General features: G+C 37.4%; 5 protein-coding genes across 6 annotated transcripts in view; 4 read left to right on the top strand and 1 right to left on the bottom strand.

Moving 5' to 3' along the window:
- The window catches only part of GNA11 (G protein subunit alpha 11), a 36,479-nt gene extending 19,020 nt beyond the window's left edge, over window positions 1-17,459 (top strand). The window contains exons 5-7 of the mRNA XM_072404733.1: window positions 1,666-1,795; window positions 2,152-2,305; window positions 7,671-17,459. Coding sequence (XP_072260834.1) covers window positions 1,666-1,795; window positions 2,152-2,305; window positions 7,671-7,861 — 475 coding nt within the window. The 3' untranslated portion in view covers window positions 7,862-17,459. The remainder of the gene's footprint in view (window positions 1-1,665; window positions 1,796-2,151; window positions 2,306-7,670) is intronic.
- A 2,109-nt stretch (window positions 17,460-19,568) lies between these two features.
- GNA15 (G protein subunit alpha 15) lies at window positions 19,569-55,889 on the top strand. The gene is made up of 7 exons (XM_072404727.1): window positions 19,569-20,250; window positions 32,145-32,329; window positions 32,745-32,899; window positions 35,028-35,156; window positions 36,119-36,248; window positions 39,951-40,104; window positions 53,135-55,889. The coding sequence occupies exons 1-7, from the start codon at window positions 20,106-20,108 to the stop codon at window positions 53,362-53,364; spliced, it is 1,128 nt and encodes a 375-aa protein (XP_072260828.1). The 5' UTR covers window positions 19,569-20,105; the 3' UTR covers window positions 53,365-55,889.
- A 1,207-nt stretch (window positions 55,890-57,096) lies between these two features.
- LOC140326279 (mast cell protease 1A-like) lies at window positions 57,097-62,673 on the bottom strand. The gene is made up of 5 exons (XM_072404728.1): window positions 62,524-62,673; window positions 61,616-61,751; window positions 59,866-60,001; window positions 58,230-58,481; window positions 57,097-57,387 (listed from the first exon to the last, which is right to left on the bottom strand). Exons 1-5 carry the CDS (start codon window positions 62,588-62,590, stop codon window positions 57,235-57,237), a joined length of 744 nt encoding a protein of 247 aa, XP_072260829.1. The 5' UTR covers window positions 62,591-62,673; the 3' UTR covers window positions 57,097-57,234.
- A 23,600-nt stretch (window positions 62,674-86,273) lies between these two features.
- Window positions 86,274-105,128, top strand: S1PR4 (sphingosine-1-phosphate receptor 4). Of its 2 annotated transcripts, XM_072404725.1 has the most exons (4): window positions 86,274-86,402; window positions 87,482-87,544; window positions 100,839-101,053; window positions 102,422-105,128. In XM_072404725.1, exons 3-4 carry the CDS (start codon window positions 100,860-100,862, stop codon window positions 103,341-103,343), a joined length of 1,116 nt encoding a protein of 371 aa, XP_072260826.1. In that variant the 5' UTR covers window positions 86,274-86,402; window positions 87,482-87,544; window positions 100,839-100,859; the 3' UTR covers window positions 103,344-105,128. The 2 variants fall into 2 exon arrangements, with proteins under 2 accessions (XP_072260826.1, XP_072260827.1); XM_072404726.1 differs by lacking the exons at window positions 86,274-86,402; window positions 87,482-87,544 and adding an exon at window positions 91,832-91,969.
- A 5,723-nt stretch (window positions 105,129-110,851) lies between these two features.
- NCLN (nicalin) lies at window positions 110,852-124,486 on the top strand. Its single transcript, XM_072404724.1, has 15 exons — window positions 110,852-111,168; window positions 113,423-113,613; window positions 114,523-114,667; window positions 114,782-114,876; window positions 115,185-115,265; window positions 115,585-115,688; window positions 117,274-117,362; window positions 117,835-117,974; window positions 118,215-118,393; window positions 118,581-118,668; window positions 118,758-118,796; window positions 119,788-119,951; window positions 120,332-120,385; window positions 120,582-120,660; window positions 123,985-124,486. The coding sequence occupies exons 1-15, from the start codon at window positions 110,994-110,996 to the stop codon at window positions 124,042-124,044; spliced, it is 1,683 nt and encodes a 560-aa protein (XP_072260825.1). The 5' UTR covers window positions 110,852-110,993; the 3' UTR covers window positions 124,045-124,486.
- Window positions 124,487-139,865: the final 15,379 nt, after the last annotated feature.

The following is a 139,865-nucleotide window of genomic DNA, read 5'->3' as shown; positions in this document are numbered from 1 at the left end:
GACATCCATGAGGAGATGGCTGACAGGCAGCATGAGACCTTATCCAGGACTGAGGGAGACAGGTCAGGGGTGGACAGATAAATTTGAGTGTCATCAAAGGAGGATATGAGACTACCCAGAGAGGAGGTGTATAGAGAAAAGAGAACCGGTCCAAGGACTGACCCTTGGGGAACACCAACAGGGAGGAGAGTAGGTGAGGAGGAGTTACCATTGAAAGAAATTTGAAAGGAGCGGTCAGACAGATAAGAAGCAAACCAAGAGAGAGCAGTGTCACAGATACCAATTCTGTATCCTCTCTTGTGTGAAGGCTGCCCTGATAGATGCAGGACTTTGCTTACTTATAACAGGGCCTCTAGCCCAGAGAATACTAAGCGGTGCAGTAGTGACAACACCAGATATTCTAGGACTATCCATTTGCAGATATACAGCTATCAAGGAGGGGTAAGCTCAATATCAGAAAGTGTACTGAAAAAATAAGGCTATATTTCAGAAAGCATTCCTGACAAAATTCTAGACAAATTTCTACTAATGCTTCAAAACTATGACGATGCTAGTCTTGAACTTTCTTGCTAGCCTTGTGTTGGTATTACATTATATATATTTAATGTACAATTTTTTTTTATAATTTTGTTCCAAGAAAGGTTACAACATTTTGTGTTGTAAATGGGGGGATGTTTATTACATAAATATCAAAAATACCGAAACATAAATACCACAACAGCTATGTGTTTGTTTTTCCAGTTCTGATGTTTTGCACCTATTTTTTTTACAGTCCCAATGCTAAATACTGCAATTTATCACGCTATTTTTTCACTAATCCCCCTCTTGGCATTTTCTCATATGGCCTAGAACTTTTGTTATTCACAAATTAGATTGGGGAACCACAATTGGTATATGGCACCTATTTTAAAGGTTTATTAAATCAGAAAAAAAGACATGTAATTCCCAAATGTGTGTGTGTGTATGTATGTATTGGGCGCATTCCTGTCATATGCAGCCTTGGAATATATTTTTATCTGAGATGCAGAGGTTGAGTATGTTGACTTACAAGATCAGGCTAAATTTATATACTGTATGAATCAATGGAGATGTCAAGTATAAAGTCGGAGTTCTGTTTGTATTATCATTTAACATTCTTGCTGTTCTGTATATTTTAGTATGTAGGATATGTAGGTTTTCCTCCAAGTTCTGTTAGTATTTTGGCTAAACAAATACTTTAAGGTTTCCTTCACCCTCCTTTCCTTCCTCGGGCCACCAATACCTCACCTGCTGCTGTCTTTATCACTCTTTTCATTACTTCATCCCTGTTACTGTAAAACACTGATCCCACTTTTACAGTGTCTCACTGTATACTTGCAAGTACTGAATTATAAGGATAGCCAGTCCCTAAAGAATCCAAATAGAATTATTTTCAGAGCTGAACAAAACTGATAAAGCTCACACAGGTCATACAGGCATAGAATATTTATAAAAAAATCACTGTTATTTTCAGCTGAGAGGCGAGAATAGAAAGTGTGTATTCTAATTATGAATATATATAACACACTTTTAAGCTCTGTACCAGAGTATCCAGTAGTTTAACTTGTATAAAAATCTAATAAACAGAAGCCACTTAGTAATATTCACCATGGTCTTATTATTTTTATCACTAAATCTCTTTAACAGAATGGTTGATGTAGGAGGTCAAAGATCTGAGCGGAGGAAGTGGATACACTGCTTTGAGAACGTCACATCTATAATGTTCCTCGTTGCACTTAGTGAATATGACCAAGTTCTTGTGGAGTCTGATAATGAGGTGAGTATTCTTACTACTTGGATCTCTAATTTTATTTCAAGAAGCCTTATTATAAACATTATGAGGAAGAAGACATTTCAAGCTGATAGAGCTGCTGCTAATTACAAAGCAATGGCTTTGATTTTAATTCCAGTGTCTAAATGTTTACCACTTTGCACTGGTGATAATATCTTATACTAAGGATATTTGCATCCAACCTTCACTGGGTTTGGTACATTCTCTTCTAAATCTTACTACTGACCTTGTTGTTTTACCTCATAATAATCACAGACCTATTTATTCATGTCATCTTGCTTTTATCACAATGGTCATAGAATAAGTTAATGGTGGTTATATTTGTGTTGTTTTCTCTGTAGAACCGGATGGAGGAGAGCAAGGCTCTTTTCAGAACAATTATCACTTATCCCTGGTTCCAGAATTCTTCAGTAATCTTGTTTCTTAACAAGAAGGACCTTCTTGAAGACAAGATCTTGTACTCTCATCTTGTAGATTACTTTCCCGAGTATGATGGTAGGTATTTTATAATTTAACTTCACTTCAAACAAGTTGATTTACCATTTCAATTAAGAGAAAGATATTACCGTCACGTTCAACCTATGTCAGCTTTGAAACTTACATGAGTCTTGCAGGATGTGCACTACAAAAGTCATGCACACTAAACTATAATATTCATGTGTTCTTTGTAGACAAAGTGTCCTGAAATCTTCAGCCTTTTCATTAAAAGCATGAAACTTTATCTGAAACAGAGGATATTGTAGACCAAAGGGTCATATGTTTTTGTTATGAGGAGGGATGTCAAAGGAGAAGAGTTACAGGTCCAAGGACTGATCCATGGATTCAGGAAGCCGTTCAGGGAAGCATAGAAAGGTGCAACAACACATAGGAATCCAGCTCTAATGAAGGCTTATTCTCTGCAGATTTTTTTAATACTTCTAAGCAAGCAACACACTGATCACTGATCATACAAGTCTGCCTCATTCCACTGTCCTCCCCTTCTAGCCAGAAGTTGCTCATACTGATCAATATATCAAAGATCAGAGGGACAGAGCCAAGGTAAGAGAAGTATCTTGCGTTGGCAGCTAGGATCTCCCATCTCTCTTCAAAACTTCAGTTCTAAAAGGAAATATTGGAGGCTTGGTGAGGAGATTTGTCATCCAGCACACAGGCAGTTGGGCGTGGTTACTAATCTTAACAAGAAATAGCAGTTTGTGACTACCATGAAGGAAGATTTTCAAGATAAGTTACAACTGAAGTGTTTGCTGCTACGCTATTGGGTAATCTTCAATGTGCTCTTAGTTCAGCTTTAAGACATTATTGCTGCAGTGCCAATGCAATTTGGCCATTTTAGTGCCAGCCATAAGGTAAAGCTTTTTTGTAACTTTCATAATCACTGGTAGATTCCAGAGCTCTTTGGATTGCCATTTATGGTCATTTCTATTTCACCCCTCAGGATTCCATTGTTCATCAGGAATCTTGTAAAGACACAGGATTATTGTAGTTGATGAACACCCCCTACCCTTATTTGTATAGATTCAATTTAGCTTACACACTGCCATTACCTGTATGCTGCTTTTTGTAGTTTGTCTGTGTCCCCCTTGCGGAACTGGAATTTCCTAGTACGCTTTTATTGGTCCGAGGCCAGAGACTGTAAAGTTAGCTTAACTCTGTTCTCTTTGTCAGAACAACAGGCACGAAAAGATTGGATTGTGTTCCCTTTCCTCTTACTCTCAATCAGGCTTTTGCAGTTGCAACCTTGAAAAAAAGGGATCAGCTTTTTATTGCAATAATCTCTACTTTTATTATTCACAGACTTTAGTATTACATGCTACATTTTCTGACCGTTATCTGCAGTCGTTGAATAATTTTGCATGTTGTCATGCATGCCATGTTTTCATAGCACACACGTAAATATGGCTGTACTCCGCTGATAATAAATAGTTGTAAAGTTTGATTTAGCTATTAATGGTGTTCCTACTCCTTACTTGTTATGTTAAAACATAGTTATCTAAAATATTGTTAATATTTTGAATTCCCACTTCCTGCCAGCAGATGGAGCTAAGAGCTGGTTTCTTTTTCTAATGTTTTCATATTTTTGTACTCTTCTTGAGCTTAAGTGCAGCTGTGTCTAGCCTATGGACAATAAACAATTTAATATTTATAAGAAGTCCAGTACATACAGTTAGGTCTGTAAATATTTGGACTGAGACAACTTTTTTCTAATTTTGGTTCTGTACATTACCACAAATAATTTTAAATGAAACAATTCAGATGTAGTTGAACTGCAGACTTTCAGCTTTAATTCAGTGGGTTGAACAAAAATATTTCATAAAATTGTGAGGAACTAAAGCCTTTTTTTAACACATTACTTCATTTCAGGGGCTCAAAAGTAATTGGACAAATTAAAAAGCTGAAATTAAAATGTTCATTTCTAATACTTGGTTGAAAAACTCTTTGCTGGCATTGACAGCCTGTAGTCTTGAACTCATGGACATCACCAGATGCTGGGATTCCTCCTTTGTAATGCTCTGCCAGGCCTTTACTGCAGCGGCTTTCAGTTGCTGTTTGTTTGTGGGCCTTTCTATTGAAGTTTAGTCTTCAACAAGTGGAATGCATGTTCAATTGGGTTCAGATCCGGTGACTGACTTGGCCATTCAAGAATATTCCACTTCTTTGCTTTAATAAACTCCTGGGTTGCTTTGGCTGTATGTTTTGGGTCATTGTCCATCTGTATTATGAAACGCCTCCCAATCAATGTGACTGCATTTAGCTGGATTTGAGCAGACAGTATGTCTCTGAACACCTCAGAATTCATTCGGCTGCTTCTGTCCTGTGTCACATCATGGATAAACACTAGTGTCCCAGTGCCACTGGCAGCCATGCACGCCCAAGCCATCACACTGCCTCCGCCATGTTTTACAGATGATGTGCTATGCTTTGGATCATGAGCTGTTCCACGCCTTCTCCATACTTTTTTCTTGCCATCATTCTGGTAAAGGTTGATATTGATTTCATCCGTCCAAAGAATGTTTTTCCAGAACCATGCTGGCTTTTTTAGATTTTATTTAGCAAAGTCCAATCTAGCCTTTCTATTCTTGAGGCTTATGAGTGGCTTGCACCTTGCAGTGCACCCTCTGTATTTACTTTCATGCAGTCTTCTCTTTATGGTAGACTTGGATATCGATACGCCTACTTCCTGGAGAGTATTGGTCACTTGATTGGCTGTTGTGAAGGGGTTTCTCTTCACCATGGAAATGATTCTGAGATCATTCACCACTGTTGACTTCCATGGACGTCCAGGTCTTTTGGCATTGCTGAGTTCACCAGTGCTTTGTTTCTTTCTCGTGATGTACCAAACTGTAGATTTTGCCACTCCTAATATTGTAGCAATTTCTCGAATGGGTTTTTTTCTGTTTTTGCAGCTTGATGGCTTGTTTCACCTTCATGGAGAGCTCCTTTGACTGCATGTTGTCTGTTCACAGAAAAATCTTCCACATCAACTCCAGGCCTTTTATCTACCTAATTGATAATGACATAATGAAAGAATTGCCCACACTAGCCTATGAAATAGCGTTTGAGTCAATTGTCCAATTACTTTTGGGCCCCTGAAATGAAATAATTGTGTGTAAAAAAAAAAAAAAAAGGCCTAGTTCCTCACATTTTTATGCAATCTTTTTGTTCAACCCCCTGAATTAAAGCTGAAAGTCTGCAGATGAACTGCATCTGAGTGGTTTTATTTAAAATTCATGTACAGAACCAAATTTTAAAAAAAAAGTTCTCTGTCCAAATATTTATGGACCTAACTGTAAATGCATCACGTTTAGGTATTTGTTGTTCTAGCCTAAAATTGCATATAAGTTAAAAGATAAAATACTAACATTCAAAATAAGCTCCTGTAAACCACATGTGATACACAGTGATTGACTACCGTGTTTCCCCGATGATAAGGCAGGGCCATCAAATAAGACAGCCCCCCCTTTTTAGGTAAAAATGAAAAATAAGCCGCCGAAGGGGACAGGAATGGCACATGATTGATCAGAAGGGGACAGTGATTGGCACAGATTGATCAGAAGTGGACATGAATGGCACATGAACAATAACTGTGTTCTGTAGTCTTCTTCATGGGTAAATAAGGCATCCCCCTGAAAATAAGCCCTAGAGCATATTTTGGCCTTCAAAAAAAAATAAGACAGTGTCTTATCATCGGGGAAACAGGGTAGTTAGTGGGGATGGATTGGCACATGAGAAGTAAAAATGCAAAAACGCAGCATTCTTGGAAAGTTGTCATGGTGCCCAGTTTAGCAACTCCTGGATCAGAAACATCTGCTGGTTGTTTACATTAGAGAAATGGTAGTTTTCTAAGATTTGTATTTTCTATAATATTAATAGTTATTATTATTATTGTATAACATAATTTCTATATTGTAAAACATTGAATTTTTCAAAGGCTTTTTTACTGCTTGCTTAGAAAATGAAAATATTTAGTGTGCATGATGTCAGATGTTACTGCTGCCTTGTTAGATAGATTTTCCCTCTTATATTTTTTGAAGATCGTGTTTTAACAGACTGAAATTAGCGGAAAATCGCAACAGTGAAACAAGTCAACAAACAAAGCTGACCAAGCTTTACCTTTTAAAGAATAAACACAATAAGGCTAAGTTCAGACAGTTGATCACAGCTGACTAGCTGTGGAAGTGGTCTGCTAACTACTGTCAAACAGTCCCTAACACCCCTAAGTCCTGGTTATCCTTAAAATAATTATTATGGTTGAAATCCTTTTTTGTACAGGCATTTTCTTGTGGTGACACTGGTTAGTTTTTTCAGAAGCTTTATGCAGCATGTCTGGCACACTCCCACTGATTTGAAGGGGACTGCTTTTTAAAGCTTTATATTACAGTTGAAGTTTGCAGTTTACATACACCTAGGGTGAAGTCTTTAAAACTTTTCAACCCCTCTGCAGATTTAACGCTAACAAGCACTAAATTTGACATATTTAGGACATCTACTTTGTGCAGGGCAACAGTATAGTATTTAATATTTAATAATAGTATTTTTTATTGACTATATCTCAGTTCTAGAAGGCCACAAGTTTACACACTGATAGCCAGTTGAATAATTGGAGTCGACCTGTGAATGTATATCAAGGCCTATTATAAAACTTTTGCTTGACATAATGGAATCCTTAAAATAAATCAGCCAAAACATCAGAAAAAAAACGTTGGGAACCTGCACACATTTGGTTCATCCTTATGAACAATTTGGCCTGAAAGTTCCACATTTATCTGTACAAATAGTAATAGGTAGGAACACATACCATAGGACCACACAGCTCTCGTAACACTCTAGCCTAGCCGTTATAAGTAAGCACCCAGTAGCAGTTGTTTTGACCTACCCATATGACCTAAGCCTCTTTAACGTAGTCACAGACACCGATGACACCCGTTGATGGGAATTCCAATCCAAGAGATTAAAAAAAATCAAATGATCATAGATGCACTTAAAAGTACAACAAAAGACATATAACAGTTTAAACAAGTACCACTGTCCAGTTAAGCCTTGTAATGTAAACACAAAAGAATTCTTCATTTAAGTTGGACTGTACATGCGTGCATATTTGCAAATATACATTCTTTTCCATTATCTATATTTCTTAACAGGGTTCTATTTTTTTTGTTCTATTACCAGGAGCTAGGCCTGTCATTCTTTCCTTGTCCTGCTCTTTTTCAGCCACATTGTTCTGTGAAATGGTAGTATCTATTTTGCAAATATGGGACCACAGTGATCTACAAAGGGGGGAGATGTGTAAAGCTTTTGACCTCTGGACTGTTCAGCCATAATATCTGAAACAAATTCATGTTTGCATTTATTTGTTTTCTAGGCCCTCAGCGAGATGCGACAACTGCTCGTGAATTCATTTTGAAAATGTTTGTGGATCTGAATCCCGATAGTGACAAAATAATCTACTCACATTTTACCTGCGCCACAGACACGGAGAACATCCGCTTTGTATTTGCTGCTGTAAAAGACACTATCCTACAGCTAAACCTTAAAGAGTACAATCTGGTGTGACCAAGTTCCCTCACACTCCTGCTCGCCTAAATGATGTTATTTCTCTCTCCACCAGAGTGTGGCACAACTGCGTAACTGAAGAGGGGAGGATCCTCCGATCCTACATTTGTTTATTCTTTCTTTTTTAAATTGGTGATTTTTTTATTTGCCAAATTACTATAAATGCAGCAAAATGCTGCAAGTCTGCCTTGGAAATGACATAAAATTAATGTGATTTTTATTTTCTTTTATCTATATATAAATATATATATATATATAAATATATATATTATATATTAAGTTGTTTCTAGAGAAATGTGTTGCTTCATCCTTAACTAAGTGGATGTAGTTATTTGAGCTGTTTGCTCAGTGTGTACATGGCCATTTTACAATCTTCCTTTTTATATACTTTTTGTTTAGACAAAAAAGTCTTGCCTCCAACTCGGTTGTTCAGGTCTGCACCCATAGGTGGTTTCTCCCTTGTTTTTTTTATTTTGTCAATGCTGTTAAACTGCATTGCATGTTTTTAACTGACTACAATATAAATGACAGGGCTACAATTCAGTGTTTCTTTCTAAGGATGGTAAAATCAGTCAGTTTTGTGTGTATGTATATTGTATATCATAAAAGTATGTATATTTTCTTTCTTTTTTTTTTTCTTTTTATAATTTTTATTTTGGACATATCGTCTGTCTTTAAACTTTTTTTACCCATATTTTTCTGCAGTTTGGGCTACCTATGGCCATGTTTGCACACTAAGGACCATTTATAAAACAGGGAATCTGAGATTCCCTCAAACATTCCCTGGTGGGAATCTTCTATGTCCATATGTTTCAATGGCAGTATCTGATTAGCAGCAGCAAATATTTGAAGGAATGTTAGACTCCCTGTTTTATAAATAGAGCCCCAAAAGTTAGGATATAGATTTAAGTACAAAGTCTTAAAGGGCAAGTCCCTGAAATGTTCTAAAAATACCTCATTCTCAAGATTTAGAAAGATCCTGAAACATTTTTGCTGTTGTGAATCTACTTAAGTATGAATGGATTCTCAAACAGAGTCAGTTTCCACTGATGGTGCCAATTCCTGACTTTTCCAAGTAGTGTTATTTAGTCTATAAAAAAATTAGTAGTTAGTGTCAACCTTGCCCTTCGCACCAATTCACCATGTTCTTGTTGTGAACAAAAAATTTTTGCAGGCTGTTTTTTTGGTATGGTTAATGGATTAATTTATGAGCTAATTGTTTGACCTGTGGGAACCACAAAGCTTGACCTGTTAGTAGGCTTTAAGGGACGGACTTCCAAAGACTGATTTGTTTGGTGGCTAATGATGCATGGAACTTATTAACAAAACGTTAAAGTATTGGGAGTGTCCCGCTAAATTGCTAGACCTTCAGCAGTTCTGTATTAGACCTTGAGGCCAATAGGATGATGAATAATTTGCATCAAATGGGCCATTCAGCATAACAGTATTTAATGAGTATTAAGTGTTCTGTCATGCAAAGAAAATATTGAATAGCAGTAGGCCTTTTATCGGTGTTGATCAAAATAAATGTACTTATGTTAAAATCAGTATTGCAGCCCACCAACGGGCATTCGTAGCAGTGCCTTTGTTCTGCGGAAAGTGGTTTTGGCAGTGTTTACTAGATCTGGTACCCCATACTATTTCCTTTGGCCCATAGGAAAAATGGACGGCTGTATTCAAAGCCTGCAAACCCAGTTTTCAGCTTGGCACAGGAGAACACTATCTTCTATGGAAAAACTGAGATTTCTTTAGGCCTAAAGTGCAGATTGTTGTATTTACCTGTTGGTGGAGGCTAGCTGGGATGCAATACTGATTGTGTAAGTGCGCTTTTAAGTTAAGGGACTACAAAGCCAACATGCAACTGATTTCATGAAGCAACTTTTAATCTTTGAAGATCTGGCAAGTGCTTACCAGAGATGGAAACAATTGCAGTAAATCTCTTGTTCTGCAGAGAAATGTTTTGTTCTAGCTTAATTCTGGTTAGCAAGTCAATTTTAGGCTTCTTCTGGTAAGTCTTATCTAGCCGAAGATGGCTGATGATATAGCTTTATGGCAACAGTAATGCCATATGTTTCATCTTTTGTATATAAATTCGTAACTCTATATCAATATTGGCAAATTGTGTCAGTAGCTCCTTTACCTTGATGTTTGGTTTTTTGATTTTTTAATCCTTATACCATGGCTTGTTCCTGTATTTTGTTGACCTGACTCTACTAATTATGTGAATGTTCCACTAACTCATTTTCTGAAAACACTAAGGATTGAACAACACTGATGTGTACCAATGCTTTATAGTGCATGCATTAACCCCAGCTGGCACTACCTGCAAGCCCTCTCCCAGTTTATCCTGTGAAGCATATTTTTGCCCTGAAGTGTGAGAGACCTGAAGAAAACTTGGTTTAGGTAATACTTGCAGTGTGTACCAGCGAGGGGTAATGCGCACCCCGTGTATCGGTGTAGTTCTGCCCTAAAGGAAGCCTGTTTTACCTCATGTTGGAAGTGGCAACCATACTATGGCAGTCTTTCCATTACGTTTAAACCATTCCCCAGCTGAAACTTTATATTTAAATAGTCTTTCCTTAGCGCATGAAGATCAAAGTAACAGGTTCACTTAATAATCTCCTACTTTCCATGGTATTTTTTTTTTTCTTTCTCTACTATCTGGGGATAGGGAGCATGTAACTCCCTACTTCCTCCCGAAGTACAATGACAAATGCCTTACCACCAAATCTTTTTCCTGCCATGAGGGGCCAGAGGTAGAGCCCATAGCCCTGTGTAAGCCCTCATCAGACAGACTTGGAGTAAATTTGTTCTTTTCTTCAGGGGGAGTGGGGGGGTCAAATGACAAGCGAGTATACGCAACAGTGTAATTAATAGGAGGGCAATGAAGTGATTGTGTTACTTTGTGCCGCATGGGTAAAGCACAAGTTCACTTGCAATTATCGTAGACCGTTTTGTTGATTTCTGTGCTGCCCCTTAGTTTGCAGCAAATTAAAATGTAATATTGCTAAATGTTGGTTTTCTGTGATATAAAGGTTTATTCATATTTCAGTGTAAGTGGAAATGTTTGACTGCTTATGTTTTATGCACATTTTTGTTCCCTAAACTTATCACTCCAGTGTTTCTGACCTGCACTTTTTTTTACATGGAATAAAGGGATCACTTGTGAGCAGTCAACAGAATTTAGTTTTCTTATTGACATTTAGCATTTCAAATTCAGCCTGCTGAAGTGCTGGTAGTATCCATGTGGAACTAACTTTCCTGTAGTAAGATGCTGATAAAATGCTGTATTTGGCTATATTGATTAATAATGATCTGCAAAGTTTGTGCCTTATGAATTCCGTTGAAAGAGTATATTATTCCTTAGAATTGTTACTTTTGGACTGCTTATAAAAAGCAACAGTATTGTGTATATTTGAATCCTTGTGTGCTAGGTGAGATGGCATCTATGAGCAAGTTGCACTACATAGTATAAGATTTTCCAGTTTTGATGTTTTCATTGCATCAAAAGCATGTTATTATTAGTACATCTATAAGTGACACTATGTTTATTAGTACCATTTTTCTAATTTGTACACTTAGCCAGGCCATAGAGCCATGTTAGGTGAACAGCAACCATCTTCTCACATTGGTTGTCATTGGTATGTCCAGAATTCTGAAGGAATTCACTTATCATTACTCTTTAGATTGTGTTTAAGAAAAGCTCCCATCCTGCAGCAGCTGCATTATAAACAATATACAAACATTAAAGGGGTTTGTATTAACAGGCTTTATTTGAGTCAAGCTGTTTTTCCTTTTATACACATTGTTGGTATTGTTAAAGCAACTTAAAACAGGTTCATGCAGCTGAGGATGTCTAATGCAGGTCAGGAGATCAGGTCAAATACTCCTAGCAGTAAATAATCACAGAGGTATATCAAAAAACTTTTAAATACATGCAGAATACACCTGCAAGCAAACTGCATAAAACCCCCCGCCAAAAGCCTATATATGCAGCTCCAAGATACTGTATGTTCAGCATCCCAACTCTGGAACTAGTATATGACCCAGGTGTCAGAAATAGTAAATTTTAGTTTCAGTTTTTGTCACAAAGATATGAGACAAATCGCCTTAAAAGTGTAATTCTAACATGAATATTTTTTTCTGTGTGATTTCTCTGAGTATTTTAGCTGAGAATAAGTTCCTGGTTTGTGATAGCAGTTGTAGTAATTGATGGGGGGGGGGGGGGGGTGTTCTAAGTCCTTGATCAAGCAATGAAACAAACCCTGCCCCAAAACATGGAAAGCAACAAAATGAATCTTTATTAACAAGGTCTTTAAATACAGGAACTGTCATATTTTTCAACTTTCAAATATCTACCTTAAGGGTAGGAATACATGGAGTCTTTTACCACTGATATTAAGAAAAACCCCTGTCTTTCCACTTTATCTAGACCTTTGACTTCAAGCCTTTTTCCTACCTCCACACTTAGCAGTAAGTGTCCTTAAAGGTTACTGAATTAATCTATTTGGACAGGAGCATGGAATTTTGGCAGACCTTTGTTCAGAAGTCAGGCCTTCTCTGGTAACAAAATGGAACCTGGAGACTCAGAATTTAGGTTAATATTAGTAAGGGACACTTCATAGTAGCTGATGTTTAGTGGCACTTATATTTTTAACAGTTTCAATTTGCTGAGCTTTGCTTTAGTATACCTTGGACTTCAGTTGGCATGTATTTTTTATTTTTGTTGGCATTCTAAAAACAGCCCTTAGGTTTTAGCGGTCTATTGTTGCTTTTGTGGAACTATCTGTAAAATTACAAAAACATTTATTTTATGGTTAGTAAAAGTCAGTGATTATCTGTGTAACTAGCTATGTCCAGTTTAAATATAAAATTATGTACCCAACTGAGTTCCTATTGATTTCCTTATGTCATGAGCTTGATTGTCTGAAAATTAACATTCAAAATGCCTCCTCACTTCTGCTTAGACAATCAATGGTGGGAAATAAATCATCCTTTTATGAATGTTAGATTTCCGAGTGTTAGGTTCATGCTTCTGAAACACTCTCAAATTAGATATTTTGTATATACTGGAGTATAAATTATTTTTTGTTTTGCCCTAAGATGCCACTAGAAAAATCATCCTTGTTAATATTTAGATCATCCTAGTCGATGCCACCGTATCCTTATGAAAATTGTGTAACCAGTTCTTACCATTTGATAATAAAAAGTTTGTTACACACTTTACAATAGATAACAGCTCCATTTACTGGTGGGCAAAGTGGGCACACACACACATCATTTTTCCCCTTTACACATCAATTATTATATTAGTTATATTTATTCACATTATTTTGGCTTTGTTATTGATTACTTTGATTACTTTGTGCCCTAGATTTATACATATGTCACAGCAGTTTACCTGAATTGTCAGGTAAATGTGATATACCTTGTGAGTATATGTGGTATATATATTTGCATTAACTAAAAATTTGATTAAGTTAGCAAAAATAATTTATGTCGAACCTGGCTAGTTAGTGTTTCAAATTGTGATCTGATTAGGTTGTTGGTTTGCCTCTAATAACCGCAAGTATTGTCCCATGCTTGTATTATAACATTTCTGCAGCTCAGCCTTTGTCATCTTCAGGATGCAGAATAGTTTAGTGATTTTTTAATAATAACAAATCATAAGGACCATGTTGAAATTGAAACTTTGTAGCAGCTGCAAATCTGTTTTGGATTTTTTATAACTGCTGTAGCTAGCTGGGATAACATGAGAAGCTAGTACCGGTACATCTGGCCATACTGTTGCTAGTTCTGCAAAAAAGTCAAATGCTCAGCAAATAATTGACACAGACTTTCCTAGACTATAGATTGAATTTTTCCCAGCAACAAAACCACTAAGTAGAATGATTCTGTAACTGCTTCACATTGTCTGTGTGATAAACCATGGGTGCCATCTGCTTCTGATATATTTGTTGTTGTCTGCCATCATTTAGGTTGTTAATACAACCTAGGTTTTGTGAACCATCGTGTTGACCTTTTCTATCTGATATAGATTTACCATAAAGGACAGCAACCTCTTGTTTACAAAAAGCCCTCCAATACCATTGTTTTATTTTTTTGTTACATGTTTTATATAGCATGCGTAGTGGTTTGTACATTTTAATCTATAAAAAACATTCCTTTAAAGCTGAACACTAGGCAGACAAAAAAATAAATAAAAATAAAACTCTAATGCAGTTGAAATCATAAACTATATATTGTAAACATTAACTAGTCCCTGTATCTGCCTTTGTATCGGTTCTTTCTTATGTTCTTCACAGAGGCACTGAGATGCATTGAGAAATGTCAGCATTGCAGGCTCTGCTGAATACAATTGTAGTGACGAGGAATATGCTCGCTGCAGGAGATAGATGACCTGATCAGTTCATTACTGATTTCTAATCGTCCAGTTACAGGTTTAAGGCAGTGAGATGACCCATCTGTATTCCTTAACTTCAGTACAAAAATGTTGGGTCATCAGCCTTGCCCTGCTGTGTAACTTTTTGTATTATACAGACAAAAGTTCTTTGATAGATAAAACAGCTCCCATATATGTATTCCAGCTAATGATTTAGCTGCTTGCCTGGAGTTTTTATTGTATTTTGACTGTCTCTGTTGTGAGGAAAGGCTTTTTTTTTCAGTTTTCAGAGAATATTTATATGAGAACACTAACCCCCCCTGACTATTATTTTGTGGCAGAATTCATACTTTTAAGTTAGATTTTTTTTTTTTTTACTTCTGCACTGTTTGGACTTTAACAATCACCTTTTTTATCCAGTTGCTGTGATTGTCATTTCTCTTTGTTTTTCAGAATATATTTATGCTGTTGTGGCTTTGAGATGACAACACACCTAGCACTTCTTACTTAACCATGTTCATTTTGCACTGTGTAAGTGTGTAAGAGCTTGTTGAATAGGACTTTCCACTTTTCTTCTAGTTTAAAGTAATGTCCAAACAAAAAAAAAGGCCGTCCTTTCACTCTAATAACAGATCTACACTGTACTGTGGCTCTTGAGTTGTGGAGAGAAGAGTGCCTAAAAAACATTTCTTTCAATTGTATATGAATGAGGAACCTCAATACTGGTCATTACCTTGAGCAAAGGAGGAATTTCCTCTTGTACATAAAATAGTAAATCCCTTTAAATGCTACATTCCCATTTTGCTTTTGTCATTGCACCAAAATTGAATTTAATTAAATACCCATGCCCATGTTCTATGAAGCTTAATGAAGGCAGAACAATTTTATATGCTTAATGTCTTATTGTCTTTAACATTATGGCAATTTTTATTACTCTCTAACTCTCTACAGGCCTTCATATTGACACCTAATGTGTATTGTTCATTTTATTGTTAAAGGAAAAGTGCCAAAGTAGTTGGGGTTTTAGCTGCATGTCTGATAGAAACCCCCACCCAATTGTATTTTATAGGATAGAAGATGCTATTCTGATCATTTATTTTATTTATTCCCATTCAAGATGTAGTTTATTGTAGGCCAGTTATGGGATGTAGTAAGTATCTGAAAAACAAAACTCCAGTACTAATATTGTTTTCTTGCTAGGAAAATTTATTTGGGGACAAATTTCACTGAAACTGATGGGATAAATTTTTCAGTGCAAGACACGTGTACCAGTGACCATTGTCTAGCTTAATTTAAGAGAAATTTCCTATTTTCTTTTGCAAGACAGAAATAATGGGATAAAGACCACCAAAAAGTAGTGGTTTTCTCTCTCAAGTTCTCTTCAAGTTTGGGTTTACTTTAAAATCGACAGTGAAATAGGGGAATAATTGGCAGCTCCTATATATAAAAACAATGGGGAGGTTGGAGATAATGTGCCGCAGCTTGTGTGACATAATGTGTGAATAAATTACCTAGGAAGTCTTTGTTTTGTTTGGCATAAATATGAGTGATAAGGGAGTTGACTGCCTGGCCCTCAATTCACCGCATATATCTTCCCTCAATTTACACTGAAAACACAACTGTCTTTTTTTTCAAGTCAAGCCACTGCTGCATTGTATTTTGTATACAGCATACCCAGTACAACCATACTAGAGTGTTACTGTCACAGAGTATATGTACTGATTTTGGGCACTGTGGGAATGTAGTATTTTGCCAGCATTGTTACTACCCTATGTACTGTACATAAGCTGATTTTTTTTGTCCTGTAAGACTTTGCTGTATATGTAAAAATATATCTATCACAAAACCTTTCTAAGAAAAAGTGAGTTTTCTGATGTGATCCCACATCATACATTATCATAACAATGTATCCAAAAGGCCTGTTCACACCTTTTTTGGTGCAGCACATTTTGAAGCATTTTGCTTGCGGTATATGTTCCTGTAGAAGATGCTCTACTGGAAACTACCCAAAAAATGCGGCAAATAAGATTACACAACATACACTGCAGTAAAGTGCATAGAAGTGAACCGTGCCTTAGGCTCCATCCTCACAGTGTCACTGGGATTCCTAGACTAGGCTGCTTTCAGCCATTTACTGAATGGTCCATGCATGTCAATTTATTAGATGTTCTTCTGGTTAAATAGACTTAAATGGTTGACCTCTAGTGTTTCTGTCAGGAGAATGCTGACAACCTTCCAGTAATGCATTAAAATTCCCCCATGTAAACTCGCTCATTAGGCCTGGGTGGATGAACCATTTCTGGCAGTGTATAAATGTTTGCTTGCATTTTTGTAGCCCTGATATTAAGACCCACCACTGTGCAAATCTCCTAAATATCTCCTCTCCTTGGTGTTACTGCCTTTGTTGGTATGATGAGCGAGATCAAATAATGGTGGCACTGGATCTGAATGGGAGGGTTACAAATGCAACTGTATTTTTTACCGTAGGCAAGTCATCCTCTTAACTAAAACCAGAATCCACTTTTACTAAGTGTCTTATTTCTGTTGTTCAAAACTTTTATTACAGTATAGCATTGTACCCATGCCTACAGAATGTAAAAAAAAAAAACAAGACGTGACATTAAAACTAAATATAAGCACAACATTTCATGGCATTTTTTAAAAAAAATAAAATAAAATTAACCTCCTGTTAAAGTTGACCTTCACTATGATTGGTTTTTAAAAAAAGAAGAAATCCACAGTATTTGTCATTTACTATGACATGTTGAAGCAAATTGGTTTTATAAAGTACCCAATAAGAGAATTAAATACTTGATAACTAACAAATCTTGATGTTCTTTCCAGATATTTCTGTATACATGTAATAGTTTTACAAAATGTGGGGACCTTTTGATTTATTTTTAGATTTTTAATCCTATGTGACTTTACATGTCTTTTTGATATTCTGCCGCTTCCTCACTTTTCTGAATGTACTGAAAACGTGGAGCAATTCTCCACTTAAGGAAAGTAGCAGAATTCGAATGGACCACATTCACTAATATGTACATGCTATACGCTCTATATAAGAATATACCCAGGCAGCCTGCACCCCTCCATTCCTTTCCTTGAACTGACACTTTTCCTCTTGTGCTATCTTCCTTTTTGCTCATATGCACACACTGGAATTTGATTTTCTTATTGTGCTCTTGAAAATAAAATGTTTGAAAGTGGAACATGGTTCTGCAGACGGTGTCCAGTATGTTTTGTGTGTCTGTGCTTTTTTAAAAATAAAAAAAAAACACATTTGGGGCAGATCAACAGAATATGGGTATAGTGGATGTGCTAAGACAGTTACAACAATAAAATATGATATATATATATATATATATATATATATATATATATATCCATCCATCCTTGTCAAGCAGTGTAAGTACCTGAAATAACTTGAGTTTACGGTGCATCACCATTACAGCAAGGCTCATGTTGAGAAAGCAAGAATTCAGGTGACAAATGTGCTTGTCAGTCTGCTGCTTCTGCTTTCTTTCACTGCTCTATCACAGTGAGTAGGGTTTGTAAAACAAAAAAATCCAGACCTCTTCCCTGCCACACACACAGCTGTGTTGTGTAAATCTTGGTGACAAAAACAAATTTGGCAAGGATAGAAAAAGTTTATTTTTTTTATCTTCATGTTTACTCCAGCTTTTTTTTTTTTTTTATTTTTTTATTTTTTAAATTTTTTGGTTTGCATGTGATACTGCTTTTTACATGTATTACCACTAGAGTTTTGTTTTGATCTACCTTTCAGGCCTTTTATAGCATTTATACTCTTGTGTGACCACACGGTGTCTCACTTGTAATGTTAAAACACCCTTGTAATCTGTCAGAATAGAATGTGAAGGTTACAAAACTACCATTTGTACTGTCCCTGACCTTTTATGCCAACATTCTCTTAAGGGCTGTAACCCCAAACAATGCTATACCCCAATATTTCAGTGTAATCTCCAAACATATTCTAATGTAAACAACATGCTAGTGTCTGAAATGTATTGCTCTTTATTAGCAGACACGTGATCATATAGTTGAAAGTAGACAGAGAATCTGACATTCCCTCAGAGAATACCTGGTGGGAATCTTCCATTTCCATGTGTTTCAATTACAGTAATTGATGCTCACTAGGGAAGGTTTCAGGGAATGTCAGTTGTATAAATAGAGCCCTTAGCTTGTTTGGGATAGGTAATCTTACTTAGCACAAATTGCCAAACTGCAAATCTTTGAAATACACCCACACTAATGAATATCAGCTGCCACAATACAATCAGAATGTGGCATAAACAGTATAAACCCAAGGTGTTGGTATATTAGAGAAGGCAAAGAGTCAGCATAAACCAGAATACATCAGAAATGTTTTTGGCATTTTAGTGAGTACAAAAAGGTTGTCTTGCCATGTACAAGATAGAAGCACCATAAAGGATTGGCTGTTACGCTTACTCTAAACTAAATACTTTATGCTTTTTTTTTTTAATTCTATGGCATGAAAAAGTTTTGGCAAATTTCCAAAGGTCTATAAATTGGTACTTAAAAAGGACTTTAAATTCAGATGTTATGTTTCATCTCTATGTATGTATAAATACTGGGGATACAATCTGGAAGGAAACTTTTCTGGGATTGTCTGCAAACCTCTACAGCAATGTGTGGCACACCACCAAAAAAGAAATCATTCCTGAAAAAGCTCTCAGCATTGATAATAAAGGCAGTAAAAATCTTTGAGGTACTTTTCTTTTCAAGCACACCAAGCAGTACATTTGCAGTGAGTTGTTAACTGAATTGAAGTTGACACTTTTGTCAACCCACCAATAAACCAAACACTCCTTACCAATCCCTTAGGCTGTGGGTGGCATTTAATGAATAGTGCATAATTTCCTGAAGTTAAAAAAATAATGTGAATATGTTGAAGTCAAAAAAATGACAAGGAAACTGACAAAAATTGAGTTTTGGTTGCCCCTATTAAAAATAGGGAGCATATGGACTCATAATCTCTGCCCGGAGCTCCTATGGTAATCCTAATCTAATTTGGATATCATATATAAAAATAAATGTTTACCCAAAGTAAAACATTTCTTTGCAAACAGTCTTTTGTCTGTTGAATGTTTATATTAAACATAAATGTAATCAGATCTTCATAGTCTTATCACTAAAGCTTGTTTGGCAGAGAGAACTCTTAATACACTTCCCTTTTTCCCTTGAATATAGAATAATTGTATTATTATTTTCTGCCTTTTTACCAACAAGGAAGGTGGCAGCTATGTGCTCATACCTGTTTTGCTGGCTCGTGATTAAGGAGAATGCATAGCTCAGGTGCGGCTGAGACCTGTCAACTTGAAAAACTTGTTCCTCTAACTAGTCTCCACTTGGGTCTGGCTACCATCCTCCATACACTTGAAGTATCTCTCAAGGGAGGCCTGATGATCAGAGTTGGGATTTAGTGTTGACTTCAGCAGTGACCGGTTTCTTTCTTAAGTACCTTTTAAAGAGCTTTACATGGATTATTTAGTTCACAGCCTTGTGGAAACTTACTGGGAAAGAAGAAAAACTTTTCCTGCGGATTGTTTAAGTAACTACTGCTGCTGTTTTGTTTGCCAATTATGTCCTTGATGGAAAGATTTGTATAGTCCACCTGAACTGAGTTTTGGGAAGATATAAATGACTGGATGTGGAAATCTAGTTAGGAATATCTTGGCCTCCATCATTCATAATTGGAGGGCTTGTTTTAGAAGCTTGTCTCTCCTTGGAGATTGAAATGAGTATGAAATGAAACTGACATTCAAATGAAAGTGGAGCATCGGGGTCTACCAGTTTGAACATCTGGTATTATTTTGTGATATGCCGTGGTGGTGTTTGTGGTGCTTCTGCCCTCCTTGTCTGTCTGAAGATGACAAAGCAGCACTGGCCATTAACCGAGAGATTAATAGGATGCTTAAATTTCACAAGAGCAGAGATCGGAAAGAGTTGAAACTCTTGCTTCTGGGTAAGTGTCACTGATAATTACTGTGCAATTACTAATATTAGGCTGTACTTCATAAGGACCACTTCAAAAAGGTCACAGAAATAGAGGTAAGAAGACTACGGTGGAAGAGCTTTGCCACAGTCTACTTACCTTCATTACTGTTGAATAAATGATACAAAACATAGAATACATCTCTTACAGTAGCTTTTCATTTCATAGAAGGAGGCAGTGCCTTGATGCGGCATTTTCTCAGGTAATTGATTCACTGATTCATGAATGTTGGAGGAAAAAGAGGAAATATTTTTTGCTGTAGCATTCATTGGCGAGCTCCAAAGAATTTTAATATACTGTGTAGTAATGATAACAATGATGTCTATATAACAATTTACTTTTCCTTTTTTTTTTTACTTTTTTAGAAAAAAAAAACCCTAAACAGTCCCATTTAATTATAAAAAGCAGAACTTAGCGAGGAAAACATTTTTTACACTGATGATGGTATCAAATACATAACAAACAAAATAGCATGTACCGGTAGTAGATAAGGGTTTGTCTAAAACCCTTTTGTTCTTAATTTTACAATAGCAATGATTAAAACTCCCTTGTTTGTGATATTCTTCCTTTTATTTGAATGTTTGCAATCTTTAAGAATCTCTGCTGTAGATCATCTTTTATATCCTATTTGGTGAAACCATTGACACAGTAAGTAAGAAGAAATCTCTGTAACAGAATCTTAAATAGCAGTAAAAGCTTTCTGTCTAACACTGCAGAAACAAATCGGTCAGACATATGCTTTAATGTTTTTAAAATACACAGGGTTAACATTAAATACTACCACAAATGTATCTTTATGAGCAATAAATGTATCAAATTGTACTTTATACAAATACCTGTAGGTCTCAGATGGTTGTCTTCTTGACCTGACAACAGGTTAAGAATTAAAGCGGAACTAAACCTTCAAAATGCAAAAAACTTTCGATCAGACTGGGCCTTTATCAATTCCTTCTGGAATAAAATAATCTTTCCCACCTGATTACATTTTTAATTCACATTTACCTATCCTCACTCAGGGGCTACCTTTTTTGCTGGTCATTTTCCAGATGTTAAATTTTCAGCCGTCTTGATGGGCCAAGCTGAAATAATGTAGCTTCTGGGCATCCAGTTAATTTATTCCTGACAGCCCATGTGCAGCTCAGTGTACTCTAAGAAAAAAAGATTGCAAACAGGCTGAAACATATGTTTTATTGCAGAAGGGACATCTCCTGTCCCATCTGCATTAAAATCCTGCTTGCTTGCAATTTATAATTGCAGAACTAGTTCCAATTCAAGTTTATGTTGCCTCTGGCCAAAGTGTCATTGTCAGCTTGGTTTTATAAACCCAGAATCGATTTCCTAAAATCTTATATGGCTTATGTTTTAATCCTAGACCAAATCCATTCCAGGTTTGCTGGATCACCCATGTTCACCCATGATAGTCTATGTTCTCCAAATAGACTTGTAAAGCTTTAATAAATCCAACTGTATAAATTAACGCAGAAGCACTTGAAGTGAAGGGTGAGTCACAATGACAGGTAAACTATTGTCCAGTGTGAGGGTATCCATACATCTAAGATACCTAGGTGTATGTGAATGTAACAAAAACCCAGGGGATATACAAAGTGACTACAACTATAGGAACATGACAATCTATCATGACATTTTTTTACTGAGAATTAAAAAGGAATGTAAATAAAAAAAAAACAATAATGTTACATAAGTAGTTTCATTGTATTTTCACTTATGTTACAGAGGAGAGGAACACTGATTTAAAACCATTCTACAAATACAACTGTCACACCTGCTAGGAAAGTCATGTACAATGCAGTGTGTTGCACACAATTCATTTAGATGACAATGACATTGTTCTGTTATACTATTTAAGTGGGAAAAAATATATATCCTAGTAGGGTTTAAAGCTACATAACAAGCAGTAAAACGATCTTTAATAAAAAATTTCACTAACCTCTTTAGCTGCTCGTACTGTTCAGTGATTAATTTTCAAAGATTGCTAATATTTACAGAAACAACTCTAAGGTTGTTTTTAGTTATGCTTAGAGACTGTTCCATGCGTCTGGCAACCAAAAATGGGCCATGCGTTAGAATTAACAATGAGGCAATGCTCACTGCATACTTATGTTAGGGTGCTTTGCTTTGCATCAATGTGGAATGGTGTGTTTAAATTGAAGCAAAGCAAAGCTGAATCATCAATCATGCCCAATTTTGATTGAAGTTCATATATCCAGTGATTGCAGTAAATCTGAAGCATATGAAGACCTGACAGTTTAAGATAATAATTGGTGTCGTTAGAGGGCTGGCAAGACTCCAAGATTCTGTTGCAAAAGAAAACTTTAGTAAAAGAACCAAGGTTTTAGTGCCACTGTTGTGATTTTTGAAGATGAATTTATCTACAATACCAATATCTATCCAGGTAGATGAGGAATTGTCATAAAGTACTTTTGCATTTTGGTTTTAGGTACCCTTGTGTTGTGTCCTTGCTTTAAACATTTAAACACAGATCAATACAGCTTCACATACTGCACGTGAAAGGGCTTAGCCACAGCAATGGAAGTCTATTGGACACAAAAGTTCAGCTTCAAAGAATATGATGATCATTGCCACAATAAGTCATTTATGGAAAGCCTCAAGTGCAGTAGTCTTGTGATGTTAAAAGAAGTAAACCCAGCTACACAGATCTGTGCTAATGATAGAAGAGTGTTGAGTTGTTCTGGGATTGCTAACCTTTGACTTCTAATTTATTTCATGGGACATTTACATTGAAAACCTCAGTATCAGTGACAGCGACAATTACATACTTAGAAAGTGATTAGGGATAACAGTTGCTTTGAGACTATGGTCCTGATTTATTAAAACTCCAAGGCTGGAGAGAAGACACTTTGATCAGTGAAGCCGGCTGATCCAGCAAACCTGGAATGGATCTGGTCTAGGATTCAAAACATTTGCTAGCAAATTGCAAATGATTTTAAGAAATCTATTCCAGGTTTTCTGGATTACCCAGCTTCACTGAAGAAAGTGTATTCCCTCCAGCCTTGGAGAGCTTTAGTAAATCATGGCCTATATATTTTTTAATGTATATTAATGTTAAATATCAAGAGTTATATATCTTGTGTTAATATTTTAAAGCAAATTGCCCATTAGAGCACATTTTGCTAATTTTATTGGAACATTTATATAAATATCCTCAGTATGTGAATAGTGTGTGATAACCCCCATAAATTATAATATATAAATATTGTATAGACCGCTTGCAGAAAGCAATTGAAAAAAGAGTTTAAACCATAATATCCATGTAGTGCTACAATGATTCTGATATCCACATTTGGATGTATTCTCTATGTTAGTTACAGATTTCCATCACTTAACATTTATATGGTTTCAAGCTATTTAGACAATCTAAATATGTAATTGTTAGCTGTTTATGCAACTGGCATTTTACATCTAATTGGAGAGAGGAGTGGGATAGAAACTATATTCTGATGTCTAAATAGGAGTTTGTTCTAACCACCCACAAAATGCATGTACATTGAATCCTGTTTTTTACAGCAGATATAAAAATTAATGCACAATATAGCCTGTTTTTCTTTTTTGTTTTTTAAACTAGACTTTATAGTGCTTTTTGTATGTTTTTTTTCCAATATTTGTCATTAGTTCATTGTAATGGATTTTTGTGTGCTGCACTTCAAAGAATGCAATATGTCTACTAGTGGAAGTGGGATAGTTTGAGCGAATTTGCTTCTGATTTGGACCAGAGCTAATCCAATCTAGGATCAGAAACTCAAAATTTGGGCAATCTGATTTCTAATCTGACAATGCGATACAAGTCATTGACAGGTATATTAGGTCACAAGATAATGACAGTTGTCCTCATCTGACAACTGGATTGGCTGAGCCATACTTTACTTACCATATCAAAGCTAAAATACAAATTATGACTCAGAATTTTTGAAACTGGTTGGATTACTTAGCTTTAATCCAAATTGGATTTTTTTTGTGCTCTGAGCACCTCCTTTTCACCAGAAAAATCCTTTTGTGTTTACTGGACTCATAGACAACAATAGTATTTGCTGTGTCACTGATTTAAATGCATATCAGTGCAACTTCACATACTACATATGAATAAGAACTCCCATCTATATTTGTGGGATTCAGTTGCCTGAGGATTTTCACATTTCAGCTAGTCTGTAAAGTAAATGAGCCTGTACTAACTACACTTTTATAATCCTATAAACAACTTTCTTTCTTACAAGTTTTTTTTGTATCCATGTAACACTTCATAATTGTTGTAATTATGTAAAATGTGGTTGGTCGATTACTTTAGTTACTTTAGTAGTTTAGGAACAACTAGGAACTATAATGATAACCATGCAGCAGAGGCAAAAACAAGTTCACTACATTTCTGGTATTAACAGGTATTTATTTGCACTTACACGAACAGATAAAGAGATAAAATTATTTTACTGAAGTAAACTTTTGATTGCCCTTAGTATGCATAAATCCGACCAAGCGGAGTTAGCCTGCTTCATGTATTTGCAATGCTTCTGCAATTAGAAACAACTGATTTAATTACCATTTTACTGCTTCAAAAACCAGCAAATGCTTTTATAAAAACTTTTGTTTTGGCCTGTTTTCAGGTGGTGAGTACAGTTTTTTTTGACTAGAAGTGTCAGGGTTTCCCACAATACTATCAGTTGTAAGTTATGGCAGTCTGTATGTATACATTCTCCCAATCCTGGATAATAAAGCAGGATGGGGGGGCATGCGCTTGCATCATTAGACAGCATTCTGATAAATTTTTGAATATCTCATCATCAATTTTTCCAGGTTTTCCCCTTTGCCCACGGCATATTATTTTTATTATTATTAATAGTATTATTAATAATAAACAGTATTTATAAAGCACCAACATATTACATTATGCTGTACATTAAATTTGGGATGCAAATGACAGACAGATACAAACAATGACACAGGAGGAAGAGAGAACCCTGGCCAGAAGAGCTTACAATCTAAGAGGTGGGGGTAAAGTAGTACACAACAGGAGAGTCTAATTGTACATTTTGGTGACAGGTTGTTATACTTATAGTAATATATTCACATATATTGTTAAATACTGTCTGCATACACACTATTATACTTAAAATGTTAATTTAAAAATGTACTAGTAGAGGTGTACATAATTAAACATAATAATTGCATACTAATTAAATGTTAAGGAAATTTATGTAAAACTTTTGGTTTGGAATTATAATATTTAGGTTTGCCAAAAGTGTCTGTGTACACTTTTTAAGAACTAAACTCCAGAGAATAAGCTTATTAAACTTACTACACTTTTTGGCCATAGTACCAATCGTGCCAACCGCCCTCCCAATGGGACCTCTTGGGAGGGCTCTTCATCAACTCATAAGCATGCAGGGCATGTGATTAGTATTAGGTTCTACTGTACAAGGAAATAAAAAAACTAAATTCAAACTTTGTGTACTATTTTTCAGGAGTTTCTGTCACGTCAGGAGTTTCTGTCTAACATTGATCTGAAATTTCCACTGTAAATGGGACAGTTTGGGGAATTTTGTGCGTTTTAGATTATATAGGCTGTTTGGTGTATGTGTTTTGAACAATAAAGCATCAGATGATGTTTTTGTGATTGTGAAATATGGAAAATGTTCAAAGTAACTTGATTTAAAACTGGTAATTTGAGCAAACAAACTCGTTTTTTTCTTGACGTCTAGTTAACATTTCACAACAGGAAACACAGATGTATATTATTCTATTGGATTTTTACAAGAACATCCCCTATTAATTCACCCTTTTACTGCAAAAACAACTGACATTTTATAGTAGTCCTAATCACCTTGATAAGCTCAAACAATAATTTAAGGCCCAGGGCATGAATCAAATCAGGGTCCTTTTGGCTGAAATACTGGAGGTGCTCTGATAAGACCCACTTGATATTGAACAGATTATTCCTTTGTGTCTTTCAACTATTTAGATTTAAATCATAAATTGTGACATTTTGACATTTTAAAATTTGAAATAATGCACCATGAGCATTTTTATTTTCTGAGAAACAATGAAAGGAAAGATGTCGATGTGCAGAATGATAAGAAGAAAAGCAATGGGGGACATCTAGCTAAAAAGATAGATAATTGCAGATGAAAGGAATATTTAGAATGGATAATATATCTTACAATAATTAGTAAGTCACATCATTTCATTATCACACTGCAGAATAATTTTAAAGTAAAGAAGGAATAATGAAGGAACAAAATGGAAGTGGAGTGTTTATTTACTGAAGGATGTAAAGAAACTAAAAGTAACTGTAGCTGTACTATTAGTAGTTCAGATTCAGGCTTAATATAGGTCCTAGGTCATGGCAAACATGATTACCTTTACAGTAAGCTGAGACAGACTGAGGATCAAGTCAGAGGTAAGTGAGGGTACATTCCTAGAGACATTAGGTGTCCACAAAGACAAGTATGTAAAAGAGGGCCAGCTAAGTTAAAAGAATATTCTTATAACCTCTCAACTAATCTCAGCAGCACCGCTAAAGGCTTGGATTTCATGAAGGGGGGTAGGGGAACATCAGGTTTGCATATAAACAAAATATGAAGCTGATTTTTTTGGCAATTTAGTGATCATTATAAGAAAGTCCTGGAAGGATGCTATATTGGTTACTTCTTAACGTTGTTCCATTGTCAGTTCAGTAGGTATGTATCAGTGGAGTACAGAATATTGTCAAAAGAAGATACTGTGGCAAATTATACATTTGAATCTTATGGGTATTTTTGCATTTCAGTGTTATTTACAAATTGTTTGTGACATCGCATTGTAAGGTATTTCCTTGACAAATTGAAGTACTACCAAAGGTGACTGCATAATATTTAGGTAAGCATCACAGCCTAGGACAGTGTTCCTCAAAGTTTAGGTCTTCATAACACTTAGGTGAAAATTATACTATAAAATACCATAATTATTTACATTATTGTTATCTGTGAAAGTAAAAAAATGCTTTAGTTTGTATTTTGTGCTAGTTTGTCTAAAGTGGAACTATAACAAAAAGACAAGTAACTTAGCTTTATAGGTGGAAAGCAGTTGATCCCTCTGCAAAGTTAGTCGACACTGTCCGGTGCTGTCCAGTCTTCCTTCTTTACCCCAGCACAAGCTGGACACCAGGCATCGTCATCCTCTTCCCTCTTCTTCCTGTGCTTCCAGAAATTGTAAAAACAATTGCCAATCTCACTTAACATGTGTTTTTTGCAGTAGAAGAATGCTCCTTCTGTGCATGCCAAAAGGTTATCTACCCTTTTCTCTAAAGTAAAAGACATGATAATATGTCCTCTTTACAGTGAACCCAAATCTATGAGCATAAAAACAAATACATTTTAGCTTACCAGTCCTTGGATGTGATGGGTGCTCATCAGTATGTGGCAGACTCCCACAGGTTCTCAGGTCAGACGAGACTAAAAACCTATTTCAATATCTTTGTTAGTTTGTTGTGATTTGTGTCTTTACTTCAGTAATGTGTCTATACAATTTGTTGGTATAAACTAGTTGTATCATCAACCACAATAAAATATATTGTTAAAAAAAAAAATCAGTTAACCCCTCTACTACATTGTAGATCAAGGCCAATGTCGATGTTTGTTTTGTTCACTTTCATACCCTCACATGACTGTAGGAAGGAAAAATTACTTAAAGCATGCCAACTGCAGGTCAAAAGTAGGTGAACTTTAGGTTAACTGCACCTGCAGGTCTGAATGATCTCAGAAACCTTTAGACTAATGTCAAAAACGTGGTGCATGTCTATCAAAATCTGTCAACATAGACCCTGAAAGGTATTGTACAATAGAAACTACAAAAGCACACCTGAAACATCTTCCTTTTGTCACAGTTCATTGGCAGTTCATAAACATGTTTCTCTTTCTCATGCAGCTTTTGAGCATAACTATACCAGGAAACAGATAGAGGAGAATGTGTTTTGTGTGCATGACCCTAGGATCAGCTAGAAAATCTTAAAAGTCATCTGCACTGGTACAGTTCTGCAAGACTTGATATATTACAGCTCATCTAGCTTGTTTTGTCAGAGTCAGCCTGTAAAATGTTTGAGGGACTGAGCCTTACATAAAAATGTAAATTCACGGCACAGTAATCGGGAAGTTGGAAATCAAGAATTGAAACAGTGAACCCTAAGGGGAAGTGAATATCAGACTTCATACATAAATATTTTATATTAAAAAATTGTCATATCGTCTAAGTGGTTAGAGACATCCCTACATTTATAAAGATGCAACTGTGTGACACATTGCTCACACAATGATCACATTTATTGGTCCCAGACTCATAACTTTTTTCTTTTGAAATCTTGCCACAGAGATAAGTCAATAGAAACATTTATCCAATATTACGTTATCTTAAAGTGGAACTATATAAAAAAACTAAACAATTGTGACCAGGCAGGTCCTTTATTGCAGAAGGGACAGGCAATATACCTTGTGCAATGAAATAACCTTACTTACTTGATAGCAGTTATTCAATTGCACTCACCTATCCTCACTTTAGCATGGCCACCACCATCTTTACCAGAAATTTGTCTGTGTATGTGTGAAAGTTCATTCTGTTCCCGCAGCCCTGGGAGATCCCCATCTCTGATCTTTCTTTATTAATCTGCCATGGACAGCTGCACTGTAATTTGTGTCAACATCCAAATCTCTCTAAAGTATCCCTTATAAAAACCTAGGACTTTTAAGGCATCTTTTTAATCAAACACGTCTTTCATATATTTCATAAAACTATAATTTATTCAAACATTGAAAATTAGAAAATTTACATATCAAAAATCAGTGATACACGTTCAATGGTTTTTCAGTCTCAATTATGACACGTTTCACAGCTTCCTCAGGAACTTTAGGACTGATTGCAAAGTTGATAAAAATAATGTATTTCAGTCACTAAAAAAAAACAAATGATTCAGCTGCTGTTTAACATGGTAGTGGCAGACCTCCTGATGGAGCCAGGTGAACAGTGTTTATACATGTACACAGCCCTTAATTAATTTTTATTATCTTTCTAAATGAATATTAGGGGTGATTTCATTCCACACCTCCTAACTTGTCTCCTGGGAGGTAACTGAATAGTTCAGAGTGGAACTATAGTTTCACTTTAGGTTCAGTAAAAATATACATTGTTTTTTTTTACAGATAATACCTTTAAATCATATACATTTATTCACTATTAATCATTTAAATTGCAATATTGTGATGCATTCTTTTGACATCTAAGTGTTCTTCACCTACAGTTATATTACATAGTTACATAGTAGGTTAGGTTGAAAAAAAGACATAAGTCCATCAAGTTCAACCACTAGGGAAATAAACAAATCCCAGATATAAAACCCTATATAAGACATAATTGGTCTAGAGGAGGGCAAAAAAAAAAATCCTGGCACAACACTGTTCCAGTTTAAAAAGTTTTTCTGCAAAGTCAAGAAAACACGTAAAAGTGACTCTATTACTTGTTAAATTCTTTTTTTAACACTATTAACTGGTGTAACTGTGGATCTGGGTAAAGAGAATAGAAGTTTTGAAGAGTAGTATGTTTTGTAGAATGATCGTAGATTTTTTAATAACTTTACAACCTTTTTTGCCCAATTGCTGAACAATAATTGTATCAACCCAGATTAAAATTTGTATTCCCAAAGTATGGAAAATGGAGGATGAATAACTACAGACTGCATTTATATATATTTTGATAATATTTTAATGCTTTCTTGTGTCTTTAAGCTGTGGTAGGAATGTATTTTTATCTATTATTTCACTTAAAAATAAAGGCTAGGAAGACCAAAGAATGGCCATGAATGGCTTATTGTACCAAGTAACCTTAGTCATGCATATGCCTAATGAACAAAGAAATAATTTTTTGACTATTCTCTTCTCTCTTCTGCCCCATATAAAATAAACAGCAGATACAATTCTTTGTTTAAAACACCAGATAGAACACCAAATACAGGTACTAGAAAGAGAGTTTCTAGCTATATATGTACACTGTATTGGAAACCCTGTGTGATCTAGCAAACCTGAAATTGTTTTTTAAATCATTTGCTTTTATGTCGAAAATATTTTCAATCCTGGACCAGATCAGATTTTCATACTAGGTAGTTATCATGTTCTTGTTTGGAAGCCAAAATAATGAGAGGGCATCTTTTACATTTCTGGTCCAAACACTCCTGGAGCTGAGAACAGGTAATGAAAATTCAGAGGCTGACATTAGTAGAGGTATAATCATAAATACAATTAAAGTTGTAACTGTGGAGGCAAGCAGAATATTGGTCAAGAAGTAAGCGGAAGGTCTCACTGTGGAACCAATAGACGAGAGTCATAATTAAAGTTAGCAAGGTCAGCAAAACAAAAGCAGGTCCAAGGCAAGTGAGGTACGCAACTGCTAAACAGAGTAGAAGCGGTTCTAGGCAAGCTGGGTCAGCATCAGGTAGACAGACAACAGGAGCTGGTTACACAGATTTGCATTGAACTAACTGAAGGCCATCCAGCACCTTCTTGATCCATCTTTAATTTTTAAATACAACTTTTTTCACCAGTGTTTTTATAGGACATGTGTGGGTGAGTGTATGCATGTCTGTCTAGCTATGTACACACACACACAGAATCGCACACATTAGCAGGCTCATGCAAGTGTGCGTGCACATGTAAATGTCTAGAAATAACCTCAGGCCCCCAGCTGTGTGTCATAGCCTGCACATGTTAATCTGTTGTGATGTCCCTTCCTTTTTGTATTGTAACTTATGTATTGTATTATACAATGTGTTATAAAACTGTTGAGTGATAACAACTGCAGAAAGGACCCAACTCCCATTAGCAAGGTACTTCAATGACTGTATTATATCTGTCTATGCAACCAAAACATGAATCCACTGGTTCTTCTAAGTCCTCAGTCATACCTACTGATCTGTACATATGCAGTAGTTCTGAGACCCATAAGGTAAAACATATTAGCAAGTGAGTGCTATTAAAATGAAAAAAATGTTGGATACACTTCTATAATTATGGATAGTTGCTGTCATTTTGATCTTTAAATTAACCCTAATATTGAAATGTATTTGTTATCCGGGTGAATAATCCTTTGGATATAATAATAAGCCAATTAGTTCCTGCTCTCTCTCCAGAGATGTACATGTGAGAAATCAAACACTTTGTTCTTGCTTCCATTTCATCTGTCACTGTAAAGCTGCGTACACACCTGCAATTTTTCTCGTTGGAAAGGATCTTTCACGATCCTTTCCAACGAGAAAAGACTGCACGATGCATGAACGATGCTGTACATACAGCACCGTTCATGCTCTATGGAGAGGGGAGGGGGAGAGCGACGGAGCGGCACCCTGCTGCGCGCTCTCCCCTTCCCTTTCATTAGGATCGGTCGTCGTCCAGCGTCCATGGATCCGCCAGGACGGTCGTCGGACGATGGACGACGACCGACTGTACACACGGCAGATTTTCGCCCGATAATTGTCCGATACCGATTATCGGGCGAGAAAAATTTGCCGTGTGTACGCAGCTTAAGTCTGCTGAATTGTTTTTCCTTCATCAAAGCAACATTCTCATCATGGCCGGGATCTAAGTCCTGGACACTTTTGCCTGACTCAATCTACCTGAGATAATAAAACTTAGTGAGTTTACAATTCAGGGTACAGAAACCTTTTTTTAAAAAAAAGGATTCTGTTCCTAAAAGTAAAAAAGTATGACAATTCAATATCTACAGAGTGGAAGTTTTCCTTATAGTTTCTCTTTAACTGAATTGTGAAGAATCCATTGTAAAAAAAAAGTCAATATACTAATTTGTGGTCTTTCCCATAGGAACTGGAGAGAGCGGAAAGAGTACATTTATAAAACAGATGCGAATCATCCATGGAAATGGATTCTCAATTGAAGATCGCAAAATGTATGCCATACTTGTGCATCAAAACATTGTTACCTGTGCCCAGTCTTTGGTGGGAGCTATGGAAACTTTAAAACTGTCTTATGCCTTGCAAGAAAACAAGGTAATGTTGCATTTGAGCATCGTTTAAATTAGATGCACATGCTCTTGTTTGGAAGAAAAAGCTACCGTAAATTGAAAAGGTGGCAGTGTCTATCTTTATGTAAGAAGTGATCGTTAAAGAATATATTGGTTGTTGTAAGTGTGCAACTCAAAGTGAATCCTAAATCAAAACATCTTCATAGTTTGAACATCATTTGGATTGTATTGGAATCCATGCCAATTTTAAGATTATATAAATATGAATAAAACATGACCAATAACTTATACCCATTTGCTTTTTAAAGAGTGGAATTCTGTTATTTATGCCCTTTTACAATTGGGGGCATTATTTAACTTCTAGGTAGTTCTCAATAGTCAATATTACGTCCTTTTTTCTCCTCCTACTGACAAATTCATGGTATTCTCTCTCTTCATAGGTGAATGGGAAACTAATCAAATGTTTGGATGTATATAGTGTAAAGAAAATAGAAAAACATCATGCTACAGCCATCAAGAATTTATGGAGTGATCCCAATGTCCGCAAGTGTTATGAAAAAAGAAGAGAATTCCAGCTGCTTGACTCTGCTTACTAGTAAGAATATACCAAAGGGATAGAATTTGTGGCAGATAACTTTCAAAGCTCCTCATTGGAAAAAAATCAACATGAAAGCCTGAGGTTCCTTCCACGATTCATAAGCCTATTTCATAATAAAAAATTAGCTCCAGTTCAACTTTAAAAATAGAGGTTTCAAAACACTCATGTGAATTTCCAGTTTCTGCACATGTACAGTATTTATTTCCTAACAACACCATTGTTTTATATTCCATTGTGTATGTATTTCATATTAATGTAATTATTCCTGTAATCATTCTATTAGTCACCTACCTAATATGTCAGCACAAGCTTTACTGGAAAAAAATTATATAACAAATGAGCGAAAATGACTCATGTCAACATTTATGAAGTGGTAGCACTTATAAAAAAAGAAAGGCCAGAACTACCCACAGAATGGCTGTAAGTTCTAGGTTTTATGTAGCCACAGACCTTACATTTGACAGAATTTATTACATTTCTGGTTGCATATAAATAGTAAATACAAAAATGTAAAGACTTTAAAAAAAGACATAAGAAACCTAAAGGCCCAGATGAAAATGTAGATCATATTGAGCAACCCTACAATCAATAGGTGGGGATACCATAGGAATGGGACTGAAATAAAATAAAGGTATATAACTAATCAAGCTGTACAGGAGTTTGTTTCTGTAGTCCTATTCCTTAGATATTTCTACTTCTGTCCTGTAGAATAGCAGCGTGTCTACAAGTTTACAGGGAATATCAAAGAAGTAGGACTTTACAAAGACAAAATAAAGTTATGTAGCCAATCATGCTTTAGAGCACATGTCAGCAAACTTTTTTGGCCACTAGGCCATTTCAGTGGTAGGCAGGAGCACACTAGGCCGGACTCTCTCCCGAGTCCCGCCCTAATGGCTCTGCCCCCACCAGGAATCCCCCCGAAGGGAAACCCCTCTCCTCAGCAATGCATACAGAGGAGAGGGAACGTCCCTTAAAGGAAATCCCTCTCCTCCGCAAAGCCTAGGGAGGAGAGGGAATGTTCCCTATTTTCATGTTAACGCCAGCCGCAGTAAATAGGGAAGGGAACCAGCACAGGGAGGCTCAATAGCCGCATGCTGGATCAGCCAGGGGGCCTTAGGCCGAAACAAACTACCGGCTAGGCCAGGCATGGGTATGCAGCCGAATAGGGATGTTTCTCCGGCCCTTTGGGTGTTCCCGGGCTCCACACGGAGCCGCAGAACACATCCCCAGGTCTGAGCCTGCGATAGGGGAGTGGGCAGGTTGTGTGCAGTGACACCGCCCGCCCACTCTCCCATTGCAAGCTCAGAGCCTGCGATGGGAGAGTGGGCGGGGTTATGCCATCATGACATCATGTTCAGTGGCGTCATGATAGCATAACCCCGCCCACTCTCCCATCAGCCCGGCCCGTGTCAAATTTTTTTAGATGGTTGCCCCCAAGTCAAAAAGTTTGCCCACCCCTGGGCTAGGCCATATCTGGCCTGATGGCCGTAGTTAGCTGACCCCTGCTTTAGAGAATACCATATTCATTCACTTAAAATTATAAATAGTACAAGTGGGTTTTGTAGTGTTTACATAAATCATTAATATTTTCACTTGCAATAGGCCTTTGAAACCATGTTCACTGAAACTTAAGACACTACATTTAAAAAGATTGTTCCAGACACAGTTAAATCTGGCATTTGTAGCAACCTTTCCTGTGCAGAATCTCACTACTGTCCAGCATTAATATTTTTAGTTATTATTATTAATATTATTATTATTAATAAACAGGATTTATATAGCGCCAACATATTACGCAGTGCTGTACACTAAATAGGGATTGCAAATGACAGACTAATACAGACAGTGATACAGGAGGAGAGGACCCTGCCCCATACCAAGTCCTGATGATGGGGGGTCCTTTGAATCCGCAAAACATGTTGGCTTGTTACAAATTGACACTACAAACAAAGTGTCATCCGGGCTCTGAAAAAATAATAAGAACATGCCTGACCATCGGTGCCAAAAAACTGTGCCAAACACAAAATGTACAGCTGCAATGGATTACAGATAATTCACAAACATTATTATGGGGTTACATAATGTGATATACAAGCCTTGCTTATCGATGCTTCCTGTTTTGCAGCTACTTGACCAATCTGGAACGGATCACTGAGGATGGATATCTACCAACTAATGAAGACATTGTAAGGATCAGGATGCCAACCACAGGAATAAATGAGTATTGTTTCATGGTAGACAATGTTAATCTTAGGTGAGAAACACTAAATATATTTACCCCTTTCTGCTGTAGCACAGGTTTAGCCTGTTTGAAAGTCAAATTAATATAGGTGTAGCTTAACCATAATTTGTAAACAGATCATAATCCAAATTACATTTATGTAACCAGATTGTTACATTTTTTTCTGTTTGTTAGTTATACAAATCACCTTTTGATGTGAGCCATTGAGCTACTTCAAATTGTTCTAATGTGTATAGATAAATATTGCAACACTGTACCTTACAATGTACATACTGGGATATGTTTTACTCCTGAGTGCTTCCTTCTTCTGACTAGCTCTGAATATTTCTTGATAGAGTCATTCCAGGGAGAAATGAATACCAAAAGGAGTCATAAAAAGTAGCAGCAAATAATGGAGACAGTACTCTTCCTCCAATAGCACATTTTAGTTAGCTTTGTAAAATACAAGGGATCGGGTTTGCACCACTGTCCACAATATACTAACCATGTAGCTGGAGAATGGAGAAAATGGACAGATGGCACTGTCAAACTTCGTAGCATTAATGTAGTAATTAGTAATGAAGTGCAAGCTTATTAATACTCTGAACAGTCCACCAGCCACCTGTTATGGCTTCATATTATATTTTGAAACATGTTCCTCTTAAAATTGAGTCACATTTAAAAATACAGATTACCTGTCCAAGGTTTTTTTACTAGGTTAAGCTATGGTGCAGCAGGCCACACTATAACATCATTGATTTGGGAACTCCTGTGGCTCACTCATTCATCGAGAATTTAGAAATGTTTTTTTCAGGCCCACCTAGTGAGACTGCTAAAAATGATCAAACATCTGTCTAGATGGGTTGCTATCACACCACTGAGTAGAATTTATTATAAAGGTGATCTGTACCTACTGACTAGAACAACACCACATACTGACAGAACAACACCATCTCTTTTTATTAAAACTAACTTTCCTTATCATATTTTCCCAGAATGGTGGATGTGGGGGGGCAGAAATCTGAGCGCAAGAAGTGGATCCATTGCTTTGAAAATGTAAATGCTCTCATTTACCTGGCATCTCTAAGTGAATACGACCAACAGCTTGAAGAGAAGAAAGACGAAGTAAGACATCTTTTTAATAATAAGAACAACTGCACAATGTGTACCCTATTAATTTCCAGGGTCATTGTATGTGGCTTCCAAAGTAGATGTTTCAAGAAAGCAGTTAGTATAGTCTTTAAAGCATGGCTTTTAATAGCTTTATAGGAATGCCCCTAAGGCAGATGGTATTGTAGCAATTTCTATTCTCCTGACCTTCTATACAAAGAAGTAGGGGGATAAGTCACTGTTGGTTTACCCCATTTGAGGACTCTGCTTGAACGTGCATAGTGAGATCAAAAAGGCAACTTTCCAAAGATGACACTGGTGTCTAAAGAAGAGGTTTGCTGTCTAACCTGTCTCCTCTGAATCTCTTATAATTCCAGTAGATTCTGGCAGCTAGACTTCCAAGTTGGCCTTAGTGGGCAAAGCTAATATTTTGGCATTTATTTCCAGCATAGGAATAGGATCAAAGGAGTGCATAGGGCTGTAGGAGGGACAGAAAGCAAAGTTTGTCCATTTGAAGAGGATGGTATAAATAGACGCTGCTCTAATGAGGCTCTAGCAGGAACAGGAACAGATAGAAGTACCTGAGGAATAGTCTCGCCCATTCCAAGTGGCTGGGCAGAGGAGAAAGTGGAGCAGTCACCTTTTTGGATTACACCTCGTCACACATCTTGTGTTCTACCATGGGAAACAAGGAGAATAACCCAGCCTTCCCTAGTTTCTCAGGGAGTGCCAGTGTCGTGCATCTACCTGGCATGAGAAAATTGCAGATTGGGGGTTGACTAAACTAAGCTGAAGGGCTACACAACCCAAATGCAGCCCCCCAGTGACAGACCTCCGTACAGACCTCCAGAAATCACTGCAGACCCCCAAGACAGACTTGCCCCCCTAGACCTGTGTACCTGGTGCTGCTCTCTCCCTCTGACGTCCCCCTCCTGCTGTTGGGACTTTATAGAGAATATTCGGCGCAAGATCACTCCATCCACAGAGTCTGCATAGGAAGCAGTTGTGCACAGGAGCAAGTATTCCTCCACTCAGCTGTGCTGCTAATGTTTATGGTCTGGGAGATGGGACCGTCCTAAATGGTCTGCTATCAGAGGATGAAGGTGCACTTCTCCTGATGTTAGGTCTGGCCCCAGGGTTCCCTACATTATATTGAAACAATGGTTTGGCTATAGATATACTTTAATTTTATAAATATCTGAACTTTTATTAAATGTAAATTTACCACCTGCCTGATCACAAATATCAATTAAAAAATCAACAAGTTGTATTGCCCTTGGCTTGATCAGAATGTAAGAAGTAGCTTGGGTCATAACTGTATTTTACCCATATGCCATATACAATATGACATATGGCATAAATATATATGTAAAATTTGTGGTCACCATGTATATGATTTTGGACTTTTCAAAATAAATGTGTTAAAAATGGTGATATGACTGCTATGTAAAAACATTTGAGATAAATGCTCTACATGCACACAATGTTTTTTTGTGTGCGTGTTTGCAAACACTTGATAATGTAATAAGTCACCAAATATCTAAAATATGTGAGTGAGGGCCCTTGTAGTTTTTTTTTTTCAGAAAAGGAAAAAAAATCAAGTAAAAGCTTTTTAACCAAGGATTTAACATATAAAAACAAATAGTTCCATCTAGAAAATGTACATGGAAGGTACAGTAAATATGTTAGTGAAATTTTCTTGACTTTTTTTTAAAACAGACAGTGCTTACTAATTACCTGATTATACAGTATTAGGATAGATTTTTGGTGCTTTACAATGTGCAATATGCTGGAAAATGCAACTTTTCCTGGAAGATTTGTTACCAAGCACTGCTCCCTTCCTTCTTGCATGTCCTCTTTGGGGGGGTGTCTAGTAGCTGTGCTGGCCCAGCTCTATTACCTCCCTTCACTTACACAACCTTTTATGTGGCTGCCAGTGGTGAAGTACCATACAGTAGAAATGCAAAATATTGTCAGCTATCATAGAACGTTTGACATTTAAACAACAGAAGCATTTTACAGGTATGTGCAATGCATATAATATGGTAATTGCACATAGAATCCTATAATGAGATTTTTGTTAAAATGCTTAGCTTGGTAACAGGGTTTCGTAAAGCATGTTGGGCCTTGAATGGATATAGTCCGGGATTGAAAATATTTTCCAAATAGCAAATGATTTTTAGGAAGTCCATTTCAGGTTTGCTGGATCACCCACACTCTCCCATGATACTCTATCTACCCCAGTCTTGGAGAACTTTAATAAACCAGGTTCTATGTGACCAGGTACTTTGTAGTTAATTTAAAAAAAGGCACTGTTACATCATCCATTGAGAGCTCAACCCCACACCCTTCTAACTTCACTTCTTCAGTGCCCCAGGTGTCCTCCTTTGCTGGTGCTTCTGTGGCTTCTTTGCATAAGTAAAAGGCCTAGTGACCAAGGGCCCAAGCTTGGGGTGTTACATTAAGGTTGATGTGGTGTCACCATTTCCTCTGCACTTCTGCCAACATGGGTATCTTGGTAGTGTATGTATCAGGGTAAGGAGTGGCAGGCAAATGCAGGAGAGATGAGTATATCATTTTTAAGGGTTGGGTTTTACACAGGCATGAAGGGTTTTCATTGCTGACACATCTTCTAAAAATGTTAGGCATGCTAACACAATGGTTTTATTATTTCATACCTGTTCTGCCTAGGAAGTATATGAAACAGGAGTTGTGGTTTCATTTTGAATCTGCAAATTTGATCCTTCTAACTGACGCATACACTTTTCTATGATGTATGGCAGGGGTCCCTAACCCCTGGTCCATGGCCCACTAGTGGTCCTGTGGTCCGGCTGTCTGAAAGATGGACTAAGAGAACACAAAGACCACCCCCGCTTGGGGGGGTGCACCAGCCAGAGCCACGGACCATGTCCCCTGTATGTATCACAGGCTCAGGCAGTGAGTGGTTTATGTCTTTGGACACAACCCATACACTCTCCCATCGCAGGCTCAGACCTGGGGGGTTCTGGCATCATGACGTCACTGGGGGAAGATTCTTCCCATTTGAGTGACACACGGCTCCTCGTCCATGAGCGCTCCTGAGACTGTAAGTTTAGTAGTCCATAGGTCCGAAAAGGTTGGGGATCACTGATGTATGGGACTAATCCCCAGCTGGAGAATTACTACCATTGATACACATGGATCCATAAGATTCTCCACCATAGAGAAGTTTCAGTAAATGTCAGATTCAATGCTATAGACCCCTTAATACTGGGTTTAGAATTAGGAGGGTTTAGGACCCCTGTCAGTTCCCCCTAATTTTTGTCCTGCTGACAATATTTTACCAGACAGGAGGTGAGGGGCACTCTAATAACAATGTAGACTTTTTAGTAGTGCAGTGTAAGTCTAGAACTGCTTGGAGATATTTGTTTGTTCTGTATTTCTGTTGAAAAATTTAGCTCACTTGTCTGATAAAACTGTTGTCATTCACCCAGGAAGTGAGGGGATATCTCTCTAACAAGCCCAGATAGCAGTAAAAAATATTCAGGGACTTCCTCGCTTATCCAAAACTAGACTAAAAGTTTCTGGCTTAACATACCGGTAAAGTTTGTATGCTATAATCTCTGGTACTCAAATGTACAGATTTCCAGAACCTAAAAAACCTCACTGTTTACATCGATGAAATGCCCTTTTGTAATGTTGCATATAAACCTTTGCCTGACTATCTCTCTTTCACAGAATCGTATGCGAGAAAGCTTGGCACTCTTCAAGCAAATAATGGCACTTCCTTGGTTTAGTGAGACTCCTATAATCCTTTTCCTCAACAAGACTGACTTGCTGGCTGAGAAGGTCTACATCTCGGATTTGGCTACATACTTCCCCAATTTCAAAGGTACGTTACAAGGCCAAAGATTGATGTTAGAAAGATGAGGTTTAAAATACGATAAAATACTATCAAATGATTATGCTAAAACAAATGTACAAAATGTATATAGCAACAACAATATTAATCCTAAATGATTTAAAAAGAGCTTTTTTGCTGTCAGAATCACCAGAAGGTATTTGCATATGGGGCAGGTCCTGGCCTACGGAGTGAGCAGGCAATACTGTGCACCTTGCTACCTGCTTAGCAACTTGCACCGCAGCACTGGTTCTTTAAGCACTAGTATTTTGGAGATTTAAAACAGTTTTCGCTGCCAATCCATTCATTCTTTATTGGGCTGCCATGATCAGACACTACATGGAGCATGTCCTCCAAAGCAGCAGTAGGCAATGACCGCAACATAAATTTAGCAACATAAAGTTTAAACCTTCAGGAGACATGCTCCAACTTCTCTTCTCTTTCTCAAAGCTGCACTCTCAACTCTCCTTTGCGAAGAGAACATATTGTTTTCCATTTGCAATATTGAAGGTTTCTATTCACAACCTCATGAAGGCTCATGAAGCACAGATAGCAAAGGAAGTTATCAGGTTGTAGGATTTCTGTCAGGATAAATAGGTATTTTAGCACCTATCAATGTAACGATAAAATTTAAATGTTTTTTTCTTTTAATTTTGTGGCTTAAATGTGATCTACGTCAAAGATGCTAGGCATTTTTATTGTCACTTAATGTTATTTTAAAAAGATTTGTGTAGTATGGTTTACAACAAAACAGAAACATCACCATAATCTGGACCCTACACCATAGAAACTACACCAATACCCAATATGGAAAGCATGATTTGGGGACCCTATAAATGCTGCACAAATACCAAGTACTGTATTAGTACTCTAATATATTTGTCCAGTTTTCTACATGTTAACACATTACATACTCTTCTCTCTTCTTTCAGCATTGTGCATAAATAAATAGAATGAAGGTTGACCTTTTATAAACTATATTAAAAAAATAAAATATCTTTTAGTAATGTTAAGGTTTCATTATCGCATTCTTCGCAAGAGATGTTTGGAAAGACTCCTCTCCATCCTAAAGCCAAAGCAATATCCAGCACACAAATATCTGTCCTGAATACAAGTTTTGACAAACTTTATTCGTAGCTGGTAAAATACTTTGTCATTACTTAAAGCTGAAAGAAACTCATTGATGTGGGTGAATTTTTTTCATATTCACACCTATCTCCTTCTTTGTGCACTCCAACAATGACAGGTCAAGAATACTTCCATCACTGCATCTCCTTCATCCATCTTTGTTGCACTTTGCAGGAATTACATTTTCTCCAGCATCTAGATGTATTCTCAGCAATGTTGCCAATAGAGCCAGGCTATTCACTGAATGGCGCATGAGCTGCTCAGTTTAAACAAAGAACAAAAGACACTTTGCATTTCTCTACTGACAAAAACTTCTACTTCCTAATCACTTTTTGTTCTAATGAGTTTACGTCCGCATGTAAAACCTGAGAACTGCGCACATAAATACAAAAATTAGGAAACATTTAAAGCCACAAATCACCTCATATTAACCAAAAAAAAAGGGTGCAGCCCGCCCCCTAAACCTCGATCGCCTAGGCCAGGGGTCAGCAAACTTTTTTGGCTACTAGACCATTTTAGGAGATCAAGAAGGCACACTAGGCCGGACTCTCTCTCGAGTCCCATGCTGATACGCAATGCAAATGGAGGAGAGCGAATGTCCCCTTACACCCGCATGCGGCTCAGGAGCTGCGGCTTTCCAACCTCTGACAGCCAGGATTAGGCCGGATTGACCAGGGGGGTGTTAGGCCGGAGTTTGCCGACCCCTGGCCTAGGCGATCGAGAATGAATGGGAGCGCAAAGCCTCCCAGGATACCCACGTCACGTATCCCGGGAGGCTCTTAGGTGCTCCTTCTGCGCATGCCTGGGCATCAAGGAAAAAAATTTGCCGATCTCATGCATGAGCAGTGAGATCAGCAAAATTTTTTTCATCCTACATCACCCGAACTTGCGCCTGGGTCTGGTTACGTAGGATGAAGAACCCGGAAAAAGAGACGAAGATGGAGGCGCCCGGAACGCTGGCCCTGGGACAGATGCCGGGATGATGCGGGACCCGATGCAGGACCCCCCCAGATTGATCGGACTGCCCTGCGTGATTGAAGGTAAGTGTATTTTTTTTTGGGGGGCTGTTTTCAGTTTAGTTTTTCTTTAACCTCAGGGTGTACTGAATGTTTGCTCTGTGTTCCAGGATGCCCTTTGGCTTAAATGACAGTTGTTGAAAATTGTAATATTTTCTTTTTTGGTTGATGTTTTATGTTAGTGGAGCATCATTTTGTATTCTATTGTTGCATTGTAATAATATTGTGGCTTGTGTGATTATTGGTTTTACATTTGTTTCTAATATTTTGAGAAATGTATGTAACTCTTAGGGGTATTCAAAATTACCTATTTTTTGGCCATATTCAGGGGAAATCTGAGCTTCAGTGCAGTTGAATAATATATGTTGGACTGACCATATGCTATGGTCAGAGAGGCATTTTTACCTGCTGGATCTGTCACCTGTCTGGTCTCCATGTTAGATACCTATTGTTCTTGTGATTGGTACAAGGACTCCTCCCTTTAATTGAATGCTGCAATAATCTACCAGGGATAGCAATAATGTCCCTTTCAAAAAATATATAATAGACTTTGTCACCTGCCCCAATAGGATGAAGGATTGGCAAGCTACTGGACTACAGAGATTTTTGGTTATGGAGGGAAACTAAATCTTCCACATAACTGTTCTTTGAATAGAATTGTCGTACTGTGGCTTTACACACATACATGGCTTTAATAAATTAATCACATACATTTTTGATTGAACATTTCTGGGCTCTCAAAGTTTGGTGTTGTTTAGTTCCATATTTGAACATTTCTGAATTCTTCAAGTTTGGTGTTTCGTAGCTCCATAGTTGATTGAACATTTCTGGACATCTGATTGAACATTTTGGGGAATATCAAAGTTCAGGGTTGCTGGATCTAAAATTGGTTGAACATTTCTGGACTCTTGAAGTTTAGTGTTGATTTGTTCTATAAAAAGAGTAAGCCAACTCCCTGTAAAACAAGAAAGTGTTAGTTTAACACAAAGTGCCATCATTGAGATAATATACTGGAAATGTTTCACAATATACAATTAGTTTGTATGTGGAGGAAAACTTTTGTATGCCCAGTATAGATCTTTATACGTTTGGGTTAGAATTTTGTATTGTTTGTAATACAAGATGATAGTAGTGTGTCATGAAACATAGTGTAAAAATCTAAGATGTACATGTAAAAGCTTCCACTGTTTGAATAAAACATGCATAAGCAATCTCACCCACCCCAGAAGCAAAGAAACCTAGTTGTGACTCACAACTAGGTCATGCTGTTATTCTCTGTCACTGCCTGCAGCCATTGCTCATATAGGTTCATGTAAACCTCTTTTAGTCTTTTTTTATATTTTAATAACACAAAATGAACACTTATCAGTTGAAAACCCCTTTATACACATAATTATGATATTGTCTATATTATTATTTTCTTATCATTACAAATTCTTCTCCTATCCTCCTCCATAGACTGCTAGTTAAGGTTTTACTTATTACCAACCTAATGCTGATTTAAAAAAATTATATCTCAAGGCTAAATGAAAAATTAAATGTGATGTTTATCGGTGTAATAGAGGCACATTTTGGCATTCTTTGGGGTCCCTGCAAGTACAGAAATAAAACTGTTTAAATACTAGAAAAACACATAACTTCCAAGTCCTGTTGTGGGCTGACAACACACAACTGTTTAGATTGAGTGGTGTCAGCCCTGTTCTTCTACTAAGCTACTCAAATATTCCCACTCTTTGATCACTGCAACATACAGGCCAATTTTGCTGAATAATTACTCTTCTTGAGATACCACAAAGATGTTTAAAAGATGATTGACTGCTCTAAATTTTCTGACTTAATCAACCAGTACTTTTTTTGCATTTAACAGATATACCAGAATGTTTAAAATTGTATATTTATCAGAGTAAATGGGGGAAAAAAGAGAGAAATTTATTGTTAGTATTTACATACACTTTAAGGGGTTATAACCTATATCAGTGGTCGCCAATAGGTGGTCCCCAAGAAGATTTTGGGAGTCTGTGGTTCTGGTAGAGCCACCCCCGAGCGGGGTCAGAAGAAGGACCCAGAGCCATGGACCAGAGCCATGGACCATCCATCGGCCAGAGCCATGGACCACGTTCCTCGTGCAAATCCCTGGCCCACGACACAACCCGCCCACTCTCCCATGGCAAGCTCAGGGTTATGGTGGTATGACGTCACTATGGGGGAGGTTCCTCCCCTTTGATTGACAACTGTCTCCCTGCGCATGCACGGTCAGGAGCCGGTAAGTTTAGTGGTCCCTGGGACCAAAAAAGTTGGCGACTGCTGACCTATATTATTCTCTTTGTAAATTGATAATGTATAGCTCCTAAAAGACAGAACAATATTTACATTTCTACTATTTTCTTATTAGGAAATGATAATTTTACTTAACCAGTACTGTACCAACATAGTGAACTACTTAGTAACCTTCAGAATCATTGCAGCTCATGTTTTGTATGTTTCAGTAAATATGTTAGAAAAATTCTTTACTTTTATTCAAAAATTCATATATAATAAATGTTAAGTCTTTGTATGCAGCAATATATACACTGCACTTTTTACATTACCAGCTAATTTATTACCTGGATAATATATCTCAGTTAGGTGCTATTGGCTTTTAATAACATATATATTTGGAATTACGTTATATTATTATATATTATATGATATTAGATTTTAATTATATATAATTGAAATTCTAAGGTTATAAAATTTGGCAGTTTGCTGGTCTCGACACTTATTATTACATGAAAATTATTCATACCATCTGTACCAAAATGCGGTGGTATGTTACCACCTCAGAACCTGGGTACTTTATAGTCTTTAGGTCAAATATGAGGCTATTGGTGTGACAGCTAAAGCTTGGCCCAAATGGGATGTGCAACAAGACATGACCCAATCACACCAGCAAATATACAACAGAATGGCTAAAAAAGAAAATAATCAGGGAGTTGCAATGGCACAGTTAAAGTCCAGACCTCAACCTGATGGAAATGCTGTGCTGTACATAAACTAATGCCCGCAAGCCCTAATGAACTGATGCAATTTTGTAAAGAAAATTGGGCCAAATTTCTCCACAACAATTTGAGAAACTGATAAAGTCATACAGAAAATGATTACTTCAAGTTATTGCTGCAAAAGGTGGTTCTCCAAGTTATTGAATCTTAGGATTTACTGAGTTTTCACTGTATTACTGGTAAATCCATCTACAAACAGTAGCAGTACATTTGTATGAGATGACTCACCGATCATAATAAATAATGTGTAGCCAGTTTTGTACAGGTAAAGGATACTTTTCTTTTGGCTTTGGGGCCTATTGTGTCTAACGGTAAATCCAGCTGTAAACACCAGCAGTATATTTTACTTTTCATCTGTACCTTTAAGAAAATCTTCAGATATAATATAATGGTTCTATAAAAAAATGAGAAATACCCAGTTTAGGAAACTTTAATGTAGTGCTAGTTCCATTGTGGAATCCACTTGTTTAAACTTATAACCAGAATATTCTCCACCCAGGCATCTTCCATTCTAATCAATGGAGAAAATTTAATGGAGTACTTGTATAAACGATTTTCAGAATAGAATGGGGAAGAATTTCCATCAAAAAGAAGCAGAAAATGACTACGAGTTTGTTCCTATTTCAGCTTCAATGCTGCTTTCCAATTACTGACTCGCTAGAAAAGTGTATTTACGTAGAAAAAATTGAAGTCTGTTTTACACAAAAATATGTTGATGATTGTAGCAATTGATGATTTTGATTGTTTCTAAAACACAAAAGAATGAGACAGCTGGTTTTACAGCAAATGCTGAATAGAATGGAAATTGCAAAATGTTTTGTGTCATTGGAAGTCATTTTGTAGGTTTTCGGAACAATCCCCCAAAGTAATATTTTACTCTTTTTTACAAAGACAGCCATTTGTATATTTGTAACAATCTTCTTGCCATAACTATGGATTTGCTTTGTGTTCGCCGCAACCATGGGTTTGAGAATTCCTGTGGGCTTCAAATTCTTGGCAAATTTTTGTTCAGATTTACCTGGGAGAATTTTTTGATGCATGAAATGGCTTGAAAAGGCCTATATGGGGACTTTAGTATCATTAATTTGGAGGCCATTACAGGGAAAGCCTAAAGATTATTATTTTTTTGTGTGCACACTATTCTATTCTACTATATACTGACATCTTTTCTTAGAGCTGACTTTAACTCATGCCACACTGCCGCATTGTCTGACTGTAAAAACAACTAACTACAAGGACAGTGTACACTCACTACCCTGGCCCCCATCTCCTTCTCCCCATAAAAATAAACTGGCATATACCAGTTTGTCCCACTACACTAATTAAAACTGCCCTGCCTCTGGCCAATTTTACACCGCTGTATCCTCTGCAGTAACTTAATTCTTATAAAAAAGAAGCCTGTGCTCCTTGGCTAGAGTAACACTGGCTTAGCCTGATTTATTAAAATTCCTCTGTCATTAGCTATTTTTTTTAGTGCTGTGTCATTTGTGGCTTCATAATTGTTAATTGAGATATTAATAGAAATTGGCTTGTATCGAAATAGTTTTGAATTTGTGAGTGTTGGGATTTTAAAAGCAACATGGAAAACAACTTTTCACATTGGTATACTGCTGCTGTATGTAAGCCAAACTAATTGTTAAAGAAAACAGAAAGGTCCACAACTAAATATTATTATTATTACACAGTATTTATATAGCACCATCATATTACGCAGCGCTGTACAAAGTCCATAGTCATGTCACTAACTGTCCCTCAAAGGAGCTCACAATCTATGTCCCTACTATAGTCATATGTGGTTAATGTAGTCTAAGGTCAATTTAGAGGGAAGCCAATTAACCTAATTGCATGTTTTTGGGATGTGGGAGGAAACCGGAGTACCCGGAGGAAACCCACGCAGACACAGGGAGAACCTGCAAACTCCATGCAGATAGTGACCTGGCTGGGATTCGAACCTAGGACCTAGTGCTACAAAGGCCAGAGTGCTAACCTCTGAGCCACTGTGCTCGGTAAACTTCTACCAGTAAACTTTATTGCTGAGGCTGTCTGCAAAAATTGCTCTGCTCTTTACCACTACGTACAGCTTTAAGACATCAGCTAAGCATGTTATTTTAAGGATTTGTATATGTTGCCTTTGCAGCCCATCTTGTTTTACGTTTTTGGGTTTTTTTGTGCATTTTTTTTTCACATTTGTCAGTGCCTAAAGTTCCATGTCTTTTTTTTTCTACATGAGTGACTTTAAAGTCAGAAAATGCCAAAATATAACTACAAAATTTGTTCCCCTATGGATGACAATGGGATTTGCCTCTATGTTTGGGAATGCTATGACACCCAGGCAGATTCTCCATTCACTAGACAGTGGGCCTGATTCTCTCCAAGGCTGGAGAGAATACATTTTCATTAGTGAAGCTGGGTGATTCAGCAAACCTGGACTGGATTTCCTAAAAGTCATTTGGTATTTGTTAGCAAATGTGTTCAATCCTGGGTCTGATCCATTCCAGGTTTGCTGGATCACCCAGCTTCACTGATGAAAGTGTATACTCTCCAGCCTTGGAGAGCTTTATTAAATCAGGACCATAAACTTTTATTAAGCCTTTGAGGCTTATTGGATCCTGTAAGACTCTGTAAAAGAGCCAAGTGTGCAAAATGTACTAATTGCTTCTTTCCTCTTATGCTTGGCCAGACTCTTTGGCCCTGATTTATCAATGAATTGCGCGTACGCGCCTGTCGGCAAGCTCTATATCTGCGAGTCGGGCCCGAGTTCTAGTGAATTTTCCGAGTTCAAGTGATTTTTTTGTAATCCTCATAATTGTTAGTTTCATCTGTTGCTGCAATGTTGTTGTGCCTGGTTTGTAATGCCTTTTTCTGTTGTTTATCAATTCTTCATCAATGTTTTGTCATTTTTTCCACAAGTATTGAGTACAAATGCCTGCATGGTTTCCACTCCAAAGTGCTACTTGAACCCCCTCGTTGCCTTTGTCCCATATTGGTATTTGAATGTATTATGTACATATTCCATTTCTGAATAAATTGTCATGGTTTTTATTTCTTTTTTTTTTTTAATAGTCTGACATTTGCACTCATGTTGATTTGTCCCCACACAACTCATGTGTTCATTTGTAGTAGTGTTATAGGTTTGTTGTCATTGTGCTGTGCTGCCTAATCTTAGCACTATTGCATACAAACACACTTCCACTTGTTGTCCAAACTGGTTGTGAATTAGTTGTCCAGCTGAGTTGCATACTCATTCTAACACACCTGATGGTGATGGAAGGAGGTCCAGGTCCAGGTCCAGGTTCCAAGCACAACATCAAAGCTCATTGATTGCCAAGCTTACAAGCAGGGTCAAGCACTCTTAGAAATGAACAGATATTGTGTTGTTACTTAACTTAATGCTGATAAATAGTGGAGTGTATGCATTATTTAGGTGTTTACACAAAACAAATAATACTAGTATCTAAAACTTCCAGGGCCAAATCCACTTTGTGCCAAACAATTTCTTGCTTTTCCATCCCTTCAGGAGGTTTGAATGGCATTTTAGGCCCACTATATATATTGACTTACTCACCTCAGCTTGGTAGTGGAAGCACATAAAGGTGGATAACTTTAACCAGAAGCAATATCATCCATGAATGTTGCTTGTAGCCAAGCCTATGACATCAGAAATCATATAGGCAATCTGTCCAAAAAGCCCTCTTTGCCTATTTCTTCCTATAATTTCTCTTTTATATGTATATGTACATACATCTAAATGCATACCTACATGTTTTGCTTTATGTGCACTCGTGTCAAAACATACATGAGTGCATATGAAGCAAAACAAGCAACATATACACACATAAAAAAAAACTTACCTGAATGAGGACTGTGCAAAAGTGTGGCGGATTTTTCAACTGATAAACACAATTCACGCGCACATAGCGGGTCCCCCTTGTCGCACAACTATGAGCTACACACTCCTGAAGTTTAGCACACAACTATGCACATCAAACAACTGAGTTTTTACAAGACAATTGTGCTGTTTTTAGCCTTTCAAACATATCAAAGAAAAGAACAGCTTAAAAACAGTCATAATTGACTTTTTAAACTGTATGTCCTGGGAGATTGGAAAGGAGATCACATAGCAACAAACCCCCAAAAAACAAACAACAACATTTTACAAACAACTTTATTTGAAAGAAACATTTGCTAAAAGGTCACATTAAAATATAAAAAAACACAGATCACATCACTAAATTTACACTAAATGACAAAAAAAAAAAATGAAAAAGAACAAACAAAACACATGTAAACTCACACTTCCATATAGCCAAATACTTCAAAAATGGCCCAACCAATATTGCTTTCAAAAAATACTTACCAAACCAATATGCAATTTTGACCCATCAAGGGTGGAAAACTGGATTAGAAAATATTTATGCAGGACAAACATTTCAAAGCGGTAATAAAGGCAGAATTTAGCAATCAAACAATATGACCACAAACACAATAACATAGCATTAACAATGACTTCAAAATTGCAAAATGGACATTGAAACATTCAAAGTTTTAAAAAAAGCAGCTATTGTGCTAAAGGGTAAGCAAAGTATTAAATGCAGCAACATAGTGTAATTAGGATAACACACAAAACAATAGCCCCACCAAGGAAAAAAGACAAAAGGAAAAAGCAAGTTAACCTCCCGACTGTTAAGCCCGACCTTGGTACGGGCTAAAAAAAAGTGCTATTTTGGTTATAATAGGCTTCTCCCTGCGTGCGTGATGACGTCGGCGCGTGTGCGGGAAATTCAAATTGAAACTCATTCATTCATTTTGTATTGGATTCAATACAAACTCCTGTATCCAATCCAATACAAAATAATTCAAATAAATACAAATATATAAATTTAAATAAATTTATATATATATATATATATATATATATATATAAATATACACAAATATACACACACATATATATATACATACATATCTATAGAAGCAAACAAGAACGTGTGTGTGCTTGTGACTTTTGTGGGAAAATCTAGTCCGATGGCAAAGCCGAGGTTTAGCCTATGAGAAAGTCGCAATATTTACCCCCAGGCGGCTCCTCTAATCAGGCATCGTAAGCGTTTAGAGAGCCGCCTATGTAGAGGAGCTAAACTCAGTTAACTCTTGTCTAACAGGAAAGAAATAAGTCATTTTAAAATATGATTATTTCTTAGCGCATATACATGTTTTAAACATTTGAACAGCACAAACATTTTTTAGGGCTAAGGGTAAAATGTATGTCATTAGAAAGAATCCTTTTTTAGGGGAACAGTGAGTTTAATGCAAGCTCGCCAGTGTAAAACTGCCGGAGCTGCGCATATCCATCGAAGAGATGGCTTCAGTTGATGACTTCAGCGCGAGTACGCCAGCGCCTTGGATTTGGTTGATAAATTGATTTTAGGACTCCGATTCTGGATTGCGAATACGCGTGCGCGTGAAGCTTCCGGTTTGGCTTGATGAATCAGCCTGTTTATGTATGAACACAGGTATCTGTAGTTTTGCCAGATTGTGCTTCTTGCCACAAGTATAGTAACACAGGATGCAATGTGTGTGCAAACATTCCATTGTATTTATTAACCAATAGCATCCCAGGAAATAAAAGAAATTGTCAGGTGGTTTATTTTTACAGCATTTACTAAAATTAAAAAAAAATAATATTTGGATAGACAGCCCCCTTATGGTTCATTCACACTGATACCTTGCAAACCTTATTAAATTACATAATATATGTGTTTGAATGTGCTGCCGTGCAGTTTTTAGTTCATAAGGCAGGTTGCCATCTCACTTAAAACAAGGGGAAGAGAATGTGTTCCCTAACATATGTGCATTAACGCATACAATTTAAATGAGGACCCAAAAAAGTTTTAAAAGTGACACATTTTATAACCCTTTCTAATTCACAGGTGTCAAGGCTAGTTCAACACTCCCTACAATAATTCTTTATCTATCTACAAAGGACTAAACCTCACACACTTCACATACCCATAAATTTGACCTTGTAACATACAAAAATCTTGCACTTCCCTGAAGAATTGTTTTACTGATGTGAAAACTAAAAGGCTATTGTTCAAATGTTTGCATAAGAAATTATTACCATGTTTATGTCATTTTTTTGAAAGATCCTTGTTTATTTACCACTAATATGTTGCAATGGTATGCTCTATAAAAAGTAGGGCATTTTTTACACAGAGCAGTGCATTTCACACACTGTAATGCAACACCAGCCATTGTAATGTATAACAATAACACTGAAAAGTTTTTTCTATTTTATTTTATTATAAAGTAAAAGATTGTTGGAGCTAACACATCTAGCCATGGTACTGAGCAAATATATAGCACATTTAAATGCTTTTTTTAAAGCCTGTTTTAATTTTCAAGCACTTATTGGATATTTGGTAAGAGTTAAAAAGGGACTTGAGTTTCTAAGAGTCATTGTAAATGCTTCTTGAAGACCTTTAAAACTGCCCCTGACATCACTAAATGGTTGAACATGATATTCAGTAAACCTACATAATGATGAGTCTGCAAACGTGCAAAATCAGATAATCAAAGACCGTAACTAGAACTGTTACTGCAGTTTTGAAGGTTGAAATATTTGGTATTTATCTTCTTGACATAATCTTACTTTTTTATTTTACTCACAAATAGGCAATGATATTGTTTTTTTTGTGCACTAAAATTATAGTATATCATTTTAACAAAGTATATTTTGAAATAGCCTCCCTATATTTTGGAGGGTAGAGGGGGTGGAAGTTCTAGAATATGCTAGAGAGTAGACTGGGAAGAACCCAGTCTTAGACTAATTACACACATGTAATGGTTCTCGTACAATAATCGTCTCAGGGCTGATCGGACTAGAATCTTGCGTGTGTACAGTGTTTGATGTCCATCGTCCAAACAACCACCTTGCAGATCCACTGATAATGAACAATCATAATGCAAGCGAAGGGGAGAGCATGCAGTGGGGTGCCTCCCTGTCATTCTCCCCCTCACCTCTCCATAGAGCAGAACTTTGCTGTATGTACAGCACTTGCTCATGCATCGTGCAGTCGTTTCCCTAAGTGAAAAATCACATCCTAAGACCAGTGTGTCTTCAGCTTTATTTGTATAAGTGGATTTGGTAAATTTGCAGAAGCCTATTAATCAACTAGACATTTGTTCCAGAAAAAAAATTTTGGGCTACATTTCTATATCCAGTAGTCCTTAGTTGGATTTATTCTGTTGAACAGTGTCTTGGCTTGAACCTTTCTAAGTAAACCCAAAAACAAAAATGTTAAATAATGCTAATATTAAAGGTTGTCCATCTATATTTTTGCCCACCATTTTCCCCTTTGTTTCAGTAGTATATGGGTAAAAAATCACAGGGGTGTTTTAACCAGTGGGTCATCATAGCAACCATTGCAGTTGCCCTGTAGCCCTTCTGATCACCATTTACCACAACCTGGAATATTTGAGGAACATGCACCACCATTGCTAGGCAACAGGCAGCCCCCATGTCTGTAATTGTGATACCATAGAGTGCATGTGCTGCACATGTGGCCTGCTGACAAGTAGAAAATATCTAGAAACCAGAGGGCCCCATAGATTGGCTTATGACTTTGACTTCCTCAGGCAGAGCACATCTGACCTGGAAGCTATACACCAATCTTAAGTCAATGCAAAAATAAAAAATGTGGCTTTTAATATAAATTAACAAATTCTGCTCTGTGGTCATCATGCATAAACTTTACCCAAAAGTATTTTTTTTTGTTTGTAATGAAAGTAGTATTTATTTTATGAAACATTAAATGGAGACTTTTCCCTTTTTATCTTTAGGTCCTCGTCAAGATGCTATGGCTGCCACACAGTTTATCAAGGATTCCTATAAAAATATCTTTAGCAATACAAAACATCAGGATCTTTTGGGAAAGCCAAAGAAAGATGAAGAGCGTATCATTTATGTTCATGAGACCTGTGCTACAGATACTAAAAACATCCACAGGGTGTTCGAAAACACAAAGGAAGCAGTACTCCGAAAGTATCTTAAAGAATTTGGAATTGTATGAACATCACTTCCAAAAACTTTAATTTCTTTATTTTATTTATCTAACTGCAGAGATATGTATCTTATGCATTGTTTTATCTCCTTGTGAGTATTAAACTGTTTAAAAAAGTAACTTGCATAGGAATTGACAAAAATTTGATAGGCTTGGCTGGCTTTTGGGTCAAACCTCATAGTCAATATGGCTTCATAGCTCAATGGATGTTTTTGTAAAGATGCACAATCCATATGACAACTGCATGTATATGTTCAAAAGATTAAGGTATCTGAATAAGTCCCTATATTCTAACATTGCATTTTTTGTAGTTTCTTGCATATCAATCTATGTTAAAAAATGCAAGCAAGCAAACATACATATAACAATATACATTTATTAACCTACATGCTTTCAGGTGCATTCAAACGTATTTATGTGTTATATACATTGGGTGCATTGGATCCTCTGTGTCATTGAAGGATGATAGCTGAGTGAACAGGCAGAACCAAACACATTACAGAATGACAAAATGAAAATGTAGTCAAACAAAATGGGGGACATTGAACAAGGTAAGATCAGGAAGTAAGCAAAAGTATAGGCCAAGGAAAGTTCAAGTCAATAACAAAGAGAAATACTAAAAGCATGAAGTAGTCATACGGTTGTAAGACTCACCCACATTGATCAGGCACTGACTGTTCTGAACCTGATTGAGGCAAGCCCTACATCTGGAGTTTGGACCAAGCCTAAAAGTTCATTGATAAAGTTTGATATGTTAATAAATATTTTTTTTAAATACTGATGCCAATAATAATTGCAATCTTGTCACATTTTTAGTCTAATTGTACAAGATCTATTTATCTTTTCTTAGTAGTTTAATGTCATATCAAACAAGGTTTTTCAATTTTTTTTAAAGTATTAAAAGTTTAAAGGACTTGGGAGATGCTTTTATTGTCCATACTCAAATATTTGATTCATACCCCCCAAACTCTACTAAAAAGGCCACTAACTTGGAACATGCAAGTAAATAAAAGATCTAACCACATTTCAGTGTTCACAATCTTTGTGTATTCAAACTACGAAAAAACAAGACAAAAACATTTCTGGATAAGACACATTTGTCTTTATGTCCCTTTATATAGTATGTGGTTGTGTTAAAGACAAACCTTTTTTCTTTTCACATTTGCCATCAATGTCCAAGTATTCTATTTGAAACAGAAAATATAAATCTTAGACAACTATCCAGTTACTTGCTGGTCATTGAGGCATTTTCTTGTGACAGTGAAATGGCAGTTGGCAGTGTTTAAACCAATGCCCAGAGTCAGGCTCCAGTACCAAAATTAGAGAAAGTCACAGAAGGGGTTTTATTTTTTGTAAAGTTGATAGTAAGGGTGGGTTTACCTGGAGCTAGGTTTTGAGGCTGTACTGGCTAAAAGCAGTATTCTACTTGTGTTCTGCTTTAGTATAGTGGAAACTATTAGGGTAAAATGCTGCCCAGCTCTTCTAGGTGTACTGTCCTAGAAAAAAAGATAAACTGCATTTTTGCACAAATTCATCTGCAGCAACAGTATCAAAATGCATCCAGCTGAACTGCACTGGCAGGCAGGACAGCAACCTGCATTCTTTTATTTTACATCTAAATGGATAACAGAGTGGCATCAGTAAGGTGTGGGTGGATAGGTACCTTCAGATCTTTCCCTACTATGTTTAAGCCTGAGTTAATTTTATACCCAGACATGCTCTTTTATTTTGAGAAATATCTGGGCTTCCCCACTTGTCACTTTAATGGCTTGGGTTCAATAGTTTTTTTAGACACTAACTTAGAACAATTAAGACAAGATAAAAGATATAGACAGAAGTGACCCCGAATGAAAATCAGACACAACTAGGCAACTTGCCGAATTACACCTGGCGAAATTAAGGTTATTTATACCAGAAAGTAAGATATATGTGCCGGAGAGCATTTAAAATAACCATATAAACTTGTCAATCTGGCGACAGTAAAACTCATTTTCAGTGCCTTTTATCTAAGCACGTGTATGGGGAAAATCAACATGTTCACTTTAACACCTTTTCCTAGAAATACATACTTTATATAACCACAGTCACTGTTCTGTTCAGCTAAGAAAATACCCTTTACTTCTGTATAGGTAAACGTATTCCCTTTCATCAGATGTGGCAGTATAGAAAAAAGGAAAATCAAACTAGGGTGACACAAATAGGTTTTGTTGCAGATGTTTGATTTTTTTATGTTACCCCCTGCAGACAAATGGAGCATAAGTAGTGTGACTGTTCACATGCTATTGTCTAAAATAAATATTTTTACCACATTGTAATATGTAATGTAATTACTGCACTAACTGTGATTACTGAAATACTATGCTTTATGTCATTCATGTGCTGCTGTATATTCAAGCAATACCTCTTGGCAAGATATTTCTTTAACAACTTGTTAACATCTTGTTGATGTATTATCATGGTATTTAAGTATTTTTTTCTTCTGTCCTATTTTATTTTTACAAATTATAATAAAATATTGCACTGTTATATACAAATTATACATGTCTGCCTCCAATGGCAAACGATCAGCTTGTGAATTTTAAATCTACCGGGTTACCTTGGTTATGATAATACTGTGAATGTATCTAAAATAAAGTCAGTCCTAGAGGAAAAATATGAACAGAGGGGCTATGTAGGTAGCGGAAGATAAGTCCCAGGAAAGAGTTAACAGGCTGAGTGATAATGTAAGGATAGGAAGTCTTACCTGCATGGTAATCCTTGTTAGGATTGTAGAGGAGGAGCTGCAGGGTAGGGACAGTAGTGTTGCTGTGAGGTCATTCTGGAAGAGTCAGCTCGAGACATTGGTCACAGATACCTGCCATCATTATTCAAAAGGGGAGAAGTATGTCTCCATGTTCCTATATTCTTTATAGGAGATATTGGGTGGCCTCCCTGTGAAACTTCAAATATGTTTTAAAAAATAAATGCCTGCCATCATTGGCTGATCAGCAGAATGTGTTGGGATGCATATCTTTCTTGTCATGGCAGCTTGGCAGGTTAGTGGGGGGTTGGGGGTTTTCGGAGGACTTGAAAGTTTTACAAATTTGGATGTGGTAGTCTGTTTTTTTGATGTTCTACCAGGCCCTTGGTGCAAGCTGATTTACACACTTAAATTAGTGTCTTTAAGCCAATGGGGGACTAGATTGTAAGCTCTTCGGGGCAGGGTCCTCTCCTCCTGTATCACTGTCTGTATTAGTCTGTCATTTGCAACGCCTATTTAATGTACAGCGCTGCGTAATATGTTGGCGCTATATAAATCCTGTTTATTAATAATAATAATAATAATAATAATAATACAGCTTTGGATAGAGGTAGTGCTTAGATAAAATTTGAGTTTTGTAAACTCCCGAAGACCTACTCCAGACAAAGTACTTATGATATTTAATGTTAATAATTTACAAAAAAAAGAAGTTGCTGTGGTCAATTTTGAACTCATGTAATCTGAGTTTTTATTTGGGAGGTAAATTACCAGGGAACTGAATTAACAAATGCATCAATCAATGATAAAAGGTAAATCACATATAGTATAAATGATGAAAAAGTTGGCGTATTTGACACTGTAAAAAGCAAGGAGTTATCTCGCCTATTAAATGGACTGACACTAACTTTTTTTTTTTTTGCGACTATTTTAAACATTTTTTTACAGTCACCTTAACTTTTAGTATCTTCACCTGAACGCAATAAGTTATATAACAAACAAACGATGCTACAAATTTTTTTTTATTAAACATTACTATAACTGTATGACCAAACATCTTTTCTTTTTTGCATACATTTTTGATTAGCAGAGATTTGTTAAAGAAAAGCAAAAGGAATCCCCATGTGCACAAACACCATTGTTCAGATTTGTGGGTCTTCATGTTCAGATATGGTCTGCCTGATCCAGTCTAAGTACTTGCCAACTCTTGAATAGACACCAGGTGGGTGATGGTATCCGAATGACACAATGCCTTCCTGAACCCCTCTACAAATCAGAGGTCCCCCAGAGTCTCCCTAAAAGAAGGGGGTAGAAAATTAACATTAGGTGAATGAAACCAACATAAATATGTCAGGGATCATAATTATTGAAGTGGTCTTATATCTGGAGGTCACAACAGGTTTATTAGATTGGTGGAGGTTTAGGGTGTAGATTAAACTTCTTTACATTCCCTTCCAGTGGGGAAACAGGATATGCTTACTTAAATCTGCCATTCAGGTACCTTGGTAGCATCACAGGACCGCTGATACAGTCCCCTTGTGATGATGACTTGACTTTTTTAACTGGCCCATGGCTTTACAGTGAGTGAAAAAAAATGGGTTTTGGAGTTTTTTTTTTTAAACTAGTGGTCAGTAGAAGGGCGGAGGGGTAAATGTAGGAGGTGGGTTATGTTTATCCCAACCGATCAGCATAAACTTCTTATTGGTTGCTAAACAGTCCAAACTAATCAGGAGGCAAACAAAGCAGCATGGAACAGACTGGGATTTATATAAAGGAGTAGTTGTACATTTTTTTAAATTATTATTTTTTTTTTTTTTTTGGGCAACAATACATAATGATAGTTGCAATGCCCAGTTCTAATTACTTCTTCTTTACATTGGCTTGCTCATTAGCCTTACAAATGGGAAAAACTGAATACCACAATTAACCTCCAAAAGAACTCCAATAAGTTGCTACAAAATTGCAAAACTGTTCGGAAGCCAAACTCAGACAGGTTTGCTAAACCCTGCAAATGAAAAATTCAACTCATTGTTCAGTGAATAATCAAAGATCAAGTTGGGTGCTGATTACTGATTACATTGGAGTGTTTTTGATCTGACTGGTATTCTTTTTAATTGAAAAGATTTAAACACATTACCTGACTAGAGTCTGTGATTTTCGTGTTGCTTCCTGCGCAAATCATCCCATCAGTCAAATCAGGATAATAGCGGTGGCACAATCTGCGGCTGACAATAGTCACATTGGTCTCAAATAATTTGTCAGTACCATGGATCTTGTCAATCAGTCCCCAACCAGCAACACTGCAGGGGACGTCCTTTGGAAGGTCACTGGTGCTGGTTGGAAGTTCAATCGGTTGCACATAGCGATTTAACTGGGCCGGAGATGTGAGCTGCAAGGAATAGGAATTACAATACCGGTAAAAAGAACAGTGCTTAGCTATGTTCAACTACAAACTAGTAAATGCTAAAAATTACATACAATCAACTAGTAAACATCCCACGTGACATAATACACAAATAATGAGCCTTCTTTTATCCAACACCAAACAGTTTTTTTTTTATTTCACTGAAACCCATAATGGGGCTAGTTTTATTCCAACGAACACAAATGATATAAAGTTCACTTTTTCCTCTGACAAAAACAATAGGACTTTTTTTACTCCTACTGGTGTCCCAATGAAAATATCCCATTAAAAACCAATGACGGCACTTATTTTTCTTCCACTTAGACTAACATGATGAATGTTATCTTCCTAGTGATACCAATAATCGAGTTTGTTCTATCCAACTTGCACTAAACTTGGGACTTTTTTTCCACCTGACACTCATATTGGGTCTTAAATTTTCTTTTTAATAATTTTTATTACATTTTCAAACAAAAACATCAAAACTGATGGGAATATATGGATCAAGGCTAAGTGGTAATTTGCCTAGAATGACATGTGTACAGAAGTAAAAAGAAGTCAACAATAGATCACATTATAGAGCAGCTGTCGCCAACTGGTGGTCCACGGCTCTGGCTGGTGTGCCGCTGAGTAGGGTCAGGAGAGGGACAGAGCCGCAGACAGGCGGGACACAGCTGGCCACTCTCCTATCCCAGGCTTAGATCTCCGATGGGAGAGTGGGTGGGGTTATGGCATCATGATGTCACTCTCCCCCTTTGAGTGACAACAGGTTTGCCGCACATACACGGTCAGGAGCCGGTAATATTAGTGGTCCGCGGGACCAAAAAGGTTGGTGACCACTGTTTTAGAGGTCCTAAAATAAGAATATACTAAGACTCCTGAAACTGACATAAATGTCTTTGATCACTCCAACATTACATTGCAACTAAAGAAATCAAAGTAGAGAGCAAAAAACATAGGTAAGAAAAGAAGGAATTTTAATCAAAGTGGAACCAGAGAGGAAAGAAATAGGGGAAGAGAAGGAGACCAGGACAATCCTGTGGAACCTAGACCAAATTCTTTCAAAACCTGACCCAAGAGGGGAGGTAAAAATATTTGCTCAACAAGGAGTCATCAAAGTCTCTCAAGAGCTAGTAATTATTCCATCTTGTCTTGGAGTAAGGCTTTAACATAAAGAATAATAAAATGTCATTATGGATTAATGATCAAAAACAGATATACTGTAACAGATACTGTTTAAAAATATATTCAAGCTAAATTTAATATTTTAAAGCTCTCTAGAGCTCTTGTTAATGTAAACTTAAGGATAGTATGTCTGGATTAAAATCTTGTATTTTTAAATTGAGGTAATGGAAAGTTTTGTTCTCACCTTTAACAACATGATATCATTATTTGTAATGTCCAGGTCATACTCTGGGTGAACATGATAGCTTTCAACACCTAAGATCTGTTGAGTATTCTCAGCTTCAGTGACATCATGGGCCCCAAGGATAACTATGGTCTCCCTGTACAGACAAAGTATTTAGCTTAGAAATATATATATATATATATATATATATATATATATATACTTTATATTTACAATAAAAACCATATGTTAAATAAAGAAAAAGACAATTACCCTTGTCATCAGCCACACCTGATACAATTCAGTAGGCCAGGCTGAATAGCGTCCACAATGGACCTGATTTAATAAAGCTCTCCAAGGCTGGAGAGGATACCCTTACATCGGTGAAGCTGGGTGATCCAGCAAACCAGGAATGGATTTATTAAAAGTAATTTGCTATTTGTTAGCAAATGTTTTCAGTCCTGAACCAGATCCATTTGCTGTGTCACTCAGCTTCACAGATGAAAGTGTATCCTCTCCAGTCTTGGAAAGCTTTAATAAATCAGGCCCAATACTTTACCTCCTATTTCCTTTCATGTACAGTTTTGCAGCTTTAATCAAAGAAGAAGAACTTGCAGCTTGTGAAGCTGATATCCTGTGCTGTCATTTTGGAATTCCACAATGTTTTGTGTGTCCTTCTTTAAAAATGGCCACACTCTTAATTTCATTTTTATTTCTAAATCTAAATTTGTATTTCAACAGAAATCAGATCAGTTATGCAAAATAATTGCTAACCTTGAATCAAAGCCATTAGACTACATTTATTCCATGTCATCAGTCACTTGTAAAAGTGTTATACCGAATAAAAAAAACTAAGCAAAAGTAAAGTAAAAAAAAAATTAAATTAAATAAAATCATTAAAAAATAAATGAATCCTTAACCCTGCCCCTACATATGCACATCTAAAACATACGTACATAAAAGACAATTGCCTAATAAATATTGGGTGTTCCTGTGCAGACTGGAATTCGAGAAATAGTTCTGGGATCATTAATATTTTACCTAAAATCAGTGAGCTCTAAAGATTTTAAAGTGAGGCTAAAGGATGATATTGGACCTATAGTTTGTAACCTATACATGGTCACACACATTTTTTAAATGTGACGTGTTGATATCTAGCTACTCAACAAAATCTTAACTGTTTTTATATATTATATTTTTTAAAAATGTGGATTTTATTGTGTTTGTGTGGTTTTTATTAAAAACGCAAACATTATGCAGCATAAAATTTTGCAATTACCCCTATTTTAATCTAAATGCCCTCTGTTTTTAGAAAACGGATTATTTAAAAAAAAAATTTTTAAATGTTTTGGGTATTTAAATAATCTTAAGACCAAAATGTGCAATCAGAAGCCTACAAAATACCAATATTACCATGACAGGATGAATCTGCTGTTTGTGAGCATTATAAATTATTGTGTATAATTGTTACATGCAGCATGTATACCATAAAACTGGATCAGCATCAATAAAGGTTTCAACAAACGTTTGTACAATATTTCAAAATGTCAACAGCAAACAGTATACTTGTTAGTAAATTAGATATTCACAACTACAGGTGCATCCTTCTGGTACATATATTATAAATTACGGTGATTAATTAATCTGCTGTGAATATCTTCTTAATGTTACTTTAAGTGCGTTAATATATATGCCCCAGAGGTGGCTTATCATACAAACATTTGAATCCTATATATTTTACAATTGAGAATCATAGTATCCAGCCACTTACCCATGACAGTGGGCAGCAGACAACACCCAGCTTGGAGCAATGAGAGAACCCCCACAACCAATGTCTAAGTATGCCATGTAAGGCCGGGAATGTGGTTCTGCCTCATTACCTCCAATAATCCCATAGCGGGGCTTTCCTGTAAAATACATTGAAATTTGTCATCACATATATTTTTATACATTTCTGTTTATTTTAATTACCCAATCATGTGTAGATAAAACAGAGATATAGATGAGAACATAGGTAGAACATAAATTCAATATTGCTGTGACATGGGCTGCAAACCCAACTTGACAGAAGTCATTCTCCATGGATGTGCTCGGGTTGTCCACACTCCTGGCATCCAAAATGTTAATGCATCTGTGGCTGTCCAAGATATTAGGGGATCGGTGACAACCATGGTTACAATAAATGTGCATATCAGGATAGGACTGTGTGCAAAGTTTTAAATGGAACTAGCTTCTGTCTGACTGACCTTAAACCGTCATAGTGATTATTCCTCCAAACAGTGCAGACCTTGGCATTTCATGTTTTCCACTTTGTTTATGTTTTTTTTCCCCAGATTAGTCTTCTAAAATGCCTTGCAAAAAAATAAATGGTATACTATGTACATCTGTTGCCATGGTAGTATAGCTCCCCTTGCCTGGAAAAGCAGAATTTGGCCTACCACTCTCGGTGATGACTCTTGGGAATGGCACATACCAGATGCATGAATTTCCTTTTTTGTATATTAGATAGATAGATGTTAGCTATCCTGGTCAAACTAGTAAAAAAATGTCAAGCTTGAAGAATACAAGTAGGGTAGTGAGAGAAGAGCTTGTCACCCCTTGTCTGATAAATCAAAGGAAAATTCCTATAAATAGTAAATATGATTCCTTTAAATACAGTGGTAACTTAAATATGCTTACCTGCACATGGTGCTGGTACACAAAGAATAGACCATAGAAAGATTGCAAGGAATGGAAGTTTCTCCATTGCACGCTTTTATAAAAGTGTGGCTTCTGCAAACTGCTAGCGTTTATCTCCTCTTATATTCTTCTCAGCCCAGATAAATATCACAACCCACCCAGTCACTAAGCTATCACACACATATGGGTTACATGTATACTTACAAACATGCATTTTTATAGGTTAGGGTTCATTGTTGAGAAGTCATATTAATGCAACAAAATTTAAGACTAATGTCACAAATGGATTTTTTTGGATAAACTCTTCTATCTTGCATTCTAGATCCTTTCTAAAATAATGTATGTATGTGTATGTAAAAATCATAAATAACATGGGGATATATGAATGTCATAGACAGTAGTCATTATATTTGCCTAAACTGTATTATTTTCTTCTTTATAATATTCTTTTTTAAAAGTTTTCATACTTTTTTACAGACTTTTCAAGCAGATATGGGTGTCAGCATATTCCAACATTATCAAAGGGTGACATCAAAATCCAATCCAAAACACTAGAACAAATTATATACATATCAAAAAATAGTTAGTGAACAATAAAAGGCACGCAAAAAATACAGTACACATATAGAATATGGAATGCTCCACAGTACACCTGCATCCAGTTAACCTATTTTCTTTATTTTTCTGGAGTGTATCCTTAATCACCTAATCACCAGAAATAACAAAGAAAGAATAACTAGTTAGTGATTAAAAAGTGATTGCAAACCTAACATGCTAAAAACAGAACATCTTTATTGCCCTTCAACAAGCCTCATTCTCCTTTATTTGTACCTGAGACGCTCCCTGTCCCTGACACTGCAGATCACAGTGGGAGGGTTTTTAAGGACAGAAACAATGGTGTCCATCGATAAAGCTGTGGGCAGGACTAAGTTCAGCCAGGTGCTGATTGATATACCAATGGAGGAGGTGTGTAACATCACAATAATGAAGGTTTTAAGGCCTTTTATGAGAAGTTTAAAAGGATACAGCTCATGCCAAAGTCCCTACAACATTTGGTGACAAAGCTGGTTCATATAAAAAAAGCTAACTTTTTTCATTTTGGCAGATTACAAAAAGGGGTATACCTGACCAGTAGCATTTTATGCGGGGCCACATTAAGACATATGGGGAGCCTGGAGCAAGATTACAAGTAGGATGGGGTAGGGGGTTCTGTTAGCGGTGGATCCCAGGACAGGTACTTTGTGGTAAAATATATTGAAGGAGATTTTTATGTTGTTTATTGTTATGATGTTTATTTCTTAAATTGCAGGGGTGCCTCTTATCTCTACTACTTTAAATTGCTAACAAAATGTTACTTCACTTGTGTTTGAGTGTTGGGTTCTGTCTAAGCGTATTGGTGAGTTTTAAAAAACAAGGATGTGATATTTGTTAAAAATCCTTCTCAGTTTTTTTTTTTTGCCATATTTGGGTTCGATATATTACTATGTGTTTTCTGCTTGTCTCCTTGGTTTGACAGTTCAGAATTGTTGCTTGATTGTGTGGATGTTTTACAAAAGCCCAGTCTGGGTAGTCACCAGCAATATTTCAAGAGATTCCGGAGATGTCTGTGTTATTTGTCTTTTGTTGCTACCAAGCTCGATGTTGCAGATTTCTAATAACTCACAGTTTTATGTTAGTGGTCGCCAACCTTTTTCAGACCGGTGGACCACTAAATTTACCAGCTCCAGACCCCGCATGCGGGAAGGTCTGAGGCTGTGATGGGAGTGTAGACAGGTTGTGTCCAGAGAGGCAAACCACTCACCTCTCTGAGCCTGGGATCTGTACGGGGGACGTGGTCCACGGCTGTGGCCGATGGGTCCTCCCATTGGGGTCCTTCCCCTGACCCCGCTCAGGGGTGCAACGGCTGAGCTGTGGACCACCAAAATTTTCTTGCGGACCACCAGTTGGCAACAGCTGGTTTATGTTCCAGTGAGCAGTATGAATCAATAGGTAGATACTGGTCTGTGTGGGTAGGTTTCCTATAGATCTCAATGTCCAAGTTACCCCCTTCAACCACCTTGAGCCACTACTGTAAATATAGCACTGGAGCCAATTCCCAGAACCTAAATATACTATTTATATGATGTTTATTATGTTTTTTGTTTTACTGGTAATTATCAATTTTTCAGATCTCATAGTAACTCCTGAGGAAGCAAACTCTGTTGTCTGTGAAATGAGTTGAGTTAAGACCATTTTGCTATTATTTATTTTTCCCTTGCTGGATGTTGTTTTATTGATTATGGTGATTTTAAAACTTCATGTTTAATGAAGTTTGCTGGCTTTTTTTTATAATTTATAGTATAAAGTTATTAGACTTAAAATTCCTATTTGTGCTGTTTTGTTAGAACTTTGTGTAATTTTTCAGGATGTGGCATAGGGTTTGGCTATATGGTGACTACCTGAAAGTATTTTTGTTTTAAAAAAATAACCCAGAATCCAGCTACCCAGGATAATTAACCCTATTTAGGAATAGGGCCTAAAGATTGCCAATTTCAAAAGTTGAAACATAATATTTTCAAGATATGGACCCCACAGATGATGGCTCCTGACAAATGCTTTAAATTGGCTAAACACATTAATGTTTTTGGTATTAAAACATACAGGAATATCATAGATATTTACTCTCCCCCATCATAGCTAAAATCAATCAGGATGCCATGCAAAAGCTTAGGCCAGCTTTGTGCAACTCTCATGTGCCATTAACTTTGATTTAATAAAATAGTAATGGGTAAACACCAGAAAGATTATATTACTAGGCTTGCCTTTTCTGTGCTGTAATGTCCTGGTCACTGTTTCCATAAATGAATCTGTTCTCAACAGTGCATGAGTATTTGATGTTTTACAGGGCCATCTTTACTACAAATAGCCATATTTCCCAGGAAAGGAAGAAATAATGTCATGTTTGTTTACTTTCACATTTCTTATTAAAAAAACATGTATAAAAATATTTAACTTGAGGTTATTGTGTTTATAAGATTCTGAGAAAGTAATTAAGAAATATTTTATGGGTACAAAGTCTGTGGCACATGTATGAACTGTACACTATTAATATGCTAAGTCTATATTTAATAATTTTTAATGCATTGCACTGCACACTATATGTCAAATATTAAAATTTTACTGAATCTATTTCTCTCTGGACAACTATTCTGGTTGAGGTATTTTCTAAGCTGCCTTAAATTAACATAAAATTATATATTAAAAAAAAAACATAAGGCTGGGTCTACATGGACGTTTTTTAAAAACACATGTAAATGATCCTACTGCGTATATATGTGTTTTTATGCACTTTTATTAGCATTTTAAAGTTTGCCTTTAAATGGCTGGAAAACGTCTATGCCGCGTTTCAACACGTTTCTGTTTAAAGTGCTTTAATCAATGGAAGCATTTACCCGCATTTCTGGGCATTTTCCAGCGGTAATGCTGCATTTTCATTTTTTAAATGTTGCAAACAATGTTATGAATAACGCTCATAAACGTGTCATAAGGAAACCTCTTGGTGTAGATTAGCCTATTGGAATGCATGGGAATTTCAAACATAGGCTTTTAAAGCCTCAGGTCAAACGCTGGGGAAAATGTCAATGTAGACCAAGCCTTAGTATTGGAATGTACAGTACTCTGTACCCTTTTATTATAATTCATGTCTAAGCACTACATATCTCCCATCCTATTGTGTGTGAAATTCCCCCACCTACTAGATTGTAAGCTCTTCGGGGCAGGGTTCTCTCCTCCTGTATCACTGTCTGTATTAGTCTGTCATTTGCAATCCCTATTTAATGTACAGCGCTGCGTAATTTGTTGGCGCTATATAAATCCTGTTTAATATTAATAAAGTCATTTATTAAGTAGTATATAACCTGTTTGTCTGTAACAATCTTAGAGAAGCCCATTAACTTGCCAGTATGTTTTTGTGAGGAAACCCATGCTAACATGGTTACTATTCCATGCAGATAAAGTCCCAGCCAAGATTCAAACTAGGCACAGTAATTTTCCAAACTGAGAGTGCTAGATATTAAGCTACCATCTTGGTAACTTGGTAGTCAGTGACTAGCACTTTGCATTGTGAGTTCCGAGCTGTAAAGTACCCACTATGAACAATTAGTCAAAGTACTGATGACTGCCAGCTTTAGTACCTTAATTTTTTATCGTTTATCTTTGCAATTTTAGTAGTCTCAGTATTTTTCCAGTACTGATGTCACTAAAGATTGATTATGCAAACCTTTCGAAGTAGTGAACACACAAAGTGCATGCAATGAATGGTTAATATAAATGCATCCTTACATGAAAAACAACTCATGAAAAATATCTTCATTTCGTGATAGTTCTCCTTAACAGTAAAATCCTCCCTCCCTTTGAATGATCTACCAAACAGATAATATGTGGATTTTTGAGGCGTGCATGCAGAGATAAGCCTGTGATCTTTAATTTTCTGTTACCAAAGATAAAAATCTTAGTAAAATAGAAATAATTTTGTCTGTTAACAAGCCTCTGTTGGCGCTGAATCTTGCTAAGTGCCCCAACGGCAGTAGGGGATGGGCGTACATGGCTGCAGATAGATCGAGCCTGTCTCAGTAAGTCATACAGTCCTGGGTATGTGCAGAGGAACTTCTGCACCACTATGCTCAGTATGTGCGCAAAGCAAGGCACATGTGTTATGCGGCCCTTGCGCAGCACGGCCACAAGGTTGGCCCCGTTGTTGCACACTACGTTGCCTGTTGTGAGCTGGGAGGCCAAACCTCAACCTCTCTGTGCAAAGCGGACCAGAATTCTCTGACGGTGTGACTTTTCTCCCACAAAGACACCAGTTTAAGCACTGCCTGGCAACGCATGTGCTTGAGGGAGCTGTAGTGGCGTGCCCACTTAACTACAGTGCCCTCCGCTGCTGGCCTTTCAGGAGGAGTGTCGAAAAGAGAGGGGTTGATAGTAGAAGGAATGCAGGAGGAGGAGGGAGAAGACTGGGGTGGCCCATGCTTTCCCACCACACCCCTCGGCGGGGGTGCCAGATGCTGTAATGCCTCTTGCAGACTACCGCCCAGGTTTTCCATTACATGTGCATGTAAACTGGGAACAGCTATGCGGGAGAAGTAATGCCTTCTTGGTATATCCACTGCGCTTCGGCACAGGCCATCAGGTCACGGAAGTCCACAATGCTCTACGGCAGTAGCTGCAAGGCCAATAGTTTGGCTAGATGTGAATTTAGTTCGATGACTCTTTTGTTAGTTGGGCCCATAGACTGATGCCTTGTGCAGAACTCTGGTAGGGGAGCTGAAGGGGTCACTGGAGCACTCCCCCCAAGAGAACGCAAGTACTGCACCCAAGTACCCACTTTAGTTTGTGGTTCTTGCGCATGTGGGAAAGCAGGGATGTTGTGCCCAAATGTGATCTGGCCTGTCCTCTGCGGATGTGCCTGTGACACAGGATGCAGATTGCACTGGAGAGGTGCTTGCAACCACTCTGCTGCTCTTTCTTTTTGCCTGCCTCTCCTTGGTGCGCTGAGTCTGCTCCAGCTCCACCCCCCCACGGTCACATCGTCTTTGACTGTTTCCCTGCTTGTGCCCACTCCTCTGTCTATTCTTTGGGACTCACATGAGGCAGATTGGCTGCCCCTTCCATCCCCAGTCTTTTGCTGCTGCTGCCTTTCCTCTACATCTGTTTCGGAACTGCTACTAGCCCTTACACACACCGGTGGTTCCCAGGTGACATCACGGTCACAAGGGAGAATCATTGCGAGGTACAGGCACATTGGTCACGCTAACTCCTGTCTTTGCTCCTGTCACGGCTGTGCTGGCTGCTGCAGAAGAAGAGCCTGCTGCATTTGAGGCCCCTGAGACCCAGTCCAGAATACTCTCCACATGCAGTGGCTGTATGACTATATTCCGCCCTCTCAATACATCTACCAGCGTACCGGTGCTCCGCACACATCTCAGACCTGTTTGACAACTTGTGCTGCTGCCTCCAACAGTTTGCTGCTGCTGCTGTTCTACAGTGGCGGAATCCCTGGGGAGTATGCCACCTGCCAGATGCGGCAGGTCGCCCAACGCCATGCCTTCCCCTGCGTCTAATGCTCATCTTTTACTTATTCAGGCAAAAATGTAGTAGGATAGAAATTTTTCTGTACCAAACTGGCTTCTTTGGTAAATAGCAAGAGGTATCAAAGACTGAAATATCTGTATTTTTATATAGTAGGACACAACTTTTTTTTTTACCAAACCGTCTTCTTTGGTAAAGAGCAAGAGGTATCAAAGGCTGAAATATCTGTATTTTTTATATAGTAGGACAGAATTTTCTTTTAACCAAATGGTCTTCTTTGCTAAATAGCAGGAGGTAACAAATACTGAAATATATGTATTTTTTTTTATATTAGAAAATAATTTTTTCTGTACCAGACTGTCTTCTTTGGTAAAAAGCAAGAGGTATCAAACACTGAAATATTTGTATTTTTTATATAGTAGGACACAATTTTTTTTAACAAACAGTCTTGTTTGGTAAATAGCAAGAGTAGTGTTGGTGTTCAAATTTGGGTTGTCCTTATATTCAACCCAAATATGGCTGTTCAAATTCGGATTGACCCGAAAAACACGGGATTCGACAGTAAAAATTCGGGGAAAAAAATGTATTATTATTAATTATTTTTAAAGTAATTTATTGAATGTTTGTGTTTTTTTAACTAACTTTTTTTCCCCACAGAGATATTATGATTCCCCCGTCTGTGCAGCCGTGGGAATCCTCCTGTTATTGCAGGATCTCCGGGCACTATAGGTGATGAATGGGGACTTGTCCCCATTTATCACTTATAGTGCCCGGAGATTGTAGTGGAACTGCAGAGGTAATCCGCAGTTCAGTTCAAATGTGACGTCACGTGGGAAACTCAACTGCAGACCTCTGCAGTTCTACTACAATGTTTGGGCACTACGGGTGATGAATGGGGATGGATTTGTCCTTATTCATCACCTGTAGTGCCGCGCTGTGCTACTACTATGTATTCTTGGATAGAGTTTCTCTATCCAAGAATACAGGGCACTACAGGTGATGAATAGCCCTCATTGTAGTGGAACTGCAGAGGTAGTTTCACTACGATCTCCGGGCACTATAGGTGATAAATGGGGACTTGTCCCCATTCATCACCTGTAGTGCCCTGTGTTGTTGGATAGATTTTCTCTAACAACACATAGTACAGTGCTGCAGCAGGGATCGCTATTGCCGCGCTTTGCTACTACTATGTATTCTTGGATAGAGTTTCTCTATACAAAAACACAGGGCACTACAGATGATGAATGGGGACAAGTCCTCATTCATCACCTATAGTGCCCGGAGATCGTAGTGGAACTGCAAAGGTCTCTTTTTCAATGCTTTTATCATTTTACAAACTTTCTTTCAAATCATTGAGATATTTCAATCATTAGGTAACTGTTAAATATGGACGTGACCAGCAAAAGTTGCAATATGGAAAACTAGGCAAACTCATTTCATCTACCAGTGTCAGACAAATGTTTTATCTGATTTACAATATACCGTAAAGCGGTTTTGTCTGTGATAAACACAGAGCAATCTCCTACATCAATACTGAACTGTTACTGTTTGTCAAATTATCTTACATAATGTGATTTTAGTTTAAGATTTCCTGAATACATTCTCATAATAAATTCACAAGTGTGAAACTGTAACTTCTTGAGAAATAAAAATTCTGAAACACTAAACACTTATGTAATTGGTTTGTTACTGTGTTTTTATAGATACATTATTTAATATGGGCTTGTGGTGAGTCACAGCATTCTGTGGCTGGCTCAACTGCAGTCCCAACCTCTCCACTCAGATGGTTTTGCTTGATTCTGTGTGCCCAGGAGTTGCCATCTGCATGTTTTTTACACCACGTGTGTAAAAGGGAACTAGATCCCCTAATCTAGAAGAAGACAGTATGTCCATAATTTCTTAAACTGAAATATTAATTTGGGTATCCTAAACAGTGTTTGTCATACAATAACATTATTTGAGAAGCAACTTTAGTGTGCCCTAAAGTGAAACTTAGTCTTTAGGACCCTCAAAGTTCTTGCTATATTGTGAAAATATGCAAGAGGACTTACCTTTCTAAAAGGCTCTCTTCCAGCAATATGATTTTCACCTTTCCCTTGTCATTCTGCTGCTATCTTCTCACTATCTTCTTCATGGTTCTAGTTGCATGGCGGTTGTAAGCTGAGCAATGTATGTGTGTCTTGTGTGTTTGTGTATGTATAATTAGAAAAAAAAATTCTAGCAGTCAGGGAAGGAGCTTCTATAGCAGGATAGATGTACGGACATGGAATTTATTCTGCCATGAAAAATCCCTTTGTTAGTAGTTTTTTTTTTTTTTTTTTTTTAGTTCTGCTTTAAGATAGAAAAAAATGTATTTCACTGTGTTTATTAGGGCCTATTTGTACATGAAAACAATATTTTTAATAGCTGTTACTGTGATGGTTATCCCAAATCCATGTTGTTCCATTGCCAGAGCTGGATGTAGACAACATGTTATCAAGCATTAAGTGAAATAGGAAAATACTGTCCAAGACCACACCATGAGCTTCTTTTTCTTGCCTTTCAAAACAGAAGATAAAATTCAAATGTCTCCAAAGGTGATGTAGAAAAAAAAGTGGGATGGGGAAAGGTTCCATTCTCTGACAATGCTTGTAATATCCTTTGCCTTCCTATCTTGATGACAATCTTGACCCTAATTGGAAGCAAAATAACTAGAACTGGTGGAACACAATCATAGGAGTTGGTCCCTCTGCCAAGGATAATTACTAGTGTTGGTCGAATATCCCACTATTTGATAGCTATTCGATCTAATAGTAAGATATTGTTCGGGTGATTGAATGCCGAATTAGAACACCATTGAAGTCAATGGTGGGAGAATTTGGTTATCAGATTGCTCTTGCAGCCCTTTACTAGTTGTTTCTCTATCCAAGAACACAGGACACTAGATGTGATGAATGGGGAAACTTGTCCCCATTCAACCTCTAGTGCCCGGGGATCGCCTGCAGTCACAGCTGTGACCTCAAAGTTCTCACAGTCATGTGATCGTGGGAACTGAACTGCAGATGAACTCTGCAGTTCCACTACGATCCCCGGGGCACTACAGGTTAATTAGTCTGTAGTGCCCCGGGGATAGCACACTCTTCTCAATAATTGCAGACTTGGCTGCAATCATTGATTAGCTCAGTGTGCAATCCCCGGGGCACTACAGGTTAATTAACCTGTAGTGCCCCTGGGATCGCACACTCTTCTCAACGATTGCAGACTCAGCTGCAATCATTGAGAAGAGGCTCCGCAAGTATCTCTTAAGCTACATACACACTTCCAATTATTATCGTTGGAAAACGAACGTTCATGCACGATATATACGAACGATCGTATAGCACCGATCCTGCACATAGAGTTAACGACACGATCGTTCATAGATATTGTACACACAATAGATACGATCGTTTGAGCGACAGAGGAACTATGTGCACGACAGTAAAGTGAACGGACGTTCGTTCATCACGCATGCTCTGAACATGGACGATCAACGAACGACCGTACACACGAACGATGTTCAACGATCGTCGTCCAATCCGATCCGTCGGTCCGGTCGTTCGTTTCCAGCGACTTTCCTCGTTCGTCGGCGTCGTTGGTTACTTTTTTACCAACGATTTTTTGCCCAATCGATCGTTCGTCGTTCGATTGGAACGATAAAAATTGGAAGTGTATACGCACCTTTACTCTGTAACACACACAGTAATGTGATTCATTTGTTACATTTTTCTTGCAGTGGATAAAATAAAAATGTAACAAATGTATCAGAATATTACTGTGCTGGAAAGTGTGTTACCAAGTAAGAGATATCACGTCATTGTAGGATAACCTGTGAAAAAAAAGGTAAATAAACACAAACACTCAATAAATTAATTTAACATTAATTTTTATTGTTTTTTAACACATTTTTGACATTTTTTTATCCGAATTTTTGCCATTGAATCTTGTTTTTTTTTTGGGTCGGGTCTATCCGAATTCGAACAGCCATATTCGGGTCAAATATAAGGACAATCCGAATTCGAACACCAACACTAATAATTACTTAGCTTGGTGAATGTCTACTGACTATTTTTACAAGTGAACAACATAAAACTCCATAAAGCTACTCAACCCATAGAGTGAGGTCCTTTCCCAGGCAATCCCCTGTATTTCAAACTATCAACCAACAAAGGGAACACAGGATTGGCCTAAAAATCAGAATAAAATGTGGCACAAGTTCCCAGGGAGGAAGAAATGCCTTGTGTATGAGAAGGCATCTTTTTTTATGGTAACGAAGATTAAACCCTGCTTGATATATCATTTGTTATTACAAGGATAAAATGTTATACCTTTATATAAAACACACATTGGAGGCCACTGCATGACATGTAATAAAAGGTGTGGGAATAAACTTTGTGAACTCGCTGGAATTATGGACTTCTCCTGAAACATAAACTGATCATCAGCTGACTTATAACATTAAAAAATAAAGATTGTTTACTTTGAAAGAGGAATCAAATTTATTAAAATAGATCTTCAGCATTTTTTAAGTCTTACACAGCTGTACAGATCTCCCTTCTTTACCATATTTCACAGTATTCATTAGAAGCTTCAGCAAGTTAGACAAAACCCACTTTACTTTGTAGCTGATTTTCTAGCATCATGAACCGCTATTTCGCCTTGACATTACTGGTCCTAGCCTGTGCCTTTCATTCACTGTATTTCAGTGCTTTCAGTAATAGATGCTGGATATTACCCACTCTTCCTGTTTTTAAAATGCTATGTAGAGCACCATGTGACCTGTCGTACCATCCATGCACCATCTATCTACATTGCATAAAGAACATCAAAGACTTAGTATTGATGTCACTGGGTGTAAAATTAGTTACATAAAAAAAACAAGTTTTGTGTAATAATATCATTAGCATATTAATAGCGGAGAAAAGAGGAATGTAAAATATTAGCAGAATAAACACCAGCTTTAATAGGTGCAGATGCACTCCTTTCAAACAACTTGTCTGGTGCTTGCAAAAGTCCTACACATTATTGAATATTCAAAGTATACAATGATTTACCACATTTACTAATATTGGTTTTGGAAAGCTGAAATACAAAGCTGCCCTGTTACAATCGCTAGATTGGAACTGTAAGTTTTTGACCTAGTGGGCAGCATTTGTCGGGGAGTAACTTAATAGCTGAAAACTATATAAATGTACAGTTGTATTTTAAGTTAAAGTCTAATTGGATATTCCATAGCATTACTATAATAATATTTTGTGGCAGAAAGGTGATAAGTTGAGTTTTTTTGGAAAAGAGGAAAACATAAATGAAAATGTGTAAATTCATCAGTAGAATCCAAAAATTATCCTCCTGTCCAGGTGCAGTTTGTGTTAAGCAACAAATCTATCCTGAAACCCATTCCTAACTGACAAATGGAACCAGTTTCATTTTGAAAACCATCTTGTGCAAGGCATTGGTGTTTTTTTACAGTTAAGTGACCACATTGGGATGATGACAGTGATTTATTTGCTAACAGTGGTATTTCTTCCAATGAAGCCATTTGTGCGAAACGCATAGAGCACTCCAATTTTGAGTATTGTTGATGTTAATTATATGGTCACTGTTTTTTTTGTCAAATTTATATTTTGGATTCTGCGGATAATATTTTATTAAATGATGACTTTTTTATTGTACCTATAAAGTCTCATTAATGTTTTCCTCATTTCTAAAAAAAACTTATATACTACCCTGTTTCCCCGATTATAAGGCACTGTCTTATATTTTTTGAAATGCCAAAATATGCCCTAGGTCTTATTTTCAGGGGATGCCTTATTTTTCCATGAAGACTACAGTACACATTTATTGTTGAAAGTCACTCATGATCACTCATGTGCCATTGATTGTCCCCTTCTGATCACTCATGTGCCATTGATTGTCCCCTTCTGATCACTCATGTTCTATTGATTGTCCCCTTCTGATCACTCATGTTCCATTGATTGTCCCCTTCTGATCACTCATGTTCTATTGATTGTCCCCTTCTGATCACTCATGTTCTATTGAATCAAGGAGACACACACAGGATCGGATATCAGGGGATGTCTTATTCACGGGTGAGTGTCTTATTTTAATTATTTTTTTCAAAAATCAGGGGTGGCTTATTTATTGGGGATGACTTAAAATCGGGGAAACACGGTAGGGATGTGATACAGACATTTAAGGACCTAAACACTAATGGTTAAAGATAAGAACATGTTGTAATTACAGGCTTCCGCTAGCTTGGTGTGCAGATAAAACAATGGTCAATGAATAAACAGTACTTGATTTTAGGACAGGAGAGGACTCTTTAGAGCAAAATAAAAAGAGCAAAATAAGGCTGGAGATTAGGACTGATGCAATTCCTGAAATGAGTCCCCCATATGGTGGCCAAACATGAACCTCAAACCTAGGGTTCCTCCAGAGGAAGAATTTCCTTGAAAAATGAGTAGTTTGTGCCTTTCAGGGCAGTTTAGGGTGACACCGATAGACTTTTTGTGTCAATCAGTTTTATTAAGTTTTCAAAGAAAGATAACAAACATACATAAAAAACATTAAAACATAAAACACAGGAATCTTCTTAACCCATAACGGCCTTGGCTTCGTATGAGCATAAATTACACATCTTAAATAGAGCATATACTCTGATACGTAGCAATAATCTGTCAAAACCTTCATGAACCAGAATAAAACAGAGCAACACAATTATACAGAAGTTAATAAAAACACTCATAGAGGTATATAACATAAATAATACTCTGACAACCTTAAGCCGCATATATCGCTATACACTTGTGTAAACATCTTTTAACAAAGAATATATAAACAATAATAAAAAGAACCTTGCAGCCCAAGGAAGGGGGTTGGGAAGGGAAGGGGAAAAGAGGATGTGCACCACCCAAGGTTGGAGAAAATATGAGAAAGCCCTTAATACAAAAATACAGAGATAGCGCTTGAACAAATATACGAGAGCATTAAGATAAATAAGTTTGGAATCGGGAAGATTCTTTAAACCAATCCCACGTAGACCAAACCATTTTAAATTGTTCCATCCTATCCTCATCTTCTGCCACAAGCATTTCCATATAACGGATTTTTTCTAGTTCGGATACCCAGTCAGTTATAGAAGGAGCAGCAGACTGCCTCCATAATCTCGGGATAAGGACCCTAGCCGCGGCAAGAAAATGCCGTAGGGCACCTCTTTTAATACTTTTAGGTGAGCCTGGTATCATGGATAAAAGAGCCACATTAGGGGTGGTGGGCACTGTAGAACCGGAGCATTTATTAAATATCTGAATAATCAGGTCCCAGAAATGATATATCTTTGAGCATTCCCACCAAATATGAAGCATTGTCCCCCTATGCGACAAACATCGCCAACAGCGGTCCGAGTTTGTGGGAGTAATTCTATGCATATCCACTGGACAACAATAACACCTAGGCAAGATTTTATAGTTAACCTCCTGGGCTTTACAAGTCAGTGCCATCTTGTGTGTGAGGGTAAATGAAGTTTCCCAGTCGTCTCCAGTTATGAGACCGGCCAAATCCCTCTCCCAATATCTGGTGTATGTAGGGGCTATAGCCTCAGAATTTTGTGTGAGTAGCTCATATAGCCTTGAGACAATATGGGGAGGGCGAGAAGGTGAGCTAACTAATTGCTCGAATTCCATCAAATTTCTGTGTAGTAAGGATGGATCAGTAAAAGAAGCCACAAAAGACATTAATTGCTTGTATGAAAGCCAGGATAGTAGCTTACTTCTGTATGGAATATCTAGGGAGGATAAAGGGGGAACCGGTCCATTATGAACTATATCCTTTAGGTGGCGGTGTTCGGAGGCGGACCAGGATAAAAATTTGGTAGCCCCCAATGCCGGTGGAAATGCTGGGTTATCGAACAATGGTGTCATGGGCCCTGGTCTCGTAGACAATTTGCCCGATCTAAGGAGAATATCCCATATACGTAATAAGTCCATAGAAAGTGGAGGTATGGAGGAAGACAGCCGTAGTAACGACCGGTCCACCCAAGGCAGAGATCGGAGACTCACTGGGGACATAAATTCTTCCAGTAGCACCCATTCTTTCAGCTCCCGACTATGAAACCAGTCTGTCAGGCAGACTAAGACTGATGCTCTATAGTAGGAAACAATATCAGGGGCCCCCACACCTCCTCTACATTTAGGTTTAACCAGTACACCGAATGCCAATCTGGGCCGCTTCTTATTCCATAGGAATTTTAAGAACAACCTATGTATTTTACGCAGATATGCAGTTGGTAAAAATATGGGAACCGTTTGGAATACATATAACAATCTGGGGGACAATGTCCATTTTTATGCGAGCGAACCAGGAAAGAGGCAGGGAGGCATATTTCTGAAGGTCGGATTGAATTTTACCATATACAGTGGAATAATTAAATGAGAACAAAGCAGAAGGGTCCGATGGTATCATTATACCCAAATACTTAATGGCAGTAGAACAGATCTGAAAGGACATATTATTGTGTATAGTGGACATTTGAGTCGGGTTTAAGGTAACATTTAGAAGTTCGGATTTGGAGTAGTTTACCTTGAAATTGCTAAGTGATCCGAATTCGTCAAATTCCTTCAGTACTGAAGGTATCGTAACATGAGGGGATGTTATATATAGTAAAAGATCATCTGCATATAAGGTAAGTTTATATTGGGTATCACCTAGCTTGATCCCTTTAACATCAGGATTGTTACGCAAGGCTACAGCCAAATGTTCCATAACTAGGGTGTAAAGCAATGGGGAGAGAGGACACCCCTGTCTCGTACCATTCATGATTTGAAAAGAGTCAGAGAGGTTGCCCTTAACCCGCACCCGGGCCCTGGGTGAGGAATACAATGCGGCAATTCTAGAGACCATATTGGCGCCCGGGCCTACCTGTCGTAAAGCTGAGTACATAAACTCCCAACTTAACCCTATCAAAGGCTTTTTCAGCGTCTATGGACAGTAGGCACATGGGGGTACCTGTAGACTTAGCAAATTGGGTCAGCAAGATAGTCTTAATAGTATTGTCCCTGGCTTCCCTTCCATAGATAAACCCAGTTTGATCCAGATGAATCAATGAGGGCATATAAGGGGATAACCTATTGGCAATCAATTTAGAAAAGATTTTTGCATCAACATTAATCAATGATATGGGTCTATAGTTAGACCAAACCGTATGGTCTTTGCCAGGCTTCGGAAGGACCCTAATATGAGCTTCCAAACTCTGTGGAGGAAACGGCGTGTCGACGGATATGGAAGAAAATACCCTCGTCATGAAGGGAACAAGACTAAGGGCATGAAGTTTATAAAACCGCGGAGTAAAGCCATCAGGGCCAGGGCTTTTCCCTGTCGGTGTAGCACATAAAGCGGCAGAGACCTCCTCCTCAGAAAACGGGGTCTCCAGTTGCGATATCACCTCAGAATCTAACGTGGGAAGGGCCGTTTTGGTTATATAATCTTGTAGAGAGGATGGACTTGCATGGGTAGGACGGATTTGATAGAGATCGGCATAATAATTCTTAAAAATTTGCAAGATCTCCTTAGGGATGGATGTCAGGCCGCCATTAGCAGTCCGGATAGACGGGATATAAGTAGTGGAAGTGCGAGGGTGTAAGCCCCGTGCTAACAATCGGCTACATTTATCCCCATACTGGTAAATTAATTTGCGGAAACGATCCCGGTGGCGTACCAATAGACTTTTTGGCTATGTAAGGGTGACATTCTTCGCACTGACCACATGCTAATATACTGTCAGCTGTGGCTATAGTAATTATAGGAGTTCCCTGAAGACCTGAAAGGTATTTTAAGGATTCCCCCAAAATAAAAAAAGTGGAGAAAGGTTAGTCTTAGGTTAGTAAGATTGAATAATAATAATTTTCATGGAAGGCCAATATAGAAGAAACCACCAATTTGTTCACAATACATTGCTGTTCACCATATAGTACAAGAGTGTATTTGTACAGTTTAGTTCCCCACCTCACTCCCCTTAGTCCTGCCCTCTGGGCCCTATATTAATCTTTAAACCAAATCCAGAGATCTTCACTATGTGGCCATTTTTGCAACCATACAGTCATTCTCCCAAATCCAGAGATCTTCACTATGTGGCTATTTTTGCAACCACTCATTCTGGTTGTGTATGTACGCTATAGCCCCAAATGTTTCTGGTGGAGGCCTGGGCTGTGAGGCCACTATGAATACAGCTTTCCCACACAAGTTTTTGAGACATTCATGGCACAAATGTTTGAATCAGGGCCAAAAGATTTAATTTAGTTAGTAAAAACTGGTTGGATAGGGAAAACCTACTTACAAAAAACTGAAAAAAATTGTTTTGTGTTTTATTCTTTAACGGAATTTGTGTTAAAATATTAATCAAAATTGACAGCAAATGGAAGGCAAAACAGGCTAGATTTTCCAAACTTTTGCTTTTTCAGTTCAGCCAGATAAAATTGATATAAAGCAATCAACATGAACTCCCAACATTGAATGATGTGTATAATAAAACATCAGATGGATTTAATGACCAGATTGTAATGTGTGTGGGTACATTAGTCATAAAGTGTGGCCTGTGAAACACATTATGTGTTTACACTGCAAATAGTGTTATATAATGCCATAGTTTCCTTGTTTTAACTGCTGTTTCAGCCCAGCCTGTAATATCATTTAGACTTCCTTTTGTTTTGTTTATCAAAAGGCAGGTTATGCCACATACTGTACTGAGGTTCATAAAAAAAAAGAACACATTTTTTTCCCCATAAATGTTCAAAACAATATCTGCCGTGTGTCTAAATATATATATATAATTTTTTTTTTTTTGACATGGCAAAAGGGAGATCATCTTGGAGAGAAGATATATTTCTCCTCGTTTCTTCTCCTATGGCAGAGATTAACCAGCAACAGGTCTACTGGGATTCCAGACCTAGGTTTGCATGTCACTCAGAAGTGTTCTGATCCAGGCCAGAGTTTGGTTTTGTCTGGCCAATAATTACTTTACAGCTGTGAGCAGCAGGTAAAAAGGGAAGGAGAGCAAGGAAGCACTCTCTGACCTGGGGCACAGGGAAGCTGCCTGTGAGAGCCATTGTTGTACTACATGTGAGTAAAGGTTGCTGGAACGTTTGTGTTGAGTTGGCTGGGTTAGCCACCAACTAACTGGTAGAGAGGAATCTGCCCGCTGTTTAGTTACTGCCTGACTGGCTGGGATTTATTTTGTTTTGTTTTATCTTATGTATGATCTTATACACCTTATCAGGAAATGGCTACAACCAGAGTGCTTATCGGCTCCAGAGATAATCGAGCGGGTCGTTCTGGATCAGTATCTATGAGCACTGCCTGCCACGCTGAGGAGATGGGTAACCCATGGGGACCCCAAATCGGTGGACCAGCTTGTGGAAATGGTGGAGGGGTATAGTGCAGCTGAGGAGTGGTTAACTATTCCAATGCCAGAGTGGACTGTCTCCCTTTGAGAGAGATCTCCAGGAACCCCTGCTAAGACTGTTCCAGGGGATATGGGTCCAAGGAAAAATAATAGGACTGTTTCAGACTGTGAAGAGACTGTAGCTGTAGGGAGGAGCCAAAGAGGGCAGTAAGGTCCAAGAGGACTAAGTCCAGAAAATTTAAAATGTTTTCGTTGCCAAGGGTTAAGACATTTTGCTGCTAATTGTCCAATATCCCATGAGCCAATGCAATGTGATTTACTGAAAAAAAAACTCAGGTGGTGTGTACTGCAGCTAGCCAAAGCAGTCTTGAGAAACAAATGTGTGTTATGTCAGTTGATGATGAAAAACCTGTCACTGCTTTGCTGGACTCAGGAAGCATTGTAACTCTGGTAAAAGCTGAGTTTGTGTGTCCCTCCAAATACCAACCTAACTTCATAGGGGTCATTTGTGTACATGGGGATACCCATAACTACCAGACTGTTGTGGTCCAATTTGATACTCCTTGGGGCTCGGCCATACATATGGTAAGTGTTGTTCCCACATTGTTTCATGACCCCATAGTGGGGAGGGATTTTCCATACTTTTGTGGGATTTTCCATAAGTTTGTGGGAAAACGGGGGTCAGGAGTATGAAGGTTAGCCTGTGGGAATCAGCCCTGCCCCAAATGACAATACTGATGGGTTAGTGGAAAGATTTAGGCCTTTTGAGTTGCTGTATGGCAGACACCCCCACAGCCTATTGAATATAGCGAAAGAAACCTTGAAGGGTCAGATGCCCTTTAGAAGCGTTATAGAGCACATCTCTTTAATTCAAGTCTGAATCGCTGCAGTTATGCCCCTTGTTAAAGAACATATGGCGCAAGCCCAGAAGCTGGTTTATGATAGAGGGGCCAAAGTTTGCAACCTTAACCCAGGAGACAGGGTACTAGTTTTAGTACCCATTGTGGAAAGAAAGTTTCTTGCTAAATGGCAGGGGCCTTTTGAAGTCATGGAAAAAGTAGGGGAGGTGATTTATAAAATCGGTCAACCAGGGAAAAGGAAACCATGGAAAATCACATTAACCTCATCAAGCCTTGGAAGGACAGGGAAAGGTTGGTAGCCTTGCCAGTCCAAAAAAGTGTTTCAGGTCCCCTAGTACCCGAGGTAAAAGTCACAGAAAACTTATCATTGTCGCAGAAAAATGAGGCAAAAGATTTTCTTGTAAACAGGGATGTTTTCTCAGAAATACCTGGGTGAACCACAGTCATCAAGCATGGCATTATTACTGAACCCGGGGTTCAGGTGAATTAAAAGCCATATCGTATCCCAGAAGCAAGACGTAAAGCAGTGGCCGAGGAGGTTAGAAACATGCTACAATTGGGAATAATAGAGGAATCCCATAGTGACTGTTCATGCCCAATTGTGCTAATCCCAAAGCCAGATGGAAGCATCAGATTTTATAATGGCTTTAGGAAACGTAACAGTGTGTCTAAATTTGATGATTACCCTATACTAACAGCTTGATACCTGCAATCTTAGACCTGACAAAGGTTATTGGCAAATACCCCTAACTGACAGCACCAAAGAAAAAACAGCCTTTTCTACCCCAGAGGGGTCATTTCCGTACAAAAGGATGCCATTTGGCTTGCATGGTGCTCCTGCCTCCTTCCAGATGATGATGGAAAAGACTTTGAGACCTCATTGCCAGTTTGCGGCCGCGTATTTGGATGATATAATCATTCACAGCCCTGACTGGGAAACCCACCTGCCTCGGGTACAGGCCGTCTTGGACGCACTCAGGAAAGCGGGACTGACTGCCAACCCTAAGAAGTGTTGTACTGTTGATTTGGAATATTTATCTCAATAAATATGGATGTTATATCCCCTATTAATGCATATAGATTTTCAATAAAAGAAGGTTCATACACAAATGATAACTAGTCACTCAGTTTATTTAAAAAAACAAGGTAAAACATAAAATACACAGCAATATTGTTTGATATACAGATATAGGAACTTCAATCAATAATATATACAGTATATGGAAAAAGCATGGCAATGATAACATAGACATATAATAGACAATATAGGAATGCATTCAGGAATGTCTTGTAGCTACCTGTAAGGATGAGGATGGGTACCCCAGGAGCCTGATTCCCTAAGAACTCCCTGTTATTATCCCAGCTTCCCTTTTACATAGTTAAATCCCATTAGGTAACATTGGGGACTCTTGGACTGGTTATTGGGTATGTTCTGTACCATGACCATCAGTTGACACACACCCCACTAGATTGGTTAATGTAATTTGATGGACCTCCCCACTAAATTTGATATGTGAAACTCCAGGGGGGATATGTGACATGGCAAAAGGGGTAATCTTGGAAAGAAGATATATTTCTCCTAGTTTCCTCTCCTATGGGAGAGATTAACCAGCAATAGGTCTGTTGGGATTCCAGACCTGAGTTTTGCATATCACTCAGAAGTGTTCTGATCCAGGCCAGAGTTTGGTTTTGACTGGCCATTATTTACTGCACAGCTGTGAGTGGCAGGTAAAAAATGAAGGAGAGGAAGGAAGCTCTCTCTGACCCGGGCCTCCTAGGCTCTCCCAGCACACGGGCTGCACACAGCCCTACTACCTGGCCTCAGGTTACCACTTTCCCATGATACAAAGGCAGGTGCTTTTTAATTATGGCCAAGTGCTCCAAAGCCATTCAAATTTCCAGTTCTGGAAAACGTAAGGAGTACCTGGCCCAACCAATCCTTCCTGGACACTGCAGGCCTTGATCCCCCAAACAACACAATTACTGACAGCCTTATCCAGGCCCTTTTTTTCTCTCCCAGGAAACTTAGGATAGATAATGCCAAATACCTTGTAAATTTGACATCATATATTTCATCCTGTCACGTGACTGGAAAGCTCTCTGAATTAGTAGTTGCTGAAGAAGGTAGCTATTCTGCTTTGGAATGAGTTGCACAAAACAATAAGGTTGTATGTTGGTCACACAAACGACTTACTGTGTTTGTTCAATGCAGTGTAGAACTGTGCTGTTGTGGTCTGCATATTAAACAAATCTTAAATAACCAACCTTAACTAAATAGTTAATTTATTAGAGTTTTAAAATGCAATTTGTTTTTTCAAAAATAATCTTCTTCTTTGCCCCCCTATGCAGTTTTCATGCAGTATTCACAAGAAAAACCATTGAAATTGGACAATATAGCAAAAATAAACTAATAATATAAATCTAAAAGCAGTTGTAGTAAGTAACTGCACAATTCTTTCACCTATATTACAGTACTAATACAGTATATTCAAATTTCCAAAGTTGTTAAATCTGTTATTCATTGCACCATCTAGTGGCAAAGTGCTTTATTGCAAGTCACAATGTACTTAACTTTTATTAGTAATATATAGGTTTTATATGTATTTTTATTATTATATAATATTATTTTTTAATTTACATATATATAGTCATTTTTAATTGAATGCAATTAACATTTTTAGAAGTTCACAATACATAGCAGATCTTCAATTTCTAAAGTTACCACCATGTACTACCAAGAACCATGTTCTACCAATGTACTAGCAAAAACTACCATGTAGGGTATTTCTACTCATCCTCCGGAAATTAAATTCAGGTTTAAAATAATATATATATTCTTGAATAGCACACATTTTTTTATGGTATGAGATCCAGCCCCTAAACCTTCACAAGTGTTTTTGTACAACTCAATTGGGTTGATGGGTTAACCCTTGAGGAACCCCAATTGGGTGAAACACATTTGGAGTGACTGTCACATATTCTACCACTGCATCAGCTCTTTTAAGTTAGTTTTCCATATTTGCTTAGAGTTTTAAAATATATGTATCATAGTATGGTTTGCTTGTTGGTATGCCTTTATGCTTTATGGATACACTGTGATCTGTGAAGAAAGTTCCCATTGCTTACAGGACTAAGGGTTATATGAGTACTTTCTGATCGCAAGATCTCACTAGAGTCATTACATCTGACAAGTTGATTTTCATCCCCCTGGTAGAGGGAGGCATCTGATTGGCCCCAAATGTATCTTTGGGGTTGTTGTTCTGCTGTACAATACAATAATTTATGTTAAGAACTATTTACATAAACAGGAACATGGAGCACTGGAGATCCTGGTATGGCCTACAGAGATAGCTGATCTCAACATAATTGAGTGTCATAAAGAAACCGAAGGATTTAAGGCAGACTTCATCCACAGAGGATCGGTTTTCTGAGTGCCTTCAAAAACTGTGTGCTAAAGTACCTAGCAGAAAAGGTGACTATACCAAATATTGATTTGTTTTAGAGTTTTAGATTTCTCTTCTGTTTAGTCACTTTGCATTGATAATTGATAAAAAAAAAAAACTATTAAAGCATACATATACTCAAAATTTTCACGTTACATAAAAGGGTAAAGAACTCTGTAATGTAAAGATTCAGTTTTTTTATTTTTTTTTTGGGTGCAACACCCTTTTTTTAAAAAAAAAAAAAAAAAAAAAGGGGGCAGTACCGCCCCCTAATTCTCGACCACCTAGGCGAGAATGAATGGGACCACAAAGCTCTTGAGCATCTCGGGCATGCACAGAAGAAGCATTTTTGCTCAAAGAGAATTATTTATTTATTTTTTTTTCATCCTACTTCACCAGATTTCGCGCCTTGGTCAGGTGACGTAGGATGAAGAACCCATAATAGAAGATGAAGATGGCAGCTCCGGGACAAATGCCAAGACGACGCAGGAGCAGATGCTGGACACCCCCGGAGTTTTCTAATGTTGTACAGTTTTGGGAAAATCTATACATAAAGAACCTACAGTGGCCCTTCTGAGTTAAAGGACACAGGCTTGTACCAACATCTAGTTTAAGCTTACTTTTTTCCATGTTAAACATAAAACGTTCTGGTACTCCCTAAATATTTATCTGCTATAAATAATAAATCTAACATCAAACTTTTTTTCTTAGATGTTGTTGACCATCTAATTGTTTTAAAACAAAAAAAATTGGTAAAGCATGGATGTTGTGGGCTATACACCTTCCCCCTCCTTTACGATTCTTTTTTTACCTCTACTCCTCCTTTCTCTTGTGGTTTCTCATGTTTTCATTTTGTTCTCATTATTGTTCTTTGGTGAGCAGTGTACACTATGTGGACTGTTCCATTGCCCTATACCTTTAGGCCTGCTGTGCTTTTTTTGATTATGTTCTGCCTGGGGAATAAACATGAGTCATATTTTTCCCTTTTAGATGCTGTTTGTGTTGGCTTCATTTGCTTTCCCACATTCTTTTCTGCTTTTTTCTCTTTGTAATATTCCTATAGTACTGCTATACAATTTCTAATAAACAAAGATTGAAACTGAAAGCGTTCTTGGTTTTTAGCATTTGTTCATACCTCTCTAAAACTTTTGCACACTACTGAATGTATGGGAACTTTATGATAGCATGTGCTGTACTTGGCAGTACCCATACTTAGTAGTTTGTACTACTTAGTAGAAGTATTAGTTTCACTACTTGCATAACCTGTAATATGACACTGAATTTCACTAACATTTAGGGCCTGTTCTCATAGTGGCAACATACTGCCTTTTTGAAAATGCACTGCATTGCCATTCACCATGATGTGAGTCTACAAACCTGTGTGATAATTCATCACTCTAGTGCATGCAAGATATGTGAGATGGCAACCTAAAATTAATAATAAATATATATATATATATTTATATATACATACACAGGTTGATAATCAAAAATTTTCGAAAATTTCTTTTTTTTTTCTTATCTTCACACACAGGCCAGTCTTCCTTTCACAGCCCCGCGGACATCTGACACAGTTCCAGGGAGCAGGCAGCAGGGACGTCTCAATGTGTATTTAGTTTAGCAAGAAAGACTTAACAGCTGTTTTTGCAGAACAGTGCCATGAAAACATTAGTGGCCAAACAATATACTGCAAAAATATATTTTTATATATTTATCAATATACTATAGCACTATCTAAGGAGATATTCGCTATTACTTACTTCTCTAAATACTCTTTAATGCAGGTAAACTACTTTTTGGAATAAAATTAAAATCCCTCAAACTTTGTTGTATACTAAATATAGTTTGTTTTACAGAGACAGCTGGGGAGCACACTCCTCTTTGTTCCTCTTTTAAGGAGCTTTAGCAATATTTTATCATCTGTTTGTCCTCCCACCCCAATTACCAGAATTCACAGCATTACCACAACAAATATATAATATAAAGTACAAAGCGGTACCGGATTTTTTTAAAGATCTTCGTTCATCATTTACATCCGAGCTACATGGCAGTGTGACATGACTTGCAGAAGGCCTACTGGACCCAGACAACTAAGTAAGAGAATGTTTTTGTTTTTTTTCAAGTAGTATTGTGCAAACTAAGTGAGCGTAAACAATACCCATAAGGGGAACAAACATATCAGTAACAAGATACAACAGATGAAAAAGGTACACATATGAGCTTACAGTGCATAAGAGAAAGAAGCAGTAAAGATGTGAAGCCAAATATTTGGTGACAGTGTGAGCCTCATCAGATGGAAAAGGATGAAATGGTGTCATTATGTATATATAGAGAAGATTTGTATGTATTTTCTTTACAAACTGGACTAAAAAAAATCAAATCCAAAAAAACATTTTAATCTTCAGGTAGTCCAATAAATCTGAAACATTGCATTTGAATATTATGTAGTCTTTTATTTGTTCAGTACTTTGTTGTTTTTCTCGGTCTCTTTACCAGCTGCTCCTATTGTTGACAAAGACAGAAAAGTTGCATTTTGGATTCAATAGGCTCTATTTATAAGGCAGGGAATTGGGCATTCTCTCAAACATTCCCTGGCGGAGAATCTTCCACGTCTATGTGTTTTAATTGCAGTGATTGATTCTCCACCAGGGAATGTTTATGGGAATGTCAGCATCTCTGATTTATAGAGCCTTAAGAGAAGAAGGTTGAATTAGTAAGGGGACAATTACACCAAATGAGGGTCCAGATGAGATAGAGTTTTGTAGGGATTACTTACAAATCCAGACTATATTCTATATGCAATTATCAGCCAATGAAGGAAATGACAATGAACAATAGAGGTGTGTATGAGCTGTGCAGGTTATTTCAGGTCTATGACTTTGTTTTTAAACATCAACTTCAGTCTGAACTTCTGATCAAGATTCTGCTTATCAGCTTTGCACCTTGCTACCTTTATGTTGCTGACCTATGCCTGTTTTGTACCCTAATTCTCGTTATAATTTTGTGCCTTCCTGCTGGTCTTTTGACCTTGGTTGGTGCCCTGACCCTGTTTCTGGACCTTTTTAATCTTGATGTATTACCAGCTTTGTTACTGCGCATTTATTATTAGGGTCTCAAATTCTAGTCACCTTTTACTGCACCTAGTAACTTGTGACCTTCCGTTGCCCCTGCAGATTCCATAGGTGTTTGAATGCGAATTGAGCAAGAGGCTGCCGTATCTCAGGCTTCTTATACAGGTATGTGACCACCTATTACAGATGGCATTTTATACACATATTTATATTTAAGTAGAACAACCAGAGGGCAATAATCTCTAATTTTATTCTTAGTGTGCCCAGAAAGTCTGTTTTGTAAGACTGATTTGTAAAATACTTTCATTGTCAGTTATCTCCTTCCACATGTACCCTATTGGAAAGTACAACTGTATTTCCACCTTTATAGGCACAAATCCACAGATTATTTTCACTGCAGCTGGTATTGACTTCATAATCCAGTTGGTCCCATAGCAATGCTCCTATACATTACCAGTTTTCCCGTCCTAATACAATCTGAAACTATACCTGTGACCAAATTAGTCTTTGAAACAATCTTAATTATCCATACATTCTAGGTGGTGTGGTATTTGTGCTATATGGTATTTACTAGTGACAATACTATAGGTTAGCACTTTATATTGCATAATTTACAGTATAGTCTTTAGACAGTAATTCCACTTATACCTTATTTCTAGTTTTTTTAGTTTGGGTACAAGCTACAAGTAGATCTATTGCCACTTGGTATTGATAAATATATAAAGGATTGTCACAAAATGCTGCATTAAAATCAAGCTTAAAATTGTGTTAAGAACCATTCAGCCAAACTGATCCACAAATTCTAGATTTAGAATATGTGAATTTGAATCAAAATGTTTTTGTGAGCAACAGGAAAAAGCTTACATAAGCCATCACCAGTGTGATGCTACAAAACAAATAATGGTCAAATGTAATACTAACGCCTGGCCACTGTCAAGCTGCTCACATATAGCTCTGATCCTCATATCCTCTCATCTCACTGCGAAGTCACACTGGAGTGCCTGGTTCCACCTCACTACCTGTCGCAGCACCTACACAACGTGGGCAGCATTCCTATTAGAGGGTGGTTGTCAGGGACAGTTCCACCCCTGAGGATCACATGTCAGGGGAAACAGTTTGCTGTGTACCATAACAACTAGCCGAAGGTAAATATCAACAGGTTATTGATGTACACAGGTGACAGTCTTTCCATTGGCTAATGTTCCTCATGAGTAGAACCACCACTGATAACCACCAATTCAGGGTGTGACAGCATCCATGTGTTATTTTGGCTCAAATCCAGACAGCAAATCTACTTACTACCGTATACTCTTCTGTCCCAATGCTCACAGAGCTGCCTTGAAGAAATGCTGCTCCTAAAGTATTTTTTGCATTAGACACTTCAGGAAGTGTCAAGATACCCTTCTGTTCATTACAACAGGGGACCAGGCATCTGCCACTTTAGAATTTGTGATATCTACAACACAAAGACCATGGGTGGCATGGGCTACAGAACAGGTAAATGTAAAATATTTTCTATATCACCGAAAAGCAACAAAATGACACTTTCCTGTCTATGTGAGAGTATATAAAGAAGGTAGATCTGAATGGTTTTCTGAGGCAATCATGTAATTTATACAAAATGAAAGTATCCTAAACAGCCAAGACAACCTCAATAGAGGAAGGTTTTCCCTAAAGGAAGTGATTTGACAAAGGGACAATCTAGAACATATGCAGTGAAACAGATGTGCAACGGTGATATTGCAAAATAGAAGAGCAAAACAAGAATGTTGTCATGAGACAGCAAAATGATGTCAGGGGGTGATTGCTATGCCCACAAGAAAGGGAAACACAATCTTGTGATCTCTAACCTCAATTATAGAAGTCCTCTGGACCCTCTCCTTATTCCTATGTAAAATACAGAGCAGCAGAAGGGCATCATATTTGTTACATGTCTAAAAGCCTATGGACCTTTAAGCAATTTTACAAGTATGCATGCAAATTTGCCTTGGCTCCAAAGATGTGATATGTCTGTTTCAGTCTTCTCTTCCCTAGTGATCAGAATATAGTAACTTTCTGTAGTATGTCACAAGCTGAGAGGCTGCAGCATTCAGTCTAATTTATTAAAGCTTTCCAAGGTTGGAGAGAATACACTTTTTCAGTAAAGCTGGGTGATTCAGCAAAACTGGAATGGATTTCTTCAAAGTCATTTACTACCTGTTAGCAAATGTTTTGAATCCTGGACCGGATCCATTCCAGGTTCCTTAATTAACCAGTTTAATCTAAGGAGCTTTAATATATCGGGCCCATTGTCAGGGAAGGAACTGTAATCTATGTGAGAGTTAATAAATACTGGTACACAATACACTTTATGTTAAGGCTACTTAATCTATAGTCAAACCTTTTTTTGTTTAGATATAGATATAGTTAATCTGTATGGATATGTATTATTTGGATAGAGTAACAGACAGGTAAACCCCAGTCAGGTTTACTGATGTCCTCTATCCCATTGGGATATTTCCCTTCCATTCTTGTAAATATACCACCACTCTTTCAAAAACGAATAAAAAGTTTTACCCTTGGATACACATTAACATGAATATATTTATCTAATTTCAAGCCTGCTTTAGGGATGTTAGATTTCTGTAGACATTAGATTAATTAGATTAATGTAGACTATAGATTTCTGTAACTGCACCATAGGCATTAGAATAAACAAGTGTTGTACACAAAGTGCTGTTTAATTCTATAGGAGGAGAAAAGATGAACAGGATGCATCTTGTTTAGTCCCTGCTCTGTCATTTAGAAATCCATAACAGTAGATTGCTGGGATGCTGTACACACGCTAGATTTTTAGCTGAGACAATCCCAATCATTCATTTTGGGTGACAATTACCTAACGTGCACAAACCTTTCATGGTTGCTTCTGGCATAGCAATCAGTGCTATCCTTTTCGCACTGTTTGAATAAATAAAACTTTTCCAACTCATTGGAATAGAGGCCTGATTTGGTCATCTCAAATAGCTGCTTTTCGTTTTCGTAAAGCTGGCTACACAACTTGCAATATGATTGCATATTCTCCTAAATTTACCAACAATAAAGTTGTGTAGCATATACACTGAACAAAGTGTTTAGGTAGATTCTCACAGTTGTTGTTAAATCCAAAGCTCAGCATAAATGCTTTGTGCCCAGCCTGTGGCTTTGGGGCAACATACAGCCAATTCAGGGTGGTTCAGGAGCCACATATTATTATTATTATTATTATTATTATTATTAGTACAGTATTTATATAGCGCCATCATATTACGCAGCGCTGTACAAAGTCCATAGTAGTGTCACTAACTGTCCCTCAAAGGAGCTCACAATCTAATGTCCCTACCATAGTCATATGTGATTATTGTAGTCTAAGGTCAATTGTTAGGGAGAAGCCAATTAACCTAACTGCATGTTTTTGGGATGTGGGAGGAAACCGGAGTACCCGAAGGAAACCCACACAGACACGAGGAGAACCTGCAAACTCCATGCAGATAATGTCCTGGCTGGGGAAATGAACATGGGACCTAGCGCTGCAAAGGCTGGAGTGCTAACCCCTGAGCGTGCCGTTTGGCTCTTTAGACAGTAATTTAGGCTCCTTTACCCAGGTGACTATTCAGACCAGTGAAAGAAAAATATTCTCCAAAATAGATTCTAGTAGTAAAATGTTTGGTTTAGATCTCCCATCTAGTTGTTTGGAATCTGTAAGGTGCACACGTGTTGGATCATTCAATTGTAAAAGGGTTGTTTTAGCAGTGATCTCTATGAGCTCCATATATAGAACCGGGAATCAGACATTCTCTTGTGGGAATCTTCCAGGTTCATGTGTTTAGTGTCAGTAATTGATTTCCATGAAAGAATGTTTGAGGGAATGTCAGATTCCCTGTTTTATAAATAGAGCTCTGTAAGTTTCATGGCACTTCTCCTGGTCCATAACCCCAGTCTCCAACAACTAAAGCACTTTCCCAATCTCTGGCCATCTTCTGCAGTTTTAAATCATTTCTAGCAGCATGCATTCCTGCAGTTTTTGAATATTATATAGCCATACATTTTCTGAATAAACCTGCATTCCTTTGTTTCCAAGACCAACATTAGGCCTCCTGTATCAAAAATGTTGACCATCACTGACATACTGTGTAATACATACATTTTAAATGTATGTATTAAAAATATATGATGTTCTGCAGTGATGCTCTTACTTTTTAGACATACCTGTGACAATATAGTTCTCTACTGTTCTCTTGTCACATAACATACCCCAGGATAATTACATGTACCCCAAAATATCATAAAAAGATACAACTGACCCTTATGTTCAAGAAATGAAAAGGTTCATCCCATCATACTATAAAACAGTTATGCAAAATAACCATGAACCTCAAAGCCACATATAGTAGTATTGACAGTTTTACCAGTTATCAGTACCCCTGCCTCTCCCCTGGGTGGGGTCCATCCTGAAACCTGTGGTTGACAGAGGTTAGAAATATTTCCTGTAAAAACATTCTGTCAGACAACTAGCTGTCATTATTCGATCATCACCTGCATCCTTACACACAGTGACCATCAGCTACCTGCCAGGTGAGTCTGTGCTGGGAAATTGGATTGGATTGTACATGGAATGTGGATTAGATCTGATGCACTTTCATGCAAACTAGAATTTGTAGGGTTCAGTTAAACTTGTGAGTTTAATAGGTTGGAAACATAAGATTTACCCATTTGTTTACAGCTACATTTGTTACTATCTACAATTGAAGCAATGGGCTAAGCTACAATGAGAAATGCAATCTCTTGTTGGAGAGTGACTAAACCACTTTATGACAGTTGACCCAATTTAAGTAATGATCTCTTAGCTTAAATGGAAAATACACTTATGCTTATGATAACAAAGTAATTTCATTGTAAAAATTGCTGCTCTCTGGTGTTGTACAATGCCTCATGTGCTGCTGGCAGTGGTACAACTATCTACATGGGTGGGAAAACCCACTATCTGCATCGGTGAACAGTTGGAATCATTGGTGGTAAGTTCCAATATGTGATAGTAGGGATGACATATTATTGGTGCATTGAAGCAGACAGTGGACATGCAGTATTGGACTTTTGATTGAGACTGGTGTCTTACTTGCAATAAACAATATAAATCTCTTTCTGCTGAGCAATAAACCTTTGCAACCATATCAGTGTATGAGCAAGTGATTGATGTTATTATGCATGACCATCACATGCATTTAGTACTGTGCGTTATCTTATATCATATCTATGGTGCTGAGATGTAAAGGTCTTTTATAGTGGGTATGGGGTATCATTTTGAACACTGGACAGGAGAAGTGACACTATTACTATACTGTACCGCATAATCTAGTTTGTCCAGCTAAAGTACAAATTTAGAAAGATAGGTGGGAAATGCAGTGTACAAGAAAAACAGGACTGGAAGCTGGGGGTATGAAATATATATATATATATATATATATATATATATATATATATATAAAACTATACTACAATGACAAGACTCTGTTTGTATGGCACAAAGGTATTGTTGAGATAAAAGATAATAAATTATATATATATATATATATATATATATAAACCCAATTCAATTCTTCTATAAGGTTTTGCAATTACAGGAGTAATTTTTAATACTTTTTTTTTCAAATATTTTTATTAAGGTTTAACAGTGATACAATGTGAATCATATATAAAGGATTTTACAAAGGAAGGTTTCAAGGCATAAACAACAGTGCAAGTACCATAACACAAAAATAGGCACATATTACATACAACAAAAAATTTCAATAGTCATCAACATACAGATGATTACAGTGCAATGACAAAAAATACACAATAAAAAGTGCAACCCAAACAGTAATGTAATTAAACATAAGTGCTTACATCAGCATTGATTCAACTTCTATAGGATGATCATGTAATTTTTAATACTTTATATTCTCCAGCTTTTTTTTTTTTTTAAATAATACTTAGTGGTTCTGTCGGGAAGGTCCTTCTTCAGACACTTGCTGTTAAAGGGTCAGACTGACAACATTCTCCCTGTCTTCCAAATTTGCTACTACATTGTCATCCTGTCACCTAATCTTTAAATAAATGTTACAATTGGCCATGCAGAAGCATATTGCATATAGGTGACTGTTGTTATCAGTCTATCAGGAAACCTACAGTAAAAGTTATGTAGTCATTTTGTGAGTGTACACAAGAATTGGCTATAAGAAGATAAAGGTGATCAGCAACATCAAGATGCAGCAAAGAAAGGAAAAGCATAATAAAAATGTATATTTTTTGAAAAAATAGCAATTTTTTTTTATAATGTGTGGCGCTTTAGCACAGTGTTCCCCAACCTTTTGGAGGTCTGAGCCTGCAATGAAAGAGTGGGTGGGTTGTTTCCAAAGACACAACCAGCCCACTCCCCTGAGTCTGAGATGCATACGGGAGACATGGTCCGCGGCTCTGGCCAGTGCACCCCCCCCCCCCCCCAAAGTGAGGTCCTTTTCCTGGGGAGTACACTAGCAAGAGCCGTGGACCACCAACATTTTCTCGCAGACCACAGGTTGGGGACCTCTGCTTTAGCAAATAAATGTAATTTGGATAGGGTTCACATGTCCCTTATTAAGGCCAAAGAAAGAGCTAGAGCAACATGCATTAGTAAACCAGGTAATCTCTCACTATTTTGCCTATATTAAACAAAAATCTTGTTATTAGCTAAGGGATATTGCACATTGTCTGTTTTTTTTTTTTTTCATGTTCACCATGACCCCCCTGGGAGATTTTCTCTCATTTCCTCTTATAATGACAGATGTCCTTGTATAGACATACAGCAATAATATTGTTTTATTAGAGTCTTTAACCTTTCCCTATTCACTCAAAACTAAATAGAGAGTCTTCAGGTGTCAGGGACATAGTAAACAGGTCACTTGAATGGCACAAGATGTATGTATACTCCATGATATAGGTTAATGTGGCTCCATTCTCAAACTATTATGCCATGCAAAGGTGAGTATATTACTTCCTCCTTTGCAAAAAAAATCAGATACGTTTTTTTAGTGACTGACAGGGTCTCTAAAATATTAGTGTTCAGGCCTTGGACATTCATAAATTTACAAATCTTTAACAAACAGTAAATTAACTTAAAAAAAGCCTTCATGACCTTTGTAGTTCCAGATACTGTGGAGTAATTAATTCTCAAGGTTAAAGTTTACTGAAGATGCAGTTACATCATTTAAGTGGCGTTCAGTCCCCTTCTGTTTGTTAACAATGAATACCATTTCAAATGTCCAAAGCCTGGCCAAAGTTCTACTTTACACAGAATCAACATGTGTCACCATCTCTTTAAAAGCCTGTAGTAATGAGCTTTTTGCTTATGTCAGCATCATGCTTGACATTAGTTAATTACGCTTCAGTGTTCACAAACAGATGCATTTGAGCTGCAGCTCACCTGTATTTGACTTGCTTCAAGTGGGTTTTTAATGTCCCATATACTTGTATGAGAATGCAAAACCCATCTGAAGCAAACAAGAGCTCATTTACACTAGGACCAAGGCCATTAAAAGGGCTATTTCCATCACTAAATAAAACCTATTGATGCCCAAAGCAATTCTCCTTTGCTAGGTTTACACACAAGATATTATTTTGCTCCACTGGTCCAACATAGCTCTGAATATGATGACAATAGAGAATATAACCATATTGAATTTGACAGATTACTATATTGATGGGAAAGCCAATATGTGTGGCCAATCAGTATACATAGAAAAGTTGCCTCTGCTTTTGCTTCCTATAGGCACAGCACCAATATACCTAACTATAAATCCAGCCCTGGCTTAAGCAGCCAGTTCCTTTATTCAACCGACCTGCAGTCTAACACTAATCAAAAAGTTCCATCAAAAATAACTAAATGCTTGCTATACTTTATTGTATCCTGCTTGTAGGATGTTGGTAATGTTGAATCCTAGGTAGTTATAGACTTAAGAGGTTTGTAGACTATTCAATTTGAACTCACAATTTCACAGAACACATATGCAATTACTATGTATCATCCATCGGATACCTACTTAGGGGTATTTTATCTATTGGTAGTGTCACTTTAAAAAACAGGGCATTGCATGATGTTAGTTAAAATGTATTGCTTGCTGGGCGATTCTGCCTGAGCATTTACAAAAGTATTAGCAGCTGGTGGTGGTTTTGTGGTCAGACAAAACGTTTGTGGTGGGAAATGCAGAAAAACAGCCATGACGGGGATAACACCACAGTGCTTACAGGTAAACCATTACAGGGTTTAATAGCTAAATATATATTTGACTTTTTCTAAGTATAGTCAGTTGTGTGAGCTGGGTGATGTCACAATATACCTCTAAGAATTATCTCTCCTGCTCCACTACTACTAAGTACACATTGGACAGTTTATGATAAGTTTAATGTTAATGGCAAGCATGCTAGTTTCCTAATCTTGAACTTATGTAACCTCTTTTCAGTCACCCACGTTAGTTAGCTGTAAAGTTGTTAGCATGTCATTGGTTGCCTAGAAAAGTCAATTTTGTAACTAGAAAGTATAAGTACACACAAAAAGTATAGATAAAAGGTAAATCTGGGCTTTTCCAAATACCAAAAATAGACCCTTCAAGTGCTATTTAAAGCTGAACTAAAGCCAAACTTGAACAAGACCCTTCATGCCTTTGTTTCTAAGGTCTTACAATTTTGCACCAGCTATTCTTGTGACCACAAGTCCTGTCCCCTCACGTAGACACCTGGTTTCCACTGTAGTGCAGGGATGTTGGGAACTGTATTCTGGCATCATGTTTATCACACTTTGGGTGTTGCATGGTTACACAATCCCAACTTATATTGAACCTTTGCACACTAAAATTCAACTGTACAACAGCTTCACAAACCACACCAAAGCACTACAAATGTTACTGAAAATGTATGATCTTTGCTAACAATTACTCGCAGCATTTTGTGCAAGCCAGGTAATTGCACATTGCACACCCTTGCAAACAGACATCTCATGCATCATACCTCCTTGAGAGCATTTTTTAAGGGAACACACACATTATACATCTAAACAAATTTACAGGGAGTAGTCAAACTTACACTACCTATTAACAAATGGGCTAAAATGACACCGGAATAAGAGAAAGCAACAGTTTAAAACTGTCACATGGCTCATCAGTGCTCACTTGTATATCAAACTGTGTTTATCCCCAGGGACTATCTGTATGCTAGATAAAGAGTGGTGTCAAAAGGGTATGGTTCACATATTAATAAATTTGTGTGCCACGCACCTTTGGCACCCCCCTTCTACTGTAATTGACCCATATTCTGGCTCAATTCAGAGAGGTAATGAATGCAGTGTGTGAACACAATATGCCTGTCATTGTGTCCACCGCAGGAACCACCAGAAAAAAAAAATTAAATTTGTGAACCTTCCAGCTTACTAGATCAATGTTTCTCAACCAGGGTCCCTCCAGAGGTTGCTTGGGGGTTCCTTGAACAATGAGCAATTTGTGTCTCACAGGCCAGTTTAAGTGACACCAATGATCTACTTGGCTATCTGTAAGGGTGACATTCTTCCCAATGGCCAGCAATTTAGGAAGCATTCCTCCTAATGACCCCCATACTAATATACCGTTAGCTGCTGATATAATAATTTTAGCAAGGGTTTCCTGAAGATCTGAAAGATATTTCAAAGGTTCCCCCATGTTATAAAGGTGGAGATGCTGCACTAAATGCAGAAAAGATAATTATTGTTTTGTTTTTTGTTTTTTGGCTCCCTGAAGTACTCTGTTCTTGTTGTTTCATAGTACGTTCAGGCTGGAGGCCTTTCTAAACCAATGTAAGACAAGGTTGATGATTGCATAAGCAGTGGTCAGAATAGTAGGAATTACATCAACTGGATATGTGGGTTTGGTGTTTTAACAAAAAAGTTTTGGCAGGCTGACTGGCAAATTGTACTAATGTGGTTATGCTGGCCATGGTTATGTTGCCATTGGGGATCTCTGAACATTTCCAACAGGGTAAGTAAGCTAAATAAGAAAATGGTATTGCTCAAGCACTCAATAAGAACCCTGTGATATTTTCAGTTATTAGCAGTTCCATAGCACTGATGCAATAATCACTTGCATTATATCATTTCTTCTATTGGCAAACTTTTAAACCTGACTATTGACCTACCTAATAGAAGAAGAGACATAATACTTTATCTACTGATTTTCCCTTGCTGTACGGTCATCACCATTCTGCATTGAAATGTATTAGAAACTTTGACTAGCATATTGACCACATGAAAGTAACCAAACTTGCTCAGTACATATGCAGTCTTATTCATGCTTTAAAGTGATTGTTCTCTTCTAAACCACTTATATTACTGTGTATGACTGAAAACAGGGACTACAGAACTTCATAGTGCTAAAAGAGAGCATGCATATCTTTTCATTCTATATATGCAGCAGCATTTGTTTTTCTATCTTTGTGTGCAATAGTTCTTGATTTTGATTTAAATATTTTTGTATTTTAGTAAACTGCCGAATATACATATTATATACATATATAATATCTTTTTCCTGTCAAAGACTTCTATTTTTTGTATATCCAGTTTCTAGAACTAGACAGCTCTGTCCCACAACCCAGCCCTTTCTGGTTGGGGAGGGAACCAGCTCTTTTTTTGCTACAATTTGCTTTCACTTACAGATTTTTTTTCTCAGTTGCTAAGCATGACTGCATATTGGGCTTTGCTCTTAACCCTGTAAAAGTGGACCTGCAAGCACAGAACTTTAAAATTTGCTGACCTATATTTTTTTGAACTATAAACTGAGGGACTTTTTGCTGATCATGGCTTCACTACCTGGTGAGTCACTGACCTGGAATGAGCATGGGGCCAGTGAATTCTGAAAAGTCTGCTTAATGGTCCTCTGTCAGCAACTTTCTAAGTAGTAAAAGTAGGATCCACACAACAGCCCTTCAGTTTGTACCTTTAAAACAATTTACTAATTGCACTTGCAATACATCTGTCATGCATTTGATTTGTGATCTATGTCATTGATAATAATGAAACGTCAAACCACTGGTCTAACGTAACCACAAAAGTATTTGTTTCTTTTTTCAACCTACACTGGAACAGTTGGTCAAAGATTTGATAGTATTAGAAACAAAAAAACTATGACTGCAAGTATAACAATACCTAAAAAAAAAAAAACATTTTTGCAATTGTGATTTTTAAATTAATTGTATATTATATAAATATATTACTAATAATAATTTACTTATTACAAAAGAATAACATTTCTGAAGTCTTTATTGCTGAGAAATGCAGCCCTGTGAGACTTTACGCACTCCACCCTTCCTGTGTCTTTCTACTTTACTGTCTGTGAACAACGCCTAAATGGCAAAACAGGAAACCTCAGAGCCCCATGCTGCTCTATGTACCAACAAGACATTTAATATTTACCTGTATAGCATAATGTTCATCTACAAAATATAACAGGAATCTGAAATGCCCTACTTTATATTAGAGACAACATTTTGGCAAACAAACTATTGTTTATATGTTTTGGAAATGCAATTAATTATTAAATAATGATTATTAGATCATAGGTATCTTTATAGGCTTTCACGCTCTTGGCCATACATGAGTACTTTAAATGGGTTGTGAGATATCATTTAGGAGCATGAACAAATTGTGTTGAGGGTGCAAAGGCAAGTTATTGTGGGTCTGTCTAGAAAGAAATGCACACAGAATGCATATATTACCAACTACAGACAGCTATTATTGTTCTGCAAATAATGGCAAATACAAATACCAGCAACATGTGGAAAATACCATTGGCAGGCAGTTAATAACAATGAAAGGCAGATATCATGACATGTAGATACTGTAGATAAGTGACAGGCAGCAAATCACAAGTAGATCAGTGGCAGGTAGGCTATCCTAAAAAGATAGCCACTGTATTCCCTATCGCTAATATGATCCCTAAATAAGGCCCTTTACCTATTTTCCCTTACACATAAAACACAACCAGAAAACTGAAAATGGTCTAATGTTTCATCTTTAACATTACATTAACCTGCTATTCTTACAGTGACAACCCCACATCCTTGAGCAGATTTTTAAAACATCCCAAACGACAATCTTACTTCATTATAAGTACACTGGGGAGATGCACCCACTCCATTTGTTTTTGTGCTTTTTGCAGGAGTATCTCAATAAAATTTGAAGCCCCCGTTATTGTGGGAATAAAAGTTTGGTGTGGTCAGGGCAAGCAAAAAAAAAAAAAAAAACCACAGCAATAGCGCCCCCCTACATAAATATCTCCAGCATTCATTTCCAACAGAAATAACCCTCAAGGAAATAACTTTGCACAATAGTAATAACTCAACCAACAATATCCCATACATAAGCCCCACAGAAACAACCCCTCTGTAATGACCTACACAACAAGTAGTCTCATACCAATAACCCCCCTACAGAAATACAAATTTCCCGCTGTTTACACTTAATTGTGCTCTTCTCTTTTGCACTGTCTGGCCTCATCGTGGCTCTACAAGCTACCGCACACTGCTCTTCCCAGGCTCCTTTGTCCTTATGATCCCTCCCTGTGTTAGTGGTTGGATCTAATTCTGGATGTGCTTAAGCTGCCGGCTAAAATGCAGCATGGTACAAAAAGGGGTTTAGTGATGAGAAGTGAACAACTCATCTTTCAAATTGGGATATTTAGTTTTCACATTTTCATATAAATAACAGCACAACATTTTTTTAAAAGACAATACTTTATTTCACATTAGGTAGACTTCGGACTATCCGGCCCAATGTGGCGACAGGGTAGGCTGGATAACAAAATAGCCGGATAGTCGGAAGTTCCATTAATAAAGCACTATACTTACCTCCACACAGGGTCCAGCACTACGGATGCCACACCCGGGGACATCCAACACAGTTCCGGAGCAGGAGCACTGCAGCACACATCCGCCCGCACCGCCCTGGAATTTTTTAATTGAGTTTTTTTTTTCAGCCTCTGTACTAGGCAGGATAGTATGGAGGCCGGTTAGTCGCGAGCTGGATAGGCGAGATCCTACTGTATTTAAAAAAAAATTGGTCCACTCAGGACTATTTAGTACTTCTACAGCATTGTACAAAGTAACAATATTCGTTTTAAAACAGCATTTTATTTATTTATGAAAAGTTATTTGGGCACATAAAATAAATATTTTAAAGGATATGAAACTGCTTTTATGGTCATTATAAAATTGGTAATTATTATATAAAAAATATTACCAACAGTGCCTCAAAGGTAGAAGGTTATGTGAAGGGCATGTACAAAAAATTTAGTGTTGTAAGTAAACATATAGTAGGGATTAATATCTTGTATTGTTATAAGTAAAATATAAAAAAGTATATTGAAGATAACTTTTCTTAACACATATTGTCAATACTTATATTTTTCAGGTTTGGTTCCAGGTCACCGTCATGAACCTGACACCCAGCTTGTGTCTAGAGTCAATTGCTAGGAAGAATATTAACATTATTCTCTTGCATTACAATATGACCGGACGCCTAAGTGGTCGACCAAGAACAGGAGTTGGTGTCCTAACCGTTCTTTTCATCTTCATCAGCTTGTTCATTATTGTGGAGAACTTAATGGTACTACTGGCCCTTCTCAGGTGTGAAATAGCAAAAATATTACCAGTAATTGTAAACAGCAGATATGTTTTTAATTATGTTTCTCAAAAAATGAACAAAATAAGGCGTAAAACACAGGCCAATTTCTGCTCCAATTTACAGATCAGAAGGTCAGCATAATGCAGTGTTTTGAGATTTTCAAACAATTACTAATTGACATTAGAAAATTTTTTTGTGTACTACTTTTTTTTTGTGCATATATATATATATATATATATATATATATATAGTAAATATTTTATACGTATTTACTCCAACATTTGACCACATTTTTTGCACAGCAAGGTTGATGCACACTAGGTGAATGTTGATAGCATTGAATTAAAAGTAAGTTGTCAAAAAAAGTTTCAACCGGGCAGCTCAAATTTTCCAAATTGAGCTCCTTCTAGCGCAGATATGTTTAAAAAAGTGGCGACTCTAGGAGGATTTCATGTTTTTGTTATACAAACAAAATCTGATATTAGAGCATGTGTTCTTCTGCCCACTAGAAGGTGATGCAGGATCACCCAAGGTGCAGAGTTTAACCCTGGTCACCAGGTCGTGAACCGCAGTCTGCCCCCATTAAAGGTCTGCAGGAACTGTGGCTTCAGCACAAGGTTGAAAAAATTATTTTGAGGCAGGCTGAGGTCAGGGCAGGTGGCTGGCAGAAAGCATAGACAAAGGCAGGGCAATGGGATGTGAAATACATAAGCATATTTAAAAGTAAGCCAAGGTCAGGGCAGGTGGCTGGCAAAAAGTTTAGTTAAAACAAATGGCAGACAAAATGCGTAACACAAGCCACAGATTTGTAAGTATACACATGTCAGGGATCCTTTAGAGCCTGGCAAGAATGCTAAAAGCATTATCTTAGAAATTGTGGCGGAAGGAGTGCAAAAACTGGGGTACCCACCCCAAAGCATCCCTTTTTATGCTTTTGGCCACAGAATTCTTTGGCAAACTCTTCAAAGTACCAGGGTTGGCATAGGGTCCAGGTGCTGTCAGCAACAGGTAATAATGCTTTTGGAAGGGTACTCCCATACAGGACAAGTAGCCTGCTTCCAGGTGAACTGGTTGTAAGGTTTCTTTAGACTAGGATGGATGTCACCCAGTGAATTTTGGGCAATTGTACACAAAATGTCCTATGGAATATACCTCTTAGTTACAGTTAATGTAGCATTCTATGTCACACGCTTGATTTTTGCTCTACCATTTACCAGTTTTAATTAATAGTCATGTAGGTGGGGAATTAAAAGCAAATTAATTAATAATTTTGCTATATTGCAATAACTAATCATTTTAACAATAATAATAATAATAATTTTGCTATATTGCAATATAAAATTGCAATAACAAAGGTTTTTTTCTTTCAGGTTTCTTCGCTTAAGACGATGGGTTCACTGCTGTTTAGCAAACATTGCATTCAGTGATCTTCTGGCTGGCATTTCATACCTACTTAACATCTGCCTCTCAGGTCCTACTACATTCCTTCTAAGCCCTGAACTATGGTATATAAGGGAAGGACTCCTGTTTACCACTTTAGCTGCCTCCACCTTTAGCTTGTTGGTAACTGCTGTGGAGCGGTATAGCACCATGGTGGTTCCAGTAACAGAGAGCCGCTCTACCAAGCTAGTGCGGGTTCAGGGACTGATTATCTTCTGCTGGTTATTAGCTCTTGCAGTTGGGTCTTTACCTTTGTTTGGATGGAACTGCCTATGCCACATTGAACATTGCTCCAGTCTTCTTCCTCTTTATTCTAGGAGTTATATTGTATTCAGTCTTGGACTCTTGGGTCTTACGCTGCTTGGTATAATTGGCTTTTATTGCACAATTTATTATTTTGTGTGTACTAATGCCAAACATGTGGCAGTAACCAGCCAGAGCCGACGTGCTTTCCACCTGCTTCAAACAGTTCTTATCATCTTGGGCTGTTTTGTCATCTGCTGGACCCCACTGTTTCTGTACCTTTTGGTGGATGCTGCATGTTCTCCCCCTTCCTGCCAGTCTCCCCTGGGACTTGAGTGGGTCCTGGCTTTAGCAGTTATGAACTCAGCTTTTAACCCACTCATTTATTCCCTAAGGAGCTCCGAGGTCCGTAAGGCAATACTGGCACTCCTATGCTGTGCCTGCACATTAGCAGGAGTGAGACCACCTGCTTGCTGCCAGCAAGTTGCCGAAATCACTTCAGGTTCCTCCAATGAGAGTTCACTTAAACACAGAAGCAGCGTACGCCTTTCCAGAAACTTAAGTTTTAGGAGTCCTGTTACTAGTGTTTCGAGTGTACCCAGTCAGTGAGCATGTTTTTTTTTTAATCAAAACAATCAAACATTTTTTTCTATTAACATATGCCTTTTAAAGGCCATGGTGGTAAAGTATTATCCTAAGAGTCTAACTTCCTGTCGGCTTCCAAAGCAATAAAAGGCTAAATGAAGGCTATTGCAAAGTAGCTCCTTTCTGAAAACCAGTATTTCAACATGCATATGATATCTGAAAAAAAACATCTCTAGAGAAATATAATTTTAGAATAATTTACAAACTTTGACAGATATGAATGCTGACAGATGTAAAGAGCAGGCACATGCCTGAGGTTGTTTTGGTGTCCTTACTCTGCAGAAATGGCAGGCTGTTCTGATTAGGAAATGCTTTGGCATGTCCTGGTAGTCATCCTAAAGCTTAGCTTCAGTTTTGCTAAGAGCAACTTTTTCAATCAATTGTGCAAATTGATGGCAGTCATGATAACAGACATGAATTTCAATAAAGTGCTCATTACTTAGTGATAAGTACAAATTACAACAAAGTAACAATTGTATATGGTATTCTGTTCTGTAACAGTTATGACAAACTTAGTTTGGCTGGTAGTGATTCCAGCATAGGTGTGATCTCTACCTGTCTATCTATTTCCTGGGGATATATAGCCTTTCTATGTCTTGTAATGTGTAGAGAAGTGCTTCTCAACCAGGGTCATGTGGAACCTTAGGGTTCTCCCAGAGGTTACTAGGGTTTCCATGAATAATAAGCAGTCTGTGCCTCAGGGTCAGTTTAACTGGTACCAATGATCTTTGTATATCTGTAGGGATGACATTCTTCCCAATGGCCAGCAATGTAAGAGGTATTCTACCTGCTGACCACCACACTAATGTACTCTAAGCAGAGGATAAAGTAGGTATATCATGGGTTACTATGCCCTGAACATTATTTTGAAAGGTTCCCCCTGTGTTAAAAAAGTTTAAAAAGGCTGCTGTATCGGAGTTTTTCATAGTTGAAAACTAGATCCATTACAGCCCCTCAATTCCATGAAATGAGAGGGCTTCCTGCAGGGTTCCTAGACCACAGCAAGAAAACAATGTGTTTAGACTTCAGAATCATGTATTTTACTTCTGCAGGTTGTATGCATTTTTCTCTTCCATTTTTTATGTCTTATGTATCCAGTGTGCATGTTTTGGATGCTATAACATTGAAAACAATGAGAGTGTCTTCTCAGAAATGGAAAGAAAAAGCTGCAGGCGTTTTTGCTAGGATGCAACACTTAGAAAATCCAAAAATGTATAAATCAATGTAAATAACATTAGATACAATATTACATACCTCCGCTTGCTGCTTTTCTGCAGTTTGGTTTCTTTCCAAAACAAAGACAACAACATGGCAAAAGTTGAAAGCCTGCCCCAGCTCATCTAAACTGATAAAATCTGGCAGTGATGCTAATCAGCTCATCTTGTTAGATTTGGTACGACATATTGGATTCTACAGATTGAAAGTTTTGTGTTCTACAATTTAAATTAAAATGAACTGCCTGAATTAGTTATTTTTAATTATTATGATTAATTATTATGACCAGCTCTGCTCAAGTTTGGGTTGTTTCATGAGAAATGTAAACATATTTTTCTATGTATTTATGTATATACAGTATGTAAATATTTTATACAAAAAGTTATGTAATCCTGTGCTATTTGATTAAGCAGCCAGCATTATACTAAAGCCAACTTCCATTAATAGTTCTATGTAATCTGAGATCCAACTGTCTATAAACTGGCACATCTAATAAAGAGATCAGTGTTACCTGACTGGTTGTTCATAATCAAAGTTTTCCTTTTTTCATTTTCATTGTTGCAGGACAGCAATTGCTAGCAGACTACATGTGGGTGGCTAAATTGTTAACCCTTTATACAAACAAAACAGAATTATTACCTGACATAATATATAATATAAACCTGTCTAAATTCCTTACAGCTCATCTAGTTATCCTGCCTATCTGTGTTCCAGACCATCTGTCATCTGTGCCATTATGCATGGTTAGGTCATATGCTTTTAAAAGGGAGAGATGTACATGTGATGGGGAAAAAAAAGTCTTTTGCTGATTAAAGTCAGTTCATCTGTCAGGCACAATCAACTGTATTTGTGTATTTACTCCTGCTCTCTATACATCAAAGCAAATTGCAGCAGAGGAGCAGATTTCTGCTTAGGGAGGGCTGCAAATGATATTGTAAATCTCTTTTCATGCTTATTTTAAACAGAATTCTGTTCCTAGTAGTAATAATAATGTGGAAAACATGCTTCACAACCTAGTCTGATGTATTTCAGGCTGCAAAACATGCTTTTTTTCAAGTGGTTATAGCAGTGACACATGCTTTTCTACCAACATCAACACTAACACACAGAGCACCACGTAGTGCATGGATGTATGACAGCTTTAATACAAACAGAGACCTTAAACCAGGGGTGTCCAAACTTTTTGCAAAGAGGGCCAAATTTGGTAAGGTGAAAATGAGTGGGGACCGACCATTCAGCACCTACGCAAGATTTGTGTGGGCGTGGTCTGCGCGGGTCCTGCACAGCACACGCCCACCACGGTGGTGGGAGGGATTCCCTGTGCATGGAGTCTGGTGTCAGTGTGGCCTTAGTGCAGAGCACATTCTTGGAATCAGAGTGGGCGTGGTCTGTGTGGGTCCTGCGCAGCACATGCCCACTATAATGACATAGGGAATTTCCTGTGCACACATGGGCGCACCCTGCCAATTATGACCGCCGAGTAGCGGGCCGATAATTGCAAGATAAAATATTTTCTATTTTATCATCATAAAGGCAGCAGTTGCTAAGCTATGCATTTCATGAGTTTCCTTTGTCAATGTAGAGCTTTTTTGTATACCGCAAGAATATATACACATACATGGGAATTATACAGTACATAAGTAAATATTCTGCTGGATTTATACATAGCTAATAAAAGAGATAGGAATGAACATACAAGAAAAAAATAAAGTACGGTAAAAAAGTACAATTATAAAAAAGTAGAACAAAAAAAGTTTTATGAGGAAAGAAAATGACCACTGGAGCAGGCTAGCAGCACTAGCTGGAGCAATCTAGTATATCAGTAGAATGTTTATAAAATGATATATATATCATGATATATATCCTATATACTAAACGAAGAATGTAATTATGCACGGACCCAAACTGCGCGCGCACACCACAAACGCCAGAGGGATATTTCAGTACAAGGTGGCGTCATTGCCGGAACTCACCACCAGATGTCCTCAGAGTACAGTGCTGGGATACACAGGGATAATATTTCAGTACAAGGTGGCGTCATTGCCAGAGCTCACCACCAGATGTCCTCAGAGTACAGTTTAGTAATAATTTACACAATCTGCCAGTTGTGTTATAGAATTACGCCAGTAAACCTACGATTCTCAAAAGAATCGTAAATCCAAGAATGGCAACCACTTGCAATCATGGAGGGTGCAGCGTCCTGGGAAAGTTCACACACACATCTGTTTGCAATGCACACTTGGGGCCTTATGAATCAATTGATCAATCCATTTATCAAAGCTTTCCAAGACTCGAGAAAATGAACTGAAAATCATGAGAGAACCTGGTTGATTCAGTTTGGAATGGATCTGATCCTTCAGGATTGAAAACATTTCCCAAATATTAGCAAGTGATTTTGAAGAAATCCAATCCAAGTTTGCTGTATTACCCAGGTTCACCATGATAGTTTATTTTTTCTAGTCTAAGAGAGATTTATTAAACCTGGGCCCCATGAGTGCATGTACAGCTCAATCCACAATACCCAACATGACTGTCTGCTCAGAATGAATCAACAGTTACATTATTTTGGCCTGGCAAATTAGGATGGGCAAAGATCCTGAACCCAGAAGAGGACTTGGCGAAGATGCAGACACTCAGGACTGAGTGAGCAGTTAGTGTACTTAACATTATTTGTAAACAGGCATAGTTTTTTAATCTTTAGTTCCATTAGTTTAGTTCCATTAGTTTAGTCCATTAGTCCATCTTTAGTTACATTAATAGCAAATTAACAAAGTCAAGCAGTTATATTTTTCGCATTGGTATACCCTAACCCTCTTTTTTAAACTCTGATTTGTTTTTTAAAGTGGCAGAAAGCTTAAAAGGCAAAAAGTCACCCGGGGATTGAGAAGTTGGGGCAGAGGAGACATGCAAAATTTATTTTGCCATAAAACCTTTACCCTTCCCCTGGTGGCTTTTTGTCTCTTGTTTACACAACATGAAGTGGAAAGCCCAGCTCAACTTTTGGTACTGCTGAGAATAGACCTAAAAGCCAAAGACAATGTTACTCCTGTGCATCAGTGACCTCCTAATGAAGGAAGAGACTTGCATTAGACCCAGAAATCATACTGGCGGGCCTCCGGAATTCACAAAAATGCTCTCCAAAAAAAAAACGAAAAAAAAGAGTATGTATCCTAGGAGTGCATATTCTAAAAAGAAACCTTGTCTATAATCTACAAGCAGACCTGGATGTACTGTCTGATTGGGGAGCCAAGTGGCAAATGACATTCAATATAGATAAATGTAAAGTTATGCACTTGGGAGCCAACAACATGCATGCTTCATACTGTCTAGGGCAGGGGTGGGCAAAGTTTTTGACTCAGGGGCCACAATGGGTTCTAAAATTTGGCAGAAGGGCCGGGATCAGATAAAGGGAGTGCCGAGATGAGTGTCACTGAATATGATGCTATGATGGCATAACCCCGCCCACTCTCCCATAGCAGATCTGAGCCTGCAAAGGGAGAGTGGGCAGAGTGTTCCGCCCCCTTCTCTAAGCCGAGTATGTGTACAGGGACATGGCCAGGGGCTCTGGCCAGTGCAGCCCCCCAGCGAAGACATCTCTGGTGGGATCCAGGGATCTAAGGACAAGTAGGTAAGTGAGGTTTTTTTTATTTTCAATTTAGTTCTTCTTTAAAAATCAGTGAAAAATGATAAAGAAAATGAAACAATAAGAGTTTTGCCATACAAAAAAGTAGATAGATAGATAGATATATAATAGTAATATTATGAGGATTGCTGGCTCTGCTGGTAGCTGTGCAGTAGACGACCAGTGGGGGCGCCCCCGAGTTGCCATAAGGGCACATATTGCCCTTACCCAGTGAGGGGGCGGGACATAATGGACCCAGGGATTAGGGAGGAGTCTAGCATAGTGAGTGGACACCAAGCCTGCCTGGAGCTTGCTGCAGCCCCGGGGAGATGAGCAGGCTGAGCTTGCCAGTGGATGGTGCAGTGTTATGAGGTCATGGCTCTACCGGCGGGGCAGAAGACAGCAAGCCTTATTCCGGGATTGACGATGAGATGATGAATCATGCCGGCTGCAGGAAGAGAGGAGCACCGGGAATCCGTCTGCCGTGCTGCCAGCAGGGTCCTTCTCCTGACCCCGCTCGAAGGGGCACCAGCCAGAGCCGCAGACCGCTGATCTAATTCAGCTGAGCCGCTGAAGTAGAATGTTCAATGAGTCAGATAAAAAAACCTGACGGGTCGTATATTGCCCGGGGGCCGTAGTTTGCCCATGCCTGGTCTAGGGGGAACACAGTTTGGGGGGAGGGTCAGAAATGGAAAAGAATATGGGGGTTCTGGTAGATCATAGACTTAATAACAGCATGTAAAGCCAAGCTGCAATATCTAAAGCGAGCAAGGTAATTTCTTGTATTAAAAAAGAAATAGACTGCAGAGATGGAGAGATTATCCTGAAGACCATATCTGAAATATGCAGTCCAGTTTTGGGCACCAGTTCACAAAAAGGACATTGTGGAATTGAAAAGAGTGCAGAGAAGGGTGTGTGTGTTTGTGTGTGTACACATATACACAATGCACAGGAACAAATTATGCGCTCCGGGCATGTGACCAAACCAATCTGCATATTCCTTTCTTACCCAAACATAATACAGGTAGTCCCACATAGGGATGGCTCCTGCTTGCTGTGTGCAGAACTGAGGGGGAGGGGCGGTTTGTATGACTTGCAGAAGAAATCTTTTGCTAAACACAGCTGAGGTTGTGGGTGATCTTAGGGGGTGAGCTCTTTCTGCAGCCTCTTGTAACTCTTTAATGACCAAGACAAACTCTGCAGTTGTTTTTTTTGCATATCAAAGCACAGCTTGCTCCAGAAGGTAATAAATGTCCAGGCTCTATAAAGTTTTTTTTTTGTTTGGTTTGTGATTAACTCACAGTGAGGATTTTATACAGTAACTGACACCACACTGCCTAATAAAATGTTGAGACAAACATCTGTTCTAATTGCAGTTATTAAAGTAATGTACCAGTTCCGACTTACATACAAATTCAACTTAAGAACAAACCCACAGATCCTATCTTGAATGTAACCCGAGGACTACCTGTAGTTATAAAGTGGTACAACCTGGTAGGGACATCTCCCGGTCTTCCAGGTTCTTATTACATCACCTGACCCAGGCGCAAGATCGAGTGACGTAAATGCAAAAGGGCTCTTCTGCACATGTGCAGCCATGTGCAGAAGGAGCACCCAAGAGCCTCCTGGGATGCGTCATGTAGGTATCCTGGGAAGCTTTGCGCTCCCATTTTTTAAAAATTATTATTATTATTAATAATGCTGCACTTTTTTTTTTTTAAAGAGGGTGTTGCACTTAAGACTTAAGTAAAAATTATTTTTTTTTTTTTATACACAAAAGGGTTGTCTACCCTTTTATGTAAAGTGAAAGGTACGCTTTCATGGGCACTTTTTTGTCAGATTCCGTTTTCTATAAAGAGAGCCCAATTTCATTATTTTTATTGTATTATATATACAGATATATTTACCAAAAAGCATTTGATAAAGATTATATTGTTTGTGTACATTTTTTTAATGAAAATTTTTTTTTTTTTTTTGGCGGGCTGTTTAAATGATGTTACAAAATATATAATGGTGTGTGTGTGTGATAATTGGTCATTTCTAGGACAAAAATGTATTATATTGTTGTACTTGAACAAAGTAAAAATTGAATTGCTGTAAAGAAAGGGAGTAGACATTTCAAATTATTTGGTGGTTGTACATCATGGCTACAAATAGTAGCTGGCTTGGATTTGAATTTAACTGAAGAATGCTGTAATTGTAGAATTCCATGGAATTTGCAGCCACAATAGTGTCAGACATGGCTGTACCTCAGCTCTGTGGGCACAGCTCTCCTCCATGCACCCCGCCATTATGTCTCCTCAAACAATGACATTAGGTAAACCTATAAGGACCCAGCTTTTTAGTTGCCCATTCCTTGCCTGAGGGGTTTTTTATTGGATGTTTTTCTTGGACTTTTCGTGTTTGCTGTCTATACAGTGCCTGCTGGTCCTTCAATAATAACAGAGATCTCAGTCACTTGGCTGCTCTCTGCCTGGTTTAATATCAATGCTTCTCTATGTCACCCTAAAAATAACACCGGTACTTTTAGTTTTTTCTCACGAATGACCCCAAATATCAACCTGTGCTGATTCTGTGATTTAACTTACCCGGGCTCTCCGGTCATTCAGTGTAAGCTCCACCCACTTCCCGTTCCTTTGCTGCCATCACTTCCAGGTCGTTGTGGTGGATGGGAACTGGCTGCGGTTTCGCCATTGCTTAGCTTCCCGGCCGTTCTTGTGTGTCTCTCGGCAGAATTCCCTTCATTCCCTTTGGCAGCTCTCCCTTAGACCGGCATCATGTTGGAGGAAGCCGGAGAGGTGTTTGATAATATGCTGAAAGCGTCATTCCCGCTTACCTTCATCGTCTTCATCCCCGCTGTGCTTCTCCTCGTGTCCCCGCTTCAGGCCGAGGCTGCCCATGAGTTCACCGTGTACCGCATGCAACAATACGACCTGCAGGGACAGAGCTACGGTCAGTGACAGCTGGGGGCCCCGGCCCGGGAATGCCTGTGTCAGGATGTGTATAGGAATATGAATGAAGATTCATATTCCTATACCAAGCCGTGTACAGCCTGCTCCTCGCCATACACATCCTGTACCCCGTGCAATCACTCCTCCCTTAGACTGTCAGGGGTAATGGTTAGGCCCAGTGAGGGTGGTCACTCGATCAGGCCAAGTATATCTATGACAGGTGTCACGTGTGTGCATTGGTGTTTTCTAGCTAGGAATACATTGAGGTCAATAAAAGGTCAGTTTCATCATTAAAGTGATTTATAGCTGAATTGCTGAGTGATTATTTCTTTCAGCGTTTGGATGTAGTGAGAGAATGGCAGGCCTAGTGTCTGCCCATGTTATCATGCCATCAAGAAGACATATTCCATACCATCCTGATAGGTCCTCTAAATCTTTACCACACTGGGTTTTTGTTTTCATTTTGCAATATATTTACATGAGACATATGTTTTGTAAACATCCTTTTGTTTTGTAATTCATCTACAGTTTGATTGGAGAGGGTGTGCTGATTTACATAAGGTTTGGAAGATACCTAGCTTTTAAATAATTACACTGTTGAATTTATTCATGGCAAAACTAGCCTACATACACATGTGTAATAGTTCTCGTCTGATAATCAACTCAGGGCTGATATCGGACGAGAATCTTGTGTGTGTACAGTGCCCGTTGTTCGTCGCCCTGGTGGATGCACGGACGACAACTAACACCACTAACACCCCCCCCCCAAAGAGAGCAGAACGGTGCTGGTTGTACCGTTTGTCGTTGGAAAGGATCATGAAAGATGCTTTCCAACGACAATTATTGCAGGTTTGTACATAACCTTAGTCATACACATTAAGGTCAAAGAGACAGATTGTACATTTACAGCTGTGGCAAGGAGGATGTCCTGCTGCCAAATTACCCCAGTGGACAGTACTGATTGGCTTTTAAACTACAAAATGTAGCAAATTGTAATTTCCCTCTTTTTGGAGTGGTTGATGCTCATAGCCTATGGGAATGATAAGGTCACGGTTGTCTTTTTTATAGGATAACCTACCTGCAAACTACATCTTTGTTACTCAAAGTGATTGTTCATGATTGTCTTAGGTGAAAATCTAGTTTGTGCACAGATGTATCTCTACATTGTTCAGTAGGTTGTTGGGGATCTGACATGTTTGATCACCAATGACTGCTGTCCCTGTAAAACCTATGGTTGTCCCCATGAATCGACACCTCCTACGGTTATCCCACTCCCTTCCTCTTCAGAGAGCAGCGGTCACCATCCTTTCAGACCTCACGGACCACTAAATTCATAATTTTTAATCCCGTGGACCAATGATATGAATTTTTTTTTAAAAGATAATATTTATGGTCTCAATGGTGCCTAATAAGGGCTCTGATTCATTGTTCAGCTATTGTTCAGCTAAGTGAGGTATTACTGTTACCATTAATTGTATTATTTTTGGTAGTACTAAAGAAATGCAAAAAATTAGTTTTCTTTTTCTCACTCATGGGTTTATTTCATTCGGATTTAAGACCAAACAAGAAATAATAGTTATCAAATTCAACTATTTGATGCCATTAATTATAACAGTTAAAAAAAAAAAGGTCATACTTACCTAAAAGAGCATCTGAGAAATAAACAAATAAAATAAAACAATCAGATGATAATTGGTATTCGCAGAGCTGGGTGACTATTGTAATAGTCGAAACAATACTGAAGCCTACAGCTCATCAATAGTTGCCTCATGCAACTTAAACTACACTGATGTCACGCTGCGCCTCCCTTTTTTTTCGAGTACAGTTCTTCAATTTAGTGCAATATAAAAGCTAAAATTGTCCTTTAGAATATAGGAATTTATTAGAATATTATTTTTGTTTTAATATTAACAAAACATAAAAATTGCAAATAATGTCCAAATTTTTCTTTGGACCACCAAAACTTTCTTGTGGACCACCAGTGGTTTATGGACTGTCATAGAGCAAAGGAGGCTAAGTAGAGTCAGGCAGCCTTTTGTACAGAAAATGTTACTGAATTGTCACCTGAAACAATCACCGATGATCGTTCCCCGAGTGTGTGTCTTTTGTATTAGAATCAAATGCAATAGTTTAAAGAATTGCTGTAATCTGTCCTAGATGATAGATTTGATATTGATGTAAGAAAGAAAAATCTTATTGTGCTATACCTATAGGCCTATGCAAACTTTTATTTACCTATACTTTTCTTTGTGTAGGTACTCGCAATTCGGTACTTAACACAGAAGCTCGTACAGTAGAGGCAGACCTGCTTAGTCGGCGATGTGTGCTTATGCGCTTAGCAGACTTCTCCTTTCAGCAGTATCAGAAAGCTCTTCGCCAATCAGCGGGGGCAGTGGTAATAATTCTGCCCCAAGACATGGCAGCCCTACCACAAGATATCGTTCAGGTGAGAGAATTCCAAGTTGCTGGTAAAACTACAGAAAGAAAAGTGATTTGCTGACTTTAATATTGCTAGTTGCTTGGATGGTTCAATGCTTTCAAGTCTCTGAACTGTAGCACGTATGAAATAAGTCAGATGTTCTGCATCCAGTTTGTTCTAGGATAGTATTAAAGCCATTTGCCCAATATCGCAGCAATTCAGCTAGCATTTCATAGGGCAGTTTTGTTCTGATAAACTTTCTCTCTATACTGTGTTTATGCTTAGATAAAAACTTAGATAGATAGATAGATTTTCTTACTGACTAAAATCTCTAGGATCTCTTTTTACAAATTTAGCTTGGAGGTGGTTTAAATTAAAGAGAAACTAAACTCAAAAGTCCCCCAAAACACAAAAAAATACACTTGCCTTCAATCCCGCAGGTCAGTCAATTGGTCCGGAGGTCTCTTCCATCGGGTCCCGCATCGTCCCAGCATCCGTCTTCAGGCCGGTGTTCAGGGCATCGCCATCTTCTCCTTTTCTTCCGGATTCTTGTTCCTACGTCACCCAACCTAGGCACGAGATCGGGTGACCTAGATGACGGAAAAAACTTGCCGATCTCACTGCGCATTCGTGAGATCAGCAATTTTTTCCCTTTTGACGAAAGATCTCCTTCTGCACACCTTTTTTTTTTTTTTTTTTTTAATTTTTTTTTATTTTAAGGGTGTTGCACTGAAAAAAACAAACAAAAAATAAACAGAATTTTTACCTTACATAAAAGGGTTGTCTACCCTTTTATGTAAAGTGAAAATTCTGAGTTTAGTTACGCTTTAAGAATATAGTTTTGTTATGTAGAATTTAGGAGCATGGGGTAGTTTAATCTTTGTAGACATTACTGCATATGGCACTAATGTTTTCCCTGTTCTCATTGTTTTGCAGCAATTCATGGATATCGAGCCAGAGATGCTTTCCATGGAGACTCAAGTCCCAGTATACTTTGCAGTTGAAGATGCAGAGCTTCTATCTATATATGAACAGACTCTTACAGCTTCTGCAAGTCAGGGTACCTCTTCTGCTGCTGAAGGTGACAGAATTTTAGGATGAGGTTTTAATATAAACAGTTAATAAAGGATAAATACTTTCTAAGATGCTATGTGTATCACATAATCATGTAACGTATAATTTCTACCTTTTACAGTGCTTCTTCATACAGCCACAGCCAATGGTTTTCAGATGGTGACTAGTGGAGCCCAGAGTAAGGCTGTTAATGATTGGCTTGTGACCAGTGTGGAGGTAAACTTGCATTTAATATATTGCAATATTTACAATCTCTGATGTTTTTTATTCTATATAAAAGTGTAATTTCCTAGTGTGTGTATGTATGTAATTTTCATCTTCAAATTTCACCAGCTCAGTGCCTAGTCCCACTTCTTGTGGCGTTATTTTCTGAACTGTTACTTTTTTTCATGGTATGATCCTCTCAAGTGATGGTTGCAGTTTTCAGGGAATTTTAGCATTACCATTTCAATGTGTGTGTTTTTTTTTTCCCCACTCTACTACAATTATTACTCACTAGCCTGTATTTTCTTGTCTTTATTCAGGGACGTTTGGCTGGTCTTGGCTCAGAAGACCTTCCATCCATTGCTATTGTGGCTCACTATGACTCATTTGGAGTTGCTCCGGTAATTCTCACACCCATGCATACTAATCTAGAGTACAGGACATTCTGTATGTGTTTTACATTTTACCTGTAGCTTTATGAGATTCGTAATATATTAGTATGTGTTTTCCCTAAGTGGTCATTGAAAAGACTAAATTACATATTTGAAATCCATAAATGTATATGATCTTGGGTGAAGCCTTAAAATAAGCTTCCTGTGTATGCAATGGCAGATGTGTAAAGCAAAATGTGTTGATGGCAAACTTTGAAAGCACTATAGAAGTATAATTGCAAGAATTTTCAAAACAGAGGTATTCTGACAACTGTTTTCTTCTTTTCAGTGGCTGTCATATGGAGCTGATTCCAATGGAAGTGGGGTGGCTGTACTTCTGGAACTGGCACGTCTCTTCTCTCGACTTTACACTTACAAGCGAACACATGCCAGGTTGGATTGCCAGACCTAGAAAACTTGACCTAGTTAAACCAGCTTTTTAACTGGTTGTTTGACTGGGAATGAATTGAGCAAGACCTTATTCACACTCATATTAGGCTTGCAGAAATTCAACTGCTTTTTTGCAGTGTTCTGTCTTGCATTGAAACTTTATTTGGTGTGAACCATTTTATTTATTTTTAGGTGAAAGTTCTATTTGAATGAAAAGTTTTGCAAAATCATAATTTCTGTAACAAATCTAAATTTGTGTATATCCCAAATTTCTATTAGCCCAAGTACATAATTAAATGTGCAATGTTGCTCTAAGGAATGTAACATGTATACAAGGTGCAATTGATTGTGGTATTTAGTGTACAGAGCGGCATAAAGATTTAGTAGTTAACTGCATGGGATATATCCTTAGATATCTTGTGTTTTAGTAAGCCAGACCAGTTATTGGTATTTACTATGAAATGTGCAATGTAGTGTACAAAGGCAGCAGTCAGGACTACGTAACATACAGCTCAGGGTACAGTCTGCAGCCATCTTAAATACATTGGTGGTCAGTGGAAAAGGGCCCTCTTACAATGGTGATTAGGTAGCCAAACAGATCATTGATATTGTTGCTTTTTCAGGTGTGTTTTAAAATGATAGTGGCTGATTTACCACTAAAGATGTTTGCGGATTGTCAGATTCTCTCCTTTAAAAATGGGGCCCCCATATATAGCCCCTGAAAATATTTATAATTTCTATTTACATGTATAGAGGCAGACTGTCTGCTTTGTGTACCTGTACTACTTCCAGGTTCCTAAAGACATCCTCAGGGTTTGCTTTTAGAATATTATAGTAAGAATTTTCCGTTAACATTTCATCCATTCAGCCTTTGCAGTTTTGCCATCAGGAAATTTGGCTACTTGTTAAAATAACTAACTTAGTAGTGAGGGGTGAGGGCTTGTTGCCTCTCTAGGGTTATTGTTTGCATAATTTAGTTGATTAGGTTTTGGGCGTCCCTTGCTGCTTTAGAAGATTACAAAGGATCCTTTCTGGCACCCGGAGATGACTGCCTGTTTAGAGGGAGTTTTTCAAAATATGTGCAGTCTTATATTGCTGCTGCAGGTATCAAATGTTTTTTGGACCTATTGTTGAATTTATTCTCATTGGCAAAACCCTTACAAAGCAAACATTTTTTTTCTGCATTAGAGTTCAGGCTTTACAAGAGCAGAAAAGCTTCTTCATTTGCACATTAATGCATCTTGTCCTCACCTGGCACACATTTTTCTTTGATACAAATGGGACATACAAAAGGAATAGATGCTCTTCACCAGGATGACACATGCCTTTGATGGATGGGGTGTTGAATATATTTTTAATTCTAATCAGTGCCCAAAGGATAGTGCATCTAAAACTTTTACTGATTTCAGCTATGCGTTTTACAGGTACACAGGCCTGGTCTTCTTTTATTTCTATTTACTGGTTAAGATGGTAACTGTCGAATTTGCTTTTGCACGTATGTGCTTTCTTATGTAATGTCCTGTTTTTATTTATTTTTATAATGATTTATTGTTCACTGTTCATTATTTTTCATTTCTCCCATGTACAGCTACAATCTGCTGTTTTTCGCATCAGGAGGAGGGAAGTTTAATTATCAGGGGACAAAGAGATGGTTAGAGGATCACCTGGATCACACAGGTACTGAAGCATGTTGACTAGAAGAAGCAGCCACAGAAAAAAATGGTCAAGGGAAACCTGTGTGAGATAAGTGTGTGGACTGCCATAACTGATCATCCTCAGAAAATGCTATTTGTCTGGCTGTTTTGCTTAGCTTTTGGCTTAATTTTTTTATTGGTCATTATTGCAGAAGAAGTATAAAAGTCAGAATTTCTACTCTTATACTCTTTTCTCTCTCTAAAAACAAAACAAAAAGCCTACATAGTTGTAAGGAGATGGCATAGCCAGTCCAAGCAACGTTTTAATGGTATAGGTAAAAAAATCTAATTATCTGTGGCTATGTTCTTGTAGCCTACTTCTTCATTGTTCGTTATCAGTTGTTTTGGTCTTCCCCTAATTTTGATGTGTAGGAGAGGATTTTGGATTGTAATTTAATTTTTTTGTTAGTCTGAATACAAAAAATTTTACACATTATTATTTTTTATTTTTTAAGATTCTAGCCTACTTCAAGACAATGTGGCCTTTGTACTTTGTCTGGATACCATTGGAAATGGAAACAGTTTGCACCTCCATGTTTCCAAGCCTCCAAAAGAGGGAACCTTGCAGCATGCTTTCCTAAATGAGTTGGAAATGGTAAATGACTAACGTTCAAGATAAATAGATTAGCAAACTAATATGTAAAGTGTATACTTTCTTTCCCTGTTCTACCATTCTGACTGAGTGTTTTCTTGTACAGCATGAAAGGATCTGTAAGATTGTTGTTGGCAACAAGAGTACAAGGAATTGGGAGCGTGTGACCTGTTCTTCTAATAGATAGTATTTATTATACTTTTTTTGTGTGTTTTAATTATTTTTCTTATCTTTTTGGTAAAGATTATTTCTAGTCAGTTCCCTGAAGTAAAGTTTTCCATGGTTCATAAAAAGATCAACCTGGCAGAAGATACTTTGGCCTGGGAGCATGAGCGGTTTGCTATCCGAAGACTTCCCTCCTTCACCATCTCTCATTTAGAAGGACATCGCAATGGCCACCGTAACAGTGTGTTGGATCTCAGGCAAGATGATCACTAATATTTGTGTGGGAAATTATGTCCATGCTACATTGCTTAGCAATAACATGAGCTTAGAAAGGTTTTGTTTTTTTTAACCAAAAATTTTTGATGTTTTATTTAGGCACTGTATATATTATTGTTATTTTTATTTAAAAACATGGACTTTCATTGACATTGGTTTGCTTTAAAGGTGGAAAGTAGACACAGATGTTCTGGCCCGCAACACCCGTATTATTGCTGAGGCTTTAACACGTGTCGTTTATAACCTTACAGAGAAGGTAAGCTGTTTCTAAAACTGCACTGGTTTATGCATTACCCACACAGAATATTTCTTCATATAAAAGTGACTTTTTTTTCATTACTACAGGGAGCCCCAGCTGACCTGCAAATATTTACACAGCAGATGGTAAGAAGTTTAGTTTTAGTCCTTTGCTGGAGTGATTTATATAATTTTGTCTTCCTAAAATTAAGCTTGTTTTCTAGTTTTACTTAAGCATGGGGGGGGGGCATATTAATAAAGTAGTGACTATGACATTCACTGAAGGTGAATTAATCACTGTATTAAACCTAAACAATAAACCACATGCATCAGAAAGGTTTACCTAAGTTGAATGTCACATTCACTCATATACATCATAGTGGTGTTTATTTAATATCAACATTGATGGATAATACTTTTCTCTTTAAAAACCTGCTGTTGCTGATCACTTCTGAATATGCAAAATATTTAGCTTTCACAATAGTTTGTTAGAGACCTGAAATGAGTAAACAATATTAGCAAGTATTAAAGCCATAAAAGGCAAAAAAATAACATTTTCAAAAGAAGGTCCACAATGGCAATGTAAAAAACAAACCTGTACACTTATATTTCCTGACAAAAAAGAAGTTGTTCATTGGCATTTCAAACATTTATTAAGATGCATTACATTTATACTAATGCAGGAACTTACCTATGGGGACTGAATAAAAACTCATGGATATTGTTCAGGACAACCGCACAACTATTGCACCTTTTTTCTATTTAATTGAAATTGGCATGTTTGACTTTTGTGTTTGACTATTAATAGGCAGACTTGACTTGCCTGCCTGCACATGTGCCCCAGTTTCAAGATTGCTAAATGTATATGTAACACACTTTTGTCATTTGCTAGAAAAGTGTATTGTTTGTGTTGGGAAGTTTGGAGAGGAAATCTCTGCCTTCTGATTAGGTATTAGGATTTCTTTCCTCTCCAAAATGATGTTATTAAGCCCAGGCTCACACTAAATTTATGGGGCAATAGCCCTGATTTCTTGTACATACTTGGCAAAGTGTATGTTGAGAACAGTTTTAAAATGAAAAAGCATGCAATGTGATTTGAAAATGAACTTGTGCAAATTTGTTTGCATTTTACTTGCAGCAAGTTCAAAAGGAACAGTTGGATGCACTGATGCAGTGGTTGACAAGCCAGCCACGAGCTGCACAGCTAGTGGATAAAGACAGCACTGTCATCAGCACTCTGGAGTATTACATGAGCCGATATCTGAAGGATGTGAAACTTTATCAAGTGAAGGCTGACAAAAGGTAAGAAGTATGGTTATTACCGCTGCCTCTGATCTTTGTATGAGTTGGGTCATTTGCAGTCTCTCAAGCAGGAATATTCCATTCACTGCAGTTTTAAATAGAATTTGTTGGCAGGGGACCGCTTCATGCTGATGCTTAATATTCAGAGTAGATATGCAATCACATAAAGAGGTCTAGAGGTTTTATTGCGACAGACTAATTGTTATGAAGGGAATACCTTCATAATATGTCAGAAAATGGCTTAGACCCCACAAGGGTAAAAATTATCTGTCACACAAGTAATTTGCTTCTTCAATATTATGTAATTATGTATGTAATTTAGACATTTTATGTATGTGTACTGCACTTATTTACTAAGACTTTCATTTTTTTTTTAACAGAGACCCTGAATTTGTGTTCTATGACCAGTTGAAGCAAACCATGAATGCATATCGGTGAGACTTTTGTTTGTAATTAAAGTTTTTTTTTTTTTTATTATCTTTAATATATACAGTCTTTTGGTGCTTGCAACTGACAATTTTAAAATAGTTGGTCGTTTTTGGTGCCATTTGATGTCTGATTGTAAAGGGTCTTTGAAACATTGTGTGACCATATTAGTATAGAGCACTAATTAATTATTTTACCTTTCAGGGTGAAGCCAGCAATATTTGATCTCCTCTTAGCTTTGTGCATTGCAGCATACCTTGGCCTTTCATATTTTGCAGTTCAGGTATGGATACAACCTTATTCTGTGACAGAAGACTTATTTGGTGTCCTAAAGTTTATCGACCACACAAATACATGTAGCAATGACAAAGCTGAACGTAAATAAGGATAAATAAACACTCCGACAGACATAGCTGGTCGAGAGTTTAAAAACTGAACAATTAACTTAAATACAGCAAATATTGCTAAAATAGCACTGCCATCACCCCCATGCTGCATATACCCTAGAAGATTAATCACCCTCCATAAGGACTGTGGGCAGCAGTGATTACTAATTAATACAGAAAGCTCCTGCACAGGGGCAAAGTTTCATGCTGAATTACTGCACACCTCTAGAAGAAATACACATGGCACACTAAGATTTAACCTTCCTACTTAGCTTACTGTTACTATCCATGATATTAACAGGTTGGTTTTGACCCGTGTCTTAAATCAGCCATAAAATACCTTCAAAACAATTATTTTTCATCCAGTTTGTTTCTTACCTCACTTGGTTACCTTGTTAGGCTCCTTATTCATAAAAAGATTGGTTTTAATATTTTTGGTGTGACCCCCTTGGCCTTTCTTTGATAGTATACCTCTTTATTTTTTTTTTTTAAATGGTAAAATGAACCTCAAGAGAATTATATAAGTAAATAAAAGGTTGTTATGTTACTAGACTATTACTGAGGGGTATTAAACATATCTCCTAAATATATTTACAAAAAGAGGGGGGGAGGGGTAATTAGGTATATAGTGTAGATATGACCTCCTAAATATTTGTTTTTTTATTTTTTATGGTAATATTAACTATAGTAGCATCTATGGTGTTATGGGTCAATTTTGACCCATATATATTCAACAAAGGCAAAAAAAAGTTTTTTTTCTTTCAAAAAAATAAAAGTAGAACAAGTAATATTACAAAATGTAGATTTGCAAGGTAAACAAACAACCAGGTAAACAACCAATTAGGCAAATCAAACTAATAGAAATTATTTGCGTAAGAACATGCATGTCTGTGTCTGTTTAGATGCATGTGTGGCAAAAAGTGAAACTTTTGGTGTGTTCCTTGCATAAAAATTATTTGCAGTGGAAGCATAATGTATTTGTCTTCCTGTCCTTATTGCTAGGGCAGACCTGACAGCTATTTCTTTTAGAATCAGGTGGATTCAATAGGGTTGTAGCTGTGCTGGTTGATGCTGAGCCAGAGCTGGCTGAGGATGCTGGCACTGATGCTCTTTGTGTTGTTCATGACATGGACGGAGTGCTTGGCGAGGCTGCAGCGACTGGGTCTCGGGGAACCTATTTCCTCTGCTCAATGTGCGCCTTAACAAGAGAATTTCTTAGCTTCTCAAGAAACCTTCTCCGCTTGTTTTTTTTGGTTCAGTTCCACCCCAGGTGGATGTGGGTCCACAACACAAACAGATTGTACACAGACACACCTGAGATGTTATAAAACACAAACATTAACAATCTCCTGGTCATTCGCTGACAAGTGTAGGTGGCAGTCAGGTTGTCCACTCCTCCTTGGTTTATATTGTAATCCAGGATAAGTACGGGCTTTTTGTCAGTTTTTGATGACACAGCTGCATCTTTGTTAAGAGTATCACACTCCGATTTCTTTTTGGACAATATCAAACAGTGGTGGTGTCTGTAAATGCAAATTTTGAAGTAAGTGGAGCCCTGCCCCTCACCTGCAAAATTTTGGTTGGCATCTCAGGTTTATTTTTTCTCATTGTGCCTACCATGGTAAGTTTCCTTCTGAGAAGTTCTTGTCCAGGGTCATATCTCGTAAAAAAAAAAAAATTGTCACAAGTGATATTGTGACCCCGCAGTCCAGTAGTCATATCAAGGACTACATGTTTTCCTAGACTTTTCTCTGGATGTCACTTGCAGGTTTGCCTGTGTAAATCTGTGGACTCCACTCATAGCTTGTTTTTGCATCACAGGCTGCCCAGATTTTTTTTCCTTATTTGCCTGGCTTACTGGGAATGTGTTATGTCACGGATATAAGTTGTGACAGTTTATGAAAATATTGATGGGTTCAATTTGAAGTGTACAAAGAGAGATAACACAAAGACTTGAATAATTATACTATTTAATAATAAAGACAGATAGATAAAACAATGCAGTTACAAACAGTTAGATATAACAAAAATACTTAGCTACGGAAGTGAGTTGCATTCATCATCCAAGGAGTCTTCCAAATAAATGGCTTGGCAGATGATCAAAAAACATGTTGCATACAGTTACTTCTGGTCAAGACTAGTTATTAAGCATGGCACTGTGTTTTTAACTATCCAGAAAACTGAGACAATGGCCAGTGTTTGACCAGTACTGACCAATGATCAGTATTTTACCTTATAAGGATACCAGTTAAAGGATGTCCTGCATTCCTTTAGGATGACCTCATATATGGTATACATATACCAGCATATACTGGTGAAGCATTATTGTTGGTGAGACATAATTGACATTAAATAAACTTGTGCTAACCCAACAGCATGTATTGCCAGAAGGGGCATTTTCCATGGAAAGGTACAAAACGTTCATCTACCGTCACCTGAGGCCCAGGGTGAAACATTAGTGGAAGGAGCTGCACCCATTTCTCTCAGACATCCCTGATTGGAGCAAGCTTGTCAGCTTTTGCTCTGGTATCCCTGTTGTCAAATCTGAGGACTCTTGATATCATTTGAAAGGTCGGAAGTGACATTGTTGACCGGAAAATTGTTCTGCCTGATGACGCATCCCAGAGACTGAGTGGCCTCTTTACAGGATCTGTACACTGCAGCAAGAAGAACACTATTATAAGCATCCAGGCATTCCTCATCAATGTCATTCCACATGTCCCCATGGACTTTTTTTTCTTCAAGGTTTGTCATAGAAATTATGACTTTTTTTAGTGACAGTGGCATGAACAATTCAAACCATGTCTTGATGTCACTTACTCTAGTCACAGCAAACATGGTGATCCCAGGGGTAATTTTAGCGTGTGTATGATTTCAGTTTTGGCACTAATTATTGTTATATAATCTTATATTATAACTGGGTCGAAACTGACCCTAAACAACACAAAGATCATAATTTTCACCACCGCATTTTATAATTTAGTGAAATTGAATATTTTTGTTTTATTATACATAGAGGATCCTGACAAAGTAAAAAAAAAACCTTGATGCAATAAACAAATTTGTGTAGTACTCATTATATTCATTGAAAAAATAAAACTGGGTTGTAAATGACCCTAAGTATATAGGAAGGTTAAGTATGAATTTAGAAATTATTTACTTATTTAGGAGTTCAGCTTTAAAAAATGGTTAAACTAATGTAAATTTTTTTTTTTTCCCAGAACTTTGGCGTTCTTTACAAACTGGTACAAAGAGTTGCATGGAAGCCAAAACAGGTCTGAGAACACATTCCTAAGCTATAACTTGCTTACTGAGAGCTTAATGGTCCAGTATTTTTTTTTCTTAAGCACTGGAGTTTGAAGGTCAACATAAACTCTGCTGCATGGATGTCAATGGTATCATCATCATATTTTTTTTTTTTTTAAATTTGTTTGTTCCTTCCTTTTAAATAAACTGCGTAGAACACAATGGAACTTGCTGACTAGACCTGGTGGTTCTGTGGCGCAGTTTAAGTCCTCAAGAAATGGACCTCTCATTGCGGGTACTCAGGATGAAAAAAGTGTGGTTTAAATATTTATGATACCAGGGAATTTCCCACCATTTTGCCTTTCGTTGTTTTGTTTCAAATCATGCACTGACTTCCTCACTGTTAATTCCTTGGTCATTAATGTTTAATTAAAATATGAATTGATGAGTAAAATATTAAAAAATGTTAAAACAAAATTGGCCATGATGTGTGATTTTTAATGTTGATTTGTCTTATAAAGTTCTTTTGAGCTGATAATTTACAAATGACTGTGACACCAGATGGAGTTAAAAAGTTCAACTGACATTGGGAAGTAATGTGGGCTACTACCAATTTCACCAAGTCTAGTCTTTTTGTTTGTTTGTTTGCTAGACACTTTTATTGAGAACAGGCAGTCCCCATGTTAAGGACATCTGACATACTGACGCCTCCTAGATACGTACAGGGCTTCCCTGCTCGCTGTGTGCAGAATGGGGCTTTCCTGCTCGTTGTGTTTTACTAAATACAACTGAGGTTGTGGGTGATCCTAATGATTGAGCTCTTTTGACCTCTTGTAACTCTTTAATGATCAAGACCATCTTTGCAGTTGTTTCTTTTTGCATATCAATGCACAGCTTGCTCCAGAAGTAAATGAATGTCTAGGCTTTGTGATTAACTCACAGGATTTTATACATTAACTGACACCATGCTGCCTAATATGTTGAGACAAACATCTGTCCTAATTTCATTTATTAAAACAATGTACCTGTTCCAACTTGCATACAAATTCAACAAACCTACAGTCCCTTTCTCGTATGTAACCCCGGGACTACCTAGTATTACAATCTTTTTGCCTCAAACTCTGTAGTCAGATTGATGCTGTTCCTCTGCTGAGCAGATCCTAGACAATGCCAAGTAGCCCAAATTCTCTGCAGAACAAGATTGTTTTTTTACATGCAAGTTACAGGCTCCAAGATCTGGCTGTTAGGCAAGGGTTTTTTTCCACACTTTGATCTAGCATTTTTTTTTTTTAATATGCACATAAATTACTTTTCCTTATCTGGACACAGAGTGTATGTAATGCCAATACCTTTTTGTTTTGAGTATAACAAGAATGTTAAGTTACTGTTTGCTGTGTGCACCTTGTTGGCGAGGTTTTTTCCTTTTGCTCTGATATCACCAAATCTTTGGATTATCTTTCTGCATTATTGACAATGGTGACCTGGGCAAATAAAGTGGGGGTATAGAGGGAACCTTTTTCTACTTTAGCCAAAATAAAATCTTTATGTAGTCTTTAAGTAGTACTAGACTTAAGATCCACATCTACCATGCCTACCTTAAAAACGTATTGATATTGACATACTAATATCGGCAAAGGTAACAAAAAATATATTGAAAAAGGAAAAATCGGAAAAAGGAAGTATGACCCTACCTGGATAATCAGGAAGTATTCTGCCAACCCTTTAATGATTCAAATATTAAAAAAGGAGAACGAAGACAAGGGTTTTTTTGGCATACAATGATCAAATAAATTTTACTCGAAAATAAGTGAATGTAGTGATACCAATAATCAATTTATAAAACACAATAGTGAAAGTGTGTAGTCAACTCTTGGTCCGAGGCAAAGGCAGCCCTAGACTTATAGTAATAGGGATACTTACTTTCTAAACGGTTAATTATCTGACTAAATAGTTGTAACAGTTATAAATGCTCCAAAATCTCTATCTCGACGCGTTTCGCCATTGGGCTTCATCAGGGTGTGCATATAGAACCAGTCAGAGCAACTGTATAACAAAACATAATGATGTACAATCACCAATAAAAAAGATGATAATAAAGATAATGTAAAGGTATATGGGAAGTAAAAAAATTTCGTCCAAGATAACAATAATGAGCAGATTCCTTAAACATAATTTCAAAGTGTAATAATGAAACAATTCATGGTTCATGATCACATGACAAGCTTGGAGGATAATAAAGACAGATAAGATTCAATGATGTTAATAGGATGATAATACCATTCATTCATTCACTCACACATCAAATGTGTGTATCTCTGTGTACTTCATAGGTGTATATCACTGTGTGACTATTTAGGCCCTTAAGAAAGAAAGGGTTTAAATCTAAGGACATCATAAGGACCTGTTTTTTTTTTAGTAGCTTGGAGGTCAAAAATCCATTTGGATTCACATTGCAATAATTTATTGTCAGTGGGTGGGTGGGTTATAATTGTGCATTGTACAGACATGGTAACTCTGAGGTGTTGTAATTTTGCCTGAATTTATAGAGTACACATGCTCATAAATCCTTTTTCTTGAGTCAGGTACACTACACATTGGGTATTGCAGTCTATGTAAGTGTTAGGAAGATGTATCTTCTCGTTGGGAAGTTAAAAACTCAAGGATTCTTTCACCCATTTACATTGGGAACATCTTCCACACTGAAAGATGCCTTTGGTTTTAAGTAGATTAAGTTTCCGGGTAGTGAAGTGGCTGTGTACCAGATGATCCTTCAAGGAGGGTGGTTTCCTGTAGATAATTTGAGGTTTGGGGGGTAAGAAATTTGATTAATTAATTGTCTGTGTAATATATGCTAATGTTTCCTGCAAATGTTAGCAACAACATCAGAATCTTGATGGTACTTGGTAATTATGGCAGTGCCTGGTGGTTTAAGATTAGGTTTCTGTGTATTTTCACTGAAAATTAGGTCAGTCCTGGATTGGTTGTAAGCTCTTTGAAAATATCTTTTTAGAAGCCTATTTGAATAGCCCCTTGCCAGGAGTCTCTTTTGTACAGCCCTCACTTCAAGTTTGAAATCCTCATCATTTGAACAATTTCTACATAGTCTTAGACATTGTCTATATGGTATACTGTTCTTTATTGGTTGGGGGTGGCTACTAGTAGCATGTAGGATGGTGTTTCTGGCTGTAGTCTTCCGATACAGAGTAGTGGAGATGGTAATATCATCATTTATACGGAATAAAAGATCCAGGAATGGTAATTTCTTGTTATTCCATTCTATAGTGAATTTTAGGTTGAAGTTTTTCACTTGTAATGTTGAAAAGAATTCCTAAAGGGTGTCCAGGGAGCCTGACCAGAGTATTAAGGCGTCGTCAATATATCTGCGCCAAAGTATTACATGCTGATTAAATTCAGTAAGGGATTCTGCGATGTTCCTTTCCCACTCACCCAGATATATAGTGACCTTGGGTGGGGCACATTTAGTGCCCATGGCCACTCTTTGAACCTGTAGGTATGTCATATTGTCAAAAAAAAAAAAAAAATTTCCAGAATGAATAGTGACTAGTAATGCTAATATAAACATATTCCGATGGTGTTCATGTGGGATTTCCCTTTTAAGGCAGTTGCTTACCATTTCAGTTCGCCTTTCATGGGGAATGCTACTATATAGTGCCTCGATGTCAGTGGCAACAAGTATAGTATTTGGAGGGACCTTCAGGTTGTTAGCTTTGGAAGTTCAATTGTGTCCTTCAAGTATGATGGTATTTGAGTTTTTATGGGTCTTAGGTAAGAGTCAACAAGTTCACTAGCATTTGGGGTTAGTGAATTTACTCCTGATACAATGGGTCTTCCATTTGGGTTTATAGGATTATTGTGAATCACCGGCAAAATATAAAAAATGGGTGATAATGGGCATTGGATCCAAAGATATTCCTTTGTTTTCGATTGTTATTATCGTGGACTCAATTTTATGTTTACCAAATACTGTTACATTATCTTTGTTATTTTTAATATATTTTTTGATTGGTGATATTGTACATCATTATGTTTTGTTATAGAGTTGCTCTGACTGGCTCTATATGCACCCCTGATGAAGCCCAATGGCGAAACACGTCGGGTTGGAGATTTTGGAGCATTTATAACTGTTGCAACCATTTAGTCAGATAACTGTTTAGAAAGTAAGGCTTATCCCTATTAATATAAGTCCAGGGCTGCCTTACCTAGGACCGAGAGTTGACTACACACTTTCACTGTTGTGTTTTATAAATTGATTATTTTTATTATCACTACATTCACTTATTTTCGAGTAAATTTTATTTGATCATTGTATGTAAAAAAACCCATGTCTTCATTCTCCTTTTTTTGATATATTGAAAAAAAACCATAGCACACTACTGGGAGGGGTTTCCTAGTATGCATGTTCAGATGAGCACTATAGCAAGCAAACCTACTATATATGGTTTCATGCACTCCTGCTAGGTGTGGAGGTCCAAATATTAAATATCCACCAGCACGGTATAACATTATTTTTGCCCTGCTGCTTTGCTTTATTTATCCTTATTTGCTAGTAAAATGGCACACCTATTTAGGCACAAATGCAGGGTTTATTTGGGTGTTTATCACAAATAAAAATACCTAGAATTACACCATTCACAGTAAAACTGTACTTCTTGCTCAAAAAATTCAGGGGTTGAGTTTTAGTGTGCTCATGGGTTCCTTTTTCTTTTTTTTTACTGCATCACCCTACTGAACTTTCACATTATTACAGGAAAAGCCAGTGTTGTAGGGCTCGGCAGAACAAAACCAGGCAAATCTGTGGAGGTCCAAGGACATTGACATTCCTGAAAACCGTGATTTCCCAGCAGAGTTTAATAATTTCTCAGTATTGGAATGGCATCTAGTGGCAGCATGAAAGGTGGTAAATTTCTTCTTTTACATGTATGCCTTGACTGGGGAAATTTCTAGTAGAAAGGCAGTTCCATTTTAAAGACGTCTATATTTTCTAATCTCAAAGGTTGTTTTTAACACAAATGTTGCTTGATGCACATAGATTACTTTAACTAGACACACATTTAGTAGTAATTAATGTAGCATACAGTGTCTGCCCTAGAAACTCATTTACCTTGATATGTTACTCAGCATTGATCCAAATACTTCTCCATTAAAAGTAGAAAATCCCAATAAGAAAATATCTGCTAAAAGCTGACGTTCTATAGATGTAATGAGGGGAAAGGTAACGGAAGGTAAAGCTGATTCAATCACATTTAGGCCAAAGGGTAATGTGTTACTTGTTCAATACAATATTGACACAGTTTTTATTGGATCACGAAGATTACATATCTTTTGGTTTCTTTCTAAACAATAAGACCATAGAAGGTCAGAATGACCTTTATTGACTTGAAATGTCTCTTTAATTAACGCTGGCCTGAACAATAGTTACATCCATTTTTAAGATAAGGTCACAGATAATTTCAGCATCCAGCATTGCATTAACTCATCAGTGTGTGGTTTGGCTGTATTGACTTTATTACAGTAAGACCTTGATGTTTAGCAACGTTACTTAGAACCCATTTCATTTCAGTTTTTAAAGTAAGTAAGGTAAAAATGCAGCAGGAGAACAGGGGCTGCCAGTGCTAACCTTTTTCTGACATTGCTACTTTCCTGACTGTGATGACGAGTGAGATTCTGACATTGAGCAGGTAACTTCGTTTTTCTTTCTCCTTAATATGTCCCTTTTCTGTTCTTCTAAGTGGATGAAGTTTACAGAATCAACTGGGTATAGATAGATTTTAAAAAACGGGCCTTTATATTTGTTTTTGGACTGAATGATTTTGCAATTTAAAAAAATGACAATTCCTATGTTGCTTTTAAGTGCACTTGCTGCATAAAATATATGATTTTGCATATCATGTTCTTTTTACATTACTCAACTGCAAAATACCTTGCTAAATATAATACATGGCTCCTGTTTAATTTAAAAAAATCAATTAAAAAAATATAGTACTAATTGTCTCCTACTTAAAGCAAAATTTCCTATTTTAATTGACCAAGATGTTTTGACATATTTGGGATTTTGGTTAACATTTGACTACAAACAATTCAGTGCTTTACCTTTTTGATATACAGTTAGTACGAGCTGACCTTTGCTTTGGTCATAACTTTAGTTTACAGGGTAAGTGTTTCTCAACCAGGGTTCCTACAGAGATTGCTAGGGGGTTCCTTGAGCAATGAGCAGTTTAGACTTCTCATGTCAGTTACCAGAGACACCAAAAATCTTTGTGTGACATTCTTATGGGCCAGCAATGTAAGACATTCTTCCTAATGACCACCACACTGATTTACTCTGTGAGCTATGGATAGTAAGTAGTAATAGATAGTAGTTATAGTTCCCAAAAAACAATTTTTTTCAAGAGGTTCCCCCAAGTAAAAAAGGGTGAGCAACACTGTTCTAGATAAATGTTCTTTTGCAGTTTTTGAATGTGCCCTAATAAGTCACTTAATGCACTTAGGTTATAATGTGCTATGTAGTAGACTACTTGGCATGCCATTCAACATAAATATTAGGTAGTAGGTTCCAAAAAGGACAGCAGCTGAGTGAGTTATCATTAACTGAGTTCATGGTAAAATTTGGTCAATTCCAAACCCAGTCTCCTCCTTTTGGAGCTAGATACTATTGAGATTTCTAGATAAAGTAAGCAGATAACATGCCTTTCCGGGGTATGGTGTTTTTAGTAATTCTCATTAATTCAATTATGAAAATATATTTTTACTGTGACTACAGAACAAATTGAACTTGTATGTAAACTATGTCACTGCAGGTATCGAGATATCTAGTGGGCTCTGCCTCTCATTTGCCTTTTAGTAGATGAACCTTGAAGCCTGGATCAAGCTGGAAGAATCTGTTAAAAAGTTTGTTCTTAAGGATTTGGCTGAACACAGTAAACCTACTAATAACATTCTTCAACTGGTCCAAAATAATCTGAATTGTGGTTTATACCAGCAATTAGAGCTGTGAAGCTCACCCACTTATTTTATATTCTGCAATCCTATTTACTGACAAGATTGTGCTGGATTTACCAATAACTGCATGTATCAAAGGCAAATGATTTATAACCTTATAAACAACATATCTAGTGCATCTTATCTACATACCTAAGCTTCATAAAACAGTAAAGCTGCGTACACACTTGCAATTTTTGTCGTTGGAAAGGATCTTTCACGATCCTTTCCAACGACAAGGGGCTGCAAGATGCATGAACGATGCTGTACATACAGCACTGTTCTGCTCTATGGAGAGGGGAGGGGGGAGAGCGACGGAGCGGCACCCTGCTGCACGCTCTCCCCTTCCCTTTCATTACGATCGGCTGTCGTCCATCGTCCGTGGATCCGGCAGGTCGGTCGTCCGGACGATGGACGACACCGACTGTACACACGGAAGATTTTCGCCCGATAATTGGCCGATGCCGATTATCGGGCGATAAAAATCTGACGTGTGTACGTAGCTTAAGTCTAAAATCCTCCAGTTTCCTCCCCTCTAAAGAGTGGGGAAGATCAACCTATCCAAAAAGATGGATTTTCAGTGTGGCCTTTGTCCCTTATTCTCACTCATTTCAAGGGTCCTCAAGAAAGTGAAGACGTTAAAAACAATAGTGACCATTAATGTTTTTTTGACACCAAAGCTTGCAAGTTTCATTTCCCACTATAATTTGTACTGGGTACTGTGTTAATTATTCACTTAAGTCACCAACAGAAATTCCCATTTAACAACATTTTCTCAAATCTGCTCTTCCGGTAGTCCTAATCTAGTATTGTCTTTGGAGAAGAATTGGAGAAGATTCAACAATTGGAACATCATTGCCATCTTTGAAGACAAAGCCTTTTTAAACCCTGTCCCAAATTTATCCATATATTGCTCCTTGCTGATTTCTTCATATTGCTCTCTTAAGCCATGGACTCCAAAATCTGACCAAAAAAGGAAATTGTACAGTCTGGATAGAGAAGATTACCGGTAACACTTAAAACTAATTGAATGTTCTGGATGATACATGCAAAATGTATCTTTGACAAACTTATTTACTTGTTGACCTTGGGTCAATCCACATCTCTTTCACTATTTCAAAATTTTCTTTCTATTCTGTGTGTCAGACTGCTAATACTTTACATTATTACCCTGCCCTAACATTTAATCAGGGATGACAAGTCCAAAACAAAATTACAATTAATCTTTTAGCTAATAAAGTTTTACAGTTTACATGCCTTTTACACAATGTTACTGTTTCTAGTGAACCATGTAAATAAAGAAAGGGGAAAAAGTATAAACATACCAAATACTAGTAGAGTATTAATACTAAAAATTAAAACACAAAAAAAAGTAGTAATAGGAATTTAAAAAAGATTAGTAATAAACACTTGTAAAGTATGAAAAAGTAAGAATCAGTCTCGATATAAGCTAAGAGTAAATTTAGCTACTAAATTTAAACTACTGTTTTCAGAACAGCGTATTCATGTCACCTAAGACTTAATTTAAACCTAGGTGATGTGAACATGAGACAGTGGCCCTAATTTATTAAAGCTCCCAAGGCTGGAGAGAATACACTTTCACCAGTGAACTGGGTGATCCAACAACCCTGGGATAGATCTGGTCCTGGATTCCAAGCATTTGCTAGCAAATAGCAAATGACATTGAAGAAATCCATTCCAGGTTTGCTTGATCACCTAGCTTCACTGCTGAAAGTATATTCTCTCCAGCCTTGGAGAGCTTTAATAAATCAGGCCCAGTGGGTTTAGATGGGCAAAGGTCAAAGAGATTTTGAGCAGAAGACTGAGGCTGCTCGCTTGCAGTCACGATTTGGAAAAAAAACTTTCCTTGGACACCTTGTTTTTTCTGACCTAATGTGCCTTCTTGACCTCCTGAATCGGCCTAGTAGTCCAAAAAGTTTGACAACCCCTGTTCTACACTCTCACGTGCTCGAGTCCACACAGCTAAGTAATTAATATTACAAAGCTTTTACTACTACGAAAATTACAAGCTGACAAGAGCTGCTGCAGTTAAAAGCATTTTATAAATCAAAAAGACCCTTTTTTAACCCTAATCAAAATCTTTCCTCCCCTTCAGACTTTAGTGATTGTTTTTTTCATGATTTTTTAAAATTTGATTGAATTTATAATTAGAATAATTTTTTTTCTTTTTTTTTGCCATTTTACAAAACCATAGTGTCAAAAGAAAGCCTAATTTCTCCCCATAAAACAAGTATTTGTTTTATGTAATAATTTGTTCTCTTTAATATGTACAAAGTTATTGCTGAATACACAGGCCCTTACGGGAATTTCAAAAATTGTAAAATTTACTCCGGCCCTAGGGGGAATACAGGGGAGATGAAAAAACTCATGTACACTATATATAAAAACCTCAAGGAGGCAGCATAATACTACTATGTATTATAGTTTTCTATTTTAGGATTTTTTTTTTACAGAATGCTGTAGAATCTGCTGAATCTCTTCAACACAGATAATTAAACCCATACACTGATTTTTCCTAACCAGAGAAGAGAACAAGCTGGCACTATAGCTGATCGCAGGCTTTCATAAATAATTATACAGTGTTATGTACTTGCCCAACAATAATCTGAATCCAAAAACTTAGAATTCCCAGCAGATAATTCTAAACTGGAAACAACATTATGATATGCTCACTTAGAATAAAAAGAAAGTCAGTGCATCCTAAAGAGACACCATCATCAGTGCATGGTAAGATTGTGTTTTTTTAACCCCTTGTACCAATTATACTCACTTTGCTTGTGCTGAATTGCCCTTTTTAGGTAAAAGATAACTGGGGAGCGAGGAGCTTTAGGTGGGCAATGTAGTAGGGTTTATTTAAAGCCCAAGTCCAGCCAAGTTTTTTTGGTTTTGAAAATATGAAAAACAATATTTTTGCTGACTGCGTATGTCATAGAGCTAAAGCAAGAGATGACTTGCTGTTTCTATTTCTATACCATATAATAATTTGGCATTTTTGCTACATTGTTTAAAAAAGAAGGTGGAAACAAACTATGTACAACATGAACAAATCATTATGTTTGTGAGGGACCTGCGGGATTAAAAATGTGATTTTTTTTTTGTTTTCAGTTTAGTTCTGCCTTTTTTCAACCTAATTATGTAACTATGTATAAATATGTTACAAATGACTTACATGTTTAGGGCTAAGTCTACATGAACCATTTCCCCAGTGTTTAAATGTGCACTGTCTGCACAGTCTTTTCTTGATGGGCTGTAAAGAAAATGCATATTGTTGCATATGGAATGTAGTAAAACACCCCAAACAGCCCCATAAATGCTTAAAAATTCCATTAACCTCCCTGGCGGTATTCCCGAGTGTGAATCGGGTTGGCTTTTATACCAAAATCAGTAAACCCGACCCATGCTCAGGGTGGAATTGCCAGGGAGTTTACTCCTATCTTGTTCCCATGTTCCAGTGGCATCCTCCAGCAGTGCCCGCGGCGTCCTCCAGCGATGCCCATCATCTTCTTCCCCTGACGATGCTGACTGGCATCTGCATCCCCGTCGTGTGAACATTGGGGACACAAGGCCAGGAGAAGCAAATGCCAGCCCGGCATCTACTCGCAAGTCCTAGGCTCGAGGGCAGGACCATTACTAAGGTAGGTGGGAAATTTAAAATAATGAGGATTTTTAAATGTACTGCTTTTACATTTAAAAATCCTCATTATTCATACCACCTGGGAGGTTAAACACTCAAAAGAACGCTCATTAAATATAGGTGTTCCTAGTCGTTTTCAAACATATTATTTTTTCAGATTCTACATCTTCTCTGCCACATACCTTATTTAAAAATGACTTTATAAATGCTTAAAAACCTCGCACAAAAGCTGAAGAGGAATTTACAATGTCTGCGTAGACTTGGCTTAAACCAGCCTGATAGAATCAACAGCTACTTTTTAGCATTAAGGTAACCATTGCCTCTCCAGATGTAACCAGCCATTCATTCTTGAAAGATTTCTTCTTAAATCATGGCTTAAAATCACTGAATATATCTAAGTAATAATTCTATTTTTTACATAATTTACTGGAGGGGTTTCATGATAATGAAAAAAAATCTATTTTATGTTTTTAAGTTACATTGCTACATTGTGCACGGGTGAAAAGGATCTGTTTAAATAAGTAAAGCACCAAATTTAGAAAGAATTGTTTTGAATTAGAAAGGTACACAGGTTTATGATAGTAAAACTTGTTTTTCAATTGTATTACTGAAATGTGATGTCACAATATTCTGCACTGGTATAGAACAAGTAAAGGGATATAACAATTTGTATAGAAGAGATGTGACCTAATGAATAGAAGTGATATGGTTCATATGAAATCACACAACTCATATGTAAACTTAAAACAGTTTTTTTCTGGGCTTTTAAACAGACCTTTTAGTTGTCCACAAATTGATAGTAGTGTTATTCTAATTATTAAAGCAACACTTCAAATTGAAAGATAGTTAGAAATTTGTTTTTACCAGTGATCTCTGTATATCCTCTTTGGGATACTATATGATGGTATATACAATACAATATTTAGCTCCCCTGAGTGAGCGATTTATCTTTGATGAGTTCAAATTAGCTCTGGACAATTAATATTTTTGATATGTCCATGTTGCACAGGCAGTGGATGAATCTGTTTGTATGAGACCTAACTCAGATAACAGAAAGTTCTGATCCAATGCTCGTACTGCTCAAGCTGTTGATACATGTGTCAATTTGGTAGAGTAATTGAACAATCAATTCTATTTTTAGTTGAAATTGCAAAGCTACTGAAGACATAAAATGCTGTTTCCAACACTATGATAATGAGATTGAAACTGCCACATTTATACAGCAGAAAAATCTAGTTCTTTTTAAGACATTGCTTTTGTTTTTTTCTTTTTCTCCAGTTTTCGATTGCTTCTTTCAATAAAAATGTAGCTGTCAATTTTTTTTGGGATGGGATCTTTTGTTTCCCAACTGACCTGTAGTTTTCAACAATAAGAGTCTAATGTGTTTGAGCTAAGAGTAAATGAATGGAGGTTCTGTGAAATCTGGGCCACACATACAATGACATAGGTCAGGTTCCTCAATATTTATATATTTACTTGTATTTATATAGCGGCAACATATGCACCGCTTTACAAAGTCCATAGTCATAGCACTAACTGTCCCTCAAAGGGGCTCATCTAATCTAATGTCCCTATCTTAGTTTAATGTCATTAAAGTGATCCTAAACTAAATTGTATACTTTATTACTGTGTACTTTGTACTGTGAGTTGTGATATTAAGTAATAAGCATAAGTAATTATAGTGGGGGTTCCTTAAAGACCTTAAAGTTATTTAATGGGGTTCTCCCATGTTAATAAGGCCAAAAAATACTGGTCTAGTCATATTTTCAGTAGATAGTTCTGCAAGTCTCAGATAATGGGAGTAATATGCATCCAGCACAATTGCTTACTTTATGCATCTGCTGCTGACCTCTGACTCTCACTATAGGTTAGTAAGGCAATTTATCACAGTGCTAAGCCAATGGTAAGATTCAGGGGGTAGGTAGAACTGGTAACTAGCCACCATTGCATACGAGAGCTCCCTAGTATTCAGGACTCACAGGGCAATACTATACCTATAACTTGAATTTTTATATAGCACTGACATATACCACTGCGCTTTACAAAGTCCATGGTACTGTCACTAACTGTCCCTCAAAGGGTCTCACAATCTAATATTCCTAACTCAGTCATATGTCATAACACTGCCTAATTCCAATGTTTTAGGGGAAGGCGGTTGCAGAAAATATGACCACAAATACAGGAGGCTGGATCATGGCATTTTTAACCTTTTGCAATTTTGTATTGTATTTGAAGTTTTGTATCCAGCCCAATGCATTTTTTCTGTATATAATTGTATTATGTTGTATTGTTTTGTTTGCATTCACCCCTTTGCTGTGATACCACTAGAAATGTTGCATAGAAGTTGCATAACAAGATGAACTGAAGTGAGGGGAATATGATGCCTGAGGAAGGGAATATGGTTGGCCTTAATATCTTAACTATGACATTTTTTGACATGGTGTGCTGAGTTTTTATTCAAGGAGAAATTATGAGTACACAACATCACCTTCTATTACAGAGAATTTCAGCAGTCAAATGCTATAGCTTTAAGGGCCAGTAACCTGTATGAGTGTTACACAAATATCATATTAAACAACATGAATACATCTGTTTTTAGAACACCTTAGAGAGCTTGATGCACCAATCAGGGCTGTGTTCTAACCTGAAATGAAAAATTCTTTTTGGCTAGACATATATTTTATGGAAAATCCTTCTTGAAGCAATATACCTGTGTGAAAAGAACTAGCTCTAGGGAAGTTTACTGCTGTGAAGCTCGTTGGTATTTTTTGGGTCAGAAACTTCTCGGATATATTGTTTCACAAATGATTACTTCGATAAGGGACTTTATTTTGCAGTATTTACATTTAAACCGACCATATAACATGAATTATAATTTCATAAATGCACCAACTCTTTTTTGGTAAACAAAAATGAATTAAGGAGATCCTGTCCCCAACTTAAGAAAATGAAAAAATCAAGTATTTTAGGTGCTTAATTTCATGGTCTATTGAGATCTATGTGGTGCATTACTGCACACATGGTAACACACATTATGCCTTTCATTAACATTCAATGCATTATGGAAGACCATGGAAAATGAATGGGCTGAATACAAACCATAGCATGCCTAAAAAGCAAAACAAAAAAATTCTGTGCATTGAAACGTGTTACAATGCAGGTATGTTGCCATATTCACTTGGGAATCCATCTAAAATAAACAGCACAAAATTACATAAGGTGGGCCTTACCATGCATTTTGGTAATGTAACCATTACCAAAATGTACAGATCTAAATTGGCCAGCAGTGTTCTCCTTTCCAATAAATATTATTATTCACTTGCAACATGGAAAAAATTACCAATTTGCCAAAGGGTAACAGTCATGCAGCTGGTCCCCTGATTTAATAAACTTTTCTCTGAACCGATCAAAAAATGCACAGAAAAAGAGCACGTCAATAGAATCCCTGGCTTCTCACTTAGGTCCAGGTGCTGTCTTCAGGTTTGCTACTACAAATCAAAAAAAAAAAAAAAGTTAGGACTCTAAACCACTGAGGTTCCTTCATGTAAACTGAGCACTGGAAGTACTTTGTGCAGTAGAGGAAGCCTGAAACCATTAAAAGGAAGGCTGTGATAAAGCACAAGTTTCTCAAAGTATTACAGTTTGATTTCCCTCAGGGGGGTGGCAAAAGATCAGCCATTTATACCCTATCATGGATAAAGTAGGGTGTCTATCCAATTGTGGTTTCTCGTCTTAAGTGCCCAAAGGAAAATGTCCTTTATCTAGTTATTGTACAATGAAGGACTCCATAACATCCTAAACTGCTTGCTGCAAGTGATTGGGAATCCTCGAAATGTTTAACCTCCTTGTGTACAATGTCCTGGGTTTAGGAATTGGGAAGTATGCTAGAGACAAAGTTAGAGGGGGGGGGGGGGGGGGGGGGGGGGGGGGTAGTGTTGCATTTTGGGTCACTTTGGTGTGGTGGCAAAAAGACAGCCATTTTTGACCCTTACCAATAAAGACCCCATACATGGAGAAGGAGAGGGGTCATTAGCAAGCTGCCACTATCTCCTGACAAATATAGATGAGGCGCACCACTAACCTAGTGAGCATGTATTTGTGGCCACATATAAAGCACTGGATGACCTTAATGTATTATAACACACATTATTTTTTACATAGCAGAAGTTCTCCCACCTCTAAAATAAAAAAATTTAACTTTCCAAATAAACTATATTATGGCAATTGGTGAATCTACCCAGGTTCAATTTGCCTGGGGTTTGGGGAATCTTGTTCAAAATTCAGTAAACCCGTACCGAAATCTATGGTAGACAAAGGTTGTTGGTAAATTCTGCTTTTTTAAGTGCTAATGGGCAAATACCTGGTATGCAGTAGGACAGTTTATTGACAAATCATTTGCCAAAATGTAATAGAGAAAAAGTGTTGAGGCAGGTGTTTTACTACAACAATTGGAAGACTGCAAGCAGTATAAAATTGTCAAGCAGCAGGACAGTTTAATGAGAGAATTAGCTAAAATGTAACAGAAAAAAAGCATTGAGAGGCCACAGACACAACAGTATAAAACTTGACAGCTGCAGGACAATCTAATGAGAAAGCATTGGTAAACATGTATATGAGGAGAAGTGCGAAGGCAGGTGTTTTCTCACAAGAATTAAAAGAATGCAGATGACAAAACATAATAAAATTGGCCAGTAGCAGGGCAATTTAATGACAGAGCATTAGGTAAAATGTAATAGCAAAAAGGCAGGCGTTTTAAACCAAGAAATAGGAGACCACAGCAGTAAAAAATTGTCCAGCAGCAGGACAATTTAATGAGAGGGAATTGGCCAAAATGTAATTGGGAAGAAGAATGCCAACGCAGGTGTTTTACTACAACAATTGACACAGCAGATGACACAGCATTATAAAACTGGCCTGCAGTAGGACAATTTTAATCAGCAATCTTCTAGGTCTTGAACCATTTTTGATGTCTAATGCTAGACATCCAACACACCATTTTCTTTTTTTGGCATTTCTAATTTTTTTAAACCTTCCTATTGACTACAAGTATTTGTACTATTGATTAGTTTGATAATTGATCTGAATTATGATCTATTGTATATCTGATTGACACAAAACATGGTTTTTACTGCAAAGTGATGGTTAAAACACTTTGCCCACTCAATTTTTCATTGACATCCTGATTGATTGTTTATAATAAAT

The sequence above is a fragment of the Pyxicephalus adspersus genome, chromosome 3, assembly GCF_032062135.1.
Source record: "Pyxicephalus adspersus chromosome 3, UCB_Pads_2.0, whole genome shotgun sequence".
Classification (NCBI taxonomy): Eukaryota; Metazoa; Chordata; class Amphibia; order Anura; family Pyxicephalidae; genus Pyxicephalus; species Pyxicephalus adspersus.
This window is presented reverse-complemented; position numbering and strand designations above follow the sequence as displayed.

Excerpts from the sequence above, each read along its gene's own strand:
- GNA15 (XM_072404727.1), top strand. The coding sequence starts at position 20,106 with ATGCCGTGGTGGTGTTTGTGGTGCTTCTGCCCTCCTTGTCTGTCTGAA. Across the intron at positions 32,330-32,744 it reads ATGCCTTGCAAGAAAACAAG|GTGAATGGGAAACTAATCAA; the intron begins GTAATGTTGCAT and ends CTCTCTTCATAG. Across the intron at positions 40,105-53,134 it reads ATACTTCCCCAATTTCAAAG|GTCCTCGTCAAGATGCTATG; the intron begins GTACGTTACAAG and ends TTTTATCTTTAG.
- LOC140326279 (XM_072404728.1), bottom strand. The coding sequence starts at position 62,590 with ATGGAGAAACTTCCATTCCTTGCAATCTTTCTATGGTCTATTCTTTGT. Across the intron at positions 61,752-62,523 it reads TGTACCAGCACCATGTGCAG|GAAAGCCCCGCTATGGGATT; the intron begins GTAAGCATATTT and ends TGTATTTTACAG. Across the intron at positions 57,388-58,229 it reads AAATCACAGACTCTAGTCAG|GGAGACTCTGGGGGACCTCT; the intron begins GTAATGTGTTTA and ends CCCTTCTTTTAG.
- S1PR4 (XM_072404725.1), top strand. The coding sequence starts at position 100,860 with ATGAACCTGACACCCAGCTTGTGTCTAGAGTCAATTGCTAGGAAGAAT. Across the intron at positions 101,054-102,421 it reads GTACTACTGGCCCTTCTCAG|GTTTCTTCGCTTAAGACGAT; the intron begins GTGTGAAATAGC and ends TTTTTCTTTCAG.
- NCLN (XM_072404724.1), top strand. The coding sequence starts at position 110,994 with ATGTTGGAGGAAGCCGGAGAGGTGTTTGATAATATGCTGAAAGCGTCA. Across the intron at positions 118,797-119,787 it reads AAATATTTACACAGCAGATG|CAAGTTCAAAAGGAACAGTT; the intron begins GTAAGAAGTTTA and ends TTTTACTTGCAG. Across the intron at positions 120,386-120,581 it reads CAAACCATGAATGCATATCG|GGTGAAGCCAGCAATATTTG; the intron begins GTGAGACTTTTG and ends TTTACCTTTCAG.